Source organism: Temnothorax nylanderi, unplaced genomic scaffold, assembly GCF_030848795.1.
Source record: "Temnothorax nylanderi isolate EJ_2023f unplaced genomic scaffold, tnyl_v1.0 TNYL_tig0464_pilon, whole genome shotgun sequence".
Taxonomy (NCBI): domain Eukaryota; kingdom Metazoa; phylum Arthropoda; class Insecta; order Hymenoptera; family Formicidae; genus Temnothorax; species Temnothorax nylanderi.
In genome coordinates, this window is record NW_027249526.1 from 81 (window position 1) to 144259 (window position 144179).

General features: G+C 37.2%; 7 protein-coding genes, 2 long non-coding RNA genes, 2 other non-coding genes and 2 pseudogenes across 13 annotated transcripts; 8 read left to right on the plus strand and 5 right to left on the minus strand.

Annotated features, from left to right (window-relative positions):
* Positions 1–4238: 4238 nt before the first annotated feature.
* Positions 4239–5695, minus strand: LOC139783039 (pre-mRNA-splicing factor 38-like). Its single transcript, XM_071722167.1, has 3 exons — positions 5498–5695; positions 4792–5159; positions 4239–4709 (listed from the first exon to the last, which is right to left on the minus strand). Exons 1-3 carry the CDS (start codon positions 5659–5661, stop codon positions 4324–4326), a joined length of 918 nt encoding a protein of 305 aa, XP_071578268.1. The 5' UTR covers positions 5662–5695; the 3' UTR covers positions 4239–4323.
* Positions 5696–9227: 3532 nt separating this feature from the next.
* Positions 9228–9894, plus strand: LOC139783040 (uncharacterized). The gene is made up of 2 exons (XR_011721099.1): positions 9228–9552; positions 9772–9894. It is a non-coding gene; the product is annotated as an uncharacterized lncRNA (long non-coding RNA).
* Positions 9895–10579: 685 nt separating this feature from the next.
* LOC139783048 (probable ATP-dependent RNA helicase DDX49) lies at positions 10580–14482 on the plus strand (annotated as a pseudogene).
* An 871-nt stretch (positions 14483–15353) lies between these two features.
* Positions 15354–17148, plus strand: Beg (malonyl-CoA-acyl carrier protein transacylase beg). Its single transcript, XM_071722168.1, has 2 exons — positions 15354–16477; positions 16640–17148. Exons 1-2 carry the CDS (start codon positions 15639–15641, stop codon positions 17079–17081), a joined length of 1281 nt encoding a protein of 426 aa, XP_071578269.1. The 5' UTR covers positions 15354–15638; the 3' UTR covers positions 17082–17148.
* Positions 17149–17370: 222 nt separating this feature from the next.
* Smd1 (small ribonucleoprotein particle protein SmD1) lies at positions 17371–19246 on the plus strand. The gene is made up of 4 exons (XM_071722174.1): positions 17371–17548; positions 17751–17827; positions 18025–18222; positions 18585–19246. Exons 1-4 carry the CDS (start codon positions 17535–17537, stop codon positions 18665–18667), a joined length of 372 nt encoding a protein of 123 aa, XP_071578275.1. The 5' UTR covers positions 17371–17534; the 3' UTR covers positions 18668–19246.
* A 138-nt stretch (positions 19247–19384) lies between these two features.
* On the plus strand, positions 19385–21044 carry LOC139783045 (uncharacterized). The gene is made up of 2 exons (XM_071722175.1): positions 19385–19567; positions 20352–21044. Exons 1-2 carry the CDS (start codon positions 19441–19443, stop codon positions 20594–20596), a joined length of 372 nt encoding a protein of 123 aa, XP_071578276.1. The 5' UTR covers positions 19385–19440; the 3' UTR covers positions 20597–21044.
* Positions 21045–21107: 63 nt separating this feature from the next.
* On the minus strand, positions 21108–26286 carry LOC139783042 (superoxide dismutase [Cu-Zn]-like). Its single transcript, XM_071722169.1, has 3 exons — positions 25188–26286; positions 22573–22797; positions 21108–21998 (listed from the first exon to the last, which is right to left on the minus strand). Exons 1-3 carry the CDS (start codon positions 25359–25361, stop codon positions 21744–21746), a joined length of 654 nt encoding a protein of 217 aa, XP_071578270.1. The 5' UTR covers positions 25362–26286; the 3' UTR covers positions 21108–21743.
* A 3106-nt stretch (positions 26287–29392) lies between these two features.
* On the plus strand, positions 29393–43649 carry LOC139783043 (superoxide dismutase [Cu-Zn]). 3 transcript variants are annotated; one of them, XM_071722172.1, is made up of 5 exons: positions 29393–29840; positions 38631–38709; positions 39291–39503; positions 39811–40061; positions 42619–43649. In XM_071722172.1, the coding sequence occupies exons 2-5, from the start codon at positions 38644–38646 to the stop codon at positions 42722–42724; spliced, it is 636 nt and encodes a 211-aa protein (XP_071578273.1). In that variant the 5' UTR covers positions 29393–29840; positions 38631–38643; the 3' UTR covers positions 42725–43649. The 3 variants fall into 3 exon arrangements, with proteins under 3 accessions (XP_071578273.1, XP_071578272.1, XP_071578274.1); XM_071722171.1 differs by lacking the exon at positions 29393–29840 and adding an exon at positions 34895–35053; XM_071722173.1 differs by lacking the exons at positions 29393–29840; positions 42619–43649 and adding exons at positions 34896–35053; positions 41240–41722.
* Positions 43650–45071: 1422 nt separating this feature from the next.
* Positions 45072–48729, plus strand: LOC139783046 (CD63 antigen-like). Its single transcript, XM_071722176.1, has 5 exons — positions 45072–45491; positions 45988–46176; positions 46573–46740; positions 47193–47402; positions 47666–48729. Exons 1-5 carry the CDS (start codon positions 45429–45431, stop codon positions 47726–47728), a joined length of 693 nt encoding a protein of 230 aa, XP_071578277.1. The 5' UTR covers positions 45072–45428; the 3' UTR covers positions 47729–48729.
* Positions 48730–49114: 385 nt separating this feature from the next.
* Trnad-guc (transfer RNA aspartic acid (anticodon GUC)) lies at positions 49115–49186 on the minus strand. The gene has a single exon. It is a non-coding gene; the product is annotated as a tRNA-Asp (tRNA).
* A 909-nt stretch (positions 49187–50095) lies between these two features.
* Trnav-uac (transfer RNA valine (anticodon UAC)) lies at positions 50096–50168 on the plus strand. The gene has a single exon. It is a non-coding gene; the product is annotated as a tRNA-Val (tRNA).
* A 464-nt stretch (positions 50169–50632) lies between these two features.
* LOC139783050 (5S ribosomal RNA) lies at positions 50633–50751 on the minus strand (annotated as a pseudogene).
* A 74583-nt stretch (positions 50752–125334) lies between these two features.
* On the minus strand, positions 125335–126853 carry LOC139783047 (uncharacterized). The gene is made up of 3 exons (XR_011721100.1): positions 126697–126853; positions 125796–126065; positions 125335–125502 (listed from the first exon to the last, which is right to left on the minus strand). It is a non-coding gene; the product is annotated as an uncharacterized lncRNA (long non-coding RNA).
* Positions 126854–144179: the final 17326 nt, after the last annotated feature.

Genomic DNA, 144179 nt, shown 5'->3' on the forward strand with positions numbered 1-144179 from the left:
GGGTTGGTGAGTGATGAATTAACTAATTAACATATTTATTGAGGTAACGGATGTGTGGTAACCTATAAAATATGTACCACAAAAAAATGTATACCACATAAATGTACCTTAAATGTATACCACGTATCTAGATAAATTTATGCAATTTAATAATAAAATATAAGTTTATAGCATTCCATACATCTGTTGCCTTAAAATGAATCAGTTAAAACAGATTAGGATAAGTTTAATCTTGGATGTCTTTTTATTATTATATTTATATATTGATTAATTTAGGTGTTGTATACGAGAATGTATAGATACTCGTATGCACACACTGTGTATATAAAAACAGAATTTTTCGGAAAATTGAGAATACCATGAGGACAAATATTATTTATTGATAATTATATTAATTGATGATGTTATTTGGTTAATATTTAGAATCAAATAACATAATTTTTAATTATATGTATATGCACATAACATAATTTTTTACAAATATAAAAAATAAAGAAAACAAAGTAGAAGACAAATAAAAGTTTAACAATTAAAATCTTTTTAATTTGATGCTCTTATTTAAGTTACTCATGATATTCATATGTCGGGATTAACAAATAGAAAGAATAAAATATTTATATTGTTTCATATATGCAATAAGAAAAATGAAAAAATAAATAAAATAAAAAATAATTAAAGTAAACAATATTGTAGGTGATCATAATATTGAAAAATATTTATTACAAATATTGTATTAGAAAAGTGTAATATTGTATTATTCCTTTTCTCATCTACCTCTTTTCTATTATATTCTATTAAATATTTATCCAAGATTAAACTTTATATAAGTTAGTGCAAGGAAGCAATACATATATGTATACATATACAATATACATATATACATATATACATATATACATATATCACGTAACTTTTCATATAATTTATTGATCTCGCTTTTTTTCATATAAAAGAGATGCTTTCAGTTATTCATTATATTATTACTTTTTGATGCATTGACTTTAGCCTAATCTGTTGTAGCTTATTCATATGTAGTGATTGATAACTGGATTTTATACCAGTTAAAGTAGTAAAGTGACGTGAGATCCGATATCTATTTTATTATGAAATAAAAGATTTTTTAAATATTATCTTATGTATAATAGAATCAATCAGTTTCATCTCGCTTAAAAAATGATTTTGAAACAATATATTATATAAAAAGTAATCTTAATAATTTGCAAAGTACAAAGTGATTATTATTATCAATTCTAATCGTGGTGTGTGTGGGATTTTTATTATCCTTTTCGGATCTTACGTCATTCATCTGAATTTCTCATCGTTGCATGTTTCTTGATGAGATTCAGCAATATTAAGTCGTTCGAATCGATGAAAATACGTATATTATGGGCTTTAGATTTTATCAAATGGCGGATCTGTTTATTTTCAAATTAGTTTTATTGTTTATATTATAAAGTTAATATTATAAATTTCATAATTGCGATCGAATCTCTTTAAATCAAAACGCTGTCGACATATAGATTTTTTTTCAAATTCAGATTTGTTTCCAATCGGATATGTATTTTAATTACTGGATATATTTTAATACGAATAAATAACGCGTGTAAACAATAAATGCGCAATTAATTTGTATATACAATTGAGTTATTATTATTATTGTTAATTGGTTAATTCCATATTTAATTGAGTAATTAATGTGATGGTCCCCTTCGCGACGCGTTCGTGTTTCGCGCATCGTACATACAAAAGCGTAAAATCTTACGCTTATTGCCGGCAACAGGAGTATTTCTCCTTCTTGTCGATTTCTGGCTGTATAAAGCCAGGATATGGCCAGGTTCTACAAAAGGTGAGTCTATTCTGGCCAGAAAAAAGAAGACGAAGAGGATTTTACAAGGTAGGTTGGTGTGCACATCACCAATCAAAGTATAAAAAATACTTATATAAAGGTAAACCTATAAGGTTTTCTTACGTGCGATTGCATATAATCAGAGACGGAAAGATGCCGTCTCGAATTAAAAATCCCTAGCCCACGTAATTTAAACTTACACTAAAACTCCTAAACGGTCCTGATTTAATATTAAATTCGCGCACGATTCGGGTAACTAATATACTAGATAAGGTATACTAGATAAAGATACGGGTAGGTAGGAATACGGATAAAAATTAGATAAAAATCGGGTAGGTAGGTAAAAATTAAATAAAAATCGGGTAGGTATATAGGGGTGTGGTTTTCAACAATAGAAGGAAACTTAGTTAATTATAATTTTGAGAAATCTAGGTAGGGAATGAATAAGTAAGCATACAAGTAGGTAGGGATACGGGTAGGTAGGAATCGGGGGGAAGGGGGTGATTTAACAATGAAAAGAAATTTATAATTTTCTTTATAATTTAAAAAAATTCAAATTTATTTGTATAAAGATATATCTAATAATAAAAGGTTAAAAATACACTGCTCAAAAAAATTAGGGGATCACTTTTTGTCAGTAAATTTTTGCCGATTTTTAAACTGTAATTACTCAGCGAATAATTAACGTAAAAACAAGTTAAAAAAAAGGTTTTACAGGAAAAACTCTCTATTATAAGGTGCTTTTGTTCAACTCAGGTTCATACTCAAAGGCGTGGACAGTTTTAAATATAAGGACATATTTGAGATATTCAAACTCTTGAAACTTACAGTCTTCCACCGCCTAACAAAATAATTGGCGAACATAATCAATAATTCCATCTCAAAGTACGGACTTTGCCCTTTTAAATGAAAAAAAAAAACTGTCCTACGCCGATTATTTAGCGAGATATCGCAATTTAAAATAACCCCTGTTTTTTTACGATTTTAGTCGTGCTAACACGATACCGCCGGCATTTGCGTAACCTGATGTGCACCACGGGCATGTTGCTCAGTAAAATTTTGCACATCATGTATGTATGTGTATATGGAGTGTACATGTGTACGTGTGTACATGTAGCGGTTTTTTTTAGTAAAAAGTGTTGCCATTTTTTTTGCCATAGGCACACGCATCGCGCAATCTTGATTTCATATTGATGCATTTTTTTACATCAGATTAAAGAGGCACTGCGTTAAATTTTGAATAAATTTTCAATCTGATGTAAAAAAATGCATCAATATGAGATCAAGATTGCGCGAGGTAATACGGCAAAGAGTGACAACACTTCTTACTAAAAAGAACCTCTACATGTACACATGTACACTCCATATACACATACATACATGATGTGCAAAATCCGACCGAGCACCCTCCCCGTGGTGCACATCAGGTTACGCAAATGCTGGCGATATCGTGCTGAAATCATAAAAAAAACAGAGATTACTTTAATTGCGATATCTCGCTAAATAATCGGCGTAGGACAAAGTTTTTTTTTTTATTTGAAAGGGCAAAGTTCGTACTTTGAGATGGTATTAATGATTATGTTCGCCAATTTTTTGTTAGGCGGTGGAAGACTACAGATTTCAAAATTTTGGATATCTCAAATACGTTCTTATTCAAAGCTGACCACGCCTTTGAGTATTAACCTGAGTGAAAATTGGACAAAAGCATCTTATAGTAGAGAGTTTGCTCTGTAAAACCTTTTTTAAACTTTTTTAATTATTCACTGAGTAATTACAGTTTAAAAATAGGCAATTTACTGACAAAAAGTGAAAAGACCCTAATTTTCTTTCGCAGTGTTTTATGTACAAAACGATATATTCTGTCTGCGAAAGTTGTATAAAATTAATTGCATAAAATTGTATAAGTATAATCTACTTGAATTGTCTATATCTAATTTATGTAAACTGGATTACACGAAATCGAAGCGCGTATAACACGAAATATCTTAAATTAAAACGCGAATTGAATACTTTCTCTTCTTATTTTATATCCTTTCCTTTGTAAGCTTCGTAATTTTATGTTGATAATTAATAATAAATATCGCATAATTAGATGTCACTGTCACTTATCAATACATATAATAAGTTAAGTTATATTTCTATCAATTGGACAATATGTTAGTATAATATACACGCATTTCGAACGTTTTCGTGTAATCAGGAATTAATGAGATATCTTGAATGTACGCAATTTAATTAATGTGAAAAATAATGTGAAAATGTACATAGATTTAAATATGTTACAACGGATTTGATTCCGGGTGCATGTTGTAATTTTAATACTGAATTCTTGTAAATGTTATATACACCGGCGTTAAAAAATACACGAACATTGATAAGAGCATAAAAAGAATTGACGCAAGATAACCAATTGATTTATTTCTTGCCTCGGTAAGTTTATATAAATTCGTCAAGACCATTTTCCATATTACCATACTTTAATGTCTAGCTCTTTCGCGTTCTCTTCTACGATCTCGATCCCTTTCTCTCTCTCGTTCTCTCTCCCTCTCTCTATCGTCTCTTCTATGGCGATCTCTGTCCCTGTCCTTATCTTTGTGCGACGACGAGTGAGATTTCGGCGATTTGCTGCGTTTACGTTCTCTCCTGTCTCTATCTCTCTCCCTACTTCTCGATCTTGGCTTTTCCTTCTCGGATTTCTTCTCGGATCGGGAATGCCTCTTGTCCCTATCTCTGTGACGGTCTCTGTCTCGTTCGTGATCATCCGGCCTCTTGCGTGGCAGTTCTTTAATTGGTGCAATCTCTTCTTCCTCTGACGATTCGATGCCATCATCCATATCGTCTTCCAATGCCGATATCTTCGCTTCTGTGTAACATAAGTAAACATATAACAGAAGGTTGGCTAAATAAAAGTAATATACTCAAGAAAATATACTCAAATAACGTACCTAGTTCATTATTTTCTTCTAAAACGTGTCTTTTTTGAATTCTCGGTAAAATAACGTCGCAAGACCTCTCTTCTCTGAGAAGGGTGTCGATGAATTCGTCCATGTATATGAGCTCGAATACGCCTTGCTTGTTCTGCATTCTGAGCTTTCTGCTATCGTTGAATAATGGTTCAAGGTATTTGTAACAGTCCTGGGAAGAACCAGTCAGTCTCATATACAATGCACCCAAAGCCCGAACGTACTTATACTCCTCGTTCTTTATAAATTCGACTATGATGTCTTTCTCAGGCTGTATTTGAAGCATTTTCAATATGAGACAGAGAAATGGCGTAGGCTTTACATTGCCGCCGTATACCCCTCCTATAAATCTGAAAGAATAAATATAAGTGAGACTAGAGAAAAACTTCTCACTCATATATATGGGTACAAAATCGTAGTACGAGCAAGAACAAGGTGATTCCTCGTGCCAAAATAAGTCGAAATTGTAAAATAACGTTTTATTCTAGGCCTTAGAAAATCTATCAAGTACACTTGACATAATCAGTGACGATGTCAAGTGTACTTGATAGATTTTCAAAACCGAAGCCTATCTAAAAAACGAAGCCTCGTACAAAAAAAATTATTCTAGAAATTACCTTGTTCTCGCTTGTACTAAGATTTTACATTCATCCTGTATTTGTAGAGGTTATATTTTGCTTTTACTAACCTTAACTCCATTGCTTTGTCGACCAACAGTTCGGCGGTCAAAGCGAAACATTCTTCCTTCCAGTATTTAGAATCGTATATCCGGGATCTGATGATCTTCTCGACCAAATATTGCGGATTTGTCCCGCGAATAGACCTAGCATCTTTCACCGTGCGGTTTGCCATTTTTCGAATTCTATTCCGCTATTGTTCTGCTACCATCTACCATCTGCTACGAATTGCCAGCAGCCAGATTGTCACGAATCTTCAATCGGTAGTCACCAGAGGACGCCGATTCGCCGAAAATATACTTTGCGCGATCGATAAAACTTTGTTTCAAACTCATTTGTTGATAATACGCGCACATTTCGCAGTAATTATTTAAGAAATTTATTTTTATTAATATTTAACGTAATCAGAATTAAGATTTTATATATAGGTATTCTACATATAATTTTATACATAGAATTTTAGGAGAAAGATATTGATTTTTTATTTAAAAAAAATATAATATTGATGTCTTTGAGAACTTTCTCAAACTATTAGAAAAGACTGTTAATAAGATTATTATAATATACAAATTAAAAAATAATATATATAATTATTTTATTTTTTATTGATTTTATCGATATTATATTAGTCTTTTATTAATATAAAAAGAAATTATATATGTATAATACCTTATGTATGTATACATATAGAATTATACATATATAATTTTATACTATTTTAATTTTATATCTTACATTAAGCGTGTATTACACGCTTAACTTTATAAGCGTGATGTCATTTATAGACAAGATTTTTTACACGCTTAACTTTATAAGCGTGATGTCTTTTGCAGACAAGATTTTTTACACGCTTAACTTTATAAGCGCTTATAAAGTTAAGCGTGTAAAAAATCTTGTCTGCAAAAGACATCACGCTTATAAAGTTAAGCGTGTAAAAAACCTTGTCTATAAATGACATCACGCTTATAAAGTTAAGCGTGTAAAAAATCTCCCTCTCGTGGTGTGCCACTTTGCAGTGGTGAGAGGGCTCCCTGTATCAACGATCCACTGGGGCAGTACCTTCGGCTTTACCGAAGGGAGGGCCCGGTGGGGAGGTACAGGGTCTAAGAGCACACCGTACCCTCCTCCCAGTTCGCTGGGAGTGAAGGGTACAATGGGGTCCGGCGCTCCCGTCGCGTTGTCTGCGTAGCGACACCCCCGGCCGCGAAAGTTAGTTAGCCGTTTAAGTAATCGCGTCGCGTCGTGTCTGCTTAGCGACACCCACGGGCCGCGAAAGTTAGTTAGCCGTTTAAGTAATCGCGTCGCGTCGTGTCTGCTTAGCGACACCCACGGGCCGCGAAAGTTAGTTAGCCGTTTAAGTAATCGCGTCGCGTCGTGTCTGCTTAGCGACACCCACGGGCCGCGAAAGTTAGTTAGCCGTTTAAGTAATCGCGTCGCGTCGTGTCTGCTTAGCGACACCCACGGGCCGCGAAAGTTAGTTAGCCGTTTAAGTAATCGCGTCGCGTCGTGTCTGCTTAGCGACACCCACGGGCCGCGAAAGTTAGTTAGCCGTTTAAGTAATCGCGTCGCGTCGTGTCTGCTTAGCGACACCCACGGGCCGCGAAAGTTAGTTAGCCGTTTAAGTAATCGCGTCGCGTCGTGTCTGCTTAGCGACACCCACGGGCCGCGAAAGTTAGTTAGCCGTTTAAGTAATCGCGTCGCGTCGTGTCTGCTTAGCGACACCCACGGGCCGCGAAAGTTAGTTAGCCGTTTAAGTAATCGCGTCGCGTCGTGTCTGCTTAGCGACACCCACGGGCCGCGAAAGTTAGTTAGCCGTTTAAGTAATCGCGTCGCGTCGTGTCTGCTTTGCCGTCGTGTCTGCTTAGCGACACCCACGGCCGCGAAAGTTAGTTAGCCGTTTAAGTAATCGCGTCGCGTCGTGTCTGCTTAGCGACACCCACGGGCCGCGAAAGTTAGTTAGCCGTTTAAGTAATCGCGTCGCGTCGTGTCTGCTTAGCGACACCCACGGGCCGCGAAAGTTAGTTAGCCGTTTAAGTAATCGCGTCGCGTCGTGTCTGCTTAGCGACACCCACGGGCCGCGAAAGTTAGTTAGCCGTTTAAGTAATCGCGTCGCGTCGTGTCTGCTTAGCGACACCCACGGGCCGCGAAAGTTAGTTAGCCGTTAAGTAATCGCGTCGCGTCGTGTCTGCTTAGCGACACCCACGGGCCGCGAAAGTTAGTTAGCCGTTTAAGTAATCGCGTCGCGTCGTGTCTGCTTAGCGACACCCACGGGCCGCGAAAGTTAGTTAGCCGTTTAAGTAATCGCGTCGCGTCGTGTCTGCTTAGCGACACCCACGGGCCGCGAAAGTTAGTTAGCCGTTTAAGTAATCGCGTCGCGTCGTGTCTGCTTAGCGACACCCACGGGCCGCGAAAGTTAGTTAGCCGTTTAAGTAATCGCGTCGCGTCGTGTCTGCTTAGCGACACCCACGGGCCGCGAAAGTTAGTTAGCCGTTTAAGTAATCGCGTCGCGTCGTGTCTGCTTAGCGACACCCACGGGCCGCGAAAGTTAGTTAGCCGTTTAAGTAATCGCGTCGCGTCGTGTCTGCTTAGCGACACCCACGGGCCGCGAAAGTTAGTTAGCCGTTTAAGTAATCGCGTCGCGTCGTGTCTGCTTAGCGACACCCACGGGCCGCGAAAGTTAGTTAGCCGTTTAAGTAATCGCGTCGCGTCGTGTCTGCTTAGCGACACCCACGGGCCGCGAAAGTTAGTTAGCCGTTTAAGTAATCGCGTCGCGTCGTGTCTGCTTAGCGACACCCACGGGCCGCGAAAGTTAGTTAGCCGTTTAAGTAATCGCGTCGCGTCGTGTCTGCTTAGCGACACCCACGGGCCGCGAAAGTTAGTTAGCCGTTTAAGTAATCGCGTCGCGTCGTGTCTGCTTAGCGACACCCACGGGCCGCGAAAGTTAGTTAGCCGTTTAAGTAATCGCGTCGCGTCGTGTCTGCTTAGCGACACCCACGGGCCGCGAAAGTTAGTTAGCCGTTTAAGTAATCGCGTCGCGTCGTGTCTGCTTAGCGACACCCACGGGCCGCGAAAGTTAGTTAGCCGTTTAAGTAATCGCGTCGCGTCGTGTCTGCTTAGCGACACCCACGGGCCGCGAAAGTTAGTTAGCCGTTTAAGTAATCGCGTCGCGTCGTGTCTGCTTAGCGACACCCACGGGCCGCGAAAGTTAGTTAGCCGTTTAAGTAATCGCGTCGCGTCGTGTCTGCTTAGCGACACCCACGGGCCGCGAAAGTTAGTTAGCCGTTTAAGTAATCGCGTCGCGTCGTGTCTGCTTAGCGACACCCACGGGCCGCGAAAGTTAGTTAGCCGTTTAAGTAATCGCGTCGCGTCGTGTCTGCTTAGCGACACCCACGGGCCGCGAAAGTTAGTTAGCCGTTTAAGTAATCGCGTCGCGTCGTGTCTGCTTAGCGACACCCACGGGCCGCGAAAGTTAGTTAGCCGTTTAAGTAATCGCGTCGCGTCGTGTCTGCTTAGCGACACCCACGGGCCGCGAAAGTTAGTTAGCCGTTTAAGTAATCGCGTCGCGTCGTGTCTGCTTAGCGACACCCACGGGCCGCGAAAGTTAGTTAGCCGTTTAAGTAATCGCGTCGCGTCGTGTCTGCTTAGCGACACCCACGGGCCGCGAAAGTTAGTTAGCCGTTTAAGTAATCGCGTCGCGTCGTGTCTGCTTAGCGACACCCACGGGCCGCGAAAGTTAGTTAGCCGTTTAAGTAATCGCGTCGCGTCGTGTCTGCTGAACGACACCACGCTTACAAAGTTACTTACGGGGAGCGCGCTTTTAGCGCTATAAGCGTGCTCTGTCTTTGTTCAACTTTCAGTAAGTAACAGAGATAGAATGACGTTGTCAGCGCTAATAGCGTCTCCCCGAACGCACCTTTAATCGAATCGTTCATTTGTTTCAGAAAATAACGACGCAGAAGATAACGTCGGAGCAGCGAGGGAATCCTGCGAAGCTGACATCCCGAGCAGCCTGAGAGGAGGAGGAGGCCTAGGATAGGCATCGGGCATCGGCGTACCAACACTTCTGGTAAAAAACTCATAAACTACATTAATTCCTACATTAAACCGTGTTTCGGAATTTAAATTAGTAAAAAAAAATATTTTGAAAAATTTGATTCAAGTTGATTCTAACGTAGAAACCTTTTTCGAAGAAGTAATTTAAAATATAATATTAATCTGAATAACGAATAAGATGTTCGATGCGCGTGACACGTATTTAATCGATTCGATTATTTTTATGTTACAGAAAATATCCGCGCGGGAAGGAGCATCATCTTCGCATCGAGGGAACACGAGTGACATCCCGAGCAGCCTGAGAGGAGGTGGAGGCCTAGGATAGGCATCGGGCATCGGCGTACCAACACTTCTGGTAAGTGTTACTTTTCATTTTTTTTTAAAGATATTATAGAATCCCTCTTTGTGCTTATTCAGTTCCTACATTAAACCGTGTTTCGGAATTTAAATTAATAAAAAAAAATATTTTGAAAAATTTGATTCAAGTTGATTCTAACGTAGAAACCTTTTTCGAAGAAGTAATTTAAAATATAATATTAATCTGAATAACGAATAAGATGTTCGATGCGCGTGACACGTATTTAATCGATTCGATTATTTTTATGTTACAGAAAATATCCGCGCGGGAAGGAGCATCATCTTCGCATCGAGGGAACACGAGTGACATCCCGAGCAGCCTGAGAGGAGGTGGAGGCCTGGAAGAGGCATCAGGCGCCGGCCGAACAACATGCGGTAAATATAATTGGTTTATACATATTGTGTCTTTCGCGGAAAGTTTAACCAATTGGTTTTTCAATCGAATAGTAAAGATAGTCAGAGAGTAGAAATTAAAAAAGAGTTTAATTTTTTAAATTCTATTTTGAATTCTTGTGTTCAGTAAATAGAGTATACTTTCAAGAAATTAAACGTGTTTTTTTATTAAATTTATTTAATTAAAAGAAATACAGAATTCCGTGTTTTACCTTCGGTAATTATTTTTCGAAATAAAGACTGTCTCTTTTCTTCCCTGCTCTAATCTGGATTACCTATATGTTTGATTGTTACAGAATCATCGTAGCAACGTTGCAGATACAGCTCCGCTTCTGCGCATCGGTGTCGGTGAGTTTTAACGTAGGGATGCGTGGGGAAATAAGCGTGTAAAAAATCTTGTCTATAAATGACATCACGCTTATAAAGTTAAGCGTGTAAATAATCTCGGGAACGCAGCATTTAGCATAACTCCGAAGTCCGAGCGAAAGTACCTCACTCTGTGGTACCTCACTAAAGCCTTGTGTACACGATACTAGAAATCGGTCCGAGTTTCGGTTTAAGCCAATGAAACTGCTGCTTTTCTGTAAGAGCTGCAAGTTGATTGGCTTAAACCGAAACTCGGACCGATTTCTACCAGCTTCGGCGGTAGAAGAATGCAGACATACATTCTGCTGTCTCTTTCTTTCTCGCTAAAGCTATAGCTAATGCCGCCAGCCGCGAGAATCGTACTCGCCGCTCGTATGTTTCTTTTCGTACCTGTAAATAAATCTGTAAATGGAAATACATTCTGTTATACATAAAAAGATGTAAAATAATTAAAGAAATAAAGAATAGAAGAAGCGTAAATGATAAACGAATAATAGAAATACACTCTTTGCCAACATATGTCTACCTCTTTCTTCGAAGTTTCGTTAGGAATTAAGAAAAATAACTTGTAATTAATACAAGAAAAATTGAATTAAAAATTAAATTATTTGTCCCAAATAGAAAATTAAAAAATATTCTGTTAGTATATATATTAGTATATTTAGAGTATATTTGTCTACTTTTTACTCTGATAATAGCAAATAAATATAGTAAAATTATATAGGAAAAATATTATTTTTACAATAATAATTCTGTTTTTCATTTTCTAAATGAAAAACGGTAATCTCTTCCGTTATGAAAAAAATTTAAACACTTGTTAATTTGACAATTCGACAATTAATAAAAAATTATAATTCAAAAATAACGTTTTACACAATTGTAAAGCATATTGCAATTATATAGTGCATAGGAATATACACAAGTAGGTATTAATATTATCACAATATTAAACAAACAACTGCATGTTTATATTTCCTAATAGTGTATACCTAATACATTGAAAAGGAAAAGTTATGCGCGCGCAGTGAGAGTGTCGCGCGCGATTACTTACATTTAATAAAGCATTCATATTTCACGTAATATAATATTTTAAATGATATTGTCAGTGAAAATAGTTTGAAAATTACACAGCATACACAATACATAAGTAATTTACTGAAAACAACAGAGTTAAAATACAATTTATTTCTCATGTATCGCTATGTATTTATTTCTCTCGTGTAATAATCCGTTCAAAATAAATTATTTCTTATTATTTGCTGTTTTCCAAAAATTAGTTATGTCTGATATTTCTGGCTTTTGCGATGTTTCATCGCGGTGAATATACTGTATCACTAGGTTTGACTTTCGGATTAGAGCCATGTTCTTTTTGGTTTAGAATCGTACGTTTCGTGAACATTTCAGTTCATTTCATTAGGGTGACGAACAATTTAATAAATTAAAATATTCACAGAATGTCGGATTCTAAATCAAGTACAACATGGCTCCAATCCGAAGCCAAATCTAGTAGTTAGTTATATGTTTACTTCGACAATTATTTTCGTTACTTTTCAGTAATTTTCTACAAAAATAATTTACGAAGAAACATGTTTTTCCAGAAAATGTTCAATGGTTATAAAGAGTTACAAGGAATGATCATATCGAATAATATTCAGGACGTTAAACTTTGCGAAATTGACGAAACTATACAGCTATTTGTTTGTTTCCCTCTCTAATAGGTTTAAAAAAGCCAACGCCGATTCAGCAGAATTGCATTCCTCAAATACTGACGGGCAAAGATTGCATAGGCTGCGCCAAGACCGGTAGTGGCAAAACTCTAGCATTTGCCCTGCCTGTTTTGCAAAAATTATGCGAGGATCCATATGGTATATTTGCTCTTGTGTTAACGCCAACGAGGGAACTACCTTTTCAGGTGATAAATTTTACTTTCTTATTGTCGTTACTTGCAATATAAATTGTTTTATATTTGTGAGATTTGTCAGATCATCTCATAAGTAACGTAGTAATTTTATATACTTAAAAATAATAGAGAATAATTTTGATTGTGTACTGCATTGTACATGTATGGTATCGTAAGCAAAGGATAGAAAATTTACTAGAAAGATGGAAAGGAAGAGAGAAAGAAATAACAAATATCTAATTTATCAGAACTTTTAGTAGTTCTATTATGTTTATTTAAATTAATTGTATTACTCTTGGAACGATCTGATATTTGTACAAAACAGCCATGCTTGCGGTTAATTATAATAAATCTTATTATATTTAATGGAATTATTTTAGATTGCTGATCAGTTTGCTGCTATTGGCAAGGCTATCAACCTGAAAAAATGTGTGATTGTTGGTGGCATGGATATGGTGGCACAAGGATTGGAATTGTCGAAACAGCCACATATAGTTGTAGCTACACCGGGTCGACTAGCAGATCATTTGGACAGTTGCGATACGTTCTCCCTGCAGAAGATCAAATTTTTAGTGTTGGACGAGGCTGATAGACTGCTCGGTGGCCATTTTGATGAACAGCTTAAGAAAATTTTTGCTGCATTACCCAAGCAGAAACAAGTATTGTTCTTTAGCGCTACAATGACAGACGCTCTTGACAAAGTGCAGCAAATAGCTTCTGATAAGGTATATCTCGATAAAACAACTGTATGTTATGTTACATTACGGCTAGCAGGAATGAAAATGACAACTTTTCTAGGTTTTTACGTGGCAAGAGGAAGATGACGCTGGTATTGCCACAGTAAAGGAATTGGATCAACGTTACGTGTTGTGTCCTAAGGATGTGCTTGATTCGTATCTGATAGAAGTAATTAGAACATTTCGCGCCACCGATAAAAATGGTTCCATCATGATATTCACGGATACTTGCAAGTAAAGAATACAATTGCTCTTGTCACGTAACATAAAAGATCCTTCAAAGATTACGTATCTAGATCTAATTTATATATTATTATTTTGTGTTGTATTTAGACACTGTCAATTATTATCAATGACGTTGAATGATGTTGGATTTACGAACGTGGCTCTTCACGCGATGATTAAGCAAAAGGAACGTTTAGCAGGCGCTAAACAAGTTCAAGTCAAACCACGTACAGATATTAATTGCTACCAATGTCGCGGCGAGAGGCCTCGATATTCCCACGGTGGAATTAGTCATTAATCATACAATACCGAATGTACCGAAGGAATACATTCATAGAGTCGGTAGAACAGCTCGCGCAGGTAAAAACGGTATGGCGATAAGCTTGATAACTCCACACGATATCAAATTATTGCACGCGATCGAAGATGCCATAGGTACTAAATTAACGGAATACAAAGTAGACGGTGAGTACATGTCCTATTTTGCGTTTCTTTTTTTTTCAATAAAGATGGCTCAAAATCACATCTGATCCCTTAATTGATGTTAGACAAGGAAATCGTTACAATCTTGACGCAAATATCGGTGGCAAAACGGGAAGCGGAAATCAAATTGGATGAAACTGATTTTTACGAAAAGAAAATGATCTATAAACAAAAAAAGTTAATTTTAGAAGAATTCGAAGGAGGAATGCAACTTCCGGATGAGGTAGATACCTGGAAGGAGGAGAGAGAGGAACGTAGGAAGAGAAAAGAGCGAAGAAACAAAAATTTTAAGTTTCTTGAGACACAACGGTTTGTGTTAAAACACACACAACCTAATATATAATATATGTAATAAAAAACACCAAATGTACAACATACATTATGCCTGTTCGTATAACTTGTGATACAATGATAAGTAATACTACTGTTATCTTTTTACCATAGTTGTATTAATTCATTAAAGAAAAAAAAAAGTAAAAATACGTTATGTTGCACCCAAATTGCACCACATTTATAATTTATATTTAAATAATAATAAGTAATAATGCACATTGTACTAAGTGCATAATTACTTCAAAGATAAATGTATAAAAATATGTGATATCGGCCCTAAGATATGTTTTTTTTTTTATTGTTTTTAAAGACGTTTTTAACGTTTTATTTTTGTTTCGTCAAACTTGGTATAACTACTCTGTTGAGAAAAGGTTACTCTGTAATTAAGCCAGATGGCATTGCTAAATATTCTAAATCGTTAAGTTGCTCCCACTCTACACTTTTTTATTCTGGGTTCTTCTTGTCGAGCTCTCGATATACGACGACACGTTTACTTGTAATTCAGACACGTATATTTTACTCTAATAAACAGAAATACTTTGTAGTTCAATCTAGTATACCTATAAATTATAAATAAAATATAAAAAATGTTTAATGTTGTTAATGTTTTTATGTATTTTTTATGTTTAAATTTTTTTAACACTTGAAGCGTTTGATGTTTTTATAAATATTACAAAACTCAAATAATGATATTAAATTAAATTATAAGTAAAATATTACAATATATAATATTATAAAATCTGTACAACCGTTGAAAGCTCGTGCTAAATGCAATGTTTTTGTTTAAATATTATGAAACCTAAATAATGTTATTAATAATATTAATGTAATATTACAAATTATACTAGAAATAAATAATATTATAAGACCTACACAGGCATTAAAAGCCTGTGCTAAACGCGTCCGATGACAGAAATCTATTAAAGAAGAAGAAATGTTTATTATTTAGAATTTTTAAAATGACGGACATATACGAATCCCCTGCGCACTGACGCGCTAGTCAGCTGATTCTGTGGCGTGATTAACTTGTCCAAGAACCGGATTAGTCAATGAGAGACACCACTGGACTGCCACTGGATCACAGTTTGGCAGTCTATTCTCGACAGCGTTTTCTCCAGAGTCCAGTTTTCTCGGCGTCGGGCGTGCGTCGTGCGTCCCGTGCATGTTATTGTATGGTTATGTACTATGTAGAATAGGCATGCGACACACGTGATCGCAATCTGACGTTAGAATTAACGATAAATATAAACATATAAACTGACAGCCGCGATTGGAATACATCTCGAATTAACGTCGTCAATTGCAATGCTGTCACTGACGAATCTGACGATGCTCCAACGAGCTCTGTCCGGTAAAACGGCTCCCTGCCTGAGTCGTTTGTTGTCCCTGAGACAGGTAAACAAATTCTCCGACTCCGCTGCCATGAAAAACGAGAGTAGCGGTGAGTTGAATACCGGCGAGTCGCAGGACAAACCTGTCGCAAGCGACGTCGAGATTCCCTCGGGCGAGGAGAATGTTTCTCGCCTCCTGAAGGAGGCTGCCACTTACAGCGATGCCCAGGATACAAGTTGGGCAACGAGCCCCTACCCGGCCGATGCCCCGACCTCCGTCGAGGAGGAAGTCGCCAAGCCGAAGGTCGATCCGTTGGACACTTGCGTCGTGCTCTTTCCAGGACAGGGTACCATTAAAGTCGGCACGGTGCAGAAGTACTTGCGCTTTCCACAGGCGAGAGAATTGTTCGAGATAGCCAACGAGATTCTGGACTACAATCTGCTGAAGCTCTGCCTGAATGGTCCGCAGGAGAAGCTGGATCAGACCCGCTTCAATCAGCCAGCCACGGTGGTGAGTTCGCTGGCTGCGCTGGAGCGACTGCGCGAGGAAAGGCCCAGGGTATTCGAAACGTGTAAAGCAGCTGCGGGCTATAGCGTAGGGGAACTGACTGCCCTGATCTTCTCAGGCGCTTTACCCTTCGAGGATGGCATCAGATTGGTCTCCGTAAGAGGCGCCGCGATGCAGTACGCCTCTGACAAGTGTCCTCAGGGAATGCTGTCGATCAACTGTACTCCACAGGCTGCGGTAACGGAGGCGTGCAAGGATGCTCAGAAGTGGGCGCAAGATTGCGGCGTAGAGGTGCCAGTTTGTCAGTAAGAATCGTTTCATGCATTTGTAAAAATGTTTTCTTGTTGCACATTACATACTTTTCATGTAATCGATTTGAATTACTATGAAATTGAGTTTGTGATAATTTATAAATACTTGATAGGGATGTGGCATTATGTTAGATATTATAGAAAGAATTGTTGTAGGGTGGCAATATATTTGTACACTCAATCGAAGATCCTGGCTGGGAATACTCAGGCTCTCGAGTACATAGAAAAGAACGCAAAGAAATATGGATTTTCCAAGTTGACCAGGCTGCCGGTGTCGGGCGCATTCCACACAAAATTGATGGAACCGGCGCTCAAGTCCTTCGGCAAGATGCTCCATACGTTAGAATTCAATGATTTTAGGTGTCAAGTCTATTCCAATTGCAAGGGGCACGTCTATGGCAATCCGTCGTTAATTAAGAGATATTTGGTGAAGCAAATCGTGTCGCCTGTCAAGTGGGAGCAGAGCATGCAGCTGCTGTACAACAGACCACCGGGAACCGACTTTCCGCGAACCTTCGACGTAGGATCGGGAGGAAGAATGTCAACGATCTTAAAGTTAATTAATGCAAAGGCGCATGAAAACTGTATAGCCGTCTAGTCTCTTTTATATTTCTCGACAGCGCTAAAAGGAAGTCTGAGAATACATTTGACAATGTTATTTTGTATATACTTGTTGATTAACTTTATTATTCCTATTGACTTGGGACTTGTGAAAATAAAGAGGATCAAAATTATATTGAATACGAAAAATACACGTGTTTAAATTTATTAAAAATCTATTTAAATATAAATTTGACAAGAGCATCAGAACATTTTTATTAGCGAATGAGCAAATATGTATTTCGTTTATCGACTGTAAATTATAAATACTCGGCTCGATACGTGGTCGCGAGTCGCGATTGACACTCCAAGCGTTTGCAGCGCCAAAAATAATCGTCTTATTTCTAAAAGGTTGGAGTCCCTGCGACTCCTGCGAGTCCCTGGTTTTCACGCATGGTATCCGCCGGTATCGGTGAATTGTCCGTTGTAGAGCAATTAATCTAGCCGCATTATGAAGCTAGTAAGGTACGTGAGATACGCGAAAACTTATATAATAAAAAAAGACGTCGCGAGGACATTGAATTTTTCACGCGTGCAATGACTCGTCTGTATACTTTCTGTGAGAATTCGGAACAATTACTCGCGCGCAACCTAACCTATACTTGAAATGTTTTTGCGCGAAAACGTTGATATTTCTCGGAGGAATAACGTCTTGTTGCTTTTGCAGATTTTTGATGAAACTCAGTCACGAGACTGTGACAATAGAATTGAAAAATGGGACCCAAGTTACTGGCACGATTACAGGTACGTCAAAGCAATGTTTTGTTATTACGACTTGGCATCAGGTTAAAGATTGAAATCTGTGTGGCTACTGTCTGTGTAAAATTAATCACACCAGTGATACGGCAAAAATCACTTCATAATTGAGAATTTTCAATATTTAACAGAGCAAGATTACATTATTGTGGTTGTAGAATTAATTATAAATTATTTCGTTGCAGGTGTCGACGTTGCAATGAATACACACTTGAAAACAGTGAAAATGACAATAAAGAATCGTGATCCCATACAGTTAGAAACTCTCAGTTTACGGGGTAACAATATTAGATATTACATCTTGCCTGATTCTCTTCCCTTGGAAACATTATTGATAGATGATACGCCGAAGGCTAAGGCCAAGAAGAAGGAAGCTGCGAGAGGTATATATAGCATATTAATATATATCTTTCAGTGCTGTGTATGTATAAACATCCAGCAAATGGCACGCTATGAATTAGTTCCAGTGTTCGCTGAATTCAATAAACATGAGTATGTTACGTGCCTGATTTTAATAATAAACAAAAGTATTTTTAGTGCTGAAGTGCGATACAGATGGTAGAGTATTCCGCGCAATCTGTTTATAAAAATATTCAGCACTGAAAGGGTTAATCCAATAAATATTAATCCGATTATGTTTTTAACATCAGCTCTCTGTATTTCAAAGAGATATTTTCTATCTCTTTGTAGTTATCGCAATTAACAAAAGTTTTCTGTAGTTATTAATCATACTATTTGTTTGTAGGTGCTGCCCGTGGCAGAGGACGCGGCGCCAGGGGTGGCAGGGGTGGTAGAGGTGGCCGAGGTAGAGGAAGGGGCAGACGATAGTGATATTCAACGTATTCTTCACTTTCAATATACAAACTTTTCTACCTTTGTGAAAACGATCAATATTCTGCTAATTTTATAAGTACGTATCTATGTGAAGCTATTCTCCCGATGTAGCCATGATACTAAGTTTCAAGATAACGTGAACATCTATTTTTAACGGATTTAAATTTAGCATACATTGATACAGGCATTCCGATATTTTAATTTTATATTCAATTTTATTATTCGATATGCTCAAAGAAAGATTTGTAAAATTGATTTCCTTCAAGCATATATAGTCGCATATGTATTTGCTGTATAGTTACCTATGATTTTCATTGTAATACGATTCATTTAACTTAATTAAAATTTGTTATTTGAATCTATTAATTTGAATTTTACAGTATTAATTATAAATTTTCCTGAAAGAAATTACAATTCACAATTACAAAAATCACGCTAGTACAAATTACACTTATTTCATCACGTGATACCATTGTAAAACTACTATTCGATTAAATTAGAATGATAAGAGTGTCTCTGTAATTTAATTTAAATAACAAGGACTTTCTGAATAAAAAAGTATCGACAAAGCAATCAATGTTCCATCAATTATTAGATTTAAATGCGTAAGTTCACTTTTGTTATACTCACATTAACGAACTTCAACGTACACTCGTGTATTCGTCCAAGCATTTCTGTCAACATTTACGTGACACGAAACGCGACGACTCGTGACACAATGTAACTTGCACGTCACCCGCGACGGTCTCGTCCCAAAATGTTCGCGCATGATTATGTGGAGATCATCAAAAAGGCTGATCATCGATTGCATACAGTTCGTCATTAGATGCGGCCGCAGTTTCGATGCAAATGATTTGGATGACATTTCCGATTACGACGTCCTGGATGTTCCTAGTAATGTCACCCCCGTTGTAGCGAGAAATGCATTTCTTTAAAAAGTTCGCTTTATTTGACGAGGAAAGCTGTTACTTTGCCGTATAATAAAAATAGCCAGAGCGCAAAGTGATCATTTAATTCTTTACACAATTTATTTTGACACGATTTGTTTATACAACTTTGCCTCTAATTATGTAACTTGAAAAAAATTTACTGTTAAATTTCTACAAAAATACAGGATGTATCGACGAATTAACAGCTGAAAAATTGATTTGAGTATTCGCCAAATTGAGAAAAAAAAATGTTAAAGTTTGAATTATAATATTGAAAATTTTTAATTATATTTTTACATATAACAGACTATCTAGTTGATCAATTCTGTTAATATTATTATGTATTTTTATTATATTAAATAAAATAATTAAATTATTATACAATATAAAGAATCGAATCATTTTGCATCACTACAATCAACTATAATCACTATTTATCAATGACAAGAAATTTAAAAAATAAGAAAATTATAGAAATCTCATGGTATTATACATATATCTCAAGTGGTAAATTAACTCGAAGATATTGTCGAGATATGTCGTAGTTTGCAAATTGTCGGTATCGTAATAGCGAACGAGAAATCGTGGGCGATTAATCTTGGCAATAATAAAAATCATTTTATTGTCTTGGCTCGCTCTCGGCGTTCTTGACGGCGTAAGCCCGGGCAAAAGCGATCGATATTGTAGACCCGGGGTAGCTTTACGACAAGACATAAAGTGCTTAAATGGACGGTTCAATATCCTCGCAGTGCATTTCCAACCGCAAACGTTCGGGCTGCCAAGGCAACCACGCCAGGACGACCTCCAGCATCGACCGGACGCGCCGGGAGCAAGGAGGACCTCACCGCCGGAAGTGGTGACCAAGGTGTTGCAGGCCCTCGAGGAGATGGGCGAGCCTGTAAGACCGTCGGCAGTGGAGAAGATACGCGGAGCTTCGCCGAAGCCCCTAGGGTACCTGCTGCATTCGGGAACACCGTCGACGAGGACGAGCTAACTGCAGATTCGCCACTTCACAGTTTCAGCGAACTTCTACCCTAGAGTCCGCGTCCGGAGTTCTTGTTACCTCGGACCACTCGGGACTCCCGTACTTGTGAGATCCCCAGAAGAAGCGAACGATCCGTCCGTGTAGAATATTCGACGTTTCGTTCTTGCGATTTTACCCTTTTCTTCCTTCCTTCCTCTTATATGGACGCTTCAGTCACGCCTTAATTGTGTAATAATATTGTGCGCGTATAAAAATAAACTGCATACAATCCTTGAAAGATCCGCGGAGACTTTGCAGTTTTGATTGCTTAGCAAGAATCATTGATTGCGTTTTTAATATACGATCCTATATTTTGTCTGGCTATATGTTGTATATTGTCGTATTTACTTCACCGAAAAATGTATCGACGACTATTCGACTATCGAAAGCTATTACAATAAAATCTTGTTACAACAAACATGGTCCAATTCCCAAGTTGCGAAGGATTAAATGAAAGTGTATGTATAAAATTTGATAGGTGCTCGATTATATTCGTGATTTATTGATCGGTACAAATGGACGCAATTAAATTAGTAATGAACAAAGTTGCGATACGCAACATCTCTTTTAGCGATTTTGGGCGGATGCACTAGTGCGCACAATCTGCAGGCTGTTGTACACAAATTTAGCTATAAAGAATATTACAAATGATTACTTTTTAACTGAATAATAATTGTATTATTTGAATAACGTTCATGATTATGTTTTATTTTACGTATATTCAGTTTAAAAACAAATTTTTATGCTGTCTTCATTAATAACACAAATGAATAAACATTACGTAATAAATATCTACAATAATTGAAACCTTTGTATAAATCCTTTTTAAACTACGCATTTTAACAAAGACTGCCGAGACTCGGAATATAGTTATCAAAATATTAACGTATAAAACTACAAAAAGATGCAGTGATATTCTGATTGACTTCTGATGAAAATGACATTTGATTTTCAGTCAGAAATATGTATCATCTTGTTCACCAAAGTCTGCTTGTGTATACTGAAGTATATACAAAGGATACTGCGTACTACGCAGTATTATCTCTTTATGCGAATTAAGCTTTCAGTGCGTATTTAGTGCATGCAATAGCCGAATTCGCCCTTCACCAAAATCCTTTTACAAGAACCCGATAACGCCGCAGGCGACACGTTCGCCCGCCGATCCGGTCTTCAGACTCTCTTCGGTTCCACCACGGCCGAGGTCGTCGGGTTTTGCGTGGATCACCATAGCCCTACCTATCGCACCCCGAACACCTACCAGGCTCAAATAGTGATCCATGCCGTCGATCTGCGCCACTCCGTCCTGCCCGACCTCAATATTGCCGAGATCGCCGACGTGACGTAACGGATCACTCGGTGCACCGTGATTCACCTGAAACGTAATCGTTCTTCGTTTACCGTAACGGAGAACGGAGAGAGGGAGCGCGTTATCGGGGGAGATCGCGACGGTTCAATTCGCGAGGCGCGAGGCTATCAATTTTTGCTAATCGTGTCGCATTTGCATTCAGAAAGTTCAATGTGGCAACGGTAATGTAGTTTTTTTTTCCCAGAACTCAAGGGAAATAATCTGAAAATTTAACTTTCTCGACTTTCGAATTAGCTTTCTCAGAGGCCGAGAAAAGTTAACTTGGAAAAGTTAACTTGCGAAAGCGGTGACTGAAGAAAAACAGTTTAGATAACTTTTCATGACCCCCATGCTTAGGAATCTCGCAAAATTTTACCGTCTATATTTCTTATAATATCACAACGTGAATCTCTCTGCAATACTTATAAATTTATAATTTTTATAGACCAGCTGACACGAGAGGAGAGAGGCGCAGAAACGATGTTGTAACATGAAACTCGTATCATATTATACTTCCATATGACGAGAGAAAAATGCTTATTCATATCATAAACTGATTGCGCATAATTTAGAATTGCGCGCAATGCCGTCGTTACCATACCATGTACGGATTGAAATGTGGGCCAGCCGAATTGCAACCTTTCCTCAAATCCCCTTTTTCGTGCACGTGGAATCCGTGTAAGCCCGGATTTAACCCCGTGATTGTGCCCGTGACCCTGACCCCTTCGGGATGCTGCTCCAACGTCAGCATCCCTCGAGCCCCGTCAACCGGCGAACCATCCTCACCGAGAGCTTTCATCTCCACCACGGCCTTCAGACCGACTGCCTGCAAATTACAAAAGATCACGATTATTTCAGACGTTAATAGATTGGCAAGAAAGGTCAACGAAAGTAAAGGTAACAAAAGATTTTATTCGACAAATATATATAGACGAGTAGCGTCTTTTTTTTTAAGAGATAATAAATAACGCAAAATTGGCCGCTAATATAAATTATATATAAAATATTAAAATGTCCTAAAAAAATAACGTTTTCGATCAAAAATCCATAGACTGGCGACTCCGAGTAGAACGAAAATCTACGTGACCTACGAGGATCTACGAGGAAGCAATTTGTTACAGCTCGATTATAGCTCGATTAATCCATAAATGCTACCGCGCGAGCGGAGTCCCGCGGGAGAACGCGAAGACCGGAAATTGATAATGACGCGTCCGCGAATCGTGTACGAGTGATACACTATGTAGCGTACTCGGGAACGGTGTGCTTCCTATCTAATTTGATCCATCAACTGGATCGTATTAGAGTTGCGCCACTCGCGCTCACCTTGATTCACCTCGCGCGACTCGTACGGATGTCGAGTCTTATCTATTTTCCTTTTTTGTTTAAGCGAGGTTGTGGTTCACGAGTAAAATCTGCAATTACCAATGCGACCAGGGGTATAATCTACGGCGACGATGAAGCGGCTAGAAACTGCGTGCAAGGTCGGCCGAAGTGAATCGCCGCTTCGTTATTAGAATTGCACGGGGCATAGGCGAAGAGCGATCACTCGTAGTGAAAGCGTCCTCGTCGCATAACGACGCGCACCAGTCGGCGTCCTTCGCGATGTTTAAATAACTTAATGGCTAATTATGCAAATTTCTGAGGATTAAAGATGGACTATGTAGTTAATGACTAATGATAGAGACGCGCCGCGATGGACGAACCGATGAATTGTATCGCCACGTTCGTCGCAGAGTGATGAAGAAGTCACGCGCATGGTAAATATTTACACGAGATGCACGCGAAGAGAAGGCTGCTGCGGACGGAGTGTCGTTTAAAACGATGTACTTATCGTCTCAACGCTAAACGAGATTGAGTTAATGTATAATACTATTACATTTTCATACATTTATATTTTTATTTGAATAAAGTATTAAATATTAATATACTTTCTTTATCAAGAATAGAAAAATTGCCTGAGATTTTTATAGGATTTTTATTTCTGTAAATAATATGGTATAATAACAAACAAATATGTAAAAACATATCGTTCGATTTATCGATGCAAATTTTCGTTGTAAAATATGTATTAATAAAAACGAGCTAATGTAACTCGTTTTCCTTCATGCGTCTGGACCCATATGAATAATAAATTATTGTATTCTATACAATTCTCGTTTCACCGTCTTGCAAATAATGTCGAATGACAGATGATTGCTACTTCAATAACGTTCGGCGGAAATGTTTGTAACGGCTGTTATTTGCACGTAAGACTATAAATATAACGATACTGATTACCGCGAGCATTGAGATCCAACAGTAATCACATATATCGAGCAGCGAAATTATGTACTGAGTTTAATCAAGGGAAATCAAAGTTCGATGAATGGCGACATAAGAGGAGCAACTCCGTTAAAGTTTGAGAGAAAAGTGAAAGGATGTTCAATGAACATTTTCGCACAAGATTACGTAATCCGTTTCAGGTCACGATAAAGATTCGTGTGAGATTCGAAACAGTTGGAAATGCAAAGTGAAAAGATCGAAATCAATTAATGGTTAGCAATTATCTAATCAAGAATTAGAACGTTTTTTTAAGTGAGTCCGTGATAAAGAATTCGTAACATTAGTCACTTAAGGTAAATGTACCAATGCCGGGACACTCAAGACCTATGTCTGGACATCTTTATCACTTTCGTTTTTAAATAAGTATAGCGCGAATTAAAATCAAAGATAAAGATACAATACAAGAAAAATATTTCTATTTTTGATTCTTTGATTTTAATTCGCGTCATAACTTATTTAAGGACTAAAATGATAAAAATATCTAGACATAAGTACGTGTCCAGACAATGATACATTTACCTTAAAATTTTCTCTCAAAAATGGAAACTGAAAATATTTTTTCATAATTATCATAAACATTATGATAATATTACAGTAACAATACAATGATTTTTCAATCCAATATATCTACAGAAATTAAATTATATTAAACAAATATATATTGCGACAATTTAATGATTAATAAGCGATTAATATTAAACGATTAATATCAAATTCCAAGCTTGTCAGTAATTAATTATATAAAAATGATAAATTCCGTCACACATTAAATAAAATTATTGCATGTAAAATAAAGATAGTGTGTATGAAAAATAGGTCTTTCAATCATCGTAATTACGTATAACGTCAAAAAAATTTATCACATATTCATAAAAAAAAAATTTAAATACGTACAAAATAATACGGTTCCATGTAGACCTCATAGAGATCGCTTCTGGTTCCAGGATAACCCGGCAAACTCCTGATGAACAGCGTCCTGTCGTTCACTGATTGTGAGTCCGCTGTCCTATCGTACGGCCCAGCCCTCGCGATCGCAATCATACCGATCACTATGAATAGCCGCCACATCTTGTGAGCCAGGAGTCCCGAAGGCGTACCGGAAATATTTAGTAGCGATTTGGTCCTCGCGAGGAGTCCTCCAAGTCGATCGAAGGATAAAACGAGTCTGGCGGCAGGACCCGACGGCTTCTCCGAGGTCTGCCTGGTGTGTTTCTCCTTCCTCCTTCTCCCTGCTGTACTACCTCCTCCTTCTCGAGTCAATTGCCACAAGATCTGGCAGCCCGAGATTCATCCACTTCTCACGATAACGATCTCGGGAGCCGTACCGATCAAGGGAGCTGCCTCCGGGACCACCGCTCTTCGAAGACTGCTCTTCTCGGAGAAGAAGAAGAAAAGAAGAAGATGAAGAAGTAGCAGCAGCGGCAGCAGCAGAGGTAGAACTAGAAGTCACCGGTTCGATTCCCCGTGGCGTGTATTTATGCGTTGCGTCATCGGCGAGTCACGACGAGGACAAGGCAGGTTGTACTTGGGTGCCAAGCTGCCGAGGGGCGCTGTGGCACCAGGGGGTCTCGATCGCGAACGAGCGATACCGATTTAACGAGACGCGGTCTCGCGATCGCGTAATCGCTATCGGTCCGATCGGCGATTGCGTACGCGAAACGCCGTTGCCCGGTCCCTCCTTCTTCCTCTTTTCAGATACATCAGTTCGGTGGATCACCGTGCTCGACATGCATCCGCCGCATGAAGTTCTCCAATGCACGTGGCCCACGCGCGAGACCAGCCAAGTGAAAGCGAGACGTGCCCCGCGGGTACCTCTCGCTGCGGGCTGACGGATCGCTTATACTTCGCGGTTGATACCGCGGGCATTATCTAGACACAGTCATCTAAGTAACTCTAAAGCGAAGGTGAAAAACTGCAAAAACCGGGACGAACAACTTTCGTGGTTATCCAACCGGAACAGCTGTTGCGTGAACCTCATCATCGTTAAGGGCGGTATAATTGATTCGAATAGGAGTAAAATTACAGAAAATAATAGAATAAACTAATTGCGTTGTAGACGCATTGATGTTGCGACGCATTGATGTATTGCTATAATTTACGTTTAATTTAAAATGTCATTCAAAAGCAAAGAGTAGTTTAATTTCGGAACAGTATAATTATAGAAATATTGAAAATAAATGTAGATCGAGAAGAGAAAAAAGACAGAGTGATAATTAATTGGTAGACTTTTATCTATATGGCTAAAATATATTTTTAATTTTGAATGAGGAATTAAATGAGATTAAAAATTTATGTAGAACTGTATATTACATTTTGTGATAGATGTTCTCGTGGAAAAAACAATAGAGTTACTCGAATCCCACGTTACTGATAGAATAATTAATAACGCTGCCGGCAAAATACATTAGTATATATTTTTAATTAACAGTACTTGATTTGAATATTAAAAAGCTAATGAGTCTCGTGCAGGAAATTCGATATTGCCATGAATATTAATCGATTCTTTACTGTTGATATCGACGCTATATTAAATTTTTATCAGAAGGTTTAGCGAATTATTCATACAAATTAAACGCGAGCTTCACGTTGCACGTTTTCTCTGAGTATTCCAAACGCGGTATTCGAGTTTTACTTACATAGTTACAATCATCCGCATTTGCATGCAAGAACGAGAACCGTATGTCGCCGCAGTCGCGGAATCGCGGTAACGCGTATTCATGATGCGTGCTAACGATCCACGAGGAGTGTTCTTCAATTCCGAAGATGCCATAATCCGATCCCAGGAAATGCGACGCAGTGCACCGGACGACGCGCTGCGTCCATCGCACGTATTTTTAATCGCATTAAAATGATGATTTATGATTATGTGTGACAATAAAATTCTCTCATCCGTGGAAAACAACGAGAGATGGCAAGATGAGGGAGCAAGAGGAGGAGGACGAAGAGGAAAAGGAAAAGAAGAAACACGAGGCGGAGGCTGTAGACCTGGTACATCCGAGTGTAGGTCAAGCACGGCCGGATAGAAATAGTAGGCGTCCTTAAGATGGATCGCGAGAGATACAATTCTAATGAATGATTTCGAATGTATGTACCTAATAAGATTTGAGCTGCAAACAAATCCGAGAGGCCTTAATTAATACCTATTGACAGAGCACAGTGCGAGCGTTGTCATTAATTTGCTAAGTATAATTCTCCATTAATTTGAAGCCAGATGACATTAAATATTTAACCGCAGATAATGCTAATAAAACTTGTTTCACATTTAGCGTTATAATAAAATAAAAAACTGCATTTATATCCGAACATTTCCGATGTGCGACCGTGCGATGATGATTGCCTTCGTGAGTTGACCTTCGTGAAACGATTAAACTGATGGCAATCGCCACTATATATTGTAAACATTATTTGAAATAATCAAATAAACTTGGTAATTTTAATAACAACAATTATAAATTAAACAATTAAAAATTAATAAAAATGCAAGCTTTTATTAAATTCATATCTTACCTAAATCTCGAGACATAGATTTTATATAGACATATATTCTAAAATGCTATTTACGCAGACTTCTCTCTACTTACAACGTTAGAAATTAACACAATTATTCACAATTGCGTTACGATTGGTACAAATGCTGATTTTTCTACAATGTTGAGCTCAACGATAATAATACATAAACTCTTAATTTTCTATACAAGGTGATAAAGACTTTCTACGAGATATTTATCTCTGTTTGAGCAACGTGGCGTCATTAATTACCGAAGGTTATTTTCGAAGATATTCCGCGATATGTGTTTTGACAGCAACGTTGGAGACTCGCACTTCGAAACGGCCAAAGTAATCTTTATCTTGCAGCAGAAGGAATTCGCAGGGTCAAGGCAGCGAAGCGTAAAAAGGTGCGTCGTAATTTCATGACGCCGACATCTACGCCATTGCCACTTTACAGCGCAATGCCACAAGAGTGTGGAGTATGTCAATGAAAAGAGTCGCGGTATCGGAGCAGCGGTTTGTCTTCACGTTGATCGACAGGAATTATTGCGCAAGAGAACCTTGCCAATCATCCCGTTCGTCATTGGCGATGTTTAGCTATCGTCGTTTGAATCGCTGATCTGTCAGTCGGATTTAACTCTCTCGCTAATTCGCGTCGAGTCTGCATCTACTCAGAGGAAAACTTCGACTTTTTTAAAATAAATTGTTTTTAATGCAGACTAGAAAAAAAATTCTTGGAAAATATTTTAATCGATCAGTCTAAATAGCATCTATTGAACATTTTTACAGAAAAAAATGACAGAGTAAGAATTAATTGTCATTATATCCGAAATGATATCGTCTTCAGTTTATGAAGTTTACTAGTGCGATTAAAGTGAAATTACCTCGTTTTCCCAACAGTGGGAATCTGAGCAAAGCGTTATAAAGCGACACAATTCGATCGGAGCATAGTTGATCTATAAACCATTGCACAAGGCTTGTGGAACCTTGGTGCTATAATGACTAATGTTCTAGAAGAGGGGAGATAGCACAAAGGTGTACATGTAGGTACGTACAAATGGTCTTTGTAAATGTTTAAGGAAGGCGAGCATCATAACTGTTTTTCATAGGTTTCAGTTTCTTCTGACCAGTGCTACTGTAAACGTTGTTACATTTTTTCCTGTTCGTTTAACTCGTTAATCAATCATTCATCAGTTGAGTGCATTTATAAGATTTCATACTTCATATTTCGCAACACATTTCGCGCGTCACTTATTGTAGCACACTTTAACTGAAATCTGTGGAAAAATTAAAAATAATTAAAAACTTTAAACATTGTTCTCTCTTGCATGACAGAAGAACAAGATTTTTTAGACTATTTTACTGAAAAAAATTACTTAATGGATGATTTATTTGCAATGTTTTTATTGGGTCTTTGAATCTTGAGAATTTGCGTTTGTTTTTCCGTTTTCCCGCAAGAAAAGCAGTATATAGATAAGAATGCGCGACTTGAATATTATCACTGGAGAAAAAGAGGGAGACATTTCAATTTCGTTTGTTGCCTTGTAAAAAGATAACATATGTATGTCTACTTATCGCGGGTCGTTTTTCCAGGCAGTTCGTCGGCAGACTGTGACCGGAAGGTTTTCGCGGAATATTTTTCGTGAGTAGCGAGTCGCCATTGCCAGAGAGAAGATCGAGAGAATCTACCAAGAAACCTGAGAGGGGATTCCTAAGAGGGGGTCGACGACCGATCGGGTACATGCGAGAGCGGCCCATCTCTGAAAAGGAACCGACATTAAAGTCGTTTAATCGCGATAACGGTGCCAGTGACGAGAGAACGACTCTCTTCTCTCGTCAGTCTTCTCGCGGCTCGCGTATATGTTATGGACTTGATTCTCCAAGTTTCTCCGTTGTAAGACGCAGTTGATGCTTGACGCTTTAAGACGCATAATCTACGCGAGTGTGCGTCGATAACGTACGTCACACAGTGAAGCAATAGCGAGGAAAAGTAGTGTCGCGCTCGCAGCTGTTTGCGGTAGACGAGTCTTGGTCACGTGGAAGCAGAGTCTTCATAAGGTAAGGAAGAAAAGAATGCTCTTTCGTCGAATAATTTACGTTAAAAAAAGTTGAGACGATTGCAGATCATACAGTGTTTGCATATCGCGAATTAGAAAGGAAATTTAAAAAGAGAGCAGCGATTGAGAGAAGAGAAATGACATGCTCCGTAAATCTTACAAACAATTATATATCATTTTTGAATTCTTATCATCTTTTCTACTTACTTGGTAAAAATTATTCGGCGCACAAAAAAAAGAAGAAAAAATTTAGAGTAAGAAGAAATTATCGATCGATGGTTAAAAAAATTTTAATACAAAATTATTATGACTAAAATATGAATCATTGCAAATTGCTCTTTAAATTGGAGACATATTTTTCTAAAAATAAATGTATCATTTGAAAAGATAACGTTTCTGACTCATTCGTAAAAAGGTTGACTCATGCTGTTTCAGTAATCACCCGTATAATTAGATCGCATAATTACATACCTCGCGCACTTTTGGAATTTTCCGCAACAATTTCGAGCTCGATTATTTTCAGAGCAAGAGGCATTTGTTAACTTTGGCTTAGGCTTGCTTATTTATACTTTTCGCGGATGTACGCAAAGATATCAAGTACCTTGAGAACGAGAACGAGTATTATTAATACATTGCGATACATGGTGCACTCATATTTACACGTGTACTTTTATAGATATGCGACTTCAACGTTGCAATCGAATTAAACATTAATCACACGTCGTTAATATATCCTTAGAATTTAATTTAAAATTGTAATATCAGTAACGACAAACTGCTTGCGGTTTTCCTTATAACGTCTAATTAACAATAAGTTAATGAAGCGAGGAATAAGAATATGAGCGCGCAAGAAGAACGGAATAAAAAAGCACCGCACTTTTTTGTCTCACCTTTTTTTTTACATTTGCAATGCAATCAGTAAATACATCTGCATTTTTAATCTATTAATTGATATTTAATTAGTATATTTCCATATATAATTTAAATTGTTTTGAATGATATACTTTAACATTCACGTTAAATCTTATCATTGTTTTTCATTGCGTGTTGACAGCCATACTTTCAGTATATCGCATTTCTCAGTACTTTATTCGATTATGTGTATTTGCCGTATATTGGATTTACGACGGTAAAATAAGTCTCGTGTTAGAGAATGCAATATCAGGCAAACATGTGCAAAAGCACGATTATCTTGATGACTTATTTATTATGTGAAACACTCATTGTTAGGCGGCATTGTGCATTATACGTTATACTGTAATACGATCGTTCCAGTGATAAAAAGAGGCTTCGTGCGTTTTAATAGAACGTTACATACACTAGATTTAATATTTTTTAAAACGTATCGCGAATGAGATTTCCGTCCAGAAATCTTTTGCAGTAGTTTTTAGTCTTATAATCGATTTTTTTGTTGCAATAATATAATATAAATGTAATATTATTACTCTTGCATTTTCAGTAATTTAAATATTTTGACAACTTTTAAATAATCTGAACTATCTGTACAAGAAATTACATTATGATTTCTTACCCAAAATATTTTAAACATGTTTTTACTCGTGTGTTTTTATAATATGTATAAATCTAAAAAATTCTAAAAATCAGAATATAACTGTAGGGATTCTCTGTTACGGCTGTTAAACGAGATGTCAAAAATTCTTCAGCAGAAAATTTCACTCACCAGCCGTGCTGTGGAATAAAAATCATATCATAATCTTTTCGCGTCGAACGGGCTTTACCTTTTCTTCTTATTTTTTGATCTACAACGTGTCTAGCGCTGTTCCTGTGAGCGACAGCCACATTAACATTCGACGTCGACGTCGACGTTTTACGAAGTTGCATGTCTTTTTATTTTCCGACATATCACGTCGGCCAGAGTGAATATCTTTGCGCTCGCGCTACACTATTTCCGAGATAAAACTGGTTGTAATTGTTGAACGATTGCGTTCAACGATGAATACGCTTTCGCAATTTCTGATCAATTTCTCAGGCATTATATTACATCAATCATAATACTTCAAGGATAAGTTGCCTATAATTGCGCGAGTATCGGAGTAAATGCTTCAAATGTTTCTTAGGCATGTAAAATCGATAGGCGTAATTTACACTGAGCAAAAATTCCTAATAATATAATTATTGCATCACGAAAATATTATATTATAGCACTCAACTTAATCACAAAATTATAATGCTATTAATTTAATTTAAAAATAATTATGAAACCTCAATAGGTTAAATAATAATAACAATTAATATTGAATATGCAATAAGAAAAATCATGATTGAATCATAATAATAAGAATAGATTAATAAAAATCAATAAATAAATAGTAAATAAAGTACCCTCTAAATATAAAATCACACTTGAAAGATATTCTTTGATATCTTTTAATTATGTGTTTTTATGCGTTATTACATATTTTTACTAAAAGTTGTAATTAAAATGGCAAAACTTCTATCGCGCATGAATGAAACATCGATATTTCATTCCCTTGCAGCTCGGTTTAATATGAAATCCAGACAGAGCGAGCGACATTTCCCGATTTTTACGTTGCGAAAGCACCATTAATTAAATTTTCTGTCTATATACACATTCGGTCGGAAATAATAATTACAAAGTCCCAATTGTGCAAAACGTTACTGCGTAGCCGGACTGCCAATCAGAGCTCTACAAATGCAATATCCGGTTTCCTTTACAAAGAGAATCCAGGCACACAAAGGAGACTTCAATCCGAAGCACAATTATCCCCACTTCGTTGAGATGCGCTATAAACGTCCATCAATCTTGTTCGATCCACTTAAAAATACACCTTGATTGCTCAGATTTTTGCCGACACGATAACAATAAAAACTAGCGCTCTTAATTCGAACTCATGATAAAATTGTCTCCTAAATCGATCTTCAATAACGCAAGATTCTTCTCAAAATACGATTGAAAAATTTGACAAACATAATTCATAAATAATTTTTAAAAACTATGGTAAAAGATCGTTTGACATCTAGACGAGATATTGAAAAACAAGATTGCCATCAAAATTTTCCAGACATATCTCTGCCGGAAACCTTTTTACTTTAAGATGTCCATTATTTTATAAAATATTGTAATAATTTTTAGCACAATACTAATAGTAATTATGTACTTCGACAAAATTTTTGTTATTAAAAAATTAAAGTTTTAAAACTTACAAGTATTACTTACTTATATTCTGTTGAAAAGTTTAATATTCATGTTTCTCATTACAAAAACAATGAAATAAGTTTCTATAAAACAGCAAAAAGATGAAAAACATATGTTTATAAAACTATGGCAAGAAATTTCACTCATAAGTCCCGTCTGATATTTCACGTTGAAAAATTCGTGAAATGCAAAATGCAATTTGTAGAACGGGGATAAGTTTTAAAAAATAACAGTGTAAAAAAATGATTTCCTAAGTGGTTTGATTATATCACAACACTATTATATTAATTATGACGGCGAAGATATTGCGAGGAGTTGTGATATCAGCTATAGTAGGTTTTCAGACAAGAAGAGACGCAACAACAAATTATTTCTGATAATAATCATGTGAGTCACACTTTTATTTTTAGCATGATAATTACGATAAAAATGAACGTTACGTAGCTTACGTATCAGTTTTGAATTCACCTCACTCGAACATCAATGATAGACGCGACTATAGAGAGATATACGCGTTTTTATTATTTCGTGTCTTAATTTCGTAAAGTAGAGCATTAGCCGAACGACCATGACATACGTATATGAATCATATGTCCTATTATCCATATTCAATAGTTAATTGTAAGATAAGAAAACTTTAAATGCGATAACGCGCAAAGGAGAATGCAAAAAAGGACTTTACATCGTTAATTCAAATAAAAAAGCACTGTTAAAAAAGCTCTTTCGTTTTTATTTTTGCAAGATTCCGAGAACATTTTCTCTCTCTCGCTTGTAAAATGATTATGTTTAGATTAGGGGAATGTTACAAGTGTTATAGCTACTCCTTAAAAAGTACAATGTAAAAGTACAATTGTTTACTTCTTCATCTGCTTTTTTTAAACAAAGTGTCTATTATAGATTTTCAATATTTATAAAAATAATATTATAATGGAAAACTACCGCGAGACCTCGATATTTAAAAAATATTAGTAACAGAAGAACAATGTTAAAATAAAGTCTACAATCCCGAAATATTTTATAATCGCGATTTATATACAGACAATATTTATTGCGTGTAATAAATAAAACGTCCGCTCATTGCCGAGCTTGATAGATCGATTTTACGTGCGAAAACGGCAGGTTTAATGTTCGGTGATTTCCTTACGAGTGTTAATGTATTGCTAATAATGCTAATTTCACTCTCACGACGACGACAAGTTTCGTGTAAGTTCGTCAGTGACATACTTATTGTAGCTGGTTACTTGAACAGATCCGAGAGCTCCGTTCGTGAATATCTAACATCCTTTTCTCTATTATCCTATTAATCTAAATGGCACGTATGTTGTGTGGCGCATTGCTGGCTTCCTTGTAACAGTCAGCTCTAATCAAAACTAAGCTGCTAACACTCAAGTCAATAAACACATCCGAATAATGTACGTCACGGATTTGCGCGATTATTAATTAAGCAACCACGTGTGCCATTCCTGAATATAACACATATGAAGTTCCCATCTTTCTCTTATTCCTATCTTTTATAATAAAATACGAAACTGCCATGATAATCACCTCGAAAATATTTTCTGACACAATGATTAATATTTCATACATTTCGACCTTTATCAGGCATTGTCAGACAGTGTCAATCATCTTATATTTATCTTTTATTTTTTTATTTTACAACAATTTGTAACAGTATTTTGCTGCTCTCTATCTGGAGCTGATAATTATGTCGTTGCAGAATTATCTCATTGTTTAACAGTATCTTCAATTATGCAACCATTTGATTGACTGAATTGTGCGAAAGAAGCCGGGCACGAGACCCGGCGCGGCGGAGGGTCCAGAATCTTCCGTTATCTTCGACGGTCATCCGGTCGCCGGTGTCGTCGGTGCACGATCATTTACAAGATACTTGTTCGCGACTGATTTGTCTACCTCGTGGGTGGGGGATTCGCATGGGGGTACCGTGCCAATATAAGCGGAACATGGGCCCAGCATCCGCAGTCAGCCAGTCAGTCATTCGGTCATTCAGTGCCCAGTAAAATAGTGCCCGCTCGCCGGTAGGTTTCTTTCACTTTTCGTGGCATGCTCCTTTTCCGGCCGATCGTGTTATCGCGCTTCGAAACTCCATGCCGCGACAGATGCACCGTTGCGCAATCCAATTTATCGCGTGAACGTGAGGCGAATCGCCACGTAATATTCTTTTGGTTTCGAACAAATTGCAATTTTATCTCCTTCTCGAGTTTATCTCGCGACTGACCTCGCAAGTTTTCGAAATTTTATGCGTGTGTATACTAATCATGCAGCTAAATCACTCGGTCCTCGATTCGACATTCGTTTTTCATTTCTGTCTTCCACACGAAATTTCGCAAGTCCAACTCGAGCTGTAGCTATTATCGTAATATCGATAAAGCGAGTCGATATTACTTATGGTTACATGGAATTTACTTGATAGGCGATGCATAAATAATCTCAATGTCGGTGAAGGATTTTTTTCGGAAATTACGGTTGTATCTGTATTCGCTATAGAGGATCGAGCTACTAAATATAACGTGTTGTTGTGGAAATGCAAAACTACAGTCACTATAACTAAAGCCACGCATATCTGACAGAAATATGGTTCGTGAGAATAACACGTTAATCCATAACGTCGATATCTATGCACGCGATGTAGATACGCTAATGTTAAATTCAGTAATTACGTGGTCAATTGCACCGTTTATTCGAGTTTAATGTTCGAAAGAGATAACGGCTTAAATTAAATCTTTATGAGCTTTTAATTAGCTCATAAAGCTTTTTTATGAGCTTCTTATTAGCTGTAACATTTTTCATTAACGGAAATTTTCCGATTAATCATGGAAAAAAGAAAAATATATCAGTATATTCTTTGAAAATCTTCTCTAAATGTTCTGTAAATCTGTAAATTACCATTTCTTTATCGCATTTCTCTATTAATAATATAAAAATTATAAAATATATAATTATATTTATAAAATAAAAATTATAATGTAAAAGAATGAATACATTACTTTCAGATTCCTGAAAGTAAATTCCCATTATTAATTTATTTGGAATTGTTTCGAATCAAGGGCTAATATTTTATTCTCAACCCTTTTTATTTTTTAAATTGCAAGCTTATCCTCTTAAACCTCTGCTAGATTGTATATATTTAATACCGTCTTGAAATTGCGCTGTAAAATTTTTTCAACTTATTACGTTTAATTCTGGGAAATGTGGGAATGTAACAAGACGTTCGCATAAGTCCTGATTAATCTAACACAATATAGAAACAACCGATGGATACGTCGTGTCGGAGTGTGCATGACGTGTAAAGCCGGTCCCATGATGGAAATAGAAATACATCGCTGTGTGTATGTACTATGTACTCGCTTGGTGTCCGCGAAACGCGCCATCAATTCGCGCGGTGCTTACGTTAAAACGCATGAATAACACTGATCGATGAAGTCGCGCAGGTGTTGTGAACGAACACCTTTCGCCATGAATCGATATTTCCTTGGGAGCTCTTCGCTCCACGTTTCCCGAGTTCACGGTGCTTTTACCCACCTCTCGCGGTATCTGGTCCGTCACGAAAGAAATTCTGCGACACGTATTATTGAATTGACTCGCACTCGCACCGGACTGAGCTGTTACTCCTTGGACCGTGAACTTTCCAGCTGGCGTTTGCACGCACACATTCCGCAAAGCGTCAGCAAATCGGAATAATCATAATTTTTGTAATAATAATATATACGAGATAAATAATCAGTTTTTTATAATATCACAATAATATATAGGGTTATAGCGATAATTTTGAAACAATAACAACTAAGAAAGTAATACATCTCGAAATTGATAGAAAATCTATTCTGCTTTGTGAAATGCTCTCGAGAGACAACGTACCAGTAGCGTCTTATGTTAATATAATATTGATAAGAACCTTTCCAATAAATATATACTTATATCGAAGTGAAGAAAGGTGAGGTAATGAGAAAGGTGAAGTACATAGAAGAAATACGATAAAAATGATATAATACCGAGAATGTTTGTATTTTATAAAATGCGAGCAAAATAATGATGATAAGAAAAGTGTTCTTATTGAAGCCAATCACATCAAAAGTGACAAGAAAATCTCCAATAAACTTGCGCTCGTATTCTATAAAGACTGGGTGTGAAAAGAAATATGCAAATCGATAAACAACTTGAAACGTCAAGTATTTTATAACGTACTAACAAGGAAAGTTATATTTTCCTTGCGAAACAAAGTAAGAAAAAAAAAGATAAATTCTGCTAATATAGATACAGATTTCATGAAAGCGGCACATAAGATCATCAATAAAATAAATAGGGGTATGGCTAAGAAATATAAATATTCTCTATCAACGAGATAATAACAAGAAGGAAAGTTATATTGAAATTAAGTATTTAGATAAGAACCTGGAATATCCGATGACTCTGCGTCAGCCACACGATAATGTTGCCTTATAGCTTTACATAAATTTACATAATTTTGTGGCTCTTGCATTTTGCGTAAGCTAATTATAATCAGTCACACGAAAATAATAAATTCTATATGATTAGTAATTATCCTGAATAATATGCGATGACGTTACGCTCTATCTTTAGTACATTATAATGTTATTAATGTCTGGATAGAAAATAATACAAATCTGAGATATTCAACTTAATATTTAACTTGGCACGGGCATATGATTTGTAGAATTTCTGAAAATTACATAATCTTTTTAATTAACCTCGAGCACACATACCAAGAAACTCACGTATGACATCAGAATGTAGTTCGTGCATATCACGAAGGTCATCTAACAGCTTCGACTAATAATAAAAAATAGATTGTACATATGTGTACATCTGACATACGTGTAATAGGGGGAAATAAATAGTTCGCTAATAATATAAATGTGATGTGAAAGTAACTTCGCCTTCACCTGGTCAACACTCATTTTCATTTACCTACGTTACTTTTTGTAGGAATTATGTGTGCTTTCCTAAATCGCGCGACAGCCACGCTTCAAAAACTGCGTCGCACGGATTATCGATTACTATCCTTTACGTGCGAGGCTACTGTTAATATTAATCGGTTCATCTGACCGGCCTCTAGATCGATTAAATTATATTTCTGTACGTGAGGCATGCGCAAATGGATCTCAATCCATAGTCGGAAATTACCAATCTTTTCTTAATGGATATTTCATAATCAGTTATTTGGTTACCCTGAATACAATTTTTGAGATTGTTTGAGCATCTATATATCTTCTTTTATAAACTGTAAATCGTGTATTGGCCATAACGAAATGCTGCATTTTTCATTAAAATTATATTTGTTATAAGAAAATATACTCTTCATGAAGGAGATGTATAAAATATTGTAAACGTACTTTTTTTTTAGAGTGTATGTTTCTTCATATCTCTTATACTGTTTTATGCTGACAATAAGGAAGTATTTTTCTACTACAAAGTTTCAAGTTATTATTGCAACATTTAGCAGTAATTGTGACGTTTTAAAAGATAACGACAATTTCAGATAAAATGTATAAAAAAACAAGAGCAAAAGATAGCAAAAAGATATTGTGTAAGTTATATTGATATGTCATCAGTTTTCTGTTATTATATTTACAGCCCAATACGCACGATGAGTCGAATGGTTGTGTTACTATTTGCAGCTGTAATAGCTGTTACAGCTACACAGGCAGAAGAGGTACGTACGATAATCCGAATATTGCATGTATTAATCCATTTCCGCAATAATAAATAAACTATCAATCGATTTTCCAATGCATTATAATGAATTATTACCGTGACGAGCGTTGATTGTAATTGATAATATGACATAGTTCCAAATTGGACAGCAGTCATTACGTGACATTCATAGAGATTGTAATATAATGAGTGAATTGCAGAATATCTAGTGCGCTCTTAAAGTAAAAAATTTCATTTACAAGTCTCTTAACCAAATTAAAATTGTCATAAAAAAAGGATGTTTTATTTAAAATATTTTGAAAGTTGTAATTAATGTTATTAGGACAAGCAGAAGAATATATGTAATTTTATTTTTTATGTTTCCTTACTTCAACAGAATTTTCGTTCAATTTTTAATTCTCAGAATATTTAACATAAAAAATCGAAGATCTTAAAAGATTTAAATCTTTGACAAAATAATGTCCAATTAATTTTTTCCTTAAAAAAATTTTGCTTTGATTAAAACTTTTTACTATTTTTCGAAAGCACTAGCTGTTATTTTTTGTAATTATACTGATCGTATCGAATCGACTCGATTAGGAATTGGTAGCGGTCGTTCGCCTGACATCATTTTCCTCCGTGAAAAATGTCACGGGTAATTTGAAGATCGTTCAGACTCCTCTGGATGGACCTGTTACTATCACCGGCAAGATCTATGGACTCACAGAAGGGCTACACGGTTTCCACGTGCACGAGAAGGGAGATTTGAGCATGGGTTGCACATCTGCGGGAGCGCACTTCAACCCTGAGAATGTGAGCTCCCACAGCAATCGATTCCTTTTAATTGCTATGGATAATAATTAATATATATATATATATATATATATATATATATATATATATATATATATATATTAACTATATGTATTATACTATATATATTACTACTCCTTCTTTGGAAAATTTTCACTTTTGATAAAATTCTATCTCTCGTCTTTTGTATTTTATGATAAAGACCATTAATGTTCTTTGGCTTTTCTGCCTTATGATAGTCTTTCATTGACTATGTACTTATTGTACTTAATACTACTTTTTCGGCTATATACTATTAACTCGTTAGGTCACTCACGGCGCCCCGGAAGATACTGTCCGACATGTCGGCGATCTAGGAAATATCCAGGCCAATTCTGCGGGAGAAGCGACAATAAATATCACTGACAACATTATCTCGCTGAGAGGATCGAACAGTATCCTGGGACGGTCTATAGTTGTACATTCCGGCGAGGACGATCTTGGCAAAGGAAATAACTCTCTCTCTTCGACAACCGGAAATTCTGGCGATCGTTGGGCCTGTGGTGTCGTTGGCATCGAGTAGGTTATCGCTTTATGAATATATGTTTTTCTCATTGTTTACGCCTTGCGATATCAATTTTTCATATGATTTTCAGTATTCACGTGTTTCTATATTCACAGGACATAAAACTTGTAGTTTTCTTCATGTAACGTCTATCATTCATAATGCAATTATTTTCAGATTTCCGGTAAAAAGATATAGGATAAGATTCTTTACTTTTATTTGCTTGTTGCTTATTTGTCGCTAAATGTTCACGTACGTTCTAACTTTGTTGTGTAAGCATAGTAGGTGGATTTTAGACAAAAATATTACAAATACCAATAAAAAATATATTTATTTAGTGTAGTAAAGTAATAGTAAACGATCTTCTAATGCCGTTTATAAAATCGCTCATATATTTATAACCTTTCGGAAGTGGCACCCCCTGGCAGTACATAAGCAGTGGCGCGCGGTCTATGGGACTGCAAATATATATACATATATATATATATATATATCAGTTTTCAAAAAGCAAAATAAAAATTTTATTTTCTAATTTTTTACTTTTAAAGAGGGATATCTTAACTTTGTAAAATAATAAAGAATACTCAAGTTTCCATATGTTAATAGTATTTTTTATCAATTGTTTACAATAGCTCTTCTTTTAGCATTTTCTTATTTAGGAACAGAAACCAAATTTTTATAATGAAAAACAAAAATATTTTTCTTTTCTTTGCTATTACTAGTAACTACAATAAACATTTAAAATAGCAAAAATAATGAAATAGCAATAATCATACTAAAACATAAATTTTAGGAACTCTAAATATGCAGTGCGTGCGGTCTTTGGGACCGCAAACTGCCATAATTGGAGAATACGCATGCGATGCAACGGCGATGCATTGACGGTAGATTGACGAACACGTCACCCCCGCCCCCGGGAATACAAAAGGGCTTAAAGAACGAGATATTTTAATAACAAAATTACAAAAGAAAAATCATTGGTGCGGTCTCACAGACCGCGCGCCACTTCCAAAAGGATAATGTTAATATAATTATACCTACATAATGTAATACCTCTTTTATATTATTACATTATTATAATTATGATATTATAATATTATTTATATAATATCAATAATCCTCGCATTTTTTCACAAGAATTATCAAAAGCGAAATTAAACAGCCGCACCTCATTGTATTCTGCACATTACAGAAAAATCTGAGGTACTTCGAAGGAAAATGTCAACGGTCAACGAAGGAGAAACAAAAAGGATCGATATCACTTTGTAGATTTGACTAGAAATTCACCTTGATTAGGATTGAACCAATATTGTTGAAGTGTTGCTTCCTATACGATTCTTCCTCTGTAAAACGCTTTGTGTCGTATACATTTTATGTGATTTGTAAAAGAATTTTGTCGTTTGTAATAAAAACTAAGAAATAGACGTAGAATTAGTAGGAACGACATGTGCCCTATGTAAATGTAATGTAATTTTCTCTCTGACTGTTGACTCGTAGCGTGTCTATCTTTTATATGTAAACTGTTGATGATACTTTGACAATTTGTTTTGTTCCTCTATGTTTCCCTGATATATTCCTCCTTACATTTATTCTGTCCGATCGTTTTTTTGTGTTACCATGAGAGAAATATAAATATTTTAAACAAAATATACATATGCTGTAAGCGCAATGAGAATGCTCCTCTATGAATTATTTCACGATCACGCACGTTTAGATTTAAACGATATGCGCGTATTATACACTTTCGCAGTTAAGAGAGCCGGTTAATCTCTGTTTTTCTCGGACTATGTTTCCACGCTAATAAAGTGGCACGGTGATAATACTTTGATAATTTACAAGCTTCCTCTATGAAATACAAATAAAGTCCGAAAAGTTAATATCACCGTTTTCCATAATAATTATTCAAAAGTAATATCAGGACGACCGTATAATAAGTGTCATAAATATCGCACCTTATATTAATCGCAAAAGTTGTTAATATATTTTCTTTCTCTCTCTCTCTCTCTTTCAAAGTATGATAAAAAAATCACTATAAAGATATATTATTATTAGAATTAAAATATAAATTTTTTCTAAAAAATTCTTTGATAAATCTCTACGCATTATATTGTTTAGCACCAGAGTCTAGTCGCATCGACATTTTTAATGTATTTTATGTGCTTACTTTTGTTGTATGTCGTCGCTGATATATTTGTTGTTTTAGTAACACCAATAAATATTAATGTTTTCAAGAATGCTTGCGATATTTGTTTGCTTCTGACTACCGCAACACAATCGCAATATGATTTATGTGTAATTTGGAATTCAGATTTATGCAATGCATCGAAATGTAGACTGCATTTCATTTAAATATAGATACAAATCTCAGGTCTCGGCGTATGTGCATTATTGCATTTTGCACGTAATTAGATCCGTGGCAGGCGATGCACGCAACTCACCTCACAAAACTGCGTTATTTTATTTATTTTTTGACTTCCGGAAATACCGGTAATAACGTCGGGTACTTTACGTAATGTTGCACAATTCAATTACGAATACAATTATCGATTTCTTCAATGTTGTTGCTTCTAGGTCGCCGCCGTACGCCAAGTGGAATTCTGGCTCATTTACTACACCGAGCGTATCGACCCTTGTGATATTCTTCCTCATCGCCACTTATCAACATCTCAAGTTCTAACGATCCCGCGGGAGCTCCAAGTAATTTCGTGTCTTGTTCAAAGATAAGTAAATTGCATTTGCATTTACATCTCGAACTGACGAACAACGAGAACTGTGACCATCGATTATTCGTCAACAATATTAGCAGTCGACAAAATTTTAATCAGTTATGGAGCATCGCGCAGAAGCGTTATGTTATGTTAGCGATCGTTATTTTGATGTAAATGTGACTTACCGGCCGATTACTATAAATCTCATTGGAATAAACTGACGACTGGACGACTCGTCAGTGACGAGTAGTTCGATTTTAATTATATTTACAATGTACGAGTATCTGTAAAACGTCAAACTATCTGCTCAAATTAATACTGACTAAAAAATCAGTTGTTTAACTTAAATAACGATACAACGAAAATTGTCATACTTATATAACTTAATATTGTGCAATATTAATATTATTTAGAAATACTTAATTCACCATAAGTCTGAATGAAAAATAATTTGTTTAAAACGCGTCTATATATATCTATATAGTGCGTCAAATATATATCTATATATTGTGAATTACATATTACAATTTGCAATATATATTGCATCTACTTAATTAGTTAATTAAGAATTACATCCAATATGATTGGTCAACTCATAAGTGTTGTTTACGATAGTCAGTTAGGATAGTCAGTTTCATTATTTATATCCTTAATATAGTATGATGCTACGATTTCTTTGTATTCGTAACGCGCACTTTTGCAGGGTAAACCTATGCTAGTATACAGCTATATTTTCGTTTACAATTATATTCTTCGATTTTTAAAATGCAGACACATTAATTAATTAAATCACAAATTTTTTTCTGTATACAACTTTTTTCAATTGATTCTTTATTGTGAACGCTTATATAACAAAGTTATATTTGTTGAAATAAAATTCTTGGTTAATGTAAAGATCATCTTGTTTTCTGTTATTACGATTTGCCTCAAACCTAATTGTAAAATTGTTTATTACTAAATTATTAAGTTACTATTTATTAGTATCAATATTAACGTACTTTATAGACTTTATTGCGTAAATACCGAGCGAATACGGAGTACACGACGAGCAGAGTAGAAAAGATGTTTCAGTCGTGCAGCACTGAACTTTAAATCGTGGCGTGTTATCATTATGCATGTAGCATTACGTGCAGGTGCAGCCACCAGTGAAATGAGCGCGATAACTATATTTACCATGTCCTCATTAACCCATATACGTATAACCAGCACGGCACGAAATGGCGGATTTGCGCGAATCCCAACTGGCATGCGAAGAACGAACCGCTCGAATTTTTCTAGAAGTTGATACTGAAGAAACGTACTACGCAAATGCTTATCGAGCGGATCGAATCGCGAAAACGAAAACTCGTCGGCTTGCTTGTAAAGTTGCCTGTGACCCACTTTGTACGTTCTACCGGACATATGTAAATAATGTGACATTATTGAACTGCGAGCGGCAATCGCTTAATGCGATGCTCACGCGCGGTTTGCCTGATCTTCGATAAAATTATGGCGGATTGCGTTCGTCCATCGAGAACGCTTCGCTCGCAATGCAGCGTGAAATAATGCATTTGGAGTAATGTAATTGAAGTGTTCAATGGAATAACATTTTACCATTCCATAAATTGAATGAGATGATACTGCATATGCAGTATCATCATTTGTATGAAAAAAATAACATTAACAAAATTTTGTGATTAAATGAGATAAATACAAAAAAGAGAATATATAAAATAAATAAAAAATATAAATTTTTGTTAATAAATTAATAAATCTTACGAGCAATGTTAATGTTAAATGTTTCTTTAGGCAGTAAAAACTGCCTTTGATTAATCAATTACGTAACGTAGCCAAATATTAAAACATCAATTTTTGAAAATAATGTTATTGCTTTAAATTATCCAATACTAGCACCTTTTGTTAATCTAAAATTTCAAAAAACGAATCCTTTATTACGTCTACGTCCAAAGAGGTTTAATCAAAAAAGCTACCAATATTTAATTAGTTTAGTCACAAATATGGAGACTCAACAGGGGCAATTAACGTCTTGTTAACCTGCAAAGTTCATCTGATTGCCATAAAATCAAGTCCGCTGAGGAAATTTTCTCGTGGATCAATTTCTAGAATTGCAGTTAATTTCGAGCAAATTTGGAGATGTTATGATGGGAACGAATAAATTGAGTGCTACCAGATTGATGGTCTCAGCTAGTTATAAATAAAAGAGAACACCGCAATTCGAAGCGGAGGGTGGTTTGACCGTAGAGCGCTTTTGACAAGGAAAGTTACGTTCGTAAACACTGCATTGTATCATTTGTGTATTTTTTAAGACTTCTAAGGATTCGCTTGGGTTGACGGCGGAGAACAAGTGACTATGGTTACCATCGACGGCCATCCAAACGGCCAGAACGCTGACCAATAACGAATCTCTAACGCAGGACTTCGACCTGGAAACTATATTCCCGCCTGACTACCTTCGTGCCGGCGGCCTCGAGGCCGAGGATTTCGATCGAAACCTTCCCTGTAGGCTCGAACAAGAGAGCACCACCTAAATCGCTCCCATTGAGCGTACGGCCGTCGCACGAAACACAAGCCGATTGACTATGTGTCTGACTTTTTAAGTCCCCGCGAATCGTTTCGGAGTAATAAAATCAAAGTAATAAAATTTAATCAATTTTAACGATAGACAGATACATCATGGAGTCCTGCGGAATGAACGTCATTAAATACATCCTTTTCATCTTTAATATGATTTTCGCGGTGAGTAAACCGAGTTGGAAGCGATAACGGTTTTGAGAAAATAGTATTGGCGGCAAGTGTGTTTCTAAAGTGATTCAAATAGTAAATATCTCTTTTTTTATTCTTTACGTTTTAATTTTTCTGAGGTTTTGCGGACATACCCGGTTTTTATTGATTTTTCTGAGGATATCCAAGATACTTTCATGATGCAGATACAAAAGTGGCGCGCAAAAAGATTCGGTTATTTGTGAAACGTGTTTTTTAAATTATAGTATAATTTTCTGGAAGATAGCACTTTACTTAATATAATTTATTTCTTCCTTTTTTAATCAATTAATAAAAACTATTTTCGTAAAATATTTATTTAAAAATGTGCTTTTATATGTATGTATATAAGTTTCTATTTAATTTTAATTCTACTCGTTTTATTTTTACTCTTGGAAAAATCAAGATAGTGCGAAGGACAATTTCGAGGGCGAAGAAAAATACGTACAATTGCTAAAATTGATTTTTCCAGATATCTGGCATAGGTATTATTGTGGCCGGCGCGTTGGTGTTGGCAGATGTCGGCGAATTTAATCACTTCGTGGAAGGCAGGATAATGGCACCGCCTATAGTGCTTATAGTTGCAGGATCTATCGTTTTCATCATAGCTTTTCTAGGATGTTACGGAGCAATAAAGGAGCATTACAACATGTTGATTGCGGTAAGTTAAGAAATCAACAGAATAATTAAACAGTTTGAGTACAAAATTTAATCTATACTAAATATTTATCGAAATAATAGAAATAATTAAAAGTTTAATTTTTTATGGAAATATAAACCGTTTATCTATGAAAGTTATTATTTTATGTACTTGAATTTATCTAAAATAAAATTTTCGAAGAGCCTAAGTAAAATTAAAGATCGGAGGTTTCCGAAACGTTTCGCGCATATTTATATAATATCTAATATCAAACTGTACATGTGTGATTTCAAACATCTTTATCTTTATTTCGTTCTGTTTTAAATACATCTTTTTTACGATGAAATCAATAAATAATTATAAATTATAATTATATGCAATTTTTAATTAATTATATTAATATTAAAAATAATTTAGTTTGCGGCCGCATTGTTAATAATCTTCGTGATCGAGCTTGCGGTGGGCATAGCGGCGGCAGTGTTTAAAAATGATTTTAGCATGGCGATGAAGAGTACCCTGAAGGAATCGATGAAGAACTATACGACGGAAGTCGACAAGCAAGCTTGGGATAACGTGCAGAAAAAGGTCAGTATACTGAATCTGGAGCGCAACATACTAATGGATTTGTCGATACAAAAGTGAGGTGATGAAATAGTATAGCTTCCGTGCTATTAAGAAAACAATGATTTCTATAATGGTGATGGGTTAGGTCACTTGAAATAGTCATCGCGTGCAAATAGGCAATTAAAGTCATTTTTAGTACAAGTGCATTGACTACTCTAACATTGACTGTCGTATACAGTTCTATATCTTAAATTACTTTATCCTACTTTGACACAAAAGTAGTTTCGTAAAATGTATATTATATAATCAAATTAGCGTGATTAACTATTTTATCTTGCATTGGTGCCGAGAAAAATGACAAAAAAAAAGAATTCATTATTGACTTATTTAAATTAAGCATTAAATTGTTTAATTTTTTAAAAATTGGTTAAATTTGATTAATACATTGATAATTTTATTTGTTCATGCAACAGCTACAATGTTGCGGCGTGGACGGTCCCAGAGATTGGATTCAAACCCCCACTATTGGACAAATCCCGCCGTCCTGTTGCACTGATGATATGCAAAAGATATGTCAGATATCTAATGCATATAATGAAGGATGCTTCAGCAAGTTAGAAATGCGAGTTCAGAATGGCGCCACAGTCTTGATCGGTGTGGGCATCGGAATTGCTTTTGTGGAGGCGAGTAAAATTTAGTTTACAAGATATTTTAATTACATGGATACGTTAAGCCGGTGCCATGTCCGCACTTTACTTTATTCTATTGCGGTAAAGTTAAACAGGTTTTAAATCAAAACATAATAAGCAAAGATAAATAAACACGAAAGAAACTTTTCGATTTAAGAATTATATAACTCTTCATTGTAACAAAAATGTAAATTGTATTTAAATTCGTTCATCAAGTTACTGTGGCGATATTTAAAAAAATGGTTTTCTTTTTACAGATTGCCGGTATAATCCTTGCTGTTTGCCTCTCCATGGCCATAAAAAGAGAAAGCGTTAAATGAAACGAAGTGTATTAATTTAATTTCATGCTATATCAGACTAAGCTGCAAAATTCGCTGTCTCGTCAAATTAAAAAATACGTTAAAATTATGATCGGCTTAACAGTAACAGAGCTAAAAAATGTATATTTATCCTTTTAAAACATTTATATTCGATCGTCAAGGAACGAGAGTCTCATTAACTGATTATTAACTTTATTTATTTAATATTGCGCATTGATTTTTCGCGATGTTTTTTACGCTCACCTCATAGCAGCACAATAACAGACCTAATTCAAGCTTCGATAATTATTCGATATTTATATTCATCATTTATATTTTATAATTATACCATGCTTCTGCTTTTGTATTACGTAATTGAGTGGTATCCATTGTGGAGATTAGAAAGATATTTCCACAAAAAATATTATTAATATTAAAAAAATATTAATGCTCTCTCTTTTTAAATGTATATCAAAATGAGATAGTTTTACTTAAAAAATAATGTTCCTCAAAGTGTTAATTCATAATTATAAATAGAATATATCGTAACTAATCAAGAAACATAGAATCAAGAAAAGAATCAGAAAATCGAAAAACGTAGAACAATTATAAATATAATTGTGGTGTGTATATTGTGTCGATATTTATAACATATTATAGCATATTAGTATAATATATAATTACTATTATATATTATTGTATGTATTATTGATTGAATTAATTCGTTCCTATTAAAGGATCGATTTATGTGTGTGATTATGATTGTATAAATGTGTGCCTAGTGCAAATGTAGCTTGTATAAGCGTATGTTTTTATGTAGTATACCTATTCCTACAACAAATATGTTATCTTCGGTACACTGACAGCTGTAAATTGTCATTTTCCTATATACAATAGTAGTTATAGACACTTCAATTCAACATATTTATTCTTCAGTTTCTCTATTATACGTATAACGTATTATATTTTCTATAAGTAAGACAAGATTGTAAACCGTCTGCAAAAATAAATTATCTGATATATTTCGTGTATTATTTAAATGATATAAATCACAATTCTGCTATTTACAGAATGTTAACTTCTTTCATACAATGACAAAGGATTTTGATTTAAATATTAGAATATTGAACACATTCATGAGATGTTTCAGTTTTACATATCACATTTCCTTTAATGACAAATCGTTCTCTAAATTTAAAATTGCTCTTCTTAACAATAAAATTTTTTGGAAACGTTACATACAACTTCAAAAATTTTAATTACAAGTTACTAGATATCTCTGTGCTAATTTAATTTTTCCGGAAAGAAAATGGTTTATCAACGTACACGTTATTAAATAAATTATTATATAGTTAAAAGTCAAAGGTAACTGTTGCATAATTATAGCACAAGAGAAAAAAAAAGAATCTCCCCGGCGGGGAATCGAACCCCGGTCTCCCGCGTGACAGGCGGGGATACTAACCACTATACTACCGAGGACTCTTGTGTCATGATGAACTTTTCATGTAATATATGGTTTATCATACTTTAAGGAATACTTAATTGTAAGATATAATAAATATAGATTTTTATGTAATAATTATTTATACGTGCTATATATTTGTGATTACATATTTATCACATTAGATGTGATCTAATATGATAAATATGTCTAACACACTTTTATATATATTACCGATAAAATCGAAATTCTTGTGTAGTTAGTACCAATCACTAAGTCGTACACACATTTGCAATGAAAATACTTATTTAATTTGATTAAAAAATAGTAATTGTTTAAAAGATAATCGTAAAATTTTAATGTGTAAGAAAGATGATTTATATATATATAGTGTATATAATTTAATGTATAGAAAAATCCTGTAAATTTATATTATAAAATCTAATTTCTATTCTGCTATATAAATATAAAAAAAGCAGGACAAGTGCACTTTGTGACAATTTATATTAAAATATAAAATAAAATTAATATGAGTTATTAATAAAATAAGTTATTAAAAATGTCCCCCTTTATTCCTCTTATTACATTTTTAAAATCGTAAATAAATTATAGTGCCGATGTTCAAATCAAATATAAAATTAAATAGAGGAAAAGATATAAAATCGAAAAATTATATAAAATTTAATAATTCACATTTGACGTATATACGTATAGATCGCAGTTGCCATCTGTACGACACGAGACAAAGCCACGTGATTTATCGATCGAGTACAAATAACGTGTAAATTAATAAAATAGAAATAATTTTGTTGCTTATAACCGTTAAATAATTATATTTCATTTAACTGAATAAATTCGTATTAGGTAACGGGATTATATAAGAATAAAAATTGTATATTAAAATTGGGTTCCTAGTCATCGGCGCAATGATCAATGGAAGTCACTGAGGTTCCGTGGTGTAGCGGTTATCACGTCTGCTTTACACGCAGAAGGTCGCCAGTTCGATCCCGGCCGGAACCACTTATATTTTTATTCTTTATTGTAATATTTTTATTTTAGAAACTTTACGAATATAGCATATATGAAAGCTAGGAAAGACTAAGGATTTACTTATTTATCAATTTTTAAATATAAAAGCACTTTTTAAGATTCATACTCTGCGCAAAGCATACTTTAGTATGCTATATAACTAAGAACTTTTTTATTACTAAAATATAACAGTTATAAGTCTTTCAGAACAACACAGCGGAAATTTACTTTGTTGTCTTGTACTCTCTTGTCTTAAAAACGATCATAGGGAAGTTCAAAGTTTGCATAACACGAAATTGTAATGCAATATTGCAATAATGGATATCCCGACAAAGAGCTAATATAAAATATATATCACATGTTATCATTTTAATTAATTTTATAAAATGTACGTCGATAAAATAAGTAAATTTAAGACCACATAAAATAACTAATAACTAAAAAAAAAAAAAAAATGCCAACAGTACGCGGTGTTCCCAAACGGTCACCCATTTAAGTACTAACCACGCTCAATGCCGCTTGACTTAAGTGATCGGACGAGAACTTGTAGGTTTGGCGTGATTTGACCGTTGACGAAAGTATCTTTCTTAGGAAGAAAAGATACACTTCTTCATCAACTTTCTTGGTTATAGGACGAGAACTTGTATGTTCGGCGTGTTTATATTATAATAAATGTATCTGTATTATAATAATTATATATTGTAATAATTGTGTAATATGAAGCACGACGTTTTTAGCGTTACATTAAATTTCAAATTTATCTTCCTGTAATCTGTGAAAAAAGTCTGTCACTTGTGGAATCTTTTATAAAGAACCTTTTATAAAAAATTGAAAAATTATTACATTGCAAATTCTGATCTCATGGCTTAAAAAGGCTGATTGTAAAATAAATGTACAGCATTGAATATTTATATACACATCTAGAAATCTTTGTGTAATCGTTCGTCAACATTTTCTTATCAAAAGGAGTCAATGACTCTCACACTCAGGCCTTCGATTGTTTCAATATCAAAGTGCGAAATTTTGTCTCTTGTATAAAACAACGGGAAGGACGACATGGACGTCTTTACACATACATCGATATTACCTTACTCGCTACCTTACCTTGTCGTCGTGAGATAAAATGCTGAAAGAGGTCCGAGATTGAAACCGGACTTGCTCTGGTTGCACTGGCAAAGAAACAGTTGGCTGGGCACAGGTGGAGGACCAGATGGTACGAGATCAGCAAGACAGTGAATGAAGGACTTGAAGGGAACCATGCTCAATACGCTCTCTCTCTCTCTCTCTCTCTCTCTCTCTCTCTCTCTCTCTCTCTCTCTCTCTCTCTCTCTCTCTCTCTCTCTCTCTCTCTCTCTCTCTCTTTCCTCTCCTGGGACTTGAATACCTATAAAGAGAAACGTGACAAGACGAATGAGAGGACCGAATATCAATTTCGGTTTCCTGTCGTACCCTACAATACTACCGCCTGACCCTTTCCCTACGTCATACTGTACAATCATGATCGATCTCAAAATGAGTGACGTACACGTTAAGGTCATTCGTTCAATTTAAATCTAAATCCGATTTCAATGAAATTGCAGTATTAAAGCAGAATTTTCTCTTAAGTTGCCAAGGATATTCAAATACCATAATTTCAACGAAATTTTATTTTATATGAAATATAATGGCTTATTGAGAAGACATACTATAACAATATCGACAGAAAAAGTGTCAGCTTAAAAATTCTGCTAAATACTTTATAATTGAATTTTTAATTAAATTTAAATACTAATTCTTAGTCACATACAAAAATTTGTACGAAATGATATAAAGGGAATTGATATTAATTTTAATTTCTACAAAATCTATTTGCAATAAAATTTGCAACAGATTCAGGACTGTGTTTAACTTGAAAGTTTTATTATCTGAGAGTTACTCTCGTAGAAGTCCCTGACGAGTTCAGAATAAAGCATAAAACTTTCAATAGAACTTAAATATTTTACTTTTCTAGCGACCCTCTCGATAGCAAAGCTGCCGAGATATCTTCTTGCAAGCAAGAAATAACATCAAGGGTCATTCGGAATTCAGGGTTCGGTCTCCTAAGTACACGAAATCCTAAATTACTAAAGTGGCTTTAAATAGTACAACTAACATAGTAATAAAAGTTTAAAGAATATAAAAAGTTATAACAACTTTACTTAAAAGAACAAAAACAGGAATATTTTGATATTAAATTTTACTTGAAATTCGGATAAGACGATAAAGACGGTAAATCTCTTTCAAATCTTTGATTTTAATTGTTAGTGACATATTTACTGTTCAAAAATATATTAATTTTTCAAAATTAAGAGAATCTGATTTTTTAATACATCTCAGTTAGTTACACAGCGTCTCTTTCAAAAATTATTAACTACAGATCCGAAATTTTCCCCCCATTAGGATAATACATTTAGAATAGTATTTATAAATTTAAATTTAAGATCAAGCTTAAAGTATAATATCAGGCTAAAAATATCGCCCTTAGTTCAAAAAACAATGCGCTTCGAGATTCACAGTTACGATTCGTACTTACGATTTCACAGTGTTATTTCGAGTCCACAGGTGGGCTATTGAAGACGTGCGGTGTTCCGAAGTAGATGATCATTCATGAATAAGATGCAAGGAGCGGCATACCTCCCGCGTAGAGCGATCAGTTTCAATGATGGGGTTCACAACCGAGCACTCGATCCGTTCGATTTCTTTCATCCTTGCTGCTGCTCTCGTATGTCCTGCAGGGGACTACCTGTACGAAAGACCGTGAAATCTTGATAAACCAGTCCTGCTGCAGTCGTTAACGTCGCCGGCTATCGGCGACGTTCACCTGCGGCATCTTTCGGTCCATCATTCATGCAGACTGAACTTGACCCCGAATTTTTTGATCCTATCCTCCTTTCCGATGAAAGACGATCTCTCCCTTTTTTCCAAGACTAAAACGCGATCACGACATTTATGACAGAAAATTTCAATCGTTGCATACTGTATGAATAATCCTACGAATGATGCACCAGTAAAATATATTTCTCACAAAATTAATTTCTTAACAAATTTCTACGAAAGTTTATTCTGCATTAAATTCTTACGACACTACTCTAACAATTAAATTCTTATTTGTCAAAAATTGTACATTAATTATGTGCTGAATTTATATCAAATCAACCTCGTATCAAAATCTTACGAGAAATATGATAAATTTCAGATCTACTATCCGCGTTTTAAAAGAGAGAACATTTTTATTTTCAATAAAAACTTACTTCTTTCTACTTAACTTTTCAGACTAATCGTTGTCATTTAACGGAAGCGGCACGAAAAATAATATAAAAATTGTCTCTTTTTAATTATCTCTTTACCGACGATCTCTTTTGCGTCAGAAACGCGAACGGTTCCTTTTGTTGCCAACGTTTTCGGAAGAACGACGCCCGTTTTAACTCTTCCGCTTGACGAAGCACGCGAAATCGAGTTCGGATGGGAAGGGATGCTGGCAAGTGCCCGGCGTTGGTGGAGCCGTGATGCACGCGTCTGCACACGGGGGGGGGGGGGGGGGGTCGCAAAACGATTCCCTCGTTCCCGGCGCAACGGGAACGAGGGAGAAATCGATGCATTCGCGTCGAGCCGCGAGCGTCGGCTCAGCTGTGCTCGAACTCGAACTGTGCCGAGTCCCGAGAATGCGAACGCGAATCGGGGGTAACTACGGGGTTGAGACAATCGGCACGTCGTCGCGGGCCGATTAGCCACGGCAGCGGTTAAACGCGACGTTTCCGCGTGCGGATTTAGACGGCACGCGGAGACTTAGCCTCGTGGCTAGATCTCATTTGAATTTAAAAATATGCACGTTAGAAAGACGGACGCTCGCGAAGAAACACGCTCATCGTAGTGAAACACGTCGAGAAAGCTCAAATACTTACATTCGCGAGGCAAGGAACAATTGCGCAAATTTATTTAAAAAATCCTCTTTTATTAAATGTTATTTCTGCAATAATCTTAGAAGAGAGATAAAGCTCTCTGTCTGTCGACGTAATCTATTATAATCACCTTCTAGAAGATTAAAGACAGCTGTAATAGATTATATATAATAGATCTATCTATTATATAACTACCTTCATATTCTCCGTGATGTGATTAGGAATGTAATTATAGAAATTTCCGTAAATAGGTATTCGAAATGAAGCACGCGGAAGCGTCCGTTTGGTTACTGTCACAAGTTGTATAGCCCCGGTATTCGCCCGCGGTTTCAAGTGGACACCGCGCGAAGAGATAAACACGTGGATTTGCATATGTAGGTGCGTATAAAGCACGCGTGCATATGCATGGGGTGGACAGATGTTGAATGTCCGAGAATCGACACGTACATGCCGCCTTTGCGACACGGTGTATGTGTCGCATTTAAATTAATTTTACGCCGCGTGACAAACGGCTATACCGATGTGTCCGACAAATTGACCGCAGAATCGTAAGAACCGCTTATAATTGGAAGAAGCAGCAATTTGCAATTACGCGCGAGCCACAGGTTCAGTTGAAATTCTCATAATCGGTTTAATACCGCGGCGCGACATGAATTTACATTATAATTCATTAACAGTCAACGATAACACGTTAATGTCAATGAATTAAACTTTATAATGAGAGAAAAATATTTATTGTGTATCGCGCTTTAATGAGACACGATAATTCAGTGGCATATCTTTCACACAGTTTCGCAAAGTGCTTTGACCAGATAATTTTTATTGTAATGCAACACATATGGCATACGTTGACTATCTTATCTTATCGCCCGGCGCCCGGGCCTTTCGGCGATATTATACAATCGTACCATAATGACGAGAGGGCTACTTTAATGAAATTTCCATAAATAACAAAATCATATGGAAATACGTGAACGACAAGCAAGAACGCATGCCCGAAGTTCGTTCCGCGCGCATACGTGCGTCGCATAACGAGATGTAATTCTGTTATTGACAAAATTTAATAACGATACGATCGTCCAGAGCCTTGTCCAGAGCACGTTGGTTCAGAGCGACGCGATCATGCTTGAAACAAAAATTCAACGACCGATCAAAGTTGCTACTATAGGTTAGAAACTTATGATTTTTATGAATTTTTACGGATTTAACGTACGGTCTCTCCGAGGTTCATTTTCCGTGTCGACGTGTCACGGCTCGATGAATGCATTAGCGAAGATCGCTCGCGATAAGATAACCCTGCCGAAGCAACTTCGCTGCGTCTGAAAAAAGAAAGAACGTTGCATCTTGCATCGCGGAAGCGATTTCGGTGTCAGCGCGGAGCCTCGAGTCAAAGCTGCGTTAAGGGAGTGTACATAATTTTACCTGCCGTATCGGATTAATGCGCGTTGGAGTTTTAATAAATCTCTTGCGCGTTAAGATATTCAGATATTCCGGGCGTAAGACGTGAGTAATAAAGCTAATAATACCGTGGCTAGCCGTGTAATATACATGACGGACTGGACCGCAGGAGAAGAATCTTGCGATTGATCAACGTACGCAACGCAATAGTCGCAGCAACTTCACAACGAACTGCAACGAACTTCGCTCGTCAACGACGCCGACTTGTAACGCGCGCTCCTATTGGCTCGTATAATACGGTGGCGAGTAAAATTCGTTAACGTATCACGACTCACGACGAGAGAAATCTTTAGCCATCTTGTCGGCTCTTTTACAGCTCCGAGGTGACCGAGGTGGCGAGTGGCGAGTGGCGAGTGGCGAGTGGCGAGGTAAGAAACTATAAAGTCTTTCCCAAAAAAAAGTAATTATACTTACAGTATTCCTTGCGTCGCGACGATTCTGTCTGCCGCAGCATTAATGAAGCGTGGTTTATTACGCAGAACTTAGTAAATCTTCTGCGAACAAACCGACGCGACGCGACGCGACGCGACGGATCTTCGTTCCCCCGAGCGCGATATGCGAGAGACAGAATGAGAGCGACCATCTTTTCGGGCAGATTCGCTTTCTACGCCTCGAGACACCCAAGATACGTACGTGAGTTTCAAAAAGATCTTTACGGCGACACTTGGGCTGAAAGTTTATCCTCGATAACGTGGGATAAAGATTTCGAGAAAAAGGAGAAAGAGAAAAAGAAACGATATTGCGATACATCTATTCTAGGTATATATGGGCACGGATCTCAACGTTATATAATATATATTATATTACAACGCTTTTAACGTACATAGATGCTTTAATTGCTTTTTACGCCCGAAAATCTCTCTTCCGTTTATCGAATATTAATGTGTATTTCTCTCCGCGTTTCGTTAGCTAAAACGTCGTAAATGTCTTAATGCTGTGTGCCGGATATCTCGCTGAATATTCTCTTCGTCGGTTATTTTTCGTATTTGCTAGCCAAGTCGCGAGTCGCGAGCAGCGAGCGAGACAATACGGTTTCAAAACATCAACAAAAAACGCCGTGTGGCCCCTCGATACTCGGAATTACACGAAGCACGTATTTCTCGGAATTCGCTCGGAGCCGGGGCGCGGGCAGCGCGACGGCTCTTCGCCGCTCACCGCACTGCACCGCACCTGTAACTCCTGTAAGCGCGTGCGTAGTGGGGAGAGCCCCGGTGGTGGGTGGTGGGGGGGGGGGGGGTCCGGGTCGGAGCAGCGAGGCGCGCGCAGCCGGTAGCGTAGGGAGAGGGCGAGAGGGGCGCGAGGCGCGTGTCGTCGACGTCGTCGTACAGCGAGCAGCGAGTTGAGCGAGTCAGTTCGAGTTCGGCGCGCGGTCGGTTTGTCTCGTCGCCCTGTCGCTTCGCGGGCGCGCGCGCGAGTAAGTAATCAACTCTTCTCTCCTCGCCAGTCGCCTGGCCAGTGCGTTCTTCTCGCGCTCGCGCGGCATTGTGCCTCTCGCGATCGCGTCGCCTTGTTCGTCTTGTCCGTCCGTCCGTCCGGGCGTTTGCACGTCGCGTAGAATCGCGGTCACCGGGTCGAATTTCGAGAAACGGGTCTCGTCGTACGACGCACGCACACGCACACACAGTTGTTCCCGCAGCCGGCAGCATCGAGATGCGTAGGAAGACGGCCGTGCCGACAGCAGGAGGATCGTCGATCGCGCCGCGCGTCATCTCCGTCATCTCCGTCTCGTGAGGCGGTGGAGCCGGAAGCTGCCCTTGGACCCGGAACCGGCGAAAAATGAGGTGAGTAAACCGATCGATATCTCCGCTCCCACCGCCAACCGCCACTCTTGCGCCGCGCCGTTCGTTACTCGTTACGCGATTACACACTCGCTTACCGTTTCGAAAAGGGGTCACGTGATCCTCGCGCGCGGGGGCGGCTAATCGTCCCGCGGATCTTCCGCCGACTCCGGGAGAGGCGAAGAGGCTCCGATATCGTCTCGCGAGGAGACGCGCGCGATGCTCCAGTTTCGAAACTCTCGCGCGCGCGCGATTATTGATCGTCCCGTGATCCTGGGAGCCCGGAGCCGGTACGTATACGTTCTCGGAAGCCGCCAACTTTTGATTCCGACGCGGACGGTTGACGGAGAGTCGCCGCGTTTGAAAATTTTTATGGCGCCGCGGCCGGCTTTTTCGCGCTTCTCGGCCAACTTCGTTGCAGTTGCGGCGCGACGCGGCGCGGCGCGGCGGCAGGTGACGCGACACAGTGCGGGATGTGATTTTCGCTAATTGCCTCGTCGATTAGATCCTCGGAAAGGAATCGACGTGCATCGAGGCGGGGATGCGAGGTAGCTCGCGAGCTGTTGCTTCGCGACTTTCACGTCTTTATGAATGTTCGGGACACCTCTTGAATGCCGCCGTGATCGCGAGTTTAATAATGCGCGTAACGGGATCGTTGAACATGCACGCGTCGCGGCAAGTGTTTCGTTCGAATTTTCGAGCGAAGGGACGTGAGGAAGAGCGACGTGAGAAAGTAAGTGGAACATTTTCATTACGAACTACGACGGATATCGAATCTCGTCTCTTTCGGGGCGCGCAGAATGTTGCACGTTCCAGCGGGTGAATATTCCATATTGGCTCGTTCGGTGGCCATTTTGAATTGATTTAGTTAAATTTGATGTATCGAAGCCCGATAATTGCACAGCGCCGGTTTTTGATATATCTTCGGTCAATGATAGATATATGAAGGTTTAACGATGATAGATAACGAGATATTTGACGTATTACGAGCTATTATATAGCAGAATAGATTTAACGTCTTTTTTGTAATTAATAAATTAACACTAACTAGCGGAGCGAATTTCCGCATAAGGATCCCCGGAGAATTTAATTAACGATAATGTTCCGACAGCATTTTCCATTAATGGGTTGAAAGTTCTATCTAAAAATAATCCTCGGATGTCGTGGAGCAACGTCGTTAAACGGCAAGCCGCTCTGACTTAATCAGCATGCAATAATTGGCGATAAAAGTCGATTCGCTGAACTAGAAAGTAAATACCGCAATAATGGGATACGGTCCGTTTTACTCGCGCCAAGAATATGTGAAAAAAATATATTTTTATCGTCCGAGAGATTAACGATATCTCTCGCGGAGAGATATCGATATTGATTTTTAAATAATTTGAAATTTTAATTTGTTTGCCGACTCAATATATTTACGACATATTGTTCGCGTTTGCATTTTCCCAAATATATGATTTAAATTACACAACAATTTCCCGAGACGCTCATTAATATATTCCACGATACCCTTTTAACATCTATCCACCTGCACCGGCAAAATTATTATTTGCGATCGTATTATTTGCAGTCGCGTATCACGCTCTCATTGTCTGCATTTGTCAACGTGATTTGAACGCACAGCAAATAAAATATCGATTTGTCCATTTCTACCTTACCCCCGCGTACAACTGCGGTTAAGCCTGAAATAGCCTTTGAGCACGGGTTATGCAATTTCGCGGCAATTGGATGCTCAGCCGCATTGATCGTGATTCGCTCGCAAACCAATAATCTCAGAAAGCAAATCAAGGTCACTCTAATACCTGAGTAATACCGGCTTAAACGTCATTTCCCATCGAGGAATCGGAAATCGACGTTTGCATCGCTTTCGTACCTGCTGCCTGCACAACGCACAATCACGCTTGTTAACTGTACATTGTGTAGAATAATGATTTATACTTGCTTCAGATTGTTGAAATAATTTATGAATTCGCAGTATCTCACATGTTGCACAAATTTAACGTAATTTGTGTAAATATCTATTTTTCAAAGCGAAAAATTACTTTGACAAATATTCGAGGATTCAACGATTTAATTTTCCCAAATTTCCAAGTAATTAAAAATCAAATTAAATTCTTTCGAGCAATGAAGTATGCTATTAAGTTAATTACACGGATTCTAATAGTGTTTCTCATGGAACCTTGTCCGCGCAGTAAAGTAACAGCATTTATTTTTACGATTTGTAAGATAAATAAATTATAGGGATAATAGCCAGTCTTAAAAAAAGAAACGCTGTTATACTTTCTAGAAAAAAAGGCGGGGCAGTTTTTGTGAGGGAGATGAATTTTCCTCGCTTATAGCCGACAAAAGGTGCCCGTCTCTTTGGAGCACTATCGATTAATTATCGTCTTAATTAGAGGGTCGTGATTTATAATTCAATCTTTAATCATTGGGCTCCGCGAGACGCGTCAGCTCAATTCCCGACGGTTAATTAGACGAAGATGTAAAAACGATTCTCAATATTCAGATAGGAGCACACGTCGGTATTTAAACTGAGGACTTCGAGCGAGCGTTTGAGTTATCGATCAAATTTTCCTTCGCGACGTCGACGTGACGCTGGCTCTCTCTCGAAGGGTGATAAATTATTCCGCGAGCCCGGAAGCGGGATAAATATTTGTCGAGCGACGTGCTTTATTATTTATGAGATCCTTTGTGAATGGCAAATAGAATCTTCGCGACCGTGTTGCGTTACCGTGCTGTGCGAGTTTGCATCGTAAAACACGCACATTCTAATGCTGCAGTGCGGAAAAAGTGAATCGTCGTTCTCGTTTAACGTTTGATGTAAATTGTATATTTAACGGTTGTGCACGTGGAACGATTGTTATTCGTTATTGAACTTCCATCGAGACAAAACAAAGCGCCGTAAAGCATCGGGCAGAATTTATCTTTTACGAGAAACAATATTATTCCTTACAAACGCTGCGCGATATAATTTCAAGCTGCAATAACATTTGTGGTTTGTGGTTTACTTACATAGCGGTGGCAATCGCGTGTGATACATTTTTTAAAGAATTTAATCAATGGATTATATATATTTTTTATGTGTATCACAAAGAGACACTAATATATGTATATAAATATAAAATGTACATTAAATCTCGTATTAAGTATAAGTATTTAAAATATTTAAAATATCTTAAATAATTCGAAAATTTATCGAAAGTTATCGTCACATTGTTTTTTTTTTATGTAAACGGCTTTGTCATCGATGTATTTCAAATATGCGTATCAATGTCTATATTTCAGCGATTTTAAGCATCGTTGCTATTTTTCTGATTAAAGGTGTCCGGTAAGTAAGGGCGTGCAGTAACGAGGATGATAAGAAGCTGCTTGAAAACTGCAGAACGCGATCCATCGTGTCGTGACTGAATGTGATTTCGCGAAGGGATTAAGCGACGACGATCCATCTAATCGGCGAGCGTCGATCATCGGGAAATTGATCGATCATCGCGACGTGAGAGACTAAAGACCGCGCGCGGAAAAAGGAACTCTCGTTCGGTGGAGATCATGGTGTGACTCGTGTGCGATATAGAGAATCCCTCGGGAAGATCGGCGAAGTTGTCCGGTGGTTGTGTGATTCCGGTAGTGGTCGGTTGTAGTGCTGGTGGTGGTTCTTGATACGATAGCTGCGAGTCGGAGCCCGTTGGCGCTTAGGCCTCTTCTTCGTCGGTTTACTCATGCTGGGAGTGCTGAAGCGGCGCTGGAAGCCATCGAAAAGGTAAGTGAACATAATCTCGGCCTGTTGCCAAGGATATATTTATTATATCATACCTGCATCGAACAGATTTCTGGGCAAACTTCCCATTTACATCGCGAGTGATGAAAAAAGATCGGGCAGAAATATTTATAGTTATTCATTCTGAAATTCGTATAATCTGTCGTTATAACACATTTAAAAATATATTTATTGGATTTTTAATCAGCACGCTGATATTATGGACAGTCTAAATTTTGACAGTGTTTTTTTTTTATTCTTGTTAACAATATAATTTTCTTTCTGGCTATCTCTGATTTAAATGAACGATGATATAATAAATAAATCTGTTGTTTTATATATTTATATTTTGTGCCCATGTTTTCTCGTTTTATTTCTTTAAATTTCAATAATTATATTTTGTCATGCGAAAGATAGAAAGTATAAAAGAACGCAACACTAAATAGAATAGATTTAAAGAGGAAGATAAATAATCTTTCTCTTACAGTCAGAAATTTTCTAATTGTAATTCCTTTTCACCGTGAAGAATCACATTTGATATTTTAATTCTTAAAAAATTTTTTTTAATTAACACAATTAACGAATGTACAAGTTGAAAATCAACAGTATTAGAAAGGCACTCAAACAAATCTTTTCATCAATGTTATTTGTTTTAAAAACAAAAGCTTTTTGAATAAATATTCTACTTGGTTGCCTCGTCTTAAGCTACTTAAAATTTTTATGTCTTTTTCGTACATTTCCGGCGGAAGTTAATCAAAACGAGTAATTTGCATTAAAAGATGATGGCTGGAAAATTTCATTGGCCCTTACGCGCGACTTGGTTTGCTTCCACTTACGATGATTTATTTATTTCCCGGAGACAAGGGCTAACCCTGGACCAATTCTGAAATTGCCCTCGGTTAACTTTGGGTTAACTCTCTGGGTCATCGCTCGAGTCCCGCGCATTAACCCTTTGTGTGTCGCAATATAACGAGTGACACTCAACCGCGATCGTATTTCACGTCGACTCTCGCAACTTCGCTCGCTTTTTAAAGGGCAGCGGGTTCGAAATTATTTTTAACGCGCTTTATGCTTCGTCCCTTTTGCGACGATTCGAAATACAAGTGAATAATCGTTCAACGTTCCTGATTTTATTGCGATTAAGAGTGACTTTATGGTGACAGCGAATAAATTTTCTCTTCGTTTGATATTAAATTTTTTTTATAATGTTATATTTTAGTTAATTTATTTATATCTCAAACACTATATCAGTTTTTTCGTATAATTGTCATACTATCTTTTTTGTGATATTACGCGCGTACGACTAAAATATATTGCAAGATACAAATACCTTTTGACATTTAAACGAGATAATTTATTAGTTTATCATTCTTAGTGTGATACTTGTGTCAAAACAATTCGAGACACGTAACTATGACGCGCGAATAATTGTCCGTCGATATTGCCATGACAGGCGAATCAAACGACTGTCACACGCCATATCGACAGCGTGTCAACATTGCAATTGACGTTGCATTTTCGTGAATGTTGAGAGTTAAATCTCCCCCCCCCCTCCCGAGAGATTAATGCATCAATAACGTCTTAAAAAAGGAAAGCAGCAAACCGTTTCGTGCAATCACCGCGCATCCTTAATGCGTGATAAATTATGCTAAAGCTAACGGTTTGTGTCACCGCGTATGCGTGAGGGCAACGTTATTGACAGTTGGATAAATAATTCCGTGAAACGACGCGTGTGATTACGCACGGCCACGCATTGCATAGCTTTGCATAATGAGACCCGTCACGGCCAATTCGAAGGAATTATCATGACACCTGCTGCGGGCCGGGCCTTTAATTAATTCCCATTTCGAGTCCCCGTCGCGTACGACGAGATATCAACGTGAAGGAAAAAAGCGAGGGCGTCGCATGATAATGCAGCACCAAAAAACTCTGATATATCGAGTTTACATTTTCTCACGTACTGCCGTCGCACACCGCGATTAAGACTTCCATCTCTCGCTCTCTATCGCGCGTTATCGATATTTCCGTGGCCTAAGCGCAATTACTGCTAATTGATAACTCGGAGCAGATACATCACGGCTTTATTAAACGTCATTGCAATCTCCGCGGGAGCTGCTTGCTCGGTGCATCGATGGGGTACCTGCGGATGCATCCATTTCCTGGCGCCGATGTAATGCATTCTCGATGCTCTTTCTTCTTCAAAATCGATATTCAAATAATCCACGTCTATTAGAAATCCATTCTTAGTAGAAGAGTAATGAGAAACTAGAAATATCGCGTCAGAGCTGAGAATGTGATCTAAAATTATATTATAATAGGAGATGAAGGAAATATCGCGGAATTCGGAAAAATATGATAGAATTAATATTTAATTTTTCTAAATGAAACTTGTCTTAGATTTACAATGATATATTACAAAACTGTGCTAGTAAATAATATATAAATATTTTAAGAAAGTTATGAAAGAATAATTTTTTTTACCGTACTTTTCTCACGATATTAACAGCGATGTAAAATTGGGCATTGATATTTCGTATTTTAAGATATTTCCATTTCTAATTTTTCACGATCTTACCTTTTGCGTAAATACTAGCAACATATATACATAAAGTCATTATCGAGCCACCATCTTCGCCGAGATAGAGTGGAAACACGCGGGGAAAACAGCGGGTAGCAGGAAATTTATGGCGTCGACCGGGATTAGTTACACGAAGTGCGCTTTTCGAGGCAACTTTTCTGAAGCTCGACGGCAATTAATTTGCGCGCGGTTGCGAGTCCACGTCGGCACGCAGGAATTTACGCGCACGACATTCGCAAATACGCGTACTGAGAGAGAGAGAGAGGAAGTTACGCGGTGGCGGCGGCGCGCGGCGGCGCGGCGAGCTAATTTTAGAAGTATCACCGCGACCGATCTTTTCTTCGCGGGAGCATAACCGCTTAACTGCTCAGCTAGAATGTAGCAATGCTCTTATGATCTTGTCCTTTCGTATTTCGCATAAAGAGGATTGCGGAGGAATATGTGTCTTAAAATTTATTGCGACATCACTCGACGTTGAAGCGTATTAGTGTGGCACAGCAGTTTCTAAAATAATTGATGCGATTAATTAAAGATATCCGAAGGGAAATAGTCGCTAATTAACATATATTCTCTGCTATAATGTTGAAAAATTATATGATCAGAAAAACAGAAATATATATAAGAAAGATCCAATATGTTCTATTATCAAGTATTAATATTAGTTTTTATAGAAATGTTTTTCGTTCAACACTTTTTTAAAAAACTTAAAGTAATATTTTTTTAAATGGAATATTAACTGTAAGACATTGCCTGATATAACTTTTTAACTTTTAACATTAAGTAAATTCTTGATTTTTTCTTTTATTTTAGTTAAAAAACGAAATTTGTGTCACCATTTTATACATTTAAAACACAATTTCTTTTTGATATTTTTTAAATATTTTTTCTAAGAGAAAAGTATTATGTGTCAACTTCATGAAAAAATTTAGCCCTAACATTTTATATAATTTCTGTGAAATGTTCTATGTAAGTATTTACGGTAAACGTCTCATTGCACACACTAAAAATTGACACTTCAAATTGCATTGGTTTGTTAGTAATATTGGTTAGCGGGGAGTTAAATATATTTTCAACAAACAGGCTTTCTACTGTCAAATTGCGGGAAATGCGTGGAAAATAGAAGCCGAAGCATAGAAAGTCCCGAGTGCTAATGAAATTACGTACGTTTGTCGGATGCTCGAGGGGGCCATTAGCACTTAAGATTTTACCGGAGTAGTCACACACGAGGGATAAATCGAGACTGGTTTAGACGCGGGACCGATGCTCGAATAGGCAGCAAACGAAGTGGAAAATCGCGCGTTTTCGAACGGTTTAACCCTTCACGGTTTTGTGCCGAGGTACATTTGATAGTGGTTTATGAGATTCGTATCGATACTTCTGCAAAGATTCGATATGAGATTCAAACCGATATAAATTATGAAGTCAAAGGCTGGATATTAATGCTACAGATACACAAACATGATTCTTATGTATGTATTTGTGTCGAAGAAAATTCAATTGATATAAGATATATTTTTTGCATAGTATCGAGAGTTTGATTCATCGAAATTTTATTTCGATTTCAATCTGTTCGAAATAATGAGTGATTATTCCTTGCGGCTGTATCTTTCAATTTTTTGTAAAATACTACAGACGTCTGCAATTTTGCTAATATCAAATTAAAATTACAATTAGAAAACTTAATTTTGATTGATTTTTTTCGAAATTTTCTTGGATCGTAAAGGATTGACAAGTTTTGCCCTTCTTTCGTTTTCACTTTGAAACCGGGTTCCATGTTCGTTCGCAGTTTGACACGTGTTTATACAACGAGTCGACGCGGACGTTCGTTCGGACCATCGCTCGTGAAAATCTCGCATGTTTCGAACTGCGTTTTTGTTTTCGAACCACGCACGTATCCAGATGCATCAGGCATGTGTGTGTTGACTGCAGGGTCTGTTAAAAATTTTTGGCATCCTGAACGAATAATTGCTACATCAGGAATTTGTTTATTTTTATTTTTAACATTCGGTTTTTTCCAATGCATTAATCGAAAACGCAAATTAAAAAAAAGTAGATAAATTAGTTAAAAAATATTTCGTTTTTAATTAAGAATAATTTGATATTCATGAAAGTTTATATAATAGAAATCAGAATTACTTGCGGCAATTTTATTATATAATATTTTTATATAATTTCTCGAATATACACAATTCAGTACATTTGCTTAAAATAATTATTTCTATTAATTATCCTTTGGAAAATTTAAAGATAACGCATTAGCATTTTCGAAAGGCAATGACAGAACCAGGTGCCGATCAGTAGAGTCAATGTACTTTCTGATGCTAGAAACAGATGGTATTTTTTCAAAGGTGCGCTGAATAATGATGAAACTTTCTAAAATTATTTGATACACTAATTACGTTTCTAAAAAAATATGCAAGTACTAACACAATATAATATTATATTTCTAATTATGTGATGAAATAAAACTATTGAGGAATAAAAAGTTGAATCTCCGATTGTAATCTTCGTTTTTATTAAAGAACATACGCAATTAATTATATAATTTATATTTATTATACTAATAATGTGAAAGATTAGTATATTAGAGAGCAAGTTTAAATCTATAATACAAAAATATTTTAGATTCGATTATTACAATTTTTATTTTAGAGCCTTTTTTAATTTTCTCGATCGAATTATTAGAGTTTGTATAATCCATATAGATTACAGATTCAATAGGAACTGTGCTATAAATAATTTCAATTAAGGTAAACAGCTGGTTACAGCAAGTAGTGCATTAATCAAATCGGCAATTAATACACCTAGTGATTCTGTAATTAAATTTCTACTAATTCCAAATCAACTCTTTGATTTACGTTCTTCGTGAGAACGATGCGAAATTAGTAATTACGCTCTCGAGAATGAGCGATGTGAAGAATGCTTTAGAATCATTTGCGAAACGCGTGCGCGCGCTAACTTCGCGTAATTGATTACTGTAAGTGTATGATCAAGAGTCATATGAGAGACTATCTCTCGTTTTATGGAATAACCTTTTTCTTCATAACAATCACGTTCGAATCATCGTAATTGTTTGTGTAATAATTGCTCCGTAAGAGCAGAGAGATTCGACGCCAAAAACTCATTCTCATTTCGCATACCATTTTGAAGAATAGTAGATAATGGAATAGAAGCAAAGAGAAAAGTATGCAATTAAAACTAAAAAAATACTAAAAGTAAAATAATATGTCAAATAAATATGTAACTATGCAAAAATCAATTTTTGCAGAATCTTGTTCCAATCAAGTGGTATAAGCGTTTAAAATATGTTCCAGTCTTTTACAAATCTTTTTGTAATATAGTATTATTACGCAAACATGTATTAATGTAATTTTATTTTATTATGTAACATTAAATCATCTCGTTTTCCAAATATTTTTCGTATTAAATATACAGTAGATATATTTAGCATTTATGAATATCTTGATTTCGAATTTTTCGGGCTTGGGATTTTTTTGGCAGCGAGCCTTTCAATTAATTTCTCGAATGAAAACGAAGCGGTGATCGTGATACGAAGCGACGGGAGACAAGGACGACGAAAATCGCAGAGTTGACCGACTACGAGAATAGTTTTTGGCGTACGATAGAGGGTAGGTATATAGGTTGCGGAAAATGTAAATCACGCGAGAAAGAGAGAGAGGTGTACTGAGCGAGTCGCTCACGTCGGTCCATCGTCGCTCTTTCTCGTCGGAAGTCTCTAGAGACGTGTAGTATGCTCGCGATGACACGGTCATATAGTAAACGAATTTGGTGACATAAACGCTTTGCTTTGCTGCAAAAACAGCATGATAAAATGAATATCGCATCGTAAATATGAAAAAAATTGATCTCGAATACTTATTTTTATAATCGCTCTTTTGATAGCCAATTTGATCGACGAAGAATACATTTTCGTGAAATTAGTTTTTCGCAATTAAATGTATAACAGTAATCTCGCGCCACTGTGAACTTTATATCAATTATAAATTACCCTATTTAATACTTATAATTAAACGAAAATTCGTTTGACGTAAATAATTAAACATTCATATCTGTCTGAACGTAAATTATGGAGTTAGTTAATATTCGCTAGATCGTTATTTTATTTACATAACGTAAATTTCAACATGACAAAATTTTTGTTTTATTCTCTCGGAGACATTCTTACAGTCGTATAGTTTCACGCATATGGGGGATTCAGAATTTTTCTCTAAAAATATAGGCGAGACGACATTGTCGAGTCGGCGGCTTCGGGATTAAATAAAGCGACACCGTCGAGGTTGGAATTCACGACTTGCGTGGGCGTTATGCGCCGACTAATCCGCTAATTGGAGGACGCAGGGACGCGCAGCAAATTGGGCTAATACAGAGCAAACGGCATGATGACGACTATAAATACCGACATTGCGCGGATGCACCACCTTCGACGGTTTCTGCCGGCCGGCCGGTTCTCTGCGTTTACAGAGTATTCCGGGATTTATGGCGCCGATTATACCGACGGCTAATGAATACACGAGCGACGGCCTATTTAGAACTTTTTGATTGAAACATGAATCCGTGAACACGTCGGTAGATTTACGAGCTGGTCGTCCCTCTACGAGATCCACTCTATCCTATAAATTCGTAGCGTAACTCAATCCGGTAGCAGTTAATAGACGATTATCCCGCGTTGCTACATCATTTTCTATACAGGAAATTCTTTAAGAGAAAATATTCAATAAATGTTTTGTGAGCATTACCACAAATTGCAGCATGTGAATTGTACGAGTAAGTAACCCTTCAATGTTACTCGTTGCGTGACGAGGGTAACGACGGTGAATCATTCGCTTCATACGCTGCGTAATGGTAACATGCGACGTCTTTATCAGAAATTGTAATTCTGACAATTTTCGTTGAAAACCGTTGACTAGTTTTTTTAACCGCAAAAGGTGTCGTTCAAGTCCATAGGATAAAGGTTTTTTCTTTTTTTTACGGAAATGCGAATTGTTTTCGCTCAGAAACATATCCATGCTCGAAGACTCCGGAGATTAACAGGGGTGATACGTTTGAACGTATCACCGTGTATAACGACTCGAGGGGTCTCGAGCGCTCGAGGGTGCATGGCAGAGAGATCCGTTGCTTCTCACCCCCCGAGAAACCGGGTAACGTACAGGCATACTTCTATAAAAAGTTCTTAACGACCTTTCTAAATGCATTCGGTGCCTCGTCGCCACCGTCATCGTACGACAAGGGTATCCATTAGACCGGGCGCGGGCGTTTCGTCGCGTCGAGACGCGACAAAGGCAACTCGACGCGTTGGAAGTGTTCTTTAATTATAGGCAATAAGTAATTTTTTAGCAGTCATTATTTTCCATGGGTGGATCGCCAAAGTCGAACTACTTCCGGCACAAATCGCGCTTTTCATCGAAATCAATTGATTTTTATTCTTTTACCGGCGAAACGTAGAATCACTGCGAGATGCAATATGCTACTTGATCTTTTGCGAAAAATTAATAATTTCTTAATTACGTTCTTAATTCCTCCGAGCGTCTTTGCGAAATTCTTATGCTTCTAAATTAGATTGCAGGAATTGGTAGCTCGATAAATTAAAATTAGAGTTAATCAATTTTGTTTGACCTCATAAATGAGGAATTAGATTAGATGAGGTGTTAGGCATAAATATTAGCTAGTATATGGTTAAATATGGAGCCACACGAAGCCATATATTTAACTCTGACGTAAGAACGTTAATCATCTTTCTTCGCGGTCCATACAAAATTAGCGTCCGATTCAACGACGTAGGTAAATTCGAGTGTTCTCTCGTCGCGTCGGGCAGATGAAAGATCGAGGCTCTCCATGCATGAAAAAGGTAATGACTTGTTTCGAGCAGATTGACGATTGCGACACGACGAAGATGGTGAAGAGGGAGGGAGAGAAAGAAGGCGCTGCGACGTGCTGCTCATTCTCAAACTCTCGCCATTCAGACCGTAAGAAATGTCGCAATCGATTACGCGCGTTTCATTCATGAAAATGTGGCACACCTTTCTCGTTTCAAATATTTTCTGTCCAGCGACATAAATGGAATTTCGGAAGAAATGATATAAAGTTTTGCTAGGAAAAAATTATTCAGTCACATCGTAACTATTTTAAAAGCTTTAATTACATTTTCAGTATTTGTTATTCGAAGTTATTCTTTTTATAAAAAATTACTTGTATATCTATCTTCGATAAATTACAACTATATTGTATATTTAATATCAGATTAATAGGTATTTGAATTTGAAGGGGATGATTTACTTTAAGACTTGTTTAATTATATGTTTATAATAAAAATTGGAAAATAATGAAGATCCGTCGCAAGTTTTCTCGTAGACTATAAAAATTTTATATCTAAAGAAAAGTGATTTATTTGATCGATCATAAAATAATATGTAAGGAAATATAATATATACATTTATATAGACGAGGGATATGAAGATTTGGCTGTGTACCAGAACAAACATCTCGTGTAAAATTTCTCGGACAATTCTGTTCGCGGTTGACGCGTTATCGATGAAACAAAGGCGCCTGTTCTCATTGACCTTTTGATTTCGACCCACGGCTGGCACGGTGCGGTTCCGCGATTCGTGCCAGCAGCGGGGAAAGGTGAAAAGATCAGGCATAAGTTCATCCGCGTCTAAAGATGGCAGGACACAATCGTTGTTGTCGCGCGACACGAGAATGCAAATTTTGTCGGACGATTTTAGTCGACCACACACCACGTTTTGCGTGCGAGCGTCGAACGCGCAAGATAAGTATTTAAATTTCCTCCATGTATTTGAATATCTTGATAACGAGGAATGTAATTTGAACGGAATTAAAGAACGCGATTATTTGCGATTTATGTCAGATATATTAATATTATAATGTAGGATATATAGGAGAGAGAGATGCAATACTATGTAATATATATATATTTAAATATATTAAAAATATGTATTTTTAAAAGAATTTGCTTTGAGAATGATCTTCTAATATTAATTTAATTAATGACAAATGATTTCACATGCAAAGTTTACTAAATTTGAGTAAATTGTATAATAATTTTTATACATATATTTTACCATATTCCACCTATTATTTCATCTATTATTTTATATTAAAGTAGTGAAATGATATTGCTTTTGTTGATTATATTGAACGCGGTAATTATATGATCATACAATTTATAACTCAATTTATAATGAACCACTACTGAAAATAATGAAACTCTCGCAATTTACGTGGAAATTTGTCACACGTTTCTTCGTATTTTTCGGAGCTTTCCAGGTCAGCGGGCATCTCTTTTGTTTTCCTGCGTAAGTCCATAAACATGTTTTCTTTCGTTCATCGGAGTAATTGCACGTCTCGCCAAAGTATCCAACAGACACGCGGATGTCATGGTCGTTTCTTTCTAGCGTGTGTAAACCGATGGATATTCCCGGGAAACGCATGGGAGAACAGTATGTGCACGCCTGGTTGCATCTGCATGCTCTCTCGTTTCCACTGTCCGTGTTTTTCCCGCAGCGGAACTAACAACCCTTAAATGACTCGTTCCGACCCTCTACATCAGTGTTTCTCGAATTGATGCACGCGAGAAAAATCTAAGATTTGTGCAATCCAATCTCACTTTAGTTATATATTTTTTTCATTCTCTTTTTTATCTGAGTCAGATATTAAAAGAAATAGGTTTCACTGACGAAATTTAATTAACTCATTTTTTATATCCCTTATATCCCTTTCATATTGACTGAATGTGATTTTTATTTAAGAAATTTGTATTGCTGTTATTTGTACAAAATTATTTGTATCTTAATTAAATTTAAACGAAGTAAAACATTGGATTATATACAGCCAAGATTATCTTTTAATGTTAACAGCAAGATTAATACTAATATGTATACAGCTTTTTAGGTAAAAAGAGATAAAAGGTAAAAGAGTGGAAATATTTGATGGAATATGTTTGAGAAACACTGATCTGCAACGCCGTACAAAACCCTCGCCCGAGGGTGCTGCGAAATTACATGTTGCGCCGGAAAATTGAGCCGAACGTGGGGAAACGAAACGACTTAGGCCGATGAATTGTCCACGGCTTGATACAATGTGTGATGATGGTCGCGACTTGCGTAATCACACAATATCTCCGATCCGTCCTCTGCTTCGCGATGCAAGAAAATTCGAGAGAGAGAGATGCGCTCATGTAACATGAACCGATTCACTCATTTGCAATATAAAGTACCTCGTCAGTACGGGACGATTGTGTTTGCACAACATATACCCCGAGGTCGTTTTTGAGAAGGTTTTTTTGTGGGCTCAGTCCCCTCTGTTTTTTAAACGATGCTCTGTAATTGGATGAACATGATATACTCGTATACGTATCGTAACAGAACGTTACAATAATGAAGCGTTATAATTTTTACAACAGAGAAATGAACAAACGTAGCAGGAAAATATTCAGAGGAGGAAGATCTCCTATATCAAGTTATACTTTACAAAATAGTGAACTCGTGAAGCTCTGAAAATAAGAATTAATTGGATATATTTTTCGTAACGAGGAGAAAGGATTTGATAAAAATATATACAAATTATATTAGTGTGATCGCGTAATATACAATTATATTTGATTAAATTTTACTTTTTATTTTCCTTTATAATTTTCTTTTATTTGTGGGAACAGCGCGGTTACGTCGCAGTGTTATTTAAAGTTTCGTGTCGTTTAAGATTACGTGGAACCACAATGTGTCTCGTAAAGCGACGACTCGTATTTCCGTTCAAAGATACGTCTGGTTCTCAGGTTGTCTCCCATCGAACTCGAGTGGTGTTTTAAAGCCCATTCTGCCGGAAGTGGTCGGATACCAAAACCACTTCCGAGTGGTGGTGACAATCGCCTCTGAGAGCACTCCCCTGCATTTTAAGAGCAGTCTACCGATGAAAATTGAACGGGAAAGTATAGAGGCAGGATATCGATTTCTGCTTATTGAGCTCTTCTAAGTTTATTTTAATCCTTAGGAGAACTTTGTGCTTCTAATAGTTTATATTTTTAAATGTATTTGTCCTCTCTTTTTATATCGACCATCAGCTTCAATATTAAAAGTAAAAGTTTGGAAAAAAAAACAGATTAAGAAGATCTATAGAAATATATATAAAATTATAATTAATGAAAATAATAAATCTAAAAATGAAAATTATTGCACAAAGTTTACACGTACATGTAGGTACTTATCAGGTTATTGATAAATTCTAATATTTATTAATTTTCTTTTTGCATACTGTCTTTGCATACTATCTTTTAGTTTTAAAAACTCGAACGCGCTCTCTTATTTTTATTACAAACGATCTTGATCAGCTCTCGAGAAGAAATCTGGTATCTTGCATCTCTCAATTATGACCAATTAAATATTCCGCGGTCCTAAAAATTCAAAATTAGCACACGTATGTCCAGTTTTCTCTTCTCGCAACATTGCTGGGATGCAAGTAACAGCCTACTTTCGCGATATTACCCACCATAACTGCTGCATCGACCATGCCGCCATACATTTATGTACCATACTTTGCGTTTGATCTGGTTATGCGAATCCGGGTGGTACGGAGCCGAAACACTAATTCAGGGCCCTTTAAACGCTACTCGGGGCGCCGTGTATATAAACTTTCCGATGCTGGTTTGGTACATCACTATTAACCGCCACGCAACATATCCTCATCGTGCGAGGGGGTTATAGGCGATACTTTATGAATGGTGTGATAAATCTCGTGTATAGCGGGGTGTACGTGTGCCGGCATTAAATGCACGCTTAATGCTCAAAGCGATTTATTACGAGGTTATTATGCCGCATTGACCCGTTCCTCATCGCGGTACAATAACTGTTTCACAGGGGGAAAAAAAATAATTGACCGGCGACGTGCTTTCCCTCTCCGTAGAGAAAGAGGGAACTTTCCGGAGATTGTTATCTCGGGGATCTTCCTCGGCGCGCTTGTAATTCTCCTCGGGTTTTCACGATTTTTGAACGACAATTCAGCTAGATTTTGTATAGTATAACTGAAAATTTCTCAGGAAAGAAGAGTAAATGCTGAATTTCCTGAAAATTTTTCAAGATTATAATATATAAAGTTTTTGAAAAAGACGTTCTGAAATTTTTATTTTAAGCAATCTATTTTATATCGAGTTTTTAAACATGCAAAGACTTTACATATAACCTGAATTATTTGTAGAATATTCTGCATTGTAGAAATTAAGGGAGCGAAATAAAAAGAAGATGTGTGACACAATGATAAAAAGTAACTGTCACGATTCACTGGGCGAAAAATTTATGTTAGACCTTTCCAGGAGAGGCAAGTTCTTTTGGTGAAAATAACTTTGACATTTTATCGCGTAACGGAAGAATTTTCTTCCCCTTTATTTTTTCAATCGTCCACATTTAAAAGCAGCAATATAATAACTACTAGCAATATCATAATTAATGAATTGAATTTTTTAATATTTAAGTACTATAATTAGTTTTTGATGTAACTAGATTATGAAAATATTCGGAATTCTTTATTACATGAATAGTGTGGAATCTTTGAAAATCAATACGCATATTTATAGCATTTCATATTATTCGATAATGAAATTATAGGAATGCAAATAAGAATATTGAAAACGATAAAAGAAATGCTAAACTTTTTTTATCCTTCTTCGTTTATATTTTTTATTTAATAGCGAAAAGCAAGAAGCTTCCAATAATAAGCGCGCTTGTAAAGGAAATTGGAGAATTTTATAACATCTTTTCGAAAGCTCTTCTTAATAATTTTCCGCGATTAAAACGGTGCAGTGACAGTATCGTGCATGCGACGGGTAACGATCGTGTACAGCGTAACGAGAATCAGTGCAAGTCTCGCTTGCCGAGACATAATTAATTTATTTTAATTAATCTACGAATCGCGTCGGATAAAATGAGAGGTCGCAAATCCCAATTGCGCTGGTTGTACAAATAACGACGAGATCGATACGTTTGCCTGCGTACCTGATTTGTCATATCGTGGGTTATACTTTTGTTCGCAAATTTCATCATGCCGATACCGTCCAATCGTCTGGCAGTTTTTATAAGCGTTCAAACGTTCAAAGCAAAATGTGCGTTCGTTCTATAAGATTTGGTACGTTTGATTACTTTTAAATGCCCTGACCATCTATCAACCGGTCCCTCTCATCACTGATAAGGTTGACGATCTCGAACCGTTACGCGCTCTCTCTTATTAGTCTTATTACGACGCACAATGCTGTACGCATGGCATTGTGTGTATTGCGAGATGAAAACCGCCGCTCTTTTCAGCGATGCTGTCAGAGAGAGATAAAGGGAAGAAGTTACTTGACCTACAACTTTTATTTGTAAGCATCATGATATTTTTTCATTTGACTGGTTACGTTAATACTCCTCGATCAGAAGGTCTTAGAAAAAACACCCTGTTCGCCGATTTTGTTCTATGAGATACGGTTACAGTGTTATTGATTTCTGAAGAGTACAAGTGCTCGTACAAGTAGAAAATTGCATGTCATATAAAATTTTCTATCTTCGAGAAAATACGTGACGTATAAAATTTTCTATCTTCCACCTTCCACTCACAGAACGGTTGTGCTCGTTGCAAAATATCAAAAGTTTATAGTATAGATTTTCAATTTAAACGGAATTATTAAACGGAAAATACATGCATAATGTTTACTGAACTTACAAAATTGAAATCTTACATGTAAGAGGCTACATGAATGTCGCGTATTATTTTTAACATAATTGCATAAAGCAAATTAAAGCGAGGTTGAATATTATTTATTTGACGGTTCTTTAACATGTTATTTAATCATTTATATATTAAAATTCATAATTATGTCTGTGATTAGCTTAATTATGTCACACTGTACGGACGATTTAAAAGTTAAAATCGAAAAGCGTTACATGATATAATTTATATTAAAATTGTACACACTATATCTGGTCCTACCTAAAAATTAAAATCTCATTTTCAGGATTTTAATCTTCAGTGATTTTGAGAGTTCGCTATCATTCAACCATTTCTATTAAAATTCAATGCTATTATGTGCTGCACGCTGTGTCGACGGCCTAAAAATTACGATCTCATTCCGGAGCTCTTGAAATTGATGTTGCCATTATCATCATTATCGTATATCGGATACTCCAAATCAATGAATCGTCGGTCCCATAAAAACCGTTCGCGCAAATTCGACTTCGTTTAGCACTCAAATCTGCTTCTGAATTATTCTAGTGCAAGTGTAATATCGTAAATGGGAATTGGACTCTTTTGTTGGGGCGGTATTGTTGCGCGTCAATGGTCCTCTTCTTGGGACCGATCCTTGGAAGGAAAGCGGATTGATTCGCTCCCTCAGCACGAAGGGAAGTGAAATAGTTTGTCGTTCTCGTATTTGCCATTTTCGGAGCGGGCGAAAAAGAGCGAGTGTGAGGTCACCGAACTCGCTTGCCATACGCGATGAGCCTGCAAACCGTGTTCTCGCCTCAGCACGCTGTATAAACACTCTCGTACCTGTCGGGCTGCTGCCGCTCATACAGAGTGTCCAGGCAATCGTGCACTTTCTCTCATTCACAGATGCGACGTAACCGTAATCCTTCTAGAAGATGAACTGCGAATAATCCAGAGCGTTCTTTAAATTTACTTTGCATTAAGAATTAGAAGATATCGTGCGTTTTCAGATATAGTAATGAATTGTTGTATAAATGTTTTAGAATAGAAATGTATATGCCATGATTTTTACTCAATATTGATAGAAATATAACAATAGATAGATGAAGGCTCTGGTGATAAAAATATACTTGTTAGATTTCGAATCTAATATATCTAATAGAATCTGTAATCCAATTGTTTTTATTTTCGTAGATTTATTTTTATATTATCAGAATTTTATCTTGAGGAGATAATTTGCTATAATAAAATTAGAGAAAAATGTAAAAGATGGTGGAATATTCAATCAAAATATAGTGGAGGTAAAATCCAAATTTTTGTTAGGAAATTAAAATCGAGAGAAAGTGCACTACTTCTTGATTATTCTGTACATCAAATAAATAAATGATTTCCTTTCATGCCTTGTACCTTCGAGTTTTCCAAGCGGTCCGTTATTCTCGACATAACATCCTTGAGTCGTGCAAAATTGACATAGTAATGGACGTCTCGAAGAAAATGTTGTTAAATACTGAACTGTAATAACTCTTGTTTGCAATCGTATCGTGGAACATTGAACTCCATATCATAATTTTGCAGTTCTACAAAGATACAAAGATAATATTACATGGTAATTAACACATTGTTACCTAGTGAAACCATTACATTCGTATTTCTATCGAATACATTGGCCATGGCTTAGAAATAATTTAATTGGTTTAATAAATTTTGCATTTCTCTCGGATGAGAAAACAAATAATTAACCTAATCGTGACTATATTACCCAGAAAATTGTGTGCAGTATGTATAAAGTCCGACGCAAGTTTATGGTAGTTGATTAATACTTAAAAACGGTGAAGCGAGTTTAACTTCCAGTGAAACGAGAGCTCATATTTCTTTTATGAGATTCCGTGTAAACTGTAAACACAAGAGCAGAAGAGGGTTTCGTCAATTTCGTAAAAAGAATATATCCTGTACTTACGAGAGAAGCCCTTTTAATTATTCGAGTCTGACGGTAGTAGTTACACAAATTTCGGAAGGTAAATTAAAGGAGATACATAAATAACGTGTCTTGATATATTATTTTCGTAGAATTTTAAGAAAATTTATATATCTAATAGAAATATTTATGTTTAACCACACATAAGATCTTTCTCACGTTTTTTTATAAAGTCGCATTTATTTAAAAAATTGAGAATTATTAGAAATATTTAAAGCATTAATGATTTAATTAAAACGTACAATAATTTATGCTACGACTATTTTATAAAAATTGGACGTATATACTTATACATGAGTATTAATGTAATTTTTATTTTGGCACATTTGTATAGAATAATGGACATGCATTGAAATGAATCTCAGTAAAGTAAAATTTATTTGTAATTAATTTTGATGTGCTGAAGAATAGTAAGAATAGAAGAAATTCTGATTTATTAACTCTATATTCAAAATCAATCTTTTTGTAATTAATCGATTTTCTTCTATAAAGTAAAATATTAAAAAAATGGAATTTTGCCTTTGGTTTTCTGGACTAATTAGTTTTATGGATTCCGTAAGGAGAAGAATGTCGCATCTTACACAGTAAAAAATTTTGTGTCAATGGAAGTCCACTCTCAATTTTGTGTTAAAATAACTCATTCATCGTGTTATTTTTGACATTTAGAAATGTTATATCGACATTTATAACATTTCTAAATGTCAAAAATAACACGATGAATGAGTTATTTTAACACAAAATTGAGAGTGGACTTCCATTGACACAAAATTTTTTACTGTGTATTGTTATTTTCGAAGAGGAAGAAAATTGATTCAGAAACTTTTTTTAATTCTTATAATTATTTATTATAAAATAATTTACTAATATAAATAATACATTGATTTGTATTAAATATAAAAAATTTATGTAATAGGGGGGGGGACCTCTATCTTTTATATAAATCTATCGTCTCTTTAAAAATAAATAGAAGAATATTTTTAACTTTTAAAATTAAGCGAAAACTTTAGTTTAGAGTAACAAGAAAGTATATGAAAGAAAAATTTGAACAACTATAACGCTTTTACGATATATTTCCCGACAATTAGTTTAGAAAAAAGATGTTCGGCTTTTACTTCTTAGAAAAGTTCTTTTGGAACTTTTGTGCAATCTCTTAAGAAAAACCGGTGCGCAAGGTCGGCTTGGAATTTTCCAGAGCACGTCCGCGCACGTCCGCGGGACCACCCGTGACCGAGTCTGAATGTCGCCGGGTGGAGGTTTATTGATTGGGCTAACTCTCGGTGCCCCACCCGTTGTACCACCCGCGAATATAGTACAGCTGCTCGCCCTCGGCATTACTGACCTACTACCACATAGCGATCCTTACCGGAGCTTAAGGTTTACACTCAAAGTGGAATTTCGTAGGGAGATGAAGGGTCTGTCGAATCTTTTGCCAAGCAGCAGGTCGGAATTAAGTTTAAATTTGAATTCTCTGCCACGGAGAATTAATTAGCAATCCAACCCAGTTGATTCATCTCCCTTCCTAACGAAATGAATTATTTTTTGGCAAAACGAAGAGAATTACAGAACGGGATTATACGCAGTAGTAATGTAGTACTTCTGTAATGAAGTTTAAACTCCCTCTGAATGTTGATTATTAATTTGCTGCTGATTATATTCGCTCTTTATTTATGAGAGAAAGCGAATATTTATTCAATAAGACAAAGTCAAATACGAGACAGATGGATAAATATTTGATTCTCAAAAAATAATGACACAGGAATTGTTTTATTTTAATTTTATTTTATAAAATAGTACATTATCTGAATCTCTATAAGTCATATAGAAATTACATATACGATATGATACATTGGCATATAATAATGACTATAACTAGATAATTATTTATACTATACATATGTTCTTGAACTGCAAGAGTGGGTTACATTCATAATCCGACTTGCTCATAATCCGTTTTAATTAATTACTCGACGTATGAAAAAATAAGCTATATTTTAGGTTACGAAAGAGAACACCTCGCAAGCATTACGTAAGCGATGGGTACGTCTACCGTAATCTACACTCTTAGGCTTATCACGACACTTCCAGGTGTTGTAATACACTCTCGCGTCGTAAATTAATGATAATGAAGACCGAAACGTGGATGCGCGAGTTTCGCCAGCGGTGCAAGCGCGTAGCATATGCTATAATAAAATAATTCAGTATTACGAGACGGGATTTAATATAAGACTCGCGCGTTTGCCTGTCATTCCCGCCATATTTCACGCAAAACTATTTACACATAGCGTAATGGCCGGTTTATCACACTTTAAATGGCCAATGTGTTACGATTATTTATGTTCCTGCCGGACTCTTCTCTCTTCGCGACCAACTGCATTTGTTACATTAACGAATACACGTGTATCTCTCGCGCGAGGAAACTTTGTGCAGCACGTAACGGAAAGTCTAATAATAATATCTAACATTTGCACGATTCTAGTCGCCCGCTGTCTAGTTATATGTAGATACAACATCGTAAATATCCAGTGAACATTGTGCTAGATTAGCTAGATAGTTACATAATCGCATCGTGTTTGCCTTATACCTTCCTAAGTTTTATTACATTTTCACATCGAGAGACGCAAGCATTTTTCCTAATATTTGCAGTGCTTGTTTTATACGAAAATAATATATTTCGTATATTTTGTACATAAATATTTTCGAAATAGAAATACGGAATGTCTGAGTTGTATGTGCAGATAAGATGCTCCGATTTATGGACGGCATACATAACGCCGTCAAATAAAGTAGTATTTCAACATTACGTTCATTATTCTTCCAAAGCTTTCTACATGGGATAAAATTATCATATCTCTCGTTTCTCGTTGGTTTTTTAGTCGACACGAAGAGATGATTCGGTCTATACGTGAAGGCCTCGAGGGAGGCCGGAGATCTCGGGATGCAACAGAGGATCCTTTGTTCGTTTTTTGCGCGGTATGCTCGCGGTCTTTGCTACGTACTCGTTGTTCGATAGTCGACCTGGCGGCAACAACAATAAGTACGCGCTCGTAATCGTTGCGACGTACTGCTCGTTCGATGATGCATTATTTCATTGGCTGCCTAATTGCCCGCACGAAGTGTACACTGTAATGGTCAGCCCGGGCAATGATCTATCGCTCGCCGTTAATTACCGTAATCCTTTCCGTACGTTGACCTCCCTTGACGTTGCAGGATGTGCAGCTCTAAGGGGTTTTCTTTTTTTAGAAGAATTTAACTTGAGATAGATAACTTCTAGATGAATGAGACTTACATGTGGCATGTTTTATTAGCTCTTATTATATGCGTGTATAGCTAATTATATTATTATTATTTTAACTAAATTATCTATTGATTAATTTGAGTTTTTTTTTACAGAGAAAATTTAAATGTATCTTTTAGAAGAAATTAAGAATTATCTTTCAGATTATGTATACATCTATACATTCTATAATATCTTTGTTTTTTAAACTATAAAGTTTCAACTATCATATATATCTCTTCTACAAAATTTTTTTCAGGCAGTTAGTTTAATTCAATTATAGCTTTTAATTTATTGCACATTTTGCTTAGTTAGTTAAATCAAGGATTTATCTACTAATATCGATGTAGCAATTTTGATATAAAATATATCAAAATTGTAAAATAGAAATAAGCACGCACTGAGCCGATGAAATTTTCAAGCCACAGGATGTATGTGTTCTCTTGGCAGAGTAATCGAGCTGCCAAAAAATATACTCGAGGGTAATGCCAGCTGACATCTTTCGCTTTGCATAAGCTGAAAGTTTCAAGAGTTGCCTCGGATGATATTCGTCCTACGCTTGTACGACAGAATCGCTGGAAATCCAGTGCCATTTCTAAACTCGCTTTATGAAAGGGCAAATTGGTGGGTCGATGGGCGTTAGTGATGCATTTTGCAGAGCAATTATTCCGCCAATGCATTTGCAAACGCTATGGCATCCCCCAACTTGCGCCATGGATGTAATTTAAACTGACCATCCCAAACGAGTTGACCTCGCGAAATGCAATTAAAGAATGTTCATGGATTTATTTCACATCTGCGTTGGGGATTATTATTAGAGTGAGTAAAAATTGCGGTACCAATTAAAGATCAGTTCAGATACGATTTAAAAAATATAACTTATTTAATGTAAAATTGAAAATTTTTTCCATTTAATATTTTTATTTCTTTCTGGGAAGAATAATAACCTAACCGATAGTTTAGAATGCTTTGATTATAAAAATAAGCTATATTTTTATAATCAAAGCTTTCTAAACTGGGAATTGTATTTTGCCATTCTAATTTTATCATTTAACACAGTTGTGAAATGCCAAATCAAACATTTATTCGTTCAATACATTGCGCCTACCAAGTCTGCAGTAATTAACGAGAGAAATTTCAACCACACAATGCTGATAATTTCTATTATATACGAGCATTCATACCTTTCCCCTATTGAATTTAATCCAGTGTGTGACCCTTTAATTAGTCATAATCAATTCATTCATCTCTTATTAATTCGCTTCTATAATTATGAATATTCACGCTTGATTTCACATCTTCACAATCGCATCGGGCGAGAGGCCTTGGACGAAGCACATATTATCGAAGTGCGCTTCTATAAAAAAGCATGACGATGCTCGACATCATGTATTACTGCGCGACGAGTCCATATACATATGCGTGCATACATTTACCTTGTGACAATCCGAGTCCGTGAATGGAATCAGAGGTTGCGTTCGTGCGAGTTTCTCCGGGCAAGAGAATTGCACGTCGGTCGTGCATATTAATTAAAGCGCCATCAATTAACGGTCACCCAATCAGGTCAGTGCATTGTCCGCAAAATCAAGAGACCGGAATCTCACTTATTACGTGCGCGAAACACGCACGTGAAAAGAGAATAACAAAATTCATCCAGCTACATATTTTAGTGAGCAATGTGGTTTGTTAGCAATAAATCGCTGTTATACATTATTTAATGCGATGTATAAGTAATATATTACACTATTACAGAATTTCATTTATCTCGAATCTTGATTATGTGAAATATATTTCGTGACGTATATAATAATAAAGGGCAACTGTTTCTGAAGTCATATAACAAAAATTAAATTTAATTATGGAAGAATTTAATTATCTTTGGCTTTGCGAATATTAATTATTTTATCATTGAGGATTATGCACATATTACGGTGGATAATATGTATAATAATATGGAAAAAATAAAGCTTCGAATCACATGTTTCCTATTTTATAAATACGACTTTAATTTTATTTTAAAATTTAAAATAAAAATTATGTGAATACTAGTAAATATTCTTCTTTGAGATACATCGTGTGTAGCGTGCAATTGACGCCACGGTCAAACCAAAAGCTGCAAAATGTATTCAAATTCTATATAAATTTTCTGCGAACCCGTAAGACAAGCGGTTTGTTTGATTTTAGTATTCTTACTGTCTTCCTCATTATGCATTGTCAAATGCACCTTTCTCTCGGTGCGACGGTTCGTTCTCTTTTGAAACAATTCTGCTACGCTCGTAAAAGTATCGTCGAGTGAAGAATAATTGGCGCGCGGGCAATTTCTTCTCTGCGCTTGGCTTTATGGTACAATTAGAGCCATCTCTAAAGAGGTTCTTGTCCTGACAGCGGAGGCGCGGACTAATGTGACGCAAACTACTGAAAATGTAGGTGTGGTGGTAGCTGCATAGCAACAATTGCGTCTGCGAGATTGCATTGGTGCCGTAATAGAACTTTTTACCTAAAATACTCGATAGTTTTTCTAGTAACGGAAGATTTTCCGAGATTAAGATTAATTAATTACGCTAATGCACCTGTAAACAAAGTCCTAGTTTAATTAAATTAATGTACTTGGCATTGATGTCGTAGCGATAAAAAGCGGTGCTTTTAAAAGTTGTCGATAGTAAGATATCATAATCTTAATACATTAAAAGATTAACGTTAATTTATTTCTTCCTCATAGGGAATAACTCTTCATTCTTCTAATTCAGTTTATATAAAGTTAGTCTTATGTGTGTGATGCTTATGTAATATAATTGCATTACAGTTATCGCATTAATGCAATCTTACACGCAATATATTACAATATCATATTGCTAAAAAGATTGCGCAACTTGTTATTATAAAGATTGAATTATAACAATCATAAAATCATTCTTGTTGGCATCTCAGAATTGAATTAAATTTTTTTAGATTTACAGAGATATTAATATAGCATCAGAATATCTCAAGCACGTTTAGAAACTGACGTTCATTCATTCAAAGAGTTAAATAAACATCGTGGCGAAGATAAGCTCGCACTCTCACGAATCCTTCGGTCGCCCCGATCCTATAGTGATTTGAACGGCTGACGCGTTTACACGACGTAACATTACATAATTTACACTACCCCGGAGACTACTTCCGTCATTCCCACGCGTCGACGTTCACGATACAGTGAAATCGATGAAACCGTATGACCGTATGGCCACTTTTAATGCATTCGTGTGCTTAAAAGCGAGCGGTCGAGAGGCGCGAGTACCAACAACCTGTAAAAAAAGATTATGATAATAGCTCACAAGAGTCCACTTAACGTTCTCGTATCGTACCCAGCCTTTGATTTCGTGTGCGACCGGTTCGTATTATATTTTATCACTCGTGTCGTATCGCGCACAATGCACCATTGGACGCACTCGGCTTGGCTTTTCATTAAATGCAGTTCTGAGAGATTCTTCTTATTTTTTAATTATTATTTTCTTATGTTGTATCGTAATTTATTGCGCCTAATATTATTGAATTTATTACACTTAATATAATTTTTCGTATTTTTAAAAATTAACTGTCGTTATTTCTTAATTTGTTACAATAATTTATGGCACAATCAAATTGCGATTTTGATTCGTGATATACATAGGTTAATTTAATATTAACATAATTAATTATAATAAAATTATTATTGGGTTATTTTAGTCTAATAAATTATTTGTTTTAATTAAAATAATTATTATATTAACACATTTATGAATTTATTATAATAGATAGGATTATATCGCATTTTAAAGTTTTATATCACAAACAGTATAAAATCCAGATTATAATAAAAGCTTCGACCCTCTTATAGTTTTGACGTCATAATAACATATATATACTACACCAAAAATACTTGAAGGTTACTTTTATATATCTATAATACATTTGCTGTCACACCTTATTAATATCATTTGAATTGATCGATGCAAGAGACTTCAATTATTATTTGGGAGTTAAGTACCAAAAAGAGTTTTGATTTATAAAAAGATTTTCGTAGAGCATGCAAATGTAAATGATTTTCAACATTTATTACGTATTCGCAATTGATCAATGCGGTTTTATCAGACGTATTTGCAATTTTTATGATCAGAAACGTTAATCAATCGCTCGTGATTAATAGCGAAAAAAGAGCGTGGAAGGTGGAAGCGCTTGCACAGATCCGATAATTCTCACGATTAATAAAGGTTTACCTTGTTCGAGTAATGCACCTTCGTTCGTTAATATCGACGCCGATAATTCAACGAGCGCTTTCGACGATAAACTTGGCTCGGCTAATCGCACGTACGCAAATCTGGCTTTCTCTGAAGGCTCCGTTAAGCTCTGCGCGGTAGTGAAATCACTGTTTTAAGGTTGAAAAAGTGCGGTACGACCGCAGGTAGATGATTGCAGCTCACTAAGGAGATTGAAAAGCGAAAGAAGGACGGAGAGAGAGTCTCGATCGTGCGACTAAAGGCGAATTTGCACGGTTCATTCGTAATGATTATTGCGAATGAGTCACGCGAAGTGGAAGAAAAGTGAACGCGTAAACAATGTTTTTACAAAAAGGATACACGGCTAGTGATTTTCTAGTTCCGTTCGCGTTGGATGGTCATCCGGAATGAGTCATCCAGAACGAAACGACGCAAGTGTTTCGTTCTGAGTGACCGACGAAGGAAGTTTTCCCTCCACGCTTGAATAGATCCTTATCGATTTTAAAAGCTTTTTTACAATGCGCGGGAGACTTCACATAGAAATGATTTATATACTACGATTACATTATGTAGCTTATTCCGGGATGAAATAAAGTAAAAACTTGCACACGCTTAGTGCATTCACTTTGGATGATTCATCGACGGCGAACTGTGCAAATTGGCTTTAAGCTCGGAGGCGTCGATCGAACCCGGCAATCTCGCCAATTGCACATTCAGAAACGAAGGCGATTCCGCACGTGGGCTAATAAATATCATCCGCGGGCACTCTCTCATTGCGCAATTCAAATAATTATTGTTATCGGAATATGATCGTCATGGCAATTATTTTCTCGTTTTTGTAATCGTGGGAAAACTTATTAATTGCGATATTTATTTGGTACTTGTTATATTAATACTGTAATTAATTAGGGAAGACAGGAAAGGGGAAATTGTGTCAAAATTCAAAATTAGGTTTCTAAAAAATTTACATGAAATATGTTCTATAAGATTTCTAATAATTAATAAAACTACGTAAAGTTTACTATTTACAACAATTAAATAATTTTGCATATAAAAGCGGCATTTTGCGTTTTTAGAGAAAATAATAGGTATTTTATCAAAAAATATTCGGAAATTGAATAAACTTTTAGAGGATGAGAGTATAGTGTCAAGTGTTTCGATTGTATCTATCAATATGGGCAAAACAAAAGAGTCTTGTGTAAATTTGACGAAAAAGTCTGTTTTGTATATATATAAACATCCTAAAAATTTCACAAAAATTCTGCGGTGACAAATTTTCGCGGCCGGAAATCGATGCAATTTACCGATGGTACATGTATCGAGGAGCATCCGTCATCAGACCACAACGCGCACAATGAAACGCGATATGGGTATTTGAACGTGCTCTATCTCTCTCGAAGGGACAGAAAGTTCAGCTGACTTTCCAATCACGTTTCTGGGTTTTATTGGATTTTCCGACGATACGCCAATCACTGTTATAAAATAGGAAATGAGAGAAGTGTCTCGACGATGCGTAACGTTTCGTGGGTAACGAATCGAAAAGTCTCGATGTTCTGTTATTATATAAGGAAAATGATTGTGGGAAGGTAATCCGGTATATACATATATATAGCACATTTAACGCTCAATGCAGCTACATAGATACGACGTTCCCTTTAAATATGGTCTTTGTTTCTTTAAATTCTCACGATGTGATTAAGATTGAAAGTGAAACTGAAAGTAAAATAGTAATGAGAAGTTCCTCGTGGTTTTGTAAAGCGGTTTTTTGTAGCATTTGTGGCTGCAATAAGAATGAGAATATTTGAAGAGTAAAATACTCCTTTAAAATTTTGAACAATTTACGGGTTATTTCACTTTCTCGAATTAGTAATTTTTTTGCTCGTGCCGTGAGTTAATTTCCGTTTTCCGAAATTGGACGAACAGTTTTTCCACCAATGGCAACTCGGTAAATAATGGTCCGCGCGTATCGTATCCGACTTGAAACAACTGCACAGTCGTGCGCGGTAACGAGATCGACGAGCAAATTGGCGAAGCGCAGCGATCGGTATCGGCAATCTCGCCGATTGCACTCTGAGCGGAATTGAAATGCAGTGTCGTTCTTGCAGTGTGCCGCGTATATCCATGTATGTTGGAAATCAACAATGGATGATGGCATCGTCGCACATCTGTAAATTTTTCAAAATCTACTCGCGGCGCGGCGTATTGCTTCCGTTTAACTATCAGTGAATTTTTCAATATACGCGCGAGATTTGTCGCTTTCCAAGCGACGATCATTCAATTGTTCGGCGTTTACTCGCCACGTATGACGTATGTCATTCAATTATTGACGAGTTTCTTCAAAGTTTACTCACGGCACGTTGCTTTCGGCTATCATTTCAAAAGATATACCTTCACATAATTCAGCGAATTGTTTCGTATAACAGTATTTTAGGTGAATGCGACGATTTTTTGAAAGAAAGCTGGCAGGAATACAGTATGGATTTCAGATAAGCATTGCACCTGTTCACCGTTATTGTTTCGTGACACGATAGCCTCATTTATTTCGCGCGAATCGGTTTTCGCGATGACGGCGTCTCGCGATGAAAAATGAGCATCCGCGCGAGACGGGAACCGATCGAAGCAGCCGCCGCCGCGCCGCGCCGTCGAGGAATCGAAAGCGATGGATCAATGACAGTCGCGTACTCGGTGGTCGATTCTCTTCCTGTCAGCTGGAACGGTTCGTCAATTCATAGACGATTGATTAAGATTTCGATAAAATTCACGATGCTCTCTCTCTCTCTCTCTCTCTCTCTCTGCTAGTAAAGGGGCGACCTTTTGTGCTCCCCCGCCAGAACGTCGCGCCAGTACGTATTTATAATCAGATGTTCTTTTAGAACCGTTGCCATTAATCCTACACCTATCTGATATCAGAATTTCTGAAACAATATTCACGATCCGGATAAATGGCTTCGGTGGTGGCGCGCCTCCGCGCGCGGCGCGATATTAAGGTTGCATAAATCACTATTGCTCAAGCGCGGTACGATGTACTACGCGAATCGTATATGCACCGGCATAATTTTGTCGATGATCGATCGCTTTCTCGTTTTATTCTTTGAGACTGCGTTCCCAAGGAAGCGGAAAGTCGATGATTTATATGGCCGTTTAGCATTTAACGTTAACATCTTTTGGCAAATTGGACACAAGAGGGTAGATAGTTGTAAAGTGGTTGGAGAATTATAAAACGCCCGAGATGTGCATTTTTTTGAACACTAATAAAGAAGTACGAGAATATACGAATATAAATAAAAGTACAAAAAATTCAATTCTATCATCGAGATATTTAGATGAAAGTTATCATAAGTTTCAGTTTAATTTGGAAATTAAGTTATCTTCGTCTGCTTGTTATTGGCCTTAGCTGCATCTTGCATAATCATTCCATTGAGAGAAGACTAGGTTCTCCGAGAAAAAATTCTTATTTATGCTCGTGTGTGCAGTGGCGCGAACATTTTTAATCGCCAATGTCGATGCTCGGGCTTTGTCAGCATCTGCACAATGACGTCTCGCGGTTTCCTGGTCGGTCGTGGCGACAGATGTTGAATGCGAGTACCAAGACGAGGTGGGCGAGATGAAATGCGGAGATGAGGCGAAAGATGCTGCGAAGAGGTAGACGAGGAAGAGAGAAACTGAACCGGGTTGTGTTCGAGCGCGCAGACTGGTTGGCGTCCTCGTCTCCTTCGCGAGCCGCATTTCAATCGCGCGGACCTCGTATTAAGCAGCCCGCGTGTGCATTCTTTGACCTTCGCCGGTGCAGCGGCAGATCCGGGGCATGCACATGCAATGTTGCAGTCAGGAAATGGCGAGTGAAAATAGGGAATCCATTTCGAAATATTTATATTAATACTTTAGGAATACACTAATATATTAATGATAATTACATATATTATTACTACGTATGTTGCGAGAATGAGAAATTTGAATATTAAAAATTTAGCGGTTCGGTTTACTTAGCAGCTTAATTCCTGCCTTGTTACAGGCTTCTTGACATGTGCGTTTGCTGTTATTAAAAAGATTAACGGCAAACTGATTCTGATTTTTAGGTATTGCAATATTTTATGATGTCTTTTTGAAGGGAGAATTTAGTTTGAGTATTCAAATTAGAATTTATTGTAGTGCATTCCCAATTATTTTAACAAACCGAAAGAAAGGTAGTAGTAGAGAGAAAGATTTATGTTCGTTACGCCACTGTAAGACGCGAAAGGAGTGCAAAAGGAAGTCGAGTAAATGTGAATCGATGGTGAGTCCTATTGAAAGCAGAAACTCCGTCGAGTAAGAACGGACAAGGTGCGTTCTTTACGTCATACTGGAGTCAACGCACTGCTTTTTCCGCACGGCAGCGAGAAGCACCTGCGTGCACACGCCTGATGCACGGCTTCTAAATTTTTAACACGCATGCACATTGTGGCCACGCGATGGAAGAATGATGAAAGGTATCGCGGATCGTCACAGTTGTGTGCGCATAATTATTTTAATCGCACGCCTGCGACAATCATTATAGCCATAACATGGAGTAGTAACATGCTTGATACAATCAGGACCAAAACTTTCTGGATATAAATTCGTGGTAATTAATACATACAATTATTCTGTAGAAATACGTGGAGTATTTTAAATTATTAATTTTAAATTATTAATTAAAATTATGAAATCGTTGACGTTCTTACCCAAGTGTTACGAGTTTATCGATATTTCCCGTTCGATATGTAATATGGTGTCAGTACTTTGTTAATAATAACGGTAAAATATGTCACAAGAAATTATTATTAAACAAAATATCTAAATATCCTCAACGGAACTTTAATATTCTCTGGAAAACAATATTCTGTATTGCATCGGTTAAAATCTTCATTATAATGAAAATCCCGTTGTCTCATTATAGCAACTATAGAACAGAAGTAGCATACAATGTTGAAATTTATTGATCGTCAGTTAACGTGGGAACAGAATGCTAAATACAATTTAATACGAGGCAACTGTTTATTAATACACTGCTGGAGTCATGCATAACGTCGGTAACTGCTCTTAGAAGTTCGCGCGATATAACCTGTCTCCTTTCTCCGCCGCTTAGGCCATGGTAGAGCAAGATTAATTAGGTCAGGCAATAGGCTATGTCTGAGATAATTAACGGATATTATGTAAAATTCATAAGAAAAAAAAATGTCATTGCTAGGATGATTCATATAGCGAGCACATAGCTAAATATATCTTTGATGATTAAATAGTTCGCCGCGAAAAGAATATATAAACGAGATATATAAACGAGATAATTGGCTGCACCACTGCAACATTCTCTCGAGACACTAATTGATGCGCGTAAATTTCCTGCTAGTTGTCAAACATGATTGTTTCTTTGATTGTGCATTCGGTCAAAGTGTGTCGCTTTCCTGAAGTGATTTAGAGAAAGCTATTATACGCATTGCCTTAAAACTACTTTCACAGAAACTATAAAATAATCCTAAGAATTTTAAATTTTATGATTCATTCGAATCTTATTTCAATAATGCAACATTTAATAAAGTGAAAATTTTAGCACCTTGAAGTAAAATAAGTAATATAATGAGCGAGCAAAAATATCACATTTATGTTATTTATGTTTTATACAACTATTAATTTTATTTTAGCAACAGTACAATTTCTTATTCGCATTCTAAATACATATGGTATGTAATCATTATACCTAAGTTTCAAAATTATAGAGACTGCTATATTTTAAATTATCCAGATTTATAAAAGAAGTACATAAAACGTACATGAAAGTAAGAGTATGCTTTAGTTACTCAATGAAGATTCCTCAATGAAGTGAATGTTGGTCAGTGGTGACCTTAAAACTCGTGCGCTTACTTGAGCGAGGAATACGTTATTCTGCGTTCTTCGTAACGCGCAAAGCAATTTACTCGGACAATTGCGGAGAGAATCGCATCTCAATTACGGATATTCGCAACAGGTGGACGAATTCTGGCCAAGTTTTGCTTCTCGCGCGCGAGAAAGACAGCGGACACGCGTGCGATTTTGCAACGCGAATACCGAGTTGCTCGTAACAATGTGTTTCATCGTCGCCGCGTGGCGTGCATATAAGTATCGTATCATCATCGAAGCCCCTTTGCGAGTGCATACGTTAATATGCAAGTATCTCCGTACGCTTATTCGGGACAGGAGCAGGTGCGCACATTCGCATTCTGCAGTTACGCTTGTCTCGTGGCACGCGTACTCGAATTATCGCAGTTTTGAAATTATAACAATAAAACTTGCATGAAAATATATAAAATATATGCTACACACATTCAGTATTGTTTGCTATTATCAGAAAAATATTTACATTTCGTCTCGATGCAGCTTAAATAAAAAAAAAAATCTTTTTAGAATTTGCAATTTGATATAAAAACATGTTTTTTCTTTTAAGCTTCGTTACACATTGAAACAATTTACCGTTTTTATATTGAGTAGCACGTATATATTTTCTTTTATCGTTTGGTTTTATTTGTGATAAAACACATGGCGATACGCGCGTAATTTGTCGAAAATCACGACTATCCTCTTCGGCAGTTAATTTACCGTAATAAAGCGGGAATTGTTGCCGTGAATTACGTGGCGTTTCTGGCGAGAAATAAGCGGACGCGCTCTTTGCCTAAATCATTGCGGGTCCAGTTAACACTAATTGAACTACATTACCGCTCGGCCTGTCCGTTCGTCGTGTGTGGGCCGTGTAGACCTTCGGGTCCACTCTCTTTCACCTTTGCTTCTTATGAAATTGCCTCGCGTCGATTCTGCACGCGTCCAAGGTCAATGCATTCTCCACTCGACAAGGCTCTTCCTGTAGTTTCATGAACGCCGAGATAACCGCGCGTGAAATATTTTGTATTCTGTCAAATTGGTTCTGCGCCTAACTCGTTTTGCATCCCCGCAATCACGAGAGCTTGTCTGACTCTGGAAATCATTTCGCAACAGTCAGATCTATTCACATCTATTTTATAGAATAATATCTTTTTTGTGTTGCTTTATTATACTTGTTGTGTGAGATAGAAATAAAATTATTACACTTATGTTGCATTTTTATATTGTAAAAGTGAGTGAATTTATAACTCTAACGCACACATGATATAAATAAATTATATAATATATATATTTGAAAAGTATTTAAAATAGAAGTAGATGTTTTTATAACCTACCTTTTTTTGTAGTTTGGGCATTAAACATAATCATATGCGAGTTTTGCATACTAATTGCCTTCTCATAAATAAGTTATATATTATCTTAACATATTTATTTCTTTTTTTCAGGTAAGCAATTATAATGGATGTTGTTATAATCCTTTTTGTGTCCACCATCAGGATTACATACGTGAGTGACAAATATAATTTTATACTATTTCTGCAAGCGATATTGACGTCGATGTGTTATTAACTCATTAACGCCAGCGTCAATTATGTTAATAATTGTAATTTATTAATAATTAGTATTACAGATCTCTCTTCTTATCAATTCACTAAATTTCAATTGCCTATTAACTTATGATGAATCTACTTATCTCTCAAGTTATCATCTGACAACACCCAATTACAAGACTGTGCACGCATTTCTTTTCCTGTCATTATATTTACGAATACTTATTCATTTCACGTCACGCACAGTAAGTGCTCATGCATGCCAGAACACTCGGATCGGCGTTAGTGGGTTAAAACGACGACGGTTCTCGAAAACCAGTAGCATGCGAGCAGTGGCTGCATTACGAATGGATCGAGACTAATTGCTCCACGCGCCTTTCGGTTAATCGGCCGACAGTGCTGTTGCACTTGTGCGCATTCTGATTCGGAAAGCGGCGGTCTGACTCACCGGCGAACTGTGTCAGAAAACGGAGCACGACTTCCGAGTAAACGACGACTTAGCCCTCCCCCGTTGCGTTTCTCTCTTCTGCGTTCCGCGGTCTGCGTTTTCGTATTGGCAATTAGCTGCGAGCGTCGGAAGCGTAACGCGTAACGGGTGGCGCGGAAATATACCATTCTTAACCCTCGATCAATGATGCGTGAAACATTTCTCGTTGTCTCGTGCGTACCTATAAAATGATTTGATAGAAGTATTCCTTTATGAGAACGAAAATAATTTATTTGCAAAAAGATTTTTTTTTCAATTTTTAATTCATAAATATAAAATTTGTACATATGATTTTTAGTGCATAATTAGGTGTATTATTATAACGTGGAGTAAATCTATTTTCTGCTTTTTACTATGGTAAAAACAAGATGTCTAAATATAATTTTCAGCATTGATAAAAATTTAAAGCATAAGCGAGAGTCTATATACGATGCTGCTTTTAGACCGGATGGTTCATTATATACGAGGCATCGCGCGTGATTTTTTGCGCCACCGGGTGGTACTTGTGACGAGTAGGGGACTCGAGAAACGGTGAGAAAAAAGGGCGGCGAGAGAGAAAGAGGCTCAACAAGAAGTCGCTCTCTCAAGTATTTATACATCTTCGCGTTCGCGGCTGCGGGAGACAGGCGCTTTTCCTAGTAGACCCGGAATAGATGCAGAAGAGAGAGAGAGAGAGAGAGAGAGAGAGAGAGAGAGAGAGAGAGAGAGAGAGAGAGAGAGAGAGAGAGAGAGAGAGAGAGAGAGAGAGAGAGAGAGAGAGAGAGAGAGAGAGAGAGAGAGAGAGAGAGAGAGAGAGAGAGAGAGAGAGAGAGAGAGGCCGAAGAAAAGGAGAGGCGACGGCTCGTCTTCGGGGGCCCTTCGACCTCTTACGATCGCATTGTTAATTACAATTTGTTTTCCTTCGCGCCAAACGTGCGAGCACCTGTGCCTATATCGGCGTTCCCGGAAAAGTCATGACGGAAATTGCCTCAACAGGCCTTTTAACAACGATCGTCGTTTATTCTCCCTGTGTGTTGTGGGTTATGGGCTTGTTTGCGGGAGCTTTGTCCAAACCCAGATGCTAAATTCTGATCCCCCTTCGGTAAACTCGAAAGCCGAAGTTCTAGATTGAACTTCTGTGTAGTTCTCTGTTAAGTAAATTGCAGTCTTTAATAGTCTTTAGATGACTTTTATGTAAAAGACGCCAAGCGCCTTAATTAAGGAATAGAATACTAAAATTCCTTCTAGGCATACAAAAACGTCACAGTATTTTGCGGTAAGAATAATTTATAAGATGATAATTGTGTAAGCTTTAGTTTATTTAACAAATCGCGATCTTTGAATTTAAAATGGAATTGAACTGTCGACCGGATCGTCAATAAACGGTTGAATATCAAGAATGGCAAGAATAATAGTGGTAATTCTGGTGGAAATAACTTTTTTTTGCGCGATCGGAAAAAGATCTCGAAAAGGGAGATAAATATGGATTCCCGCTGAAATAGAATCGAGAGAGACTGCGTACGAATAATTATCTTATCTGCCCCCGCTCGTGTATTACATCATACTGCAATCTGGCGCGTGCATTATTTGCTTGCAAAGTTAGTGTACAGAAGGTAATCCGATTACTTAATTGCACCGGTGAGCTTCTCTGTGCAAATTTAATTGCGGACGTAATAGCATTTCACCACTCCGTATCAAACGGTTTTACATATCAATATATTTTCTCGACATATACGTAACGTAAGCGTATAAAGTAAAAGAGACTACCTGGACACAGAAACTCAATTATTTATTATGTTTATGTCGCTACTCGCTACTCGGTGCCACGAATAATAATCTTTGTATCACATGAAATTATATGCCCGTTGTGATATCACATTTGCGTATGCAATTTAATGAATATGTTCGTTTTCAATCTCGCATTTTACGTGCAGGTCCAATATTGATAACACTGAGATAAAGTAGCTATAGTGAAGTATATTTCAAACATTATTTTCTCTTTTAATTTAGTCATGTTTTGAGCATATTTATGTTTTAGGCGAATCAATGTGCTAAAAAACTTTTTGCAAATCGATTAGACATCTTTTCCCATTGTTAGATACTTTACGTGCGTGACAATGAGAAATTCCGATTGCGCGTTACGCAGTATTAAACTCGATACAATCTTGTGTGAAATTCGAACGGAGAGCGTCCAATTTCTCGTTTGGCTCTAATCACAATTAACTAATTACTGGACGGTCTCGACTGCAATCGCGGCAGTCGTAAGGTCCCATTTTCTCCGATTACAAAGCGTACCGAGGAAAAACTATGCTTTGTTTTTCACGCTAGTCTAGCCTGGGAGACTATCCGCGGATCAATAAACTGTAGGAAAACAGAGTAGAAAACTCGCTCGTAGCAAAACACAGAGGATACAATTGAGTTAAGATTTCCTCTAAATCGAAAAGTCATTAATCAGACACAAATAAGTTCTCATCTATCAACGAAATTAATATCAATAATATTAGCTTTATTAGAGAAAGTGGATTTTAAATATTTTACAATTTAAATATTATATTTTTGCATAATTACAGTAAGGTATTGTCAATATGGCAATCGGGAAATTGTCATTTTATCATATAATTTGATATTGTTGAAAACATGACACTAACCAATTGTAGTAACAATTTAATTGATATAAACAGCGATATATATTTATTCGTTATTTGTGCATATCTCTATATGAAAATGTTAGAATTTGCCAACATTTTTTTCTGGTCTAAAGAAAGATTGATTTCCGCTGAAATAAGTTCGTTGGCAAGTGAAACTTGAAACATTCCATATTTCATTCTACGAACGGAATAAATCTACCCGTTCTTTTCTCTCTCTCTCTCTTTTTTATTTGCAAGAAAAGGAAAGGATAGAAGCGTCTCAGGAGAAGCCCGATAAGAGTTAAAAAAGACGATCCGAGTCGCGGGAACGTTGAATGATAGAGAGAGCGTGGCAGCGAGCCGAGTGGAACCGAGCGGAATGAACGGAATAGAGGGGCCTCGAAGATCGTCGGGTCCGCGAAGAGAGCAGAGAATAGTTACCGAACGGATGAGTCACTCACTGCCGCGATTGCTGCCGATACTCACCGGCGTGTAACCGGCTGGCGGCAGGCCGCGATAGGTCGCCGCACCTTACCCCTCATTCTTCTTCGTTCCCGCAGGTCCTCCGGCTTTAAACTTGACAAACCTAAGGAACTACGAACTTAGATTTACGTCGTGTAGACGTAAAAGATTCAGTTACAACCGCGCGAGTTAAAAGTTTTGTTTTTGATATCTTCGTTTTCCTGTTGCTTGTTGTCCTGGAAAAATAGAAGGAATGCATCTGGGCCATCGCTTGTAAACAAAAGATAGGCGCGAGCTAGAGAGTGGGGAGCGCCCGCCGGGCGACGAAAGCTATCGGTACGATTAATTTGTCTCTCGAAAGTACAATAATAAAGATTATATTCTCTCACTGTACTGACCCGAGTCGTGTATCCTTCTTTGAGATCCTGATATTACCGAGAACGTTCATAACACTTGTAATGCGACGCCCAGGTTTGTACAAAGTAGTTTCGATTAAGTAATTATCAGTAATTTCTAAATATGTTTTCAACTGTAGGCTATTGTGTCTTATTCGATAAATTTATCGATTGTGTGCGGGATTTCTCAGGTCTTGATGTAAAATACAGAGTTTTTGCGTTGCAAGTCACGAAGCTTGAACGAAGTTTGAATAAAAGGCGCAACGCGGCGTTGAAAGTGCAACGGGGGATAAAATTGGATCATTTGGATCTACGCTTGCGGAAGAATGATGATTCGCGTCATTGATTATGAATCTGGGAACTCACTCCGAGAAAGGCTACCAGGGATAAATCCTTCGTTTACCTTCGTTTATAGAAGCATAATCATTTCCTATTCTCGAAAAATATTTTTCAGATAAATCGTGATTTGCATCCTTATCACCGTCAATTTTCGTTATTAAATTAGCATGCTGAAAATAGCACAGAAACAATAATTCCAGCACTCAAATAAATAAAAAAATTTAATGCGAAAAATAAAACGAGTTTCTAATTTATAGGATATTTTAAATCTATTTTAAATATGAAATCTGTAGTAGTTTACATTTGATTAATGAGATACGCAATACATTCACAACAGAAACATATCTTCCGAAAAAGTGGTGGAGCGTTCTTGAGTTAACTCATAATAACTGGCGAAATCATCAAGTGAATGGCGAGATAGCAGGCGAAAAAGAGAAAAATTTCTGTAATTTTCAAAGGCATTTTCTTCTCCACCATCTTACTTCATCGGTTTTAATATATCGACCTGTCCGTTTCTTCCGGTCGCGTCTTCATCTTTTCCTTTGAACTCTTCGTCATCATGCACGTCAATGTAAACGGCGACTGTAAACGCCATCAGGCGTTATTACGAGGCCTACTTCTTCGATGATTTCGATTGCATGAAGCTAGTGCTTGCAACGCGACACTGCATCGCTCCGCGAAGTCTATAACGATAAGATATAAAACGATAAGAATATAAAAATGAAAACTATTTTTATTTTTAAATATAATTATCCCTTATCTCAATATCACATCTTAATATGTACTTCCGAGAGAATATCTTTATTCTTAACTTTCGTTAAGGACTCTTTAGAATTATGCGTGACGATCTTAAAACGTAATTTTCACCGTGAAAGATTTGAAGGCTCATAAATGCCGCGTTATCAATAGAGCGTCGTTCGTGTCGAAGAGAGGGAATGTATGATTATTTTTAAACGGAGATGCTTGTAGGAGGTAGGATTTACTATGGAGCGATGCTCTTGGACGCAGTCGTCCGAGTTTGCGGTTAGAGTCGACGAGAAGTCTCTTTCGGCTCACCGACGTTATTTCCATCCCGACGTTTTCCGACACGCGAGTCTCTCTCTCGCTGCAGAATTTCCTGACAAGAAACTCGCGCGGCTCGCCAGATCGGCGTTCCTAAGGAGATTGCTCCTGTCGTTCTCGATCGTATTCGTGCGATGAATAAATCATTCAGCTTATCTCTTTTAATAAGAAAAAAAAAGAAAGCCGTCTTCTCTGTTACATTTATCTCTTTGTGTATTTTTATTACATTCTTCTGACAGTACAGGAATTACAATGACTATGAATGAGCTTAAAAAAGTGCATGTTTATATTGCGATAAAATACACAAACTCCTAGGATAATAAATAAGGCTAATGCTACGTTATTCGTAAAATGTAAGATCAATATAATGTAAAAAGCTTGAGTTAATCTATCGTAGATAAAGGTGGTGCAATTTATACTTATAGTCGAACAGAATGACATTAATCATGAAGGCTGCATTAAAGTCTTCATTTAGTCTCACATCTCGGGCGGCGGCACTAAACGACGTTTTTTTCGTCGTCTAGTGCGTGGGCAAGACTGGATTTCTTCATGTCGCGCATGCAGCACTTTCGTGCATATGTGTGCGTGTGCGTGTTCGCTCATTGCCTACGTAATCACACGCAAATAAGCAGTAATTCTCCGATTCAATCTTGGAATGGCTCCGTGAACTGTGTGCAAAGATATTAACTGCGTATCTTATAGCATTAAATTGAATACTGACAGAGTGAAATTTCCTTCATAACAATATTCAATATGCATAGAAGAAAGTCTATATTGTATATAGAAATCGTCGTACGATATTTTAATGGCATATCTCAGACATTAATTATAGTCGAAAATCTTAATATGAAAATATGGAGATGGTCATTGGTAACGCATAGAATTCGTGCGTTCAATTCTGCAATTACACTTAAACCTTTAGGTAAACGCGTACCAGTCTATTTGTTATTGACGTTCACAGCCCAGGCGATATTGATCGGATAATAGAGTTAAGTAGTGATTATTTCCGGTGATGATGCTCACAGCTGGTTACTTTTTTCCACGTGGCGTTAATTGTTTCCGCGAGGATATTGATTATCGGCGTCAATGCGACGTAACGTAAAATATGACGAAGGGTCCGGATAAAAAGAATACGAGATACACACGCGGTTCGTTAAACCGCCTGCGCTACTTCTCGTCGGCGCGGAGCGGCAAGAGATTCGAGCGGATCGATACTGACAAAGATCTGACCCGGTTTCCGCGATTTGGCTCCGTGTTATCGACCCACCGCCGACTTCTCCTCCGTTCGCTTCGGGTCTTTGGCCCGGCATTGTCGACGAAGTGAATTAGCATTTTATCAGGAAGTACGCCGTTCGTCCTTGTGCACGACCGTAGTTCCTGCCTGCAACTGTTCGAACCGGTCGAGCTGATATCCTAATCGCTCGGGATTAGCTACGCCGGACGAATTAATCAACCTCTAAAGCTTAACGACTCTAATTCTGTGGCGCTCGCGTGAAATTGAAATACGTATCTCGCTCAGTTCTTACATAAAAGAAATAAAGCGTCTTTTTTCTTTTTTTTTAAATTTTGAATTCTCATGCCTCGTTTCATTATATTAATTAAGATTTATGTTACCACGCTATAAAAACTTGCGGTATAAAACTTCGGTACGGTATAAAGTTTCTATTGCGGATATCTGATGATTTATCTAACGAGGCTTAAATTAGTTTTTACTTTATCACATCAGATGAAGATAAAGTCATAATCCCGTTGAGTCAGAGTTGATTACAGAATTAAGTCGTAGACTTTCGTGAGTTTATTATCCGTAACAATGGATACATTGAAATTAAAGTGAATTAGAAAAAAATGTAAATAAAGCATGCACCTGGATTTGTTGTAGAGATAAACTGTAAAGATAAACTTGATTCTTACATGCCCGCTAGAACATTACAATAGTAACTAGAAAGAGAGAATTCGCCTAACCGTCACAGATTTTCCGTCGCGATAGCAAATGCGATTGCATTTGAAGATGCAATTACACTTATACCTGTATAACGGTCGGTTTTAAGTGCGCGATATCTCAAATACCTATCCCTTGTCTCACGAGATAAGATTTTTAATCTAGTCTTTATCAACGTGCTCTAATGAGATCCTTACAGTTCACGGTATCACCGTATCTCTTGCTAATTTTTCCCCATCTGACTTTTATTATCGTGTTTAAGTCAAAATATTATTAGATGGAAATGTAACGGTTTCTCTGGCCTGACGCGAATTTCGCTTTATCGCAGATATCTTGATGAGATTTTATCATCATAGACGGTGGCTTTGCTGATAAGCAGCCTAAGCGACCGTTTAAGGTACTGACTACTAAGGGAGTCTTAAATTCTTTCATAAATTTATAATTGTTCATTTTTTTTAAATTAGTTATAATAAGTAGTAAAAAACAAATAACTTAAGAATAAAATAATTACTTTGTGCCGGATGCATTTGACTCATCATAATCTAATTACATAATATACACATCTTAATGTAGCTTTAACATTTTTTAAAGATATTTTGATTATATATACTTTTTTAATATTATTATTATAAATTTGCGAATCTTATATGTTTACTAATTCGCTTGGAGTCTCCGTAAACTCGCTACTGAGCGCAAGTAGCGCGCTTGTTGCAAATTTATAAAAGTTTACATTTACATAATTTTCTTTTTTCGCATTAAAGAGACACGTGTGTACGGTCGTACGGCGCAGCTCGTGTACTCTTAGCGTCGATTAAATCGACGCTTATTATAAACGCTGGTGTCTAATGAGCGGTCATACGGGTTCATTAGCGGCCTTGGGGGAGAAGGAATATCGAGCGAGCGAGCGAAGGATTGAGAGCGAAGAGGCGATTCGTCTCGCGATTGTAGCGAGGCGCGTCTTATCGTAAAAATAATCGGTCGTGGCGAATTTTTTTACGACGTCGTAATGCAGAATCGGAACACGGCGGAACACGATCCCTCTCACATCCCCGACTCCCTTGCGACAAGATCCGCATCCTGTGCGGATACTTCTCTCCTTCTTTTCTTTGCAATCATGTTGAATAGTACTACACTCGCGTCACGATAAAACTCGCATTTTCTGCAACTTTTCTTTACTTTTCTTTCCGTATGCATGTAGATACGTTTGAATCTCGATGCAGTGCTGAACGCAAAAATGGGGACAATGTCATTATAGAGATTGCGTCGTTTCTCTGTACGGGATTACATATTTATCTTTTTTTTTCTTTTTGATGCAGTTAACTGTTAATGAGAGCTGGTTTTCCGGATATCATGATTATATTGTTCGTTCTACAATACAATCGGAAAATATTCAGGCTTGGTTTCTAGTTCGCGTTGCGAACGAAACGGCGTTCATTAAAGCGGCACGTTTTGTTAATTCATCCGAGTTCTCATCTTCGATAATGACTTCCACGTCTACGCGCGCGCAATTGCCCTTTGTGCGTCGGAGCGCTCGCGAAATTGCGCATTTTTCATTAAACCTGCGGTTTTGCCTTCGGCGAACCCGAGCGAACGGAGCATGAAACGGCGAACTGGGGTGCGGGGTTCGATCGTCAGTTTGGCGGTACGAATTTTCCGCGGTCGCGCGATAATAAGTATTCAATTTTCGCGGTCGGTCGGCGGGTGGCTCGCCGCGGCTTTATGGACGCGACGTGTGTTATTACCATGACGCTTAATTGCTTTTCGCAGAGATAATATTAGCGCGCTAATTTCCCTTTGCGGCACGCCAGCGACTCTCGAGATAAACTTGTCCGCCCCTGTTTACCTACGTTCATTAGACTCTCGTCTACGCTTTATATTATCTCTCTATCTTCTTCCTGCGGCACGTTTACGACGCACCTGAACGAGGTCCGGCCTAATAGGCGGTTCCCATTACACGCGCTAACTATTCTTCCTTATAATGTTTCAGCGGAGGGGGAGAAATTAATCTACGAAAGTATAATTGAATCAACTCGAGAACGTAAGAAATATTCGAAAGCTCATGGAGATAAATCGATATAATTGTGGTGATCGACTGAGACTGCAATTGAATCATCGGTTACTAATTACAATAGTTCATGTAACTGTAACAGGCATCTTAATCAGATGCTTTAGAATCATTTTCAATGTTAATTAAAATTACTAATATCAATTGCTTGCACTGTTTGTGTTAAATATATATGCTAAATACCTGAAAGTAATTTTTAGCTCGTATCTCGGTTCTTGTTTATTTCATTTTAAACGTTTTATCGTGTGTTTTTTTTTTCGTTATTGGATTATGCATATTTTGTCTGTTGAATATATTTTATTAAGGTATCACATTTCTAAGTTATACTTAAATTATATAACTTTATCCTAATTGCATGCGCAACTTGCATAGGAAACATTTGTATAAATCAGCCTGTGGAAAGCAAGCACGCGAAATAGTTTCGGCGCAAGTCGTGCGCGAGTCCTTTGGATTCGCAGAATGATCTTCCCTCTTGTGTCCCACCTCTCTCCGTCCCGCAACACGTCCTCGTCTTTGGGCGTCGTTTCCGCGCGCATAATGTAACTCTGGATGCGCCAAGCTAATGCAAATTAAGCCGCGCATGCATATTAACTACGTGTTGTTCGCGTGGCGTGGCGGATGCGTTGCGCGATATAATCTAGCTGTAACACATTTGCAAACCTAGCAACGACAGCTAAATTATTCGCGGACCCGTCCGCGGAACGGTACTTCGGGATTACGACGCGGTCGCGCGCGGTTCCATAGTTTTAATGTAGCTAACGAACGGAGCCGCGGCATCGTGTCGCGCCATCGCGGCGAACAGACGATTATACGCCTCTTAATCCTCATCTCTGTTGAGAGGATTGTAGAGAGAAATAATGAAATGATGATTAAGATGTTTAATTAATCCCCGCGAATGCGGCTACCGACCACGAAAGGATTTATGTATAATATTTTTAATGTAACTAGCTATTCGCGGTCATGCTTACACACTACTTGAAAGCAGCTATTGAATTTGCAAGGGTCTTGGCAATGTAAAATATAAACCACGGCAAATAGGTTGAACGAAGAATGAACGTCCAAAAAACTTCTCTTTTCATATTTTCTTTCGCTATTATACAGTTACATTGTTCTCTTATTTTTCTTTAAATAATAAATAATTTGTATCAGAGTTAAAGATAATTCTATGTAATAAAGAACCAAGTATTATAATATAAACAATATTTCAAGAATCAGAATACACATATCTAAAATACATATTAAATACACACACATACACATATACTAAAACATACGATACATAAAATTATAAATAGGATTTTATCTTAACATCTGATGTGAATTATACGTCGTTTAAAATAAATTTTACCATGTTAATTATGAAATAACTTTACTTTAAGTAATGTAAAAAATCGTACGCTTTTAAGAGAAATAATGATACGGTAATAGGTAAAATTTGTTTTCTCCCAAGACTTTATTTTATGCACGATTTACGTTAAACATCTCAATCTACGCCACCCTACGCTCGTTTTCGCGAGAAAGCTGCGGGAGACAACGGTAGTTCGGCCTCTGACATGAATCCCTGAGTTCGTATCGTTGTTCGATTGCTTCGTGACGTAAACCGGGCGCCACGTCGCGTCTTAGGATTTAGCGATTAGGCAGAATGCAACGGTTCGCAGATTCCTATCGTATCTGCAACGCGACCAAGCGGGATCGACGTTCGATTCTCCGAGTTGAAGGCGCGTCCTCGCAACGTAATCTCCTTGCTGCTTCTTGGTTTACGCAGTTAATACCGGTGTATGTGTACACTAACTTACGATGACGCCTGTCATTTACGCGTTGCAACTTTTGATACCTCTGGGAATTTACCGATTCGGGACACGTCTACGTTGTGTGTCTCGCGAATTAATTGTCAACTAGCATGCGACACCTTATGTCGCGAGTAATGATAGAACTTTCATAACTTTCATAACTTTCGAAAGTGCAGTCAACATTTAACAAAGCCTTTTAAGTTTTTAAGATCTTTTTACAAATTTTCTGAAAGAAAATAGTTAAACCTTTTTAAAATGATTATAGATTTTATTAACAATTAATAATCTGTATTTCTTATTTTTATTTATAATAGTTATAATTTATAAATGCATTTTTTGAACGTTGTTAAATAATAAAATCTTGTATTCCACTTATATACAGATAGATTTTATTGATCAAAATTTCACCGGATAATCAATTAGGGAATGAATTGTGAAAAATTACTTAATGCTGACTATCAAGAAGCCATACAAAATACTTTCTCTCCCGTCAAAGTTATCTCGAAGATTCGAAGAAGGGAACATCCTGTGTATCAAGTTCAATCAGTAAGCGGACGTCGCTAATCTTTTCTATCATCGTATTTATGTAAACAGCATCAATCCTCGCATCAGTGATCCTATTTATCAAACTCATGTCATAGAATCATAAATTATTCTTATAATCGGGCGGCTGTAAAATTAGCATTAGCGATGAAGCGCCGACGGAAACTGACGGAGTCTAAGGAACAGCGGCAGCAGCAGCAGCACGAAAGCTGCCGCCGGATAAAAATTCACCACAGGGCACCGCGACGAGCCATCAGATATCAACCGACCGTGTTACGATGGCGTAACACTATCTCGACGATCAGGAAACGAGCCTGCAGGGAAAGAGCCGATCCTGTCCGTTCGCGGCGGAGCCATCGAGAACCACGGTCAAGGAAACTGAAGCATACATGTTGTGTGTGTGTGTGTGCACGTGTATGCACTATGCAACGTGCACTACCTGCTGATTTCGCCCAGGAGACCGATCGATAAGAACCGTGGTACACGCGTGCTGCCGGCGGGCGCTTCCTCGAATTGTTTGCATCACGTGAACGTGATTCAGAAGCGCTTTCTCGAACGTCATATCGTCGAATACGCGATAGCTGCTGATTGCGAACGAGCGAAAGCGAAAACACCGAGTGGATAGTTAGCTAGCTAGGTCACGCTGCAACGAACGCTGCACCGGAAACCCCGTTAGCATCGTGTTCCTCGACTTGTCTATATGTATAGTGTTCGAAGCGAATGTTTGGTAAGACTGCGATATCTATTTCGAGGTATAAAATTAAAATTTAGATTAAATATTAGTAGTATGACTAGATGACTTGGCGCTCCCTTTAAATAATTTTTGCTTACTTGGTACGAGAGCGATATTCATTTTGAAGAATTAAATTTAATAAAGTAACAGATTAAATTTAAATTTAGGTTAAATGTCAGTAAACTAGATGACTGGTACTCCGTTTAAAAACAGACTTTTATATTCTATAAAATTATAGCTAAATTGAGCACGATGGCAGGAAGCGATTATTATTTCATTGTTCTCTTTGTATGAAAGAGCAGTAATATGCATCCATTCAACATTTTCCCAGAAAGAAAGAAAGAAAAAAAAAGCTTTACAGACCCAACTCAATCGTCCCCGGGTCGGTACTACTTCCGCTTTAATTTCGTTGTTTCCTTCACTCTTTTCCATTCCGTTAGCCGAACTGTATTTCTCCGGATCACATTTTACGACCGACGAGATCCTGTTTGTAAATCTTACGAGCGACTCTTATAAATTTTTTCGTGTCCCGCGCGCGGACGTCGATGGACGGCCATTTCTCATTCGCCTCCTGTCCGTCCGGGGAAGACGTAAATATTTTCGGGATGCCGCGCCGTGCCGGGGCCCTCTCTGGCCGCGTTCGTAAAGAACAGCGGCGTAAAGGGTGCATCGCGATGCAACCGGAGTGTGCATCCGAAGGAGTAACGCTCGCGCTCGGTCGTACATCAGAATCCTTATATACCGACCTCTCCATGGCGCGGTTCAACCCGGGGTCAGCACTCGAGGACCACACGCGTGCCATGTACCTGACGTGGCACCCGAGGGGAGATTTCCGGTGCCCCCACCCGTGAATCTCGTAATCTCGGAAGACCATACTTCACAGGGCCCTCTTATGAAATCCGCCGATTCTCTTCTGCGCCAAGTTCCTTTTCTCGGTCCAACCGTCGATATCGGGAGATAATATCGTCCATTGTCGTAACGGAGGTATAAAGTATCGCTCTGGCGAGACGCTTAACACACGAACGCGTTTTATTGCTCGATGAATAGCGGCGCACGGTGCGCGCAGCTCGGAAGTTTTGTGAGATACGGGAAGAAGGTAACCCGCAGTTATTTCGAAAGTTGTTTTATGTAGGTGCAACGTTATTCGTACCTTTATTGCCTCTTTAATGTAGAGATGTCAGGGATCGTGTGCTCTCATTTTATCGCCCGAAGAAAGATTCCTGCATATGACGGTTATATGATACTATCAATATTACGTTCGATTAAATTTTTATTTCGCGGATGTTTGTTTTCGTTCTATCGTATCTGCTTAAGAAATGCTTAAAAAATTATTGACTATTTATCTTAAGAATTAAAGCTCGGAATAACAAAAGTATATTCCAATCAATTCAACTTAAGGAAGATGCAGTGCTATTTATTTCTGTATGTAAAGCTTACAAGACATTCATAATGCAGATATTCGCATATTTTTACATCGTAATAAGTGAATGACGAATCGATTTGCGGGTGTCTGGAATACCGTGTACATATCGCGAGATGCGCTCGGTAGGAGATGCATTCGATAAGAGTACGCAACGCGTCGTTTAAATGGCGTATGATAAATCTGCCGGGTCGCCGAGTGCGTTCGCTCAAAGGGAAAAACGATGAGAAAGGATTTGCAGTGTCCTCGCGAAGGTTTAACCAAGTGTCAGCAGACACCTTCGGTCCTCATAGATGCAACGCTCGCCGTTGATGCAAATATCATTTATGGCCGATCGTCGAACAAGATTGCTTGCAATGTTGCACATGTAATCGCATATATTCGATGCATCACCTGATATACAAGATATCTCGTGGATTTGATGTGTAAAGAATCAAAATTGTTTCTTAGCTAATTTAATTCCTTTTTATATTTGAAGATATATATATATATATATATATATATATATATATACTTCAAATTAAAAAGAAGTTTCTTAAATTTTATACGGATTTTAATAAGATGCGACAAGTCAAGGATGGAAGATAAGCGTATCTTTATCCATTATATCGTTGTTCGCTACTTTCATCGACGGAAACGACTAATATGCGGAAAAATTGTGTCCTTAATTTGCCTTGCGTCATATAGGTGATCCATCATGCATTTATCATTCGATTTATGCGCATAGTGGGACAACGTAAGAAGAGCGAACGTAATTTATCGATGGAACAGGAGTATGTCTGAAATCCGAGAAGATATAGATACTTGTGACGTTATAACACAAAGATGGAAATTTCTTTACAAAACGAAACCAGATCTGACGAAAGGGCTCGATGATTTTATCTCAGCCATCGTCGTTGATCTCTTTATTTTCTGTTATCTTCGATCTTAGGAAAAAATTAAATTTTCTGAGTGGCGGATATTACTTTTTACGATGATGATTACTTTAATACATAGTTAATATCTTGGAGTAATACATATATATATTACACATTAATATAAAATAAGAACAGATTTAATGATTGATTTAACAAAATATCTATTGTATTATTTTGAAAGTTTTTGTCCCGAAAAAGGTCTCAGACTTGCATAATCGAGAGATTTACGAAGGCAACGTGATCTAACATATATAGATCCCAGCGATCTTTATCCCGCGCTTCGTCGCAAAGGGTAAATTCCTCCTCGTTCTTTCCTCGAGCGGAAAAAATACGATAGAGTCGCGCCGCGGTCACGCGTTATACAAAGCCGTCAAAAGTCGGGTAAGAAGATGCGATTGTATCAGACGAATTTATTCGAATTTCTTTACGCCTGGTCGAAAATGACCATGGTTCTCATGTCAGCTACTCTCGTTGCGTCTCTCGTTTCATCTGCTTATAGAAAAGAGGGACGATAATCGCGTCCGTTTCGTATTCCACTTGCTCGGGTTTGATCGCTTGATAAACGTATCGCGTCATAAATGTTGAAAACGCGAAGAAAGAGCATGCATTTTTACAGGTGAAAGAAATTCTGGAATGACGGATTAGAGTTTGTTGGACATTAAATTCTAAATGTACAAAGATAAGTAAAGGAAAAGAATTAATTTTTAAAAATATATTATTAAAAAATTGTTATTAAAGGAAAAGAATTATATAAAAGATAATACATTATGTACGCGTAAGAGAAAAGAAAATAGGGAAACTTGAGAAAAAAACCGAGATTATCTCGAGGAATTTGTGTGAACGGAGTTTTGTTTTTAAAAATCTCATTCGTGGAATTTAATCATCGAGATATGAAATGTTATGGCACAGAGAAGACTCAAATTAATTCTATAAGGAAAGATGAGAGAAGTAGAATCTTAATCTCCTGGGAGATGCTTTTTTCATAATAAACACCTTCCCAAAAAAGTCCTGGCAACAAATATCCCTGAAACGCGTATCGGATAGTCTCGAGGATCTTTTTGATAAACGATTGCGTTTTATAACGATAGGCTCGGGTTGAAAGAAAGGGAATTCGGGGGGTGTCTATGCGAGTACAGAATAAATCGTTCTCCTCGAACTAATCCGGCGTTCGAATCGGCGCGGACACGGATCGCCGTTGCGTATTGCATTAACGAGCAAACACACGCATATACGTATGCGGATGCGAAAGAGGTATATATACGCTGGCAATGCAAGATCAGATGCTAATCCCGCTAATCCTATTAGGGAACAAAGTCCGGAACCAGTTTACTAAAAGAGGGACAGGTCGAAAAGTTGTAGACAGCGGAGGAGATATCTCTCGGCGCGCCCGCCCGGCTCTCGGTTCGCCGTAGATGAGGGATTGAGATAGCAGGCTCTTGTACCCTCCCGGGAACGCCTAGTCGGGCTATTCCCAAACCGTAAATTCACTTGACCGATAAAATACTATGTCCCTAATATCACGATAATCCTAATTATCGCCCTAATTATCGCACGCGATTGCAACGCCAAGGAAATCGAAGTATAAAACCGTTAGCTGTTCAGGAAGTTTTGAAAACAGGAAAACACTGAATACTGCAGATATTTACGCTTCGTTGCATTTTATATACTGCCACTATTATTTTCTTAACGCCGAGTGGAAATGAACTATATATATTTCAAATGAATATTAATATGTGTTAATGAGAGAACAAGTACCGCTAATTAAATTTTAATGATGATTTATTTGATCAAGTTGCAATTTCAACTTTTATTTTAACTTTATGGGAATATCTAAAGATTTAAGTCTTTAACATCGCTTTCACAGTATTTACTTTAGTATAGTATTAATTATTTATTGTGCTATTTTTATTATTTGTAATGTATAAAGTATGTAGTTCATTTACTTGTAAAAATTTGCGAAATTATAATGTAAAAAATGATGCACTACGATGTGAAAGCGAAAGTTTAGATGGAAATAAAAAACAGACGTTTCCGTTCTAAAGTAATCTACAGATCATCATCAAGATTAATCATCATTAATCATATACACTTGTCATTCTCATACATAATCTCAAGGCATTAAAACATTGATGACTGCTTGATTGCTTTTATGCCTTTCGAATATACCTTTCGATACGTATATGTATTTTCTTTTACAAATTCTCATGCAGGCAACAATATCTACACTTCTATCTTACTTTTATTTAAGTACGTTTGAAATTAAATGCTTTCTAAAGATGTTGAAACAATATTTCTCTCGCGTAGAAATGTCCCATAATGTATTTTATCGCGTAGAAAAGGTTGAAATTGCATAAGTGGCACGTATTTTTTTTCCACAATATGATCGCATAACACCGATTACGCGAATCATCTTGTACTTTCATCGCGTAGGTATAATGTAGAGTAAATTATGGTGTATGTAATAACGACACAAATAAATTATTTATACGTGAGCGCAATCCGCAAGCGAGTCCCGTAGAGCGGAAGGGTGAACGTCCGCCCGATGTAACGGGTCAAGATTTTCCGCGAATGTTTCGTAATATGTTTCGTGGAAGAAATACCGCAGCAAGAGTCTCGAGTCTCTCCGGTGCACTTCCAAAGGAAAACCGGTAGTCGTAATTCCAGTATCCAGCAAGCATCACACAGAGCCGAGCCTTATCGTCTAGACGCGCTGGAGTACGGCTTCTCGCTCCGACTTAAATCCGACGAGACAAAACAATAGCAATGAGAGAAGCGCGATAACAATCGTTAAAATGTATGTTTACGAGCAGACTAATTAATCAGACGGTACGTAATGCAGAAATTCATACGATTTGCGAGTGTAACAAGGTGTAAAAAAAAGAAATACAGATTTTTAATAAACTCATTTTTAGGTCGTATTTAAAAATTGCATATTTATAAATTTGTACAAAGGAGATATTCGATATATTGCGAACAATTAAAAAAATATTATTTATGATATTATTATATACGTATAACAATCTAGTTTTTACGCGCAGCAAAAGCGTCTCTGTGTGAAAATGTAGCGTGAAAAGACTATTCAAGCTACTTACAAATTTAATATCCTTTATGCTAAAAAATGCATAATGCATGTACTTTCTTTCATATACTAAAAAATTCAAGGTTATTAAGCACGAGAGATGTGTTAAGAAGCATGGTACATATTCATATCGTCGCTTCGTGAATAGTCGGCTCTCTCTTTTCTCGATACAAAAGTATCACGAACAACGTCCGCTTAATTAATATGATTCGTAATAGGCTCGCTGCGAAATAATTTTGTTTTATCGTCTATTTTCGTAGGCCTTTAGCGTTAGAAAGCTAATTTAGCGGTGCGTCTTCGACTATTAGTCGACTGAGTATGAATTGGTCCCACGATCACATTTGCTTTATATATTTGAAAATATAATTGAGCACTATATCATGATTTCTTCGGATAAAGAGCTATCTAATAAAGAAGAAGTGATGTTCGCGCCGCGTTGGGAAAAGTTTGTTTCGATCTCACTTATTGTCTACGGAAAATATGAATAATTCTACTGTAGTGCGATGAATTCTTTCATAATATAATATTTTTGAGTTTTAAAAATTAATTTTGAAAGGAAAAATATTGCAAAGAAGTTGCTAATCTCCGAAGTATAGAAGATAACCATAAAAATTAAGACGTATTAAATCTGCCGATTATTTTGTCAAGATCTCTCATCTAAAAATGCCTAAAGACATTTTTGAGGTGTTCTATTCTCCATAGTTGGGTAGAAGTCACAGGAAATTTAGATCCTTCAATAAATCATATCGCGGCTGACAGGGTTATGGCTTTCTCATAATTCATTTTCACAGCTATCGGTCTCGTCTCCTAAGAAATGTATCTACCATTAAGCTACCATGGGTCCCCGCAGGGATGACTGATCCACACAGTCATTTGGGCTCAGCAAACCCATGGATCTGAGCTCAGCACACTGTGGACGCTTACATACATTTACACATCATATACACACATTTTTTTATAAGATTTGTTCTATAGAGGAAAAGTGGAACCGAGATACAACCTAATCTAAGATAGAATGTAAGAATGAGAACAAGACACATGGCATAGGTACAGCAGGATAGCTATAATAAGGCTTATACTTCTTACTTATGTCTCTTTAAAAAAGAACGTTCACGTTTCGTCATCGTTTTTTTTAACTGTGGGATACGCGGCTTAGCGGGACGTTGACGATCGCCCGAAAACTTTTATACCGTCATAATTATTTACAACGACAGTCGTAGGAGAGAATCTTTAGCCGCGGCAAGCGGCATCAGGTAGAGGCAGGAAGTATAAATCACGATGAGGAATGGACGACATATTCAATAACCTCGCAATAAAGTGGGACGAAACTTTATTAGGAGACCGTATGGCGTGGCAAAAGAGGGGGCGGGGGAGATCATGAATTTCGTCCCTTTCGGTGCTGTCGTCCTCTATAATCGTCAGATTAATATCGCCCGTGTGAGAATCCGGAGATTGTGAGAAATCAGCTTGCCCATGAAAATCGAGTGATTTAGGAAATCAGACGCGATTTGCCAGAATTACGATCGCAATCCTGGCATATTCGAACGAGAGCGCTCCGCGCTCGTGCGCGATAACTCGCCGTCGCACCCCGATACCTTTCGTAACCGCGAATCATAAATATAAGACTGACGTATGGAGAGAAAAAATAATGGTTGATTTATACGATTATTCCATATACTTTTTTAATAACAAAGAATTTGGATACAATAATAATTTTTCACGTTATCTATACAATATTTTAAAATAATAGATGTTTTAATTAATATCAACGATATTCTCATGTAAAATAAATACGAGATATTTTAGAATCATTGATTTTAACCTAATGATACATTCTTTTAACCGAATATCCCCGAGAACACATCAATAGGAAATTCGATTTAAAATTACAGTCCCCGCCTATTTTTCAGTCGACTATACAACTCGATTGAGTGCTATCTTCCGCGATATACGTACGTTCCATCTTTCGATACGATGTAGTTACTTGACAACAGGATACGACTCGGTCCTCGATAGTTGCACTTCGATCCCTTCGGACTAGCAATCATCGTCGTGGTCGAGGATCGCGAGCGGAGACTCGTCGTGCACTTGGCTCTCGCCGCATTATTCCCGAGTGCAATCGTGGGAGAATTTCCGGGCGGCGAGAGACGATTTGTCCGCCTGTCGGGTGGGAGGAAACGCCGCCACTTGCCTGGAAAGGGAGGTAACACCCGAGAGAAGTTACTCGGGGGTAATAACCGAGCGATGCCGGCTGAATTGCCTCGGACCGAGCAAGCAACCGGAGGCGGATCCGGTGTCACGTCACGTTCCTGTACATCCCGCGCCAGGATAGATGCATCGCGTGTCTTCTGGACGCTCCATTCTGCGGAGGCGAATCTATCGGGGTGGACGGTTTTTCTCTCGATGTATACGGTCTCGATTTGGAAGCATTCTCTTCATGGAACTTCATACAGCCGATCGGCTGTAATGAAAAGTAAACATTGATAAATTCCGATTAATTTTTAATAAGATGCGATGCCCTTTACAACGAAAATTTCGTATTCTTATTAGTCAGGATATTATATCGTGATTTTATTTCTTAAGAAACTTACTGAAATCCGAGCAGCTAATCTAAAATCAATATCCAATTTAACTTTCTCGTATATTTTGCCTTATTTTACTATACGCCGTGACATTCTTATGCTGAGAAGATTTCCCTGCTTTTTATTCTGATATCAAGATGCGTTCGGTATTAGAAAAATGTCAAATAAAATGTCATGTATCTAAGACAATAAAAAGATGGTAGCAAAGAAGGCGATCTTAAGAGATCTCACGCATATCTATAATTAAAATAATAACCGCGCATACCGATAATCTTCGAGCCACGCGTAACAAAAGCTGCGAGTGGCATCGACGCGTAACAGCGTCTTAATGCAACCCGAAAGATGTGCGACGAGCACGTCGCCGTCAGCGGAAATCGTGCGGATTCCGCGACGGTTGTCGAATTAGCTTAAGTCTGTCCGTCCGCTCGGGCCTCTTTGATTTCAATTCGCTCGCTCGCGTCCTGAATGAGCCATTAGCGCCGTGGCACGTGTGCTTGCACAGACAGTGTGACGCTGCTGTTGCCGCTGCCTGCGATGCGGCTTTCTGCGATCTCCCGAAATAACTGCATCCCCCTCCTGCAGTATGCGCTATGCACTCCCGACAGGTGCAACGGGCGCACGATGCGCTCACGCAATCGAAATGCGCTCGTTGCGCTTTCGCGGAAACATGCCCGGTGTTCAAAGCTGTCGCTTCGTTCGCCAATTACGCCAGCCATTAAACTTGATGAAACTCAGGAAGTGAACGTCATGTAGATGTAATCAAGTAGTAAGGGGAGAATACGATAGGAATTTATCAAGTTGCAATATTTTTATTTGTTTGATGTAATTTCTGTGACGAAAAATATGTACAAAATGGGAATACAAACTATGACGATATCAAAAAAGATTTTATAAGGAAGTAGAAAAAATGTATTTTTTAAATAATATATTAACAAAAATTTAGGTAACTTTTTGATACTTTTACCATACATAACAAATACTTATATAAACGTGCAAACGCGCATTATATTGTTATACATTGAACGTACAAGCTATAAAGACGAAATTGCAAGAGCAAGCGATGGAAAACAGAAATATATTTCCTAGGAATACATTAAGTTTAAATCATGTCTGTCGTACGCATAAATGTTTATTGGCGTCGCGAGTATAGATGCCGCGCTGGGGGCTGTATTTATACGTAAATTAATCCGGAATTCGGGGGGTTTTCGACGGATACTCGGATCACTTCGCGATAAATAAAGAGACACGACGTGAGCGAGACGACAGCGTCTCGAATCAAGATGTCACGCAGCTGCGTAAAATTTAGTTTCGCGTGCAAGAAGGTCGGCGTGTAAATTTTAGCTGCGCCAAAGTGCAGAATTTCATTTTCCATATAGCGCATCGAAGAATATACGCGGATAAACACGGATTCTAATCGGTACACATACTAGAATACTCAAATTCGATTTTTTTGTGAGTTTTAATGCCCATGTTCTAAACAATTTTTTTCAACAGCGAGGAGATTAATATTTTAATATTACGCAAAATATTTAAATTTTTGTCGAAAGAAGCCATCGTCTAATGAGACGTTCTATTGTGACGGCAAGAAGTCTCGAAGGGCTTCTTGAAATAAACGGAGTGCCGCTGAGAAACGACCGGTTTCACAATAGTGCCGTAACCAAAACAACAATGGTCACAATGCCACGTCGCAAGCACGTATTCTAGTTCGCGGGAGGGGTCCCTTGCTCGAATTAGGGTGACCATTCCTTTCATCCGGGGTCATAGATGCACAATGAACTACCCTTGGTGTCATCCATTTCATCCTGATATTAAAATTGATATTCAAAGTGGATTTAATATCTCACGAGGCATTACGAAAAATTGTAAGACTAGAACGAATTGCATCTGTGTGAGTTAAGATATTAAATTCTCAAAGGATTATTTTTAGAAAGAAACGATACCTTACATATGGAGTTACAGTTAACTCCGTAAATGTAATTTTAAAAAGTATACAAGATTTTTATAAATGTTACGTGATTTATTATAAGGGTTACATAAAATTATATCAATTTGCCATCACTAATCCTAATTAAATTTATTTACTTCAGCATTTTTAATCATGACAATTAGACTTTAAATATCTCAACTTTTTAAATAATCTTATAACGACTGCTAGTAAATATTACGATTATTCGAAATATTTCCATATTATGTCACTTGACTTATTGCCCGTTACCGTCTCGAATTATAGTGTACAATACGTCGTGTATCATACGGTGCCGGATACTCGTAACGTTTACTCGCGTAAACAATGAAGGCACGTCTGACATTATGATGACGTATTGGCGGAGGAGTGCTTTAAAGGCGAACCAGAGAGTCTTGTGAATGCATCGTCATATTCAGTCGATCAACGGAAATAAACGCAGTGGATGTTATATACAGACGCTCCAAATTATAGAACGCTTTTTACGCATAAGAGTCTTCTATTGATTTAAAATCTTGCTTTAGAATAGAAATATAAGAAGTTTTCTTTAATAACATTTAGGTAAGAATACGAATTATCAGAGATTAAGAGATTCGAAAAAGTTATAGCTATCAGGATATTTTGCGGAATCGTTCTAAAGATGTACCGCGTGTTCTAAATATATCCAACATCGCAAATCTTATATCTATGTGCATCTGTTTCACTGTTACATTGAATGTGGCGGATCGTGGTCCAGGCTTCGCGGCCCGAGTATCTCTAGAGCGATTTGTACGACTGCGATGACTCAGCCGTGGAATGTTGCACGCGCGCCCTGCCTTGATTGCCTATCAGACTTCTCTGGCTCCAGTATTTTATAAATAATAAAATGCACGCAAGCATAGCTTATGGAGGTAGGTGTCGACACTGTCGACGCGACCGTAACAAAATCACCGTTAATTAATGCCGATTGCGGATTGAAGACGCATCACGCGATGCCGTTCTGCTCTCGTAAGCTATCGACGATCGTAAAGTCGGGGATAGATCCTGAGCAATTGACTTATTCTAATTTATTTTATTTATTAGTAGATATTTATTAGTATTTATATATTAATGTTTTATTAGATTTTTATTAGTTTTGATAGAACCATATTTTTGATAGAATTATGGCTCTTATTATCTTATACCTAATCTTTTCTAAATTTGTGAGCTTTTAAGCTTAATTCTATCTACTCTCTCCATTCCATTCACCATTACTCCTACTCGACAAAGCCCTTTAGTAACTTGGATTACTTTGATTAATCATGTTTCATTTAAAGCTGCACATGAAATTTTGTCCCAACAGTTCCTCTTTCTGCTTTCTCTCAAAAGATTTTAGATATTAATATAGGAACATCGTCTTATTCTCTTTACTTATCTCTGTAACTAGTAATAACAAACAAATCTCTCTCATTGCCTTTTGTTTCTTGAAATCGTAATTGTATAAATTATATGTGTTCGCCCCTTTAATAGTCGCATTGTGTCTCATTCTTGGGCTTGTGATTTTAAATTCGTCACTGACAACCGCATGCACGTTCTGACAATCGCGTGTTTCACCTGTGCGCTACAACGCTCATCTTTGCGAAAGTGTACCGGTTTTATGGTTGTAGAGATTGTAACGACAGTTTTATGGAGTGAGTCGAAAAGGATAATTATTCTTTACTAATGGTAATCAGCACTGTTGGGCTTATCGAACGAAAGTACACGAATCAGTATGCGCATCAGTACAGCCGAAGATAAGATCGATTTGAAGTTGCTTAATTATCTTCAGGATTTAAAGCCCTTTACGGTATTATGCACCACATGTATTACGATTTCTTAATGCTGCTTTTTCTTCGCTGCTTTCTCTCCATCAGATATAATTCTTTCGATATTTAATCATTATCTTAAATTTCGTTATAAATAATCGCGTTTTCAATTTACATTATTTTAGAAGTCTTCTTTTAGCATTCAACTTTAAATATCTTTATATTTCGAAGTAAGATTCAGATATTATTCGCATTTCAAGTAGGAATTTCTCTCTCTCTCTCTCCTCTCTCTAGACGATAGTAAGAAGAAATCGATTCCGTTACATGTTCCGTGCCAAGCATCGCGTATAGTTTATAGATATAGATATATAAATGCACTGAAACTATAAATTCACGCCGCTTATTCACTCGATCCCGTAAAGGCGCCATCGTAAAATCTCCCTTACAAAAGCCCGAAAGCTCATGTAGATCGAGATGATGACGACGATGCCTCGCGTCGTTCGTTTTATTGTTAGTGTCACGCGATGTTTGAATTGATTCGCGTCGAACGCGAATTTGTATCGCGTACTCCGATTCCGCGACTGCTTGTTTGATCGCTCGCGTTCTATCGTCTTTATAGTTTGCTGAACGCGCGCGACATTTTACGATCAATTTGTAATCTCGAGGACGACTGCCATCGTCGAAACGACTCGATATCGATCGTCGTCTCGATCGTCTGAAATTAATGTGGTCGAAATAAATCGCTTTCGGATCGTAAATATATACTACATGCTGTTTACAAATGATCGTCTGCACGATTGCCGATGGTATTCTCTCTAATTGACTGTAAAACTTTGGCAGTTGGTCAAAAATTCGATTCTACGTTTTATGTGATCAATATCTTTGGAAAATCTTTACAACTGCTTTAAAACCTTTCAACAACTATCGCAACTGTTTAATATCTGTGCTAGAAGAATATCCATTCTAAAGTTTGCAAATAAAAAATTAACTTAAAAAAACAGCTGTTTTGTCATAAAAAATTCTTGAGAAAAAATTCGTACGGTAGATAAGAAATATAAAACATTGACTATATGAAAAGAGCACGGTTTATTTCCAGACAAGCGATTTATTACCGTAACAAAATATGCTATAAGTAACGTCTCGTTCACGAAAGGATGTATTTCTTTACTTTATACGAAAAATATGCTTGGCGTGAAATGCTATCGCGTCTCTTATGTAGAACTACAATTATATTTTATATGGATAACATTTAAAGGATATATTGTTTAACACATGAAATCGGTTACGTAAAGAGTACTAAATGATAAGAGCATTCGTCGGGCCCCGAACTTCTCTTCGTTTTAACTTAGCCACTTGGATACGATAAGCTTCAGATTTGAGACCCACTCTGTATACGTGGCTTTCTTTGGCACCCGCGCCATTACTGGATAATCTCATTCCAACGACCATTTTGGCCAAATGGTACCGGAGGGGGACAACGGTATGCTCTTTTCCGGAATAGCGGGGCCGCACCCTAAAAACCGAGTGCCCCTCTTGTCTGTCGAAATAGCGAGGATGATCCGCTGAGATATCTATACGGTCGACATAAAGTTCGAAAAGGGCAGGGGGTTAAACGTAATGTAATTTAAATAAACATCTGCGATATAGCCGTATAAAAAGAAAATCTTCAGAAAAGTTTATATTTTTTTTAATTCTTACACATTACGTGTTTATCGTGAATCTTAAAGTTTTGAAAACACTTTTTATGAATACTCACTGAATAAAAAAGAAATAATGAAGAAAATTTTAAATAATTTTGATATTGCAAGCCGTCAAATGTACGAAAAATTTTAATTTATAATTCTGCATATGAGAAATTAAATTAAATTGAATTAAATTAGAAAATTATATTCTGTTGAACAACATTAATTTATTCAAGTTGCTGAAAAGTTAGATAACCGTCGCATAAAATCTTTTAAATTTCATTGCACTTCGCATAAATAAGAGAGAGTAGTTTGAACGATACGCGGTGCTTCTTCTTCACAATCGCCAAACACACAATCATGGTAGCTTGCCTGTCATCGTCCTTCTTTTCTGTTACCGAAGTGATCGAGCGCGATATCGGATCGTACTGTAAGGGCTTTGCATCAAAATGGATGCGGATAAGCCGTACGGGCGGAGAAGTAAAGAGCAAATTATCCATTGACGACGAAGGTGGCAAGGGGAAGAGGATGGAGGCGGGGAAGTCTTTCTCCTCTGGTCAATTATTCCGGATGAGGCCCTAAGGGCACTCCCGAAACGAGTTTCGGTCTTATCCTTTCTCCACGCTCGCATCGAAAGGAGTGCCGATATCGGGGGCTCCTTTTTTCTGTCGTCTCCTTGGTCGATCGAGGCTGATTAAAGTTAAATGATTGCCGATACTGATCGTTAACATTGATTATAATAATATCATAGAATTTGTTTTACAAACCGCAGACTTCAACAATCGATTATTTTATGCTTACTGCCTAAAATTATACAATCAATTTTACTTTGAATGAGTTTAATCTTTTAGAATAAAATATGGATACGATAGGATATCATCTTGTGGTTTTAGTGATTACATAATAAGTTCTGATATCAGTAATTAATTCGTAATCACGAGAAAGCTATCTACTCTTAATTTTATTTATTCGAAAATTGTTCTTGTCGTGACAGTTTTATCAAGTTCTATTAATAATCTCTATTTTTAATTCTCAGATAATACATCATTAAAATTTGCAGTAGACCATTCTATAGGTATACCTGACTGTTTTGCCTTGATGCATTGTTGCGTGCGTGAAATTGGTTGATGGTTCGATTGTTCTTTTATTTACTACACGTCGATTTGGTATCTACGGCTCATAAAGCGACACGTCGAGTGCGAAAGCTTGGACGATTGCTTGACGCGTGATCGAGCACTGTGTTATTGTTTAATGACCCGTATGCAGTTAAGATCGCTATTGAATTCGAGCTTCGCTCGGCCCGATAAAGCTGATTTACGATGCTCTCGTAATAATTGCATCGCTAAACAGATCGCTATGTGTGTCAATTGAGAATAGACCTAAAAGCAAAGAGAAATGGCGCATTGCGTTATTGTATGATAAAGCGGACAACATTATTATGTCGAAATAGAAATCGGATAAACTCCATTAAGAGCTAATGCGATGAATCGTTCGTTAATTACGATAATTCTCTCGAATGATAAATGTGAAACGTTTGGAATTCAGATCGCATCGTTCTCAAAATAAATGCCCCGAATAAATTCACCTCAATGCGTCCCAAGACGAACGAGACGTCGGAACTTGCGTAAATGCGGTACGAAGATGTTTCTGGCCGGTTGCAGTTGACAAAGGCAACACGAATTAGTTCGAAAACGAGGAAGAGTGAGTCGATACAACGGCCGAGGTACCTCATTGTTCTTTCGACGGGTCGTAATACCTGTGTCGGCGCTATTGTCGCGAAAGAAAATCGGCAGAACTTTCCTCCAAGTTCGGATTCTCTCTTTTTCCCGGCAGAAGAAAAGTCCCATTATTCGCTTTATAAAAATCGTGTCGCGCTTCCCCGTCCGGTTCGCCATCGGTCACAAGGCTCGTGATCAATAACAAGTGATCAGCGCGAATAATAGGCGCCCGTCATACACTTTCTATCGATCTTATCGCGGGATAATACCGCTGCACTACAGTACATAACGTCATTGTAACACGACCTACAAATGATGACTAGTACTTGACTGATCAGATCGGACAATGGTCGAACGATGTGACATCTGTTTCGTCGCTGTTGATCACCATTGTAGTGATATCCTCAGTTGAAAACCGGCGAGTAGAAAGGCAGACATAGACAGACAGAACTTAAATGATAGTCTACTTCTCGCTCGCGTATCAATCATTTCTTCTTATATGTGTAAATAATTTATTTAAATTAAATATAAGCTAAGCTACATTTTTACAAACAAAATATCTGTAACGAAATCTTTCTTAAATTTCTTTAATAACTATTCGAGCGATATGGATAATTCAATTATATAATTCATAGTAACTTGTGCATTGATCGCGCAGAGACGAGCAAGGGAAATGCCGTATTTAGTTAAAGAGCTTATTCGCTTTTACAAATCATTGTACGATGAAGCACTGTGTACAGAAAACCGCATGGGAGTTAATCTTTCTTGTCAGGTCGCCACAAATTCTGTATATTACGAGAACGGTCGACGTTTTTGCGCATGTACGTGCGCCGTTTCGCGGGCGTGATTAAAGCTTTTTCGCGGCGTCGCCGTCGCCGGGCCATAGTTACAATGGTTCGCGACTGCAGTCGATGCAATTTCGCGGCGACGCGTAAATCGACCCGCGTTTCTGGTCCCCTGGAAGAGAGAATCGGACCACCGAGGAATCCGCGGCCGTTTAACAGGCACACAACGTCGTTTATATCGGCGTCGCCGACCGCGAACACGACATAAATCCTCGTCCTGCTTTTCCGCTTAATGCCAGCCGGCCGCCAGCTTGCGGGCAGATGCACATCGTTCGTTGCACGCGTGCATCGCTAATAACCGCCGATGTCGGTAGGGGGTGAGGAGAGGGGAGGAGAGGTAAAGAGGTGCTAAGAGAAAGAAGAGACGAACTCGTGCAAGCGAGCGTGAATGAAGCGCATACATGCGTGCATACGTACGCTTTTTGTGGAGACTATCGATATTTATAATAGGTATACTAGAAGGAAGCAGAAGCAAAATTTTTTAAATATATAATTGAAATTGCTTCGTATTTTTGGATTTATTTTTTGAATTATAATTTGATTTTACGTTACCCGAATACAAGTAGAAAATTATGGCACTCTACGTTCAAATTTACTAAATTGATTTTCAATAATGGACTATAATGCCACTGTAAGTGCCGTTTTAGTCTGAAGATGATTTACATAGATTTAACTTCGTACTCCAGTTTGGAAATAATGAGTCCGTCATTTTATCATTCTCTTATCGTTTTATCATTTACCGATCCTTCACTGATTGTCCCGCGATATAACACGGTTGATCTTCAATCGACCTGATTGGTGTTGCGATACTTTCGGTGACACGTTCTTTAAATATTGCACATGAAATTTGATGGGTTGCATTTATAGCGCAGTGCTGTGGCTATCCGTTTATAGTGTGTCTTTAAATTTACGATGCTTTCGCGCGGAATCGATCGGGATAAAAATAATCTAAGGACCGTCGTAAAAACTGGCGTGCTCAATCTCGCTCGATCAAATGTCGATATTGTAGTCTCGTATCCTATCGATCGGCATCGTCATAACGCGGCGCCAGTTCTCCAGGAGCGGTGCGCCATTAATTCTCGACTCGAGAGACGTGTACCATGGCATACGTATTTCTCGAGCTAAGTACGTTGCGCAAGGTATTGACATAACGCGTGATAACAACACTGACTCAGATTGACGCCTGAAAGCATCGACGACAGGAAGCGCGGCCGACCTTAATTAAAATAAATGCTTTTCTCGAGCCAGTTTCGCTACCGTCGTCTGTCGTTGCTTTAATTTACGGCTAGTCCATCTAAAGAGATTTTCGTCGTATCGAACAGGAAGTTGTATCGTAGAGTCGCTCGTTTATAACAGAAAAGTGCTTCTACCAGCTGAACCGCATATAATTTCCATATGCAATATCTAGATGCAGTTCCGGATATTTGCTTATCGTTCGTACGGAAGATAATATACTGCGCGGATGTTACGTGCAATTTTTATTATTACACGAGTCCATCCAACATTATGACAAGCGGAATTCTTACATGCATGGGCTCGGCATTTTTTAAATATATTAATTAACTCTCATATATGTATCTACTTTTATAATTAAATTACTCAAATTAATTTCCATATTATGAAAATTAATTATTTGAATTACATTCAATTTAAGATGTTAATTTCGTTTGTCGTATTTTTATTTCACGTTACTAGTGTATTTTTAAATTATATTTTCTATGTTATTAATAAACTATATTTTGCGAGATCAAGTGAGGCGTATATGTATATAATTATGTTATATAATTTTAACAAAATGATAGATAAAGCCTTTTATACTCGATATAACTTTTTTTACAAAGCAAACGATTGAGTACGGTGCACGACGGAATGAAGCCAGCGATTAAACGAAATTTAAAATCGTAATGAAACTCTTAATTGCTCGTTAATGGAAACGTTCCCTCCACACAGTCGTCGGATTTTCGCGCGATCGACCGTGTCTGATGTTTTCCTCGTCGACCAGCGCGTTAATCGACCGTATTACAATTTTATGGCGCGGCTCTCCTTTGAAGACAGCCGCAGCTGCGGTCCGTCGAGAGATCGAATTGGCGTTCGCGGCCTGCATATGTCGCGTATGGACCGTCGAGATATACGGTAGTGTGGTGGGCCTTTGATCAGAATTGTCAGGAAGCATTCGCGCGCTAAGGGAATGTTGTGCGGAGGAAATCGATATTCAGATTTCTCATAGCCCTCGACCTTTAACTTTGATGTTTTTTTTTACCTCAGTTAATTAATTTTGATAATTGTGTCTTCAAGATTCCAATTTAGGAGACCCTGCTTCATTATAAACTCGCTTTTCTCATTTTTAAATTGATTTGACGTGTTATTTCTTCTTAATGTTATCTAATAATGTGGCATTATTGTCATCTAAAGCTATATATTAACTGTCACTGATTCAAAAACAAAAAAGAATGCAAGGTAAAAATAAGTTATACATAAAGAAAAGTAAAAAACGCTGTAATATGCGTTTGCGCGTAAATTCGTAAAGGGTTTACGTGAAGTTACGACGGAATGGGCAATGAATATACTCCACTGATCACGGGATAATAAAGTAAGACTAAAGATTTGTGTGTAGGCAAACGTTAGTTGCAACACTGAAATCGCTTAACGCTAAATCCTAAAGAATGGTTTAGTGGGTGGTACGTGACTGGTGTATAAATTGCTGTGTTTTATTTTCTCGATTGTTGTTTTACAACGTGGACCATTGTACTGCATGATTAAAAAGCGTCGAGATGTATTGCGACATATATTCTGCTGACTTGAATTGTACGTCTCGAGCATCGTATAAATATCGATAAAAATAAATAAATATCTTATAACGAAGTCCTTTAAAGAATTCCATGTTTTTAAATTGCAGTTAGATTTTATTGGTGTAATTCTTACAAATTTTATTAGCAAAAAAATCTGTACTATACTGAACGGCTTTTCTATTTAGACAAATAGATTTTATATATTATTTAATTACATCTTGACACAAATATGTCATTTATAGCACAGCGAAGAATTTTGATGATTTCGGTGTTTCTCTTTTCCCGTGAGAAAACGACCAGTTTCCCCTATCGCAGTTTCGTTTATACACCCCTATAAAGGGGAACATTCCCATTGTTTGGAAACCACTGCCGTAACAGAGAGCAAACATATGCAAAACCAACATTCCAGCTTTTGAATTTGAATAGCACCCCTGGTAGAAATTTTGACTGGGCGCTTGCATGGCACTGACCAGCGTGCCACACTGCCACTTCAGGAGCTGGCATGGCACGCTGGTAAGCGCCATCCTCGAAACGTCACGTTTTGCCCGCTAGCGCCACAGATCTAATGTGATGCTGGCATGGCGCTAACATGGCGGCAGTAAGGTACTATCATAATGCAGACATGGGACTAGCGAGTTTTTAACGTGGCACGTGTATGGCGCTAACATGGCGCCAATAAGGTACAATTTCTAAATCCATATAATGCATTTATTTAAAGATTATTCATTTAATTAGTTATTTTTAACAGACTGTCAATTGAACTAATAATATTTACTACTCCTAAATTAACTACTATCTCATAAATTAGGAAACATTAAAATAAATATGTATACAATGACAAACGTGACTCTATATCAACGAGATAAAGGAAGTGGTATTAAGTTTAATAGGGTGATAAAATGACACCATTATAATTAAAAATAAAATACCTTATATTTGGCAAATAATCGCAGTCTTATTACATCGACAGTTTTACAATTATTATTAATTTTCTATGTTCCAGATAAAAAACAAATACTTTGTACTTCTTTTCACTTAACACTATAACTATAAGGCCTTTATTCGCGAGTACACCTAAATACATTCTAGCTCATCCTATCTTATTGTAAAAGTTCATGATAGAATTTCAGTGGTATACCCCAGTACAGAAATCGATAAAATTAAATTTTAATAAAAAATAAAAAATGGAGCAATTTATGAAATTGGAAGAAAAAACGCAATTGAGCGCATCTCGCGTCTCCCTTTGTCTATCAATGGAAAAAAAGGCAGTCGAGTGTATGTGTCCGTCGACTATTAATTACTGATTGCAGTAAGTACGCAGAAGCAGCTAGAAGACTGTACTTTAAACTAAACGAAAATAGAACGCAGAAATAGTCTCTAAGGTGCAACTCTCCGTAGGTCCTTACCCCGCAGATTTACTACAGTTCGTTTTATAAATATCATTTTGTCGAAGTCAAGTTAAGCTTGCTTGCGATATGATGCTCAGCTTCATTAGCTGAGTCATATAAATACTCATTGAAAATAATAATCAAAATAATGTTCACGATACACATTTTTAATAAATTTTAATATATAGAACAAAATAAAGAACAAAAAACTCACTATTTGATAGTTCTGATTCTGGTTCTGGTTCAGATGTTTTTGCAGTTGGTACAATAATACTTTTTTCCGTAACATTATTCTCCAATAATTTTGACCTTACAGCCGTAAACTTCTTCTCCGACAATTTTGATGACCTTCATAGCAGATTTATTTTTATCTACAATTATATAATATAATATTAAAACCTGGATTGTGTTTAGTTGGAGTTAAGTTAAATAATATTATTCTACATTTTAAAATGCATCAAACCTGACTGACTGCAAAGATTTTTTTGTGAACACAGGAATTTCATTAAAAAGATTTTTAATTTCATCTACATTTTTTTTCAACTTTTGTTGTCGGTAAACTGTCTCTGCTTTTTTTATTTTTTCTTCGTCGTCTTCCGAATCTTGCGAAAAAGCAGTCTCAGTTCGACCAAGAAGTATCAAACGATCCATAGCTTCTGTGAATGTCTCTGAAATAATTATTTTATTACATTCATTGCGATTAATTAATAGAAACCTATAAGTTAATTAGTTTACCATTTTTAACTAAAATAAAATTTTTAACTACATAAAGGCATTTACAGATCGACGCAATTTAATTATAGATTTAGAATTTAGTTTTAATTTTTGTGCATCACCATTATGTGCGTTAGCTGTGATCTGTTGGATCGAGCTAGTCTGTGAACACCTTGTCAGTTCGGATATAATATTCATAAGGTTCTTTATAAAAAAAAAGGAAATATTATTTGTACATACTACATACTTGCTTGCCCAACAATGTCAATATTGTAGAATGGCCATGAGTCTGGTACTTCAGATTCTTGTTTCACCATATCGTGGAGTTCATTGATGTTCTTTTTTGTATATGGAGGAGGAAGAAACGGAACTTTTAATCTTTTTGTTTTCTCGTCTCAGTCAATCCAGGCTGAAGGGACAATATCAATTTCTTTCGTGAGACCTTTTCTCCCACGTTTAACAAATCTCACAATTTTAAATCGATAATCATTTTTTCGCCGTCGTCGCTTTCAGACATCTGTATAAATATGTATAAATTATCCTTTACATGACACTGATGATGTTGGTCACACTTAATAGCAACAAGAAAAAATTTGGAAAAATTAGATGCAGGTCACAAAATCTAAATTAATATCGCACCGGTATAAGGCTGCGTTCGGAAACATCACCCGAGTGCACACGAGCAATACTCCGCTCTCTTTCTATCTCAGCGAGTTAGAAGAAGAGAGTATACCCGTGGGTACCCGGGTGACGTTTCCGAAGCTTAACACGCGCGACACTCTCAATCAAACTCTAGTACACGGCAACACTAATTACGACGCAAAATAATACACGAAATGGTACACGCGGTTGCAAGCACGAAAAACGCGAGAAATGGTGGATTCGCGATCTCGAAATCAGGTCGCTGCCACGTAGTCGCCTGCGTCCCTTCCACGGTCGCGATCTCCAGGAGCCTGCAATCTCAATCCGCGATCCCCGAAGCCAACGAGACTATCCCGGGGCCTCTCGCTCTCCATACCGACCACCAACACCAAAGTAAGCCTTCTCGGCAGTTAACGCGAATTATGTACGAGTCGGTACGAGCAAGAACGCGACCCGGAGGGCGGTGTCGTGGCTTTATTCACGCGAAATGTTCACGGCAACCTCACCGAAAATGTGTTCTTCTTTCACATCGGCTCGTATCCGTCCGGGCTCGGGTCTCGGGTCTCGGCAGCCAGCAGCAGATAACGGCGCGATAACCTCCAAAATTTTTACGTGCCAACGCCGGAGAACGACCGCGAAAATGCGCTCGATAGAGGAATCGATGACGTGCGACGCGCCCCTCCAGGCGCGCGGCCCTTCGGCGCGATAGCGCGGGCCAATTAGGGACGGGCTCGCAGGCCCGCGATATATCCCCGCGCAGTGCTGTCAGCAGCGTTACGATAGATGTAGTTGTAGCCTATCAGTTCTTCTAAAACTGATTAGCGCCCAATTTAATTATTTATTATTTATTGCCGAACCAAATTATTTATTTACCATTTATTTATTATTATTTATTATTATTTATTATTTATTATTATTATTTATTATCATTTATTATTTATTATTATTTATTATCATTTATTGCCAGATAAATTAGTAGAGCCCTGCCAGCCGAAGAACCCCGGCCGCGGCAGGTGAAGGATAAAATAATCCTGTCTCAATTTTAACATACGTACATATGTTAATAATTTCTAAAACAATTAAGAAGTCGATCTAGAAGCCAAAGAGAAGAATCTCGACAGCACCTAATGTGGCGCAAGTGTGGATCGCATTAGAAACTCAGTCAAAATCCAGACCTGCGCCCGTTCAATTTTATGTAAATGCCATATTAGGCGCGGACATGGCCCTGATATGGCTCTTTCCAGTTTTTAGGATAAGGCTGTGGCGTGGCAAACTTGCATGGCGCTGACAACCGTCGCTGGCGCATTAAGGACTATTGAGTTTCAAGAATGCTAGCGCTTCTCAGCCGTCGCTAAAGAGCATCATATAGTCTTCGCGAAGAAAGGACTTCGCGCGTTGGAGATTGGATGAATAAAATGTTACGCCCGAGCGCCTCGCATTCTAAAATCCTGGGTTTGTAAGAATTGTACCTAAGACACACGAAAGATCTCCAAGAGCAAACGCGAGTTCTGCGCCTGCAAAGTAACATACGAGAAAAAAAAACATAGCGGCTGTATCAATCTATAATTGTATAAACTTCCTCGTGAAGAAAAATGCATATCTTCCTGAACTAAAATTCAAAAAAAATCTCTAGAAAATTTTCAGAGAAAGAAGATTTACTTAAAAAAGATAAATAAAACATATATATATATATATATATATATATATTGTTTACGATCGTTATTGATTAAGGATGTTGAAGCGTTACGATTAAAATGATGAAAATTCTTTGAATCCATCAAATAGATTCTGTAGATTTCGTCATAAAAAATTCTGTCAGTTTGAGACTGTTTAGGAAGCTTGTTATTGAGAAAATTAAATAATAAAATTACACGTAATCTTATGAAAAATGGAGGAAAAATTATTATATCTCAATAAAAAAATGATGAAAAAATATGAATTTTACAAGCAGAACGAGTAAGAGAAGATTACATTATTAAAAAACATTATTAAATAAATAAAAAAATAAAAAAAACTCCTAATGAAACTAAAAATTAGTATGGATAATTATGTAGTCTTACTCGTTCTTTTTGCAAAAATTCATATTTTTTCCATAAGACTACGTGTAAATTTATTATTTCATTCTCAATAACAAGCTTCCTAAACAGCCTCAAACTTTGACAGAATTTTTTTATGATAAAATCTACACAGAATCTCTATTTGGATTCAAAAAGAGTTTTTAGTCGTAACGCTTCAACATCCTCAGGGTAAGATAAAAGAATCGAATAGAAAAGATAGTGCAGAGATCACATCGTATATCCAATCGCATCATTTTCACGAGACGCAACACCAATTGCAACAATAATTACTGTTTTATCGCGTGACTGTTAACGCACCAGTTGCTGTTTGCGTATATACGGCGTTTGTACAATCAATGATACGTCGCGGCAATTAACTTGGTGGAATAATCAATGCAATTTAACTTTAACTCGCGCTGCATTCGATCCGCTTGACCGTTCAACTGTCCGCGATTCGGTCATTATCAATTCATTGCGCGATAAAAATTTCCACCAAGCGGGGCTAGCATTTCGAGAACCATTGAAAGCTTCCATGCACTTTGCGCTCACTAATATTGTACTGCACATACGATCACATTAATACGATTAAAACTTTTGCGTGGTATGATTTTTCACCGTTAATTTTAATTATAGATATAAATAATATCATCTCGCCAAAAAATTTTAACTGACTAAAATTCAAATACATTGAAGAAAAAGCTCTGAAATAATAAATTGATTATTTTGATATGACAGTAAAATTGAGAATATTATGATTAATATTATTCGGTAAATTACCCAGTTCAAAAACTTTATTCAATCCCAGATACAAATGCGGCAAAGATGAAAAAACGGTAAAAATAAATTATAAATCATTAAGCCGTACACTTGAGAGCTTTCTGAGAACATGCGAGAAATATTTCCGACGCCGTGCCGAAACAGTTTTCGAGTTTCACCGCACGTGCGGCTACCGGGAGACATTTTCTACCCTCGAGGTACGTCAAAATTGCGAAGTTTCGAGTCGGCGAAGGTACTCAGACCTTTTTCATACGATCCGAGGATCGTTTTTCATCGCTCGGATGAGCCCTGCCACCGAGTCGAAATGATTATGTTTGGCAAACGTGTTCGGCAGAGAGGTTTCGTCAGTGATCGGGTAATATTCGGGTAATATTCCTTGTTACCTTACGACTCACAAAGAATTATAAAGTTCGAATCAGTTAAAGACAGTTGCGTGATTGCACATACCTACTTATTCGCAACCTACATAGAGAACTTTATACGAGGATTTATCGATAGACTTTTCCATTTCTTTCGCAAATGCACACACAGTGTGTACACAATCTTCTTATCCTAATAAAATATTTTAAAAATATGTTTCAGAGACTTTTCTCTCGGAAATCTTCTGCAGGAAGTTAAAATGTAAGCCAGGATGATAAACCTGGAGCGAGCTGGAAAATTCGGACTAAATTTTTTAATATTGCATTGTCACGTGCGCGGCGACGTGCACTCGCAATCGCAGCTGCAATACGTACGTGCTCAATGTGTGTGTGTGTACATATACAAGATGACGATCGGCAAGTTGCTGAAATAGCTATTCTTTTGCAATAAGAATGAATAAAGAAGAATAAATTAAATATTATATTGTAAAAGAAACTCGTCATTTTTATTAACTAATGCAGAAAGAATATACATACATATATAAACTTGTAAAAATAAACGTTGTAAAAAAAGAACTAACAATTTAGTTGCGTAATTCAATAATATGTTTTCGAAATTATGATTATTTGAACATGTGCAATAATAAAGGCGCTTTTAAAAATTATTAATACACTTTCAAATATTAATAACTGCAATTGTGTGTCGTAAAATTCGTAAAATTTTAGGTAAATATCCCTTTTATGGAAATGGCTGCTCATATCGAGATTTTCTGAACATATACTCATTAAATCATGCAACTAATTTTTCGGCTTTTTTATAATAAATATTATTACAAGCTTATAAATGTAATTTCTTTTATATTATGTGCAAATAAAAATAATGAGTCTCCGTGTTTCACGTACACACACGTACATTTCATTTTATACATTCATTACAAAATAACAGTTATTTAGTTTCAGCAACTTTCTAATTGTCACACTATGTATTGCATGAACGATGCGACTCGTCGAAAATCATTCGATAATAGAAATCAACGGTTGGAAATTATTCACGTTAAATTGCTCCGTTGAATAATAATTTCCAGATTTATACGCGCTACACAAAATACAGAATTTAACCAGATGGAATTACATGGTAATTGATACATGATACGTGTATCAATACATACAATTGATAGACAAAATCAATGTAAGTCCTACGCTTTGCCGAGCAATCGTACGATGAAATATGACTCACCATAACGTTACGAACCGACTATCGAGTACTGCTGAGATTGCAGTTACATCGACTCTAAGCGATTGTCACATCGTAAATTGACTTCCGATTTTTCACATCTTTTCTTTTTTTGCGCGACTTTGAGCTTCCAGCACTTCTCCGTGTTTTCGATCTTTCCAAACACCGTTTGTTCTAATTTTTCCTCGAAAACAGGAAACACTCCGAGCAAATATCCGTTTTTCAATGTACTTCCACCTCATCTTCTGATTAGTTTCCTTATCTTCTACGCTTCTACTTTTCCCGCTTGTTAAGACTTAATCTGACATTTCGCTGCGTAAGCATTCGCTAATCTCTGGTTAACATTCTAACATCCGTACATGGTCTGTACATCTAAGACATTTTCAAGATTCAAACGCGTTAAGAATTCTCGTCAAAGGCACGCGCGACGTACATCTTAACTCGAAAAGATCTCTGGGAAGCAACAAGAAATTCATGCCACCATTGCCGCGGGGTTCCACGCTGCCACCGTGTCATCACATATTTTTTTTGGCGTACCGAGTGCAACGATCCGTCTATCTATCTATATTCTCTCTCTCTCTCTCTTCTCCACAACCCTCCACAATTCCTTCATCCTTCGACATCTCTATAGCGATTCGCCGGTGTACCTTCCAGCCAGATCTTCATTTCCTGCTCCTCCCTTGCCGTTTTCTTCGGGCCACCATCGGCCCAATAAATATCTTTTTCCCTCGGAGAGACACGAGAATTCGCCTTCCTCATTCCTCCCAGGTCGTCGCCCTCGAATCCCACGAGCTGCGCTACCTCTTCGTTACCGCGTCGTCGTCGTCGTCGTCGTCGCGGGCGCGGCGTCTGGCGGCCTAGAACCTTCGCGTCGACTCCTCGGAAATCCTTCAGTGAAATCCTCGAGAGCCGAAGTCCGAAGCCCTCCGCCGCTGTAAAGCCGGGTCCTATCGGATCGATTTCTCGCCCTCGAGACGAACATCCGTGCCGGCAGGAAAAAGAAGGTAAACGCGAGAGAGGAATGAGCGCAGGTGTGAGTGGATACGTCGCTAGGTGAATCGCTCGAAACGAAATAGTCGAAAGCGACCCTGAAGGATCGCGCTGGAGCTAGAGAAGTTGGATTGGGTGGAATAGTCGACTCTTGTAAATCCTTGATAGTGTACCACCGAAATATATCACGTTGGTAAAGGTAACGGATACATGATACGTGCTTCATGCACATTCGTCCTATTTGTCAAGAAATCGAATATCGCGTCGTTCCGTTATACTCTCTGAATCGCAATACAAAATATATCATCGGAGACGATATACTTCGAGCGAGATTCGAATAACGTAAACCGACAGTCGTAATGCATTTTTATCGCCAAAGTGAAGGCAGTTCGCAAAATAGTTCAGCAGTGGCGGACGTTTTTCAACGCTTGGCAACGCGCGAACAAAATCAGTCGCTCAGTTGATCACGGATTGTTCGCGGAAAATATTTACGGTTAGTTGGCGATTGCCAAAAGCAGTCGTGAATTACCGAGCGATGAATACTTTTTCGCTATCTTTTCTTTGACGATCTCGGCGCGGAACTCGATTGTTCGACTTTCATTCTTTCGTACTCTAACCGAGTTCAGGATTTAATAAAATTTCGATGGAACACATTGGAGCTCTTTGTTCCCGCGAGTCAGTAGGTCACGAGTATTAAGCACACATGTAACTCTTAACTTGATTGGCATGCCACCAATTTTGGAAAAATGTGCCTTTTCAGTTTCAAGAAGAATCTCGTGGAAAGCTCATATCTATTGAAATTTTTACGGTGTTTTAACAGTCTTAAAATGTAACTAAATAAAAGGGTGATTTTTGTATCATTATCATCATGTCCATAGATTCGCAACCGCGATAATTTTGTATTCGCAAAACTATAAAAGTAAGACAATATTAGCAGCAGGGATACAATCTTCGAAGAACTATATATAAATATGTTCTTCTATTTCTCCTAAAAGTATATATCTTTTTGCGATTATTTCTAAATTAGTATTATAGGATTTTCAAATATTTGTCATTAGCGTTTAATTATCATCGATTTTATAAAGACTAATATCAATTACTCTCAATAAGAAAGTAACCTCTAAATCTTTTATTATTAATACTTTGTAAGTTAGCCTCTCAATTTCTTCATCTACTAATCTACTTTACAACGCGCGGGCATAAAAAAAATAATAAGAAATTCTGTTATCACACCGTCGGATCGTTATAAACCGATCGGAGGCGATAAAAAAGATATTGTCTCCTCCAAATACCTAGATGAATATGCATCAAGAAAGCGTGATCTGTCTCCGCGAGTATTGATTTCCTCGGCGTCTTGGAATAATTGAGCGGGAGCGCGTGAGAACGACGATACGATCGGATGCAGGTGCAAGATGCACGTAGCAGACTAAGGTAATGGTGATGGTGAGAGAGATACAGGCAGAGAGAGCGGAGGGTGCCTTCACTGGACGTGGAGGCCTCCGAGGTATTCAGTAGAAAGGAAAGAGAGAGGTAGGCACGTATATAGGGCCCCCGTATCTGTACGATATACCGACACCCCATTCCTGCCGAATTTATGACCGAAGTATCTGCCAGATAGGCGGGCTAGCCGTACATCTCGACTGCGGCGTCAGAATTTGCGCTACACGGCCTTCTATAGGCCCCACTGCCTTACCTACCTACACCTGCATCGCGACAGTATAATATCACGGCGCAGCATACATTTGAAATAACCTCGCGACCAATTCGGCCGAACACTTTAGAACACCACACTATTCTAGCAAATAGTATGAAATCTTTGCTCGAAGATCAATTTCACGACCATTACTGTTTAACCAATAGATATATATCAGCATTTCATCAAATTTAAATTATTCTAACAATCAGTTATTTTTATTTAAATTATTATACATATAAACGCGTAGCTGTCTAGACTCGAATGAATAACTTCTACGTAATACATATTTTATATAGATTTTATAGATTACAATGAAATTCCACGAATTATTTTCAGATTATGTTTATCTCGCTACGACTCTTGTCGATGCTCACAGAGTAGACACAATGCGAAAGCTGATTTATCTCTTCGATTGTTCCCCTCCGCGAAGTGCCACAGACACGAACATGAAACTGAAGGTCGACCTCAGTGTCGGCTGATTTCCTTTGTAAAAGATACAAAGGCCAGATAAAATGTCTGATACACTTCGCTCGCACGCAATACAAACAAAGCCCAGAAGAGTAACAAAAATTATCGCGTATTTGTCTCGCAAGTAGATAAATCGTTCTCGAATTTTTCCTCGTTTTCCTGAAATTTTATCGAATCTGAAAATCGTTAAATTTGACAGCAAAAAAGAGAAAGATATTCTCTGGAATATTTATTTTCTGATGATTTCCATTTTACTCTCCTAAAAAAAGACTCTATCTAAATATCGATGCAATCAATGTCACATCTTCTCGCGAAAATGATATATATTCCTAACAGATATTCCTTTTTTCCAGATGTATGTTGAACAGACTCAGGGTACTGAACGCGCAAATCAAGTTCCTAAACGGAAGCCTCAAGTCTCTCATTCGAGGAAAGATTCACGGCGACCATTATTCACAAACGATTTAGCGCCGGAATAATAAACGCAACGATCTATATGCGCCGAAGAAGCAGACGATGCGCGAGAGCGTGGAAGATGACGCGAAACTCGAGAGCATCTTTCAAGTCTTTTCTATACGCTACTGAATGCCCTTGCCATAAAATCTTGAAGAAGTGTCGCGAAGTTCTCTCACCGTCCAACGTGTCGCTGGATTGGGGAACCGTGACATTATTATTGATATTCATTCTACCGCGAATAAACTTGTTGTTCGAAGCGTCTGACAGTCTAGCGCACAACCCGGGCACTCCCTCCCTTGGGTATCTCTGGGGAGGCCTGTGGCACTTTTCTCTCGTTTTTAACCATAAACTTTTCTTAAACAAGATCCATTGTTGCGCTAGCGGACAACGACATCGGTGTCGCTTAGGATATTTAAATGACTGTCGTTTGGAGCACCTGCGAATAAACGAGGCGTCGCGTCAGTAAAAAGCGGCAAACGTTGAAAAAATTCGTCAAGCGAAACATTTTTTATTTAACCGGAAACTACAACTATTTCCAATACGCGTGATCAATATATTCCACCGAATGTACTCGGAGCTCTTGCTCCCGCGACACTGCGTATCATTGATGGACGCCAAAAACATTGCCGATAAATCCGACTCTAGCGAAACACGTGCTGCGAATTAACGACCCGTTAAAGCTCAACGACGAAAAATGATCGACTTCGGTATCCCATCTGACAGCCGCACGCGCAACTCTCGATTTTTTAGTATCTCAATCAAAACGTTCCCGAAAGCCCGGCCATCGAAACGAAGAAACACACGCACTTTAATTAATAGCGACCAATGGTGAGCACGGTGAATTTTTAATTGATAGAAATTTTTAATCGATAAATCATGGAAAACGTTATTCACATTGCCCTTGAACTTCTTCTTGCCCTTTTCTTGAAACCTTCTCTACATCCGTAACTATATATACCTGATAAAAGTTCTTTTTTTATTGCTAACATAAATCCGCATCGTTCGTGTTATGGGAATGCAACGGGAAAATATGATTTGCGGCTACTTTCGCAAGAAGAAGCCTTATCTCGATGCAACTTTTATACTGTCTCGTTTCGTCTGCTCTCAAAGATTTTCGCCCAAGCGGACCTCCGCCGCGCTAACGGAAGCGGAACGAAATGATATTTAAGATTCCCCTGAAAAAATCGATTTCCTGGCTGTTGCGAGTCCAGACGTCTCCTCGAGCGCCTTGCACCTTCATAAATGAATCAACCCGCGCGCCGAGCCGTAAGTCACGAATAAAAAGCATGAGATCGTAAAGCCTGAGGAACGCGCCTCGCGAAATGTCGCACTCGCGAAGATCACGACGTTAAACTCGCCTTTCGGGAGAGAAGATTTATTTTGCGCCGTAACAACGTGCAATCTACGAGGGGTGGAGTCAGAATTTACGTCAGAACGCCGTAAACTTTATAAAAATTATGACTGCCGCTTCGAGATCGATATTCCCTTACGTTTGCATATTCGACTTGACGTTAAAAATAGTTTTCGCTGGAAGATGAAGTCTCGTGAGAATAATTTTCTCGTTGAGACGAGATGAATGATTCTATATAGCTGATTCGTAATTATGCAAAATTTCATGTACCGTGAATGATGATATTACTCGAGAGTGATTCAATGACTCATCGTCTAGCATTTCGTAAAATACAAAACCGCGTAACATTTCAAATGCCATTAATTAAATTTAGTCGGGTTTCGAAAACGACACGCTGGGATTTCATAATGGAATCCAGTTAATCAATCTGCAATTGATTTAAAATTTGATGTCGTATATATAGAAACCATTATACACAATTTATAATCAACGTTCGAGAGAGAGAGAGAGAGAGAGAGAGAGAGAGAGAGAGCCATATTTATTATTTTCCTCTCCAAATTAATAGTTTAATTTGGTTTATATTATTTTAGTATCATTAATAATTGGTATAATTTTATCGCGCATTTGTTTGCGGTACCACGTTTTTCTTACATCCTGACAAATGTAAAAGAAATTTATATCTACGCGTTACGGACTTGCCGCGAATTTCCATAGCCGCGAGCCGCATTTCTTTGCGGCTTTAGTATTTTTACGGTGTGGTTCTCACAGATACGTGTGTTCGATGCCCGCGCAATTCTTCGTTCTGGCTTTTCGCAGTTGCTAAATAAGGAACGCGAGCTGCGAAAATAAAAAGGAAAAAACGACACGCCAGGAAAGTGCTGGCGGAAGCAAAGCGATTTCTCGGTGCTGTAGGTCGGTGTCGGATCGTGCCTTCCTGACGCTGACGTATACGACACCGGCGTGGCATTGCATCTAAGACCTGAACTGTTTCGAAGTAAATGACCCGTCGGAAGCTTAGCTGCGAGCGAATTGCGTCCGTGCGATCTATGGGCGAGCTTAAATTTCCCTTCTCTTTCTCTCATTAATGTCTTCGGCAGCACATAATCATTGCTGCACTTTCCAGATTGCGAGCATTCGCGATGGGATAAATTTTACGCAGGCAAGGAAACGCCGAGATTAATCTAATGAAATTCCCCGGCCAGAAGAGAGCCGGTTGCATCAACGTTAGCTTAGCGCCAACTTTGGTTAAGTAAATTTTCTTTCTTCGTCTGTATCATGGGCTAGACTATAATCTACGAAGGAAACAGTAGCGGGAGAGACTCGCTAATCCCGGCTTACTCGACCCTAACTGTTGGTAGAGCAAAGGACTTAGCCTACCTGATAAATCGTAAGCGGTGTAGTGCGAATATGTTCTCGCGAGGATGATGCTCAAAGATGCATCAATGGCGGATGAGAGAGAAAATAACGCGTATGTCAAACAACATTGATACAACCGGATAGATCGCGAGTGGAAAATAGTATATCCTCATGTGCATTCCACGTGGAAATGCGATCGAGAACGAGACAGTTGTGCCTGCGTGGCGCGCGCGTCACGTTGTAAGGAATGAGGAAAATACGGAGCGACTTCGTTCAACGTTATACAACTCGCGAACGTGTCTCGGAAATGCGAAGAGGGACGCCGCGCCCGTATTTTCAATTCTCGCCCAGTGCATCGTCCGATGCACTTTGTGGAAAAACGGAGCGCACGTTCGAGGGTTCACGACTTCTATGATTTAAGCGCGATAGCGATGACCGGTGCCATTTACACCCCGCTGATGGGTAATCCGGTCCAGGAAACCACGGTGCAGCTGCATCGTCTCGCTGTAATGCAATGGATAACGGCTCTAAAGCTGGACATGCTGCCCGCATATTTCGCCAGCAGTCCCATCATAAAACCGTAAGAAGTGTGCGTTCTTGGAAATGTATATAACCAGGAGTACCGTGACAAAGGAGTACTGCTTTCACGTGAATTCACGTCGCGAACGGCAGATTTATTTTTTGTTTAACTTTTGTTTGCAAACCATCAAGCCCGCCAATCGATGTACTACGACGCTATGCGCCGGGAACGCGTAATAGAAATTTAAAAAATGCAGCTACGGAAAAAGCGCGGTTATAATGGTGAGTCAACATCCCATGAGTGTTATTGCGAACCGAATTGAGATCAATAAATGTAGCAATTTTTCGACGAGAGATGTAGAATAAATTGATTACGAGATGACTGCATTTGGAATAGTATTCTTGACGGCAAACGAGGTCAACGAGCGAGGGCGAGGGAAGCATTATTATCAGACGATTCGGTGCATCACGGAATACCAATCAAGAGACGCGCACTGATACGACGTTTGGAACGACCGAGAGACGCTTGGAATTATTGGATATTAGAAGGGGACACTAACTTCTCTGCTAATTTGCCTTTAACCCATTAATATTTATTGTTAACAAGTTTCGAGTAAAAAAGTTTCGAGTTCACTTCAAAAGTTTCCTTTCCATCTATTCGCATTTAATTAAATAAGTGACGATGGGTAAGTTCGATTTATTGCGTAATTAATAGCAACTAAATTAGATATTTCTTAAGTGTAATAAACTTCGCGAAAAGTGTTCCATCTTGCTGGAGACAGTTGAATTTCGTTAATTAAAGAAACGCGTAACCGCGGAAATAAACGTATAGATTCGCGTTTCGGAGGAGCAAGCTAAGCGTGTTTACGATGCTCATAAGAGGATGCGGAAATGAATATTCATGAAAATCGTTCGTCGGAGAAGCAGCAATTGTGGCTCGCTACGAACGCTTCCCTTCTATTTCACTTAACGATCCTGCCTTCCTGCACGGCTTCTCCATCCAGCAGTTTAACTCCTTAAGAATTAACTACGTCAATCAGGAACGTTCGACCGTGAGTTTAAGTAATAAATAATAAAATCGTGCAATGAAAGGCAACAAAAGGAAACGCGTACGTTCGAGTGGTGCCCAGCACATAGGTACGAAAATTTCGTACCTATAATAGGTATGAAGTTATCAAACAAGAGAAAATTGGAATAAAAAGTAATTAATTTTTTTTGTAAATTTTTTTTAGCTATACAAAATTCTGTGTGACATATTGTAAGTAAATATTCATTGCACAAATGCCAAAAAAAAATATATATAATATAATCAAAATCAAAAAGATTTAAGTATAACAGACTTCTCACAATACAAATTCTTATTGTCAGATTCATTTTCAAGGAGATCCGACAAAGATCAAAACATGAGAAATGCTTCACGTGACAGTCTGCAATTTTCTTTCAGCGACCTTATTTCCTTCATAACCATTCGAGTTTCCCTTCGTGCCTCTGTCCCATCACGGAAAAGACGTTGCCGTTGTTCTCTGACGAAGCGAAATCTCAACGGATGTCTCGGTTGCAGCTGTCGTACAATATGTATCTACTCCGCGAGAGTACATCGAAAAATAACGAGAGACATGCCAATACTTCTTGTTTCGGCCTAACGTAAAATGGATCAGCAGGTATTTGAGCAACAGTAATAGTACAAAAATGAACCTAACACTTTGCTAATTACACTTCGTCAGATGAGTAGACACGGTAGGAAACAATCTCTACAGATAACTGACAAATCAATTTGCTTGTAACAACAGATTTACAAAAATAAACACAGTAAGATCTCAGGAAAGACATAAAATTCTAAAGACGTCTTCTTATTAAATTATTTACATCAGGTATGAAGAAACATGCAAGTTTTCTAAAGGAAGCAAACAGTCGTAAGTCTAGAGAACTAGTAAAAATTTTTCCACACGGATGTATCAAGAATACAGGCCGAAGCGATACGGCAGGAAACGCAAGAGTCGTACGATGTAGCTGTAGTCAAATTTAATGGCGCTATTTCCCGTACGACGGCGCATCCTTTCCGGTTGCACAGGCGAATGGTTGTAGTTTCATTGTAACGAAAAGGAATGTAGCTTGACCGGTTCACGGGCATTACAAATGTGCGTTTCTACAGTCATAAAGCTGAATCGAGGGGCAAAAAATGCGAACACTGTACTTTAGCTTTTACTATCTTGAAGATTCATGATTCGATTCTTATGTAAGCAATTCCGCCGCGATATTTTAAATACGGCGAAACATGTTTGACGAACTTCAACGTGTGTACGTTAGTCATTTCAACTAATAGTATGTACGTGGTTCATGAAGATTGTAACCATTAGACTACATGTAACCTATATTAACATTACAAGTGTGTGCCTAAATAAAAAAAAGCGATTCTTAACATGCACTGCCTTGCTTACTCCTTTACTTAAGCTTTTAAGGATAACTTTTGTTCATCACGGATATCTTTATTTTTAAAGCAAATATTTCTCTTTAAAAATGGATAAAAACCATGAAAACTATGGAAGAAATACTACATCGGTTTTTTATGAGTATATGATTATTACTGACCATTGGGGAATTTACGCATTTTTAAAGCATAAAATAGGCTAAAAGACTCAGTTACTCAGTTACGCCAGATCTTAGCAGCGATAGACATAAATTTTATACAAGATAAAAAATATTTTTTAAGGAAGACATGAAGTCATACCTGCATTCTTTCGGGCTGGACGATGCGTGAAGCCCATAGTTACAGGAACTTCTTGACCGTCGATAAAGTGATTAGACTCACCTGGAACAAAAATCACAAATAAAATGATTTCTTTTAGAAACGTGTCTCGCAATTAAATATCGTAATTTCAAAAATGTATAAAACATTTTTATACCGTATAACATCGGGACATTACTGAAATAACTATCTTTTTTAATAGAATGAAACAAATTGAATTCTGAATTGTAGAAAAAAACATTTATTTTTATTATTACACAATTTAAAAAGTATGTATAAATCTATAAAATTAAATAATATAAAAAAGAGCCAACAATTCAGTTGGTTGCATGACTCAGTGATAACTCAGTGAAAACCTTTTGTTAAAGTTTTGCTACTATTGCTAAATTATACCTCTCGCTGCAAAAAATGTTAGTTATATAGCTAATCCTTTTTTTCCGTGTTGTAATGCGTGTTTTGCATGTTAATATTCATGACCATTGATTATTTGTTAATAATATAATAATATAATTAAACCGTTTATAATAATATAATAAAATATAATATATTACTGTAATATTATTATAATATTATAGTAATTTGTATTAATTATTAAAATTAATAACTGCAATTGTGTGATTTTCGAAAAATTCTAGGTAAACTCTTTTCATATATAGAAATGGCCACTTATGTCGAGATCTTTTGAACATAATTATCCTGAGCTATGCAAGTAGTTAAAGTTTTTAGGCTTTTTACGTTTATTTTTATAAGTTTATAAATATATATATTCCTTTTGCACTAATAAAAATGACGGTTTTTTACAGAGTAGTATTTAATTCATTTTTTTTATTTATTTGTTATAAAATAATAGATATCTATATTTAATCTTAGCAGTTTCCCGATTGTGTATAATAATTCTTCTGAAATATCAACTAAACGGCAAATAATTATTGTTAGATGTAAGACTTTATATATTAAGAAAAGAAGTTGAAGAGATACAGAAACTTTCATCTTTCAAGTCTTAAAAGTCGCCATGAAACAAGAACGAAGGAATAAACAATGACGGTGCAATTGCAGACTGCATTGACTTGACACCCCGTGATCTCCCTGACCCACTTTTACACTCTCTCTGAGGTTATGCAGGTTATCCTATTGAACGATGACGTCACAGAGGAACGTTATCCGAGTGGTAGGTAATCGACTTCCCTTTTCTCGACTTCTTTACGATAACGGAGGAAGAAAAGAAAAAAAAACGATGATCGATTTTACAGATTTAAAAAGCTGTTTTTAATTTAACTTTCGTATCTTTACTTCTTCGAAAGGCTCTATAATTTTTCCCGACACACCGTTGTATGACATAGATATTTTCATAACATAGAAAAGCTTTTATGAAGTAATTATAAAGCCAAAGGCCGAAAGAGATAAAATATGCGAACAATCTGTTACATAATAAACGTAGGTATATATTTTTAAAATGTTGTGAAAATCACGTAGAGCAATCTTTGTGCATACAAAGTGCCTAATAAAAAATTTTATGCATATGCAATATTAAAAGAGATGATTACAATCACTCATAAAGATCATAAAAAAAAAATTAATGCCACATTAGATTTATTTCAGCCTTGACCCATATCCAGCATTAATGTAAAACGCAGATCTATAGTATATCTATATATAGATCGATAGATTATCTGCACATTCCATGACAAACTAATTAGTTTCCAAAACTATATAATTCCATAACTATACATGTAATAAAAGGCTAAATGACTTCATTACTTATCATCATTACTTATTTATTATTGCTACAACTTGGTGAGGCTTTTTTGTATTGTTCGTATAATCTCTGTATCGTTTTTCTTAATCGAAATTTGTTGTCAATTTCTCCATTCAAGCAATCCATCAAGTATTCGAAATCCTAACAAATATTCGTCCAAGTGACATAAATGTATCATGAAAGAATCAAACATAGAAAGAGGGTTTCGAGAAACTTTCCACTAGTTTATTTTTATGGTTTTAAAAGTCTATCTAAACTATTCTACTAAAATACCTAGACAACACAAGATTCTTCACACAACCATTGAAAAGACACTTGAGAAATAAAAAGTCGAAGTGAGAAATGCTTTAAAAAATCTCTAAAACTGTACGCAATTTTTTGATTCCATTTGCAAAATAGATTATATTGAAAACAAAAGGAATACGTGACTGCATATATCTGATTGAAAACTTCGTTGTATGCCCTATTCTGTATGCCAATAAAAAGAGGAACAAAATAAAAAGCGTCATATTTGAAGCAGAGGGTATGATATTCAAAAATAATAAAAAAATATGTTGTTTGGTCGAAAAAAAAGAAAGAAATTCAACAAATAAAAAATTATGCGTACAATATCGATCATTATTTTCGAGATATAATTCTATATTATGTATAATCAGGCTTGTACTCTGACCAAGAACTTACAAAAACTTTTATAAGAAAGTTTAGTCATTTACATCTTATTAAGAAAGAAGATGATAAATGTGAAAAGTAGAAGAATAAAATGTTGAACAATAAAAAAAAAAGATTAATTAAGATATAAGTGATAAAAAAAACTTCATACTTGATTGAATTAGAAAAAGATATAATAAAAAATACACATTTCTTATATGAAATAAGTTCTAAAAATTTATTGCAGCTATTATTCACCACAAGAGATATTTATGTGCAAAACATTCAATCTCAAAGTAAGAGGGATCAAACTGAACGCTCTTTACAAGCTGATTACGACCGCGTAAGCTGCGCAATCCATGATGATGAGATGCCATCAAAAGCGTCCTGCTACCATCAAATAAATCGTTCTAAATCGTTATTATTTCAGCCGTTATTTTACGAACAACTTCTTTTAGAACTGTTCCAGAAAATATGATATTATTTCAACAGAAAATATTGTCCAAAAATTGATCAACAATTTGATTAGTTGATTATAAAGTTCGCATTTTCTTCTTGTTATTTTAAAAGACAAAAAATAACAAACAAATATCTAATTAATCTAATACATTCCACAAAAATACATTCAATAATATTGTATGCAAATTTTCGTTTTACCTGTTATTTTACATCAATAAAAAAATGATAACATTGAAACTCATAATATTTGAATATTCGATCGAATCATTTTTGAGCTAAATATTTTCGATACACGATTTACGCGTAATTCTCCCGCATTATAAAATTGGAAAGAAAATAAGTTTATGTTAAATTCGCTCATGACTACGATTTTCAGTTTCGGAGTGACGGTCATTAATAATGCATATGATTATTGCAAACATATAATATGTGAAAGATTACATTTCATTTTTTCGACGAGAAGTTCGAGTCTATGAAGAATAAGCGCGCGGAGTGCAGGTCGCAAAGTTTAAAGGCACCGTTTGCCGTGCGCGGAAATATATTTATGTCTGGTACCAGAGAGATAAGAGAGAACGTAAAACGCGATAAAGAGAGAGACGGAGAACAGGGACAGGAGAGGGCGGGACCATAGCGAAAGAAAGGCAAAGAGGAGAGAAAAAAGGAGCCGGTTTGATGCAGCCAGCCGCGAAAAAGCGTCCATCGTTCGCCGGAGCGAGATCCGCTTTGAGGGAAAAGGAAAATAAAGCAAAATCGTAGCGTGTACCAACGGCCACCGTTCTTCTACCATTTTCCGGTTCTACCCGTGCCGTTCTTCCAGCGCCCGCAAGTGGCCAGCTGGCCGTCTGCGTTGCTTCATTATCCGAGAGAAGAGAAGAGCACCCCGCGCGGAATAGCAGTGAGCTAATTAAATTTTTCTTATTTGCACCCGCAACCGTAACATCCTTCAGATTCAACACTTTGAATCAAACAGTCGCCCGAAGGAAACTTTTTGCCTCGCGTATCTCTAATACTTTTAGCGACGTTAGAGGTATCGAAAATTACTTTAATCTACTTTTTAATCTAATTTTCCTGCTGTGGATATTGTTGGATCGCATTATTATCTTACGCTAAACAGAAT

Coding starts and splice junctions, on each gene's coding strand:
- LOC139783039 (XM_071722167.1), bottom strand. CDS start 5,661: ATGGCAAACCGCACGGTGAAAGATGCTAGGTCTATTCGCGGGACAAAT. Junction 5,160..5,497: donor GACAAAGCAATGGAGTTAAG/GTTAGTAAAAGC, acceptor TTATTCTTTCAG/ATTTATAGGAGGGGTATACG. Junction 4,710..4,791: donor AGAAGAAAATAATGAACTAG/GTACGTTATTTG, acceptor TATGTTACACAG/AAGCGAAGATATCGGCATTG.
- Beg (XM_071722168.1), top strand. CDS start 15,639: ATGCTGTCACTGACGAATCTGACGATGCTCCAACGAGCTCTGTCCGGT. Junction 16,478..16,639: donor GTAGAGGTGCCAGTTTGTCA/GTAAGAATCGTT, acceptor GAATTGTTGTAG/GGTGGCAATATATTTGTACA.
- Smd1 (XM_071722174.1), top strand. Junction 17,828..18,024: donor AGTTACTGGCACGATTACAG/GTACGTCAAAGC, acceptor ATTTCGTTGCAG/GTGTCGACGTTGCAATGAAT. Junction 18,223..18,584: donor GAAGAAGGAAGCTGCGAGAG/GTATATATAGCA, acceptor ATTTGTTTGTAG/GTGCTGCCCGTGGCAGAGGA.
- LOC139783045 (XM_071722175.1), top strand. CDS start 19,441: ATGATTATGTGGAGATCATCAAAAAGGCTGATCATCGATTGCATACAG. Junction 19,568..20,351: donor CGACGTCCTGGATGTTCCTA/GTAATGTCACCC, acceptor ATATCCTCGCAG/TGCATTTCCAACCGCAAACG.
- LOC139783042 (XM_071722169.1), bottom strand. CDS start 25,361: ATGTGGCGGCTATTCATAGTGATCGGTATGATTGCGATCGCGAGGGCT. Junction 22,798..25,187: donor ACATGGAACCGTATTATTTT/GTACGTATTTAA, acceptor TGTAATTTGCAG/GCAGTCGGTCTGAAGGCCGT. Junction 21,999..22,572: donor CACATTTCAATCCGTACATG/GTATGGTAACGA, acceptor ATTACGTTTCAG/GTGAATCACGGTGCACCGAG.
- LOC139783043 (XM_071722172.1), top strand. CDS start 38,644: ATGAGTCGAATGGTTGTGTTACTATTTGCAGCTGTAATAGCTGTTACA. Junction 38,710..39,290: donor CAGCTACACAGGCAGAAGAG/GTACGTACGATA, acceptor CGACTCGATTAG/GAATTGGTAGCGGTCGTTCG. Junction 40,062..42,618: donor TGTGGTGTCGTTGGCATCGA/GTAGGTTATCGC, acceptor TGTTGCTTCTAG/GTCGCCGCCGTACGCCAAGT.
- LOC139783046 (XM_071722176.1), top strand. CDS start 45,429: ATGGAGTCCTGCGGAATGAACGTCATTAAATACATCCTTTTCATCTTT. Junction 45,492..45,987: donor TCTTTAATATGATTTTCGCG/GTGAGTAAACCG, acceptor TGATTTTTCCAG/ATATCTGGCATAGGTATTAT. Junction 47,403..47,665: donor TCGGAATTGCTTTTGTGGAG/GCGAGTAAAATT, acceptor TTCTTTTTACAG/ATTGCCGGTATAATCCTTGC.